Source organism: Saccopteryx bilineata, chromosome 3, assembly GCF_036850765.1.
Source record: "Saccopteryx bilineata isolate mSacBil1 chromosome 3, mSacBil1_pri_phased_curated, whole genome shotgun sequence".
In the NCBI taxonomy this organism is placed as follows: Eukaryota; Metazoa; Chordata; class Mammalia; order Chiroptera; family Emballonuridae; genus Saccopteryx; species Saccopteryx bilineata.
The window spans coordinates 261,622,461-261,733,799 of NC_089492.1; the positions used below are offsets into that span (position 1 = coordinate 261,622,461).

Sequence of the window (111,339 nt, forward strand, 5' to 3'; positions counted from 1 at the left end):
ATTTATTTGCAACCTAGAGTTCCAAGCAAGACAGGGTTGGCAAAAGTAGGTTTATAGTTTTAATACAAATAAATAACAGAATAATAATACAAGGATAAGCTATGTTTCACGTACTCACAACTGTAAACCTACATTTGCCTGGGGCCCATATGGGAAAGAGAAAAGTAAACGAAGAGTCATGAAAACTCGAATACAATTTCACCAGGTTGAAAAATGAACACATGCAAAATCACTGTGGTCCTTAGTCTGCTCAGTTTTCACAACACAAGGAATGTTAACTAATTAATGCTTTCATTCATTGCTTATTAATTAGAAAGTTGTGTACTACTTCTTTTTTGTCTCCCAGGCACTAGAGCAGTTGGTGAAAAAATGTCTTCTCCAGCTTTGATAGGTTTGGCATGCAGATTCAGTGGTGGAATTCAAACAATTTTTTTAAAGATTTTTTTATTTATTCATTTTAGAGAGGGAGGAGGGGGGAGAGAGGAGAGAAGGGGAGGGGGAGGAGCAGAAAGCATCAACTCCCATATGTGCCTTGACCGGGAAAGCCCAGGGTTTCGAACTGGCAACCTCAGGGTTCTAGGTTGACGCTATGTCCACTGCACCACCACAGGTAAAGTGAGATTCAAACAATTTAACAATCAGTTCTTTGCCCTAATGACTGTTTTAAGTAAAAAAAAAAAAAAAAAAAAATATATATATATATATATATATATATATATACCAGAAGATAGTTTATTATTTCATGCAATTAATACTTAAGAACAATAAAAGAGGCACACAAAACTAGATTATAAAAATGTTTTAAAATAGCCCTGGCTGGTTGTCTCAGTGGTAGAGCGTCGGCCTGGCGTGCAGGAGTCCTGGGTTCGATTACCAGCCAGGGCACACAAGAGAAGCGCCCATCTGCTTCTCCACCCCTCCCCCTCTCCTTCCTCTCTGTCTCTCTTTTCCCCTCCCGCAGCCAAGGCTCCAGTGGAGCAGAGTTGTCCCGGGCACTGAGGATGGCTCTGTGGCCTCTGCCTCAGGCACTAGAATGGCTCTGGTTGCAACAGAGCGACGCCCCGGATGGACAGAGCATCGCCCCCTGGTGGGCATGCCGGGTGGATCCCAGTCGGGCGCATGCGGGAGTCTGTCTGACTGCCTCCAGGTTTCCAACTTCAGAAAAAAAAAAGTTTTAAAATAGTAAATAATAGTTGACAAAAAACTGTTATTTAAAATATTTCCAATGACAGCTTGTCACCCCCTGGTTATTGGCACTTTTTCTCTTTACATTATGTTTGCTTACTGAAATAATAAATGCAGGAAATTAAAATGTAGTATTTCATCAAGGGTATAATGAGTTTTATTAAATGAATAAATATTACAAGCATAAGCCCTGGCCGGGTTGGCTCAGTGGTAGAGCGCCGGCCTAGTGTGTGGAAGTCCAGGTTCAATTCCAGGTCAGAGTACACAGGAGAAGTGCCCATCTGCTTCTCCACCCTTCCCCTTCTCCTTTCTCTCTTTCTCTCTCTCTTCCCCTCCCGCAGCCAAGGCTCCATTGGAGCAAGGTTGACCTGGGTGTTGAGGATGGCTCCATGGCCTCCACATCAGGTGCTAGAATGGCTCTGGCTACAACGGAGCAACGCCCCAAATGGGCAGAGCATTGCCCCCTAGTGGACATGCCCGGTGGATCCCCATTGGGAGTCTGTCTCTCTGCCTCCCTGCTTCTCACTTCAGAAAAATACAAACATATATATTTGTAAATATATATATTATATAAATATATAAAATATCAAGCATAGTTCCATCAAAGTTTTTTCACCTATGGACAGAATGAACACTACTATGTGCGCTTAGAATATGCTGTTGCGCAGATGAACGTTAAAAGAGTAAGGAATGTAAATTTGTGGTTTCCACATTGGATGGCTGCCCAGTCACCCCCTTAGAGAGAACCCTGATTACCAGTGCTATTTTAAAAACCAATTCACTAAACTCAAGAAAAAGGTATTGGTTTTGCTGAACTGGTGTGAACTGGCTGAATCCCACCACTGTGCAGATTCCTCTTTAGCTTCAGGGATAACAAATGCTGATCTTTCTGGGATGCAACTCAGCTGGTACTACTGGGTTATGTTACTGAGACAAGCTGACACATCTTTGATGGCTGATAGGGCTGTTGGTCCAAGATGCTTCAGCATCAGAGATGGAGTTTTATATCTTGGTGCTGGAAAATAAATTGTTCCAACCTCTATGAAGGTAAACTTGGTAATATCCATCATACAAATGCACACACCCTCTACCACTGAAATTCCAGTTTTAGGATTTACCCTACGTATATACTTACCTATGTGAGAAATCAAATTATATAGACTATTCATTGTGACATTATAGAAACAAGATTGGAAATCCAAAAGTTCATCCATAGTGGACTAGCTAAATAAAAGCATTCAAAATATGTAATATTATGCTGTAAAAAGAAATGAGTAGGCACTTTATCTACTAGGAATGACCTCCTTGAGATATAATTAAGTAATGTGCAAATATATTTGTATAGGAGGTTGCCATTTATGTTTACAAAGAAAATCTGTGTATTTGTATTCTTTTGGACATAAATAGAAAAATCTTGAGCCCTGACTCGATAGCTCAGTTGGTTAGAGCATTGTCTTGAAGCTCAGAGATTGCCGGTTCAATCTCTGTTCAGGGCACATATAGGAACAGAGCAATGTTCCTGTTGCTCTCTCCTTTCTCCAAAATCAATAAAAAATAAACATTTTTAAAAAAAGTAAAGAAAAATCTCTAGAAGGGTACATAAAAATTAGTTATAAAAAATGTTTGCTTTTAGCCTTACCAGGCAGTAGCGCAGTGGATAGAGTGTCAGACTGGGATGCGGAGGACCCAGGTTCGAGTCCTCAAGGTCGCCAGCTTGAGTGCGGGCTCATCTGGTTTGAGCAAAGCTCACCAGCTTGGACCCAAGGTCGCTGGCTTGAGCAAGGGGTTACTTGATCTGCTGAAGGCCCATGGTCAAGGCACATATGAGAAAGCAATCAATGAACAACTAAGGTGTTGCAACGAAAAACTGATGATTGATGTTCTCATCTCTCTCTGTTCCTGTCTATCCCTCTTGCTGTGTGTCAAAAAAAAAAGTTTGTTTTTAGGTAGAATTTGGTGGTGAGGAATGGAGGAAGGAGACTTCTCATCCATACAACTGTCTGTACACTTCTTTTAAATGTTTATTGATTTTAGAGAGAGGAATAAAGAGAGCAAGAGATAGACAGGAACAGCGATCTGTTCCTGTACATCCCCTGACCAGGGATCAAACTGGCAACCTCTGTGCTTCCAGACGATGCTCTAACCAACACAGCTGTCCAGCTAGTGCTTGTCTGTGCCCTTTGAACTTTGTACCATGTGAAATTTTTTCCTATTAAAATAAAATAAAATTTTCCCTGGCCAGGTAGCTCAGTTGGTTAGAGCATCCTCCCCATATGCCAAGGTTGCAGGTTCAATCCCTGGTCAGGGCACATAAAAGAATCAATCAATGAATCCATAAATAATTGAAAAGCAGATTGATGTTTCTCTCTAAAAATAAATACATAAAGTTGTAATTTAAAACATGGGGGTGGAGACATTTATTCTTTTATTGATTGATTTTTAGAGACAAAGGGAGGGAGAGAGAGAGGAGCATTCATTTGTCGTTCTATTGATAGTTGTGTGCTCATTGGTTGCTTCCCATATGTGCCCTGACCCAGGATCAAACCTGCAACCTTGGTATTACCGGACAATGCTCCAACCAACTAAGCTAACTGACCAGGGATGGGGGTGATGACATTTTAAACAGTAGTTCCCAAGTGCTGGCCTATAAATCAGTGAATGCCCAAGAATAAGCTATTAATGTACCATAAAGTCAGAAAAATAATAATAATGTGTGAATTTTCCATATTGTTGAATTTAATTGGAAGGACCATCCATTATTCTTGATTAAGTACTCTTTATGGTGTTGGTAGATGATAGTTATCAATGTAGTGTTTATTTACACAATGGACAAAATTAGAAGTTGGCATCATTCTATCAATAATCCAAATTTAGAGTCCTGAAATTTAAAAGCATAGAATCACTGATTTAGACTTGGCTTTTGTTCTCATGTTGTTTTTACACGTTATTTCTGAAGGCATTCCTCCTGTGTATTTCATGGTGCCGAGTAAGTGATGAATTATAGCTGAAGGCTTTTCCACATTCGTTACATTCATAAGGTTTTTCTCCTGTGTGATGTCTCTGATGTTTCTTAAAGGATGAGTCATGCCTATAGGCTTTTCCACAGCGGTTACACTCATATGCTTTCACTCCTGTATGAACAGTTTTATGGTTGCTAAGATGGATCCTCTGCCTAAAGGCTTTCCCACATTCTTTACATTTGTAGGGTCTCTCCCCAGTATGGATTCTCTGGTGATGTGTTAGATATGCTCTATGACTAAATGTTTTACAACATGCAGTGCACGCATAGGGCTTCTCCCCAGTATGAATTCTTATATGTTCACTAAGGTGTCTAATTTGTCGGAAGGTTTTCCCACACTCATTGCATATAAAGGGTTTCTCTCCAGAATGAGTTCTCAAATGCTGGATCAAGCTAATGTTCTGGCTGAAAGCTTTCTGACATTTATCACATACATAGGGTTTCTCCCCAGTGTGAGTTCTGTGATGCTGATTAAGAGAGGAGCGATGTCTGAAGGCTTTGCCACATTCTTCACATTCAAAGGGTTTCTCACCAGTGTGGATTCTCTGGTGGGTATTAAGAGATGCACTTTGACTAAAGGCCCTTCCACATTCCTTACATCTGAAAGGTTTCTCACCAGTATGAATTCTCATGTGTTCAGTAAGATGAATGGGTTGTTTGAAGATTTTTTCACATATATTACATTCATAGGTTTTTGTTCTTATGTAACTTGTTGGATGAGTAATCAGATCTAATTTGTATTTGTTCCTCTTTCTAAGTGTGTCATATTTATGGTACCTCTGTTCTATAACAACATCTGAACTCACAATATTTCCCCTAAATTTGTTAGTTTCTTGGCCTCTCTTCTTGTGGGTCAAAAAGGCTTGTCTTACATCTCTTCCATGGGCGTCCTGATGTCTTTTTAATTCATCATCATATTTGGAGACTTTTCTCAGTGTGGAATCAATGACATCATCCCTCATGAACCCTTCCATCATAATGCCTTGACATAACTGTTCCTGTAAAATGTCAGTTTTTGCAGTTGACATTCTGGTTTCTCTTTTACTCTTCAAGTCTGAAAGAAATGGAAAAAATACAAATAACTCATATTCTTTATGCTTTGAAAACTCAGTTACTGTAGTGTATATGGAATAGAGATTTAGATAACAATACATATAAACTACATGAGATTTTCATTATTTTTTTAAATTCATTTTAGAGAGGAGAGGGAGAGACAGAGAGAGAGAGAGAGAGAGAGAGGAGAGATAGAGAGAGAGAAGGGGGGGAGGAGCTGGAAGCATCAACTCCCATATGTGCCTTGACCAGGCAAGCCCAGGGTTTCGAACCGGCGACCTCAGCATTTCCAGGTTGACGCTTTATCCATTGCGCCACCACAGGTCAGGCAAGATTTTCATTATTTTTAAATATGGTTATGCATCTGGAGAGGTAGTGGAAAATTAAATTAAGAAACAGTAAACAGAGTAAAAGTATGATATAGAGAAAGCAAAGCTTGAGCATTTTAGTTCTGCTCTTTCTAATAATAGTAAACCATGAAAATTCAGAGTTATGTCTTAAAAATGTCTTTTAAGTTGACAAATACTTTTAGAAAAACATCTCATAAAAATAAAAAGTTGTCTCTCTCCTCACTCCAGCAGCAGCGAGATATACTAGTTAAAAAAATAATGTTGGAACTAAGAAAATTCACATGAACATTGAGCCGTCTTTTACTGAAACTTGTGTTAATACTTACACATTTTTCTGTTTCCTGTGCTTATTAATGTGTACCTGGAAGTGTTATTTTACAGAGAAGACTTGTAAGAAACCAAGACTATATTGCCTTTTTTTTTTTTTTTTTTTTTTTTTTTTTTACCATGCACATGGCAGGGAGGGGGAGATAAAGAAAGAGAGAGAGAAAGAGGGACAGATAGGGACAAACAGGAAAGGAGAGAGATGAGAAACACCAATTCTTCATTGTGGTACCTTACTTGTTCATTGATTGCTTTCTCATATGTTCCTTGACCAGGGGGCTCCAGCTGAGCCAGTGACCCCTTGCTCAAAACAGCGACCTTGGTCTTCAAGCCAGTGAGTGACCTTTGGGCTCAAGCCAGTCCCCATGAGGTTATGTCTATGATCCCATACTCAAGCTAGTGAGCCCATGCTCAAGCTGGCGACCTCAGAGTTTCGAACCTGGGTCCTCAGTGTTCCAGGTCAATGCTAATGCTCTATACACTGAGCCACTACCTGGTCAGGCTATATTGCTATGGTCTATGAAAATATCCTTTAACCTTTAAAATTATGACTGGTTTTCTAACTTGATCATTTGTTGTACCCATTACTCTAATATTTCAACTGACAGCTTTGTATTCCTGAAAGGTATAAGTTCTTGTAGGATTTTTGGGTCAGCACAAAGGATCATTAGTATTTCCAAAATCTTTTCTTTTCCTTTTTAGGTGAGATGAGGGGAGATAGTGAGGCAGACTCCCAAAGAGGATCCACCTGGCAACCTCATCTTAAGTCAATGCTCGAGTACTGAGCTATTTTTAGCACCTGAGGCTGATGTGCTCAGACCAGTCAAGCTATCCTCAGTGCCCAGGACCACACTTGAACAAACTGAGCTACTGGCAGTGGGAGGGAAGAGAGAGAGAAAGAGGAGGGGTGGAGAGAAGTTGCTTCTCCAGAATTGACCAGAAATTGAACCCAGAATGTCCATATGCTGAACCGACATTCTATCCACTGAACCATCAACCAGAGCCTGTATTTCCAAATTCTAAATGAATAGAGGCAAGAATAGTCTATGTTCTGCAGGCCCAATTTGGGTCTTGAATAGTGGAGGAGGAAGAGAAGAAGACAGGGAAAGATAAAAGAGGCCATTTAAGTCCCCTTCTCCAATTCAATCTCCAGGCCTGAAGCAGCCCAAACTAGGGGAAGTGAAAAGATTTAACTTTATGTCTCGCCTGTGGTGGTGCAGTGGATAAAGTGTTGACCTGGAATGCTGAGGTCACTGGTTCGAAACCAGGGTCTTGCCAAGTCAAAGCATACACAACAAGCAATCAATGAACAACTAAAATGAAGCAACTATGGGTTGATACTTCTCACTCCACCCACCCCTCTGTAAAATCAAATAAAATCTTTAAAAAAAAAGACTTAATTTTGAATGAAGTTAGAAGTTTTTATTAGTTCACTGAACTAACCATTTTATTAAAATCAGACTTTTTATTATTTAGAAGGACTGCTTGTCTATGGGATTTCTTTGAGATTTTACCCAGAGGTAGGAAAAGAATACCATTGTAGCTTCTACTATTTTTATTTATTTATTTTTTATTTTTTTAGCAAGAGAGAGAGAGAGGGAGAGAGAGAGAGACAGACAAGAAGGGGGAGTGAGATGAAAAGCATCAACTTGTAGTTGTGGACTTTGTTGTTCATTGATTGCTTTGTCATATGTGCCTGGACTAAGGGGTCCAGCTGAGCCAGTGACCCATGGCTCGAGCCAGCAATCTTGGGCTTGAACCAGCAAGCCTGGGTTTCAAGCCAGTGACCTCTGGGCTCAAGCCAGTGACCTCTGGGCTCAAGCCAGTGACCTCGGAGTTTTGAACTGGGGTCCTCAGCATCCCAGGTTGATGCCCTATCCACTGTGCCACCACCTGGTCAGGCTTACTATTATTTTCATTATTATAAGTTGAGACCCAAGAGAATGTACAAAAAAATTACTGGAATTACTGACAGAGGGGCCCGTCAGTAATTGGATAGCTCCGTTGATTAGAGCATTATCCCAAAGTGCAGAGATTGCCAGTTTGATCCCCAGGCAGGGCACAGGCAGGAACAAATCAATGTTCCTGTCTCTCTCTTTCTCCCTTCCCCTCTCTCTAAAAATTAGTAAATAAAATTTTTGTTTAAAAAAGGAGAAAAACTATTAAAAAAAGAAAACAAGTGAAACAAGGTGGTTGGCTTTAAGATCAATATATAAAACCAACAATGTTGTTATATACTAGAAACAAACAGAAAATATAATTGAAAAAAAATATACCATCTACAATAGCATCAAAATAAAGGGTCTTCAAGATGAATCTGACAAAAGAGATACATATACACAAGACCTTTAGGGGAAAATCCTGAAACTTTACTGAAAAAAAATTAGACTAAAACCTGTATGGTGAGCCAATGTCACCCCAATAAATTCAATTTAAAAATTAAAACAAAAATCTAAAAAAAAGAAAAATATTAGGAAATATCAATAAAGCAATATATCATGTTCCTAGATAATAGGACTCAATATCATAATATTAACCCCCCTGAATTGATCCATAAATTCAATTCTTTAAAAAAAAATTTTTTTCTTCTTTTCCAAGTGAGAGGATGGAAGATAGAAAGACAGACTTCCACATGCACCCCAACCAGAATCTACTCAGCAATCCCCATTTGGGGCAGATGCTCTGCCCACCTGGAGCCATGCTTGCAACTGAGCTATTTTTAGTGCCTAAAGAGGAGGCTCCATAGAGCCAACCTCAGTGCCCAGGGCCAATGTACTCAAACTCAATCGAGCCATGGCTACAGGAGGGGAAGAGAGAGAAGGGGGAAGGGAAGGGGTGGAGATGCAGATGGTTGCTTCTCCTGTGTGCCCTGACTGGGAATCAAACCTGGGACATCCACATGCCAGGCTGATGCTCTACCACTGAGTCAACAAGCCAAGGCCTTATAAATTCAATTCTATTCTAATAAAAATACTACCAGAGTATTTGTGAATGTGACTGTGTGTGTGTGTATATATATGTGTGTGTGTGTGCAATGAACATTGCACATTATATAATTTTGATGCATTTTATATATATATTTGATGTGGTCATTAAATAATTTCTTTGAAAAAGCAAGGGGCTCAGAAAAGCCCAGTTTTTTGTTTTTTTTTTTATTTTTCCAAAGCTGGAAATGGGGAGGCAGTCAGACAGATTCCTGCATGCGCCCGACTGGGATCCACCTGGCATGCCCACCAGGGGGCGATGCTCTGCCCATTCAGGGCGTAGCTCTGTTGCGACCAGAGCCACTCTAGCGCCTGAGGCAGAGGCCACGGAGCCATCCCCAGCGCCCAGGCCATCTTTGTTCCAATGGAGCCTCTGCTGCAGGAGGGGAAGAGAGAGACAGAGAGGAAGGAGAGGGGGAGGGGTGGAGAAGCAGATGGGCGCTTCTCCTGTGTGCCCTGGCCGGGAATCGAACCCGGGACTTCCGCATGCCAGGCCGACGCTCTACCACTTGAGCCAACCGGCTAGGGCAAGCCCAGACAATTTTAAGTCTTTATTTATTTATTTATTTATTTATTTCAGAGACAGAAAGTGAGTCAGAGTGAGGGATAGACAGGGACAGACAGACAGGAACGGAGAGAGATGAGAAGCATCAATCATTAGTTTTCCATTGCGCTTGCAACACCTTAGTTGTTCATTAATTGCTTTCTCATATGTGCCTTGACCGCGGGTCTTCAGCAGACCGAGTAACCCCTTGTTGGACCCAGCGACCTTGGGTTCAAGCTGGTAGACTTTTTGCTCAAACTAGATGAGCCCACACTCAAGCTGGCGACCTTGAGGTCTCGAACCTGGGTCCTCTGCATCCCAGTCTGATGCTCTATCCACTGCGCCACCGCCTGGTCAGGCAAGCCCAGACAATTTTAAAGAACAAGGTGGAAGATCTACCTTTACTAGAGATAAAGTTTCACTATGAAATACAGTAATTAAGGCCCTGGCCGGTTGGCTCAGCAGTAGAGTGTTGGCCTGGCGTGCGGGGGACCCGGGTTCGATTCCCAGCCAGGGCACATAGGAGAGGCGCCCATTTACTTCTCCACCCCCCCTTCCTTCCTCTCTGTCTCTCTCTTCCCCTCCCGCAGCCAAGGCTCCATTGGAGCAGAGATGGCCCAGGCGCTGGGGATGGCTCCTTGGCCTCTGCCCCAGGCACTGGAGTGGCTCTGGTTGTGGCAGAGTGACGCCCTGGAGGGGCAGAGCATCACCCCCTGGTGGGCAGAGCGTCGCCCCTAGTGAGCGTGCCGGGTGGATCCCGGTCGGGCACATGCGGGAGTCTGTCTGACTGTCTCTCCCGTTTCCAGCTTCAGAAAAATACAAAAAAAAAAAAAAAAGAAAAAAAGAAAAAAAAAAAAAGAAAGAAATACAGTAATTAAGACAGCCTGGAGAGCCCAGAAACAGGCCCAAGCATTACAAACTTGACAGTGCCATTAACTATTGATAAATAACTATTATAACTATAAAAACTGTGATTCCTAGATTGACTATCTATGTGGAAAATATTAAACTAGATACTCACTTTACACTATATATAAAATAAATTCCTAGTGAATTAAACCTAACTATGAAAAGCAAAATTTGCCTGGCCTGTAGTGATGCAGTAGATTGAGCATTGACCTGGAATGTGGCGATCACTGGTTCAAAACCCCAGGCTGGCCTGGTCAAGGTACATACAACAAGCAGTGAACAACTAAAGTGAAGCAACTATAAGTTGATATTTCTCACTCTACCCCACTAAATAAAAAAAGAAAAAAAGAAAAGAAAATTTTTTAAAAGATAGGATAACATATATTTTATATCTTTTCTATAAATCAATAAAAAAGGAAAACAATAATAGAACAATTGGGAAAGGATATAAATAAGCAATTAAAAGAGGAATACTTGATGGTCAGTAACATGGAAATATGCTTCATCTCACTGATAATCAGGGAAACAAAAAAAATAACAAGACACTGTATTCACCCACTGAGTTTACACAATTTTTTTTTTTTTTTTTTTTTTCATTTTTCTGAAGCTGGAAACAGGGAGAGACAGTCAGACAGACTCCCGCATGTGCCCGACCGGGATCCACCCGGCACGCCCACCAGGGGCGACGCTCTGCCCACCAGGGGGCGATGCTCTGCCCATCCTGGGTGTCGCCATGTTGCGACCAGAGCCACTCTAGCGCCTGGGGCAGAGGCCACAGAGCCATCCCCAGCGCCCGGGCCATCTTTGCTCCAATGGAGCCTCGGCTGCGGGAGGGGAAGAGAGAGACAGAGAGGAAAGCACGGCGGAGGGGTGGAGAAGCAAATGGGCGCTTCTCCTGTGTGCCCTGGCCGGGAATCGAACCCGGGTCCTCCGCACGCTAGGCCGATGCTCTACCGCTGAGCCAACCGGCCAGGGCCGAGTTTACACAATTTTAAAAGTTTGTCAATGCCAAATTCTAACAGTGATGCTGAGTTCTGGAAACTCTTAAGACCTGCTGACGGGTGCAACTGAGAGCAATTTGGTAACACCTAGCAAATGAAGAAGCACATCCTCCATGACCCAACAGTTTTGCTTCTAACAAATATCTTAGAGAAGCTCTTGCATGTACACACAAGAGAACATATACATGAAGACACTGTAGCATCTTCGTAACCCCCAAATTTAGAAACAGTATAAAGGTCTATCAACAGAACAATGGATAAACTATGGTCTATTAATATGGAAATGAATTAACATGGATAAACATAAATAGTGTTGAATGAAAAAAGTAATTGAAAGAAGCATATATACCATTTATTTAAAGAATAATAACATGCAAAACAATGCTATATGTTCAGTAACATACACATGTAGTAAACATATGAAGGCACATTCGGGAATAGTAATATTTAAACTCAGGAGAATTGTTTATGTCAAAAGGTAGGTGGGGAATAACAAGGCTTCAACTCTGTTTTAGTTCTTTTTTTTTTTTTTTTTTTTTTTTTTTTTTGTATTTTTCTGAAGCTGGAAACGGGAAGAGACAGTCAGACAGACTCCCGCATGCGCCCGACCGGGATCCACCCGGCATCCACCTGGCACGCCCACCAGGGGCGATGCTCTGCCCACCAGGGGGCGATGCTCTGCCCCTCCGGGGCGTCGCTCTGTCGCGACCAGAGCTACTCTAGCGCCTGGGGCAGAGGCCAAGAGCCATCCCCAGCGCCCGGGCCATCTTTGCTCCAATGGAGCCTTGGCTGCGGGAGGGGAAGAGAGAGACAGAGAGGAAGGAGGGGGAGGGGGGGTGAAGAAGCAAATGGGCGCTTCTCCTATGTGCCCTGGCTGGAAATCGAACCCGGGTCCCCCGCACGCCAGGCCGACGCTCTACCGCTGTGCCAACCGGCCAGGGTCAATGTTTTAGTTCTTAATGGAGGTGGAAGCTACACAGAAACTTGTTATAATGTTCGGTATGCCTTTCTGAACATCAAAAATGATTCAAAACCAGACCAGGCAGTGGCACAGTGGGTAGAGCATCGAACTGGGATGCAGAGGACCCAGGTTTGAAACCCCAAGGTTGCCAGCTTGAGCATGAGCTCATCCGTCTTGAGCACAGGCTCACCAGTTTGAGCGCGGTGTCGGTGGCTTGAGTGTGGGATCACAGACATGACCCCATGGTTGCTGCTTTGAGCCCAAGTTCGCTGGTTTGAGCAGGGGGTTACTCGGTCTGCTGAAGCCCCTCAGTCAAGGCACATAAGAGAAAGCAATCAATGAACAACTAAAGTGCTGCAAGAAGGCATTGATACTTCTCATCTCTCCCTTCTTGTCTGTCCCTATCTGTCTCTGTTAAAAAAAAATGTTTCAAAATATGACAAAGTTTAAGAAGACTGCTGAAGACCACTGAATTTGAGAAGGAATTCTGTAGTAATTCTCTTACAGTTTTCATAAAGTAGTTGTTACAAAAAATAAAGATATGCATTTAAAGAGTGAAAGAAAAGTTGGTAAAAGTGGACACAGAATGAAAGAGAGAAAATCAAAGACCTGCAAAATGCAGTAAAAGTCCTGAGCAGAGATCTGTTTTCTGTGAGGAGAGACTGAGTACATCAGACTGAACAGAGAAAGGAACTTTCAATTGGCAGACTTCAGAATACAGAAGAAAGAGGGAAAATCAAGTTTAACCTTTTTTTTTTTTTTTGACAGAGACAGAGAGAGAGTCAGAGAGAGGCACAGATAGGGACAGACAGACAGGAACAGAGAGAGATGAGAAGCATCAAGTCTTCACTGCAGTTCCTTAGTTGTTCATTGATTGCGTTCTTATATGTGCCTTGACTGAGGGACTACAGCAGAGCAAATGACCCCTTGCTCAAGCCAGTGACCTTAGGCTCAAGCCAGTAACCATGAGGTCATAGCTATGATCCTACACTCAAGTCAGCGACCCTGTGCTCAAGCCAGTGACCTCAGGGTTTCAAACCTGGGTCTTCTGCGTCCCAGTCTGACGCTTTATCCACTGCGCCACCGCCTGGTCAGGCTCAAGTTTAATCTTAAGGAGGACAAGACTTCCCTTCCCTCCAACTCTAGAGAGACTTTTGCAAGGTCAAGTAAAGGCTAGAGTCCAGGGACCCCACAGCCTAAGAAGACTTGGGGCACCCTGGCCTACATATGTAAAGGTACCATCTGCCCTGGCTCACCTGAACTGGGATATTCTGGGCCTTCTTTTTCTCTTATCCATGGCTCTTCTCCTTTCTCCAACTGGGAAATCACCCGAGGTTTGGAAAGTTCATACCCTGCTTATGGAGTAAAAAAAGAGTATGAATGTTTATGTGGAGGTCTAAGAACCATCTCCAGAAGTTAGTTCCAGTCCTGAAAATGGAAAGGCCACCAGAGCATGTCTTTCTATTTTAGCTCTACAAAGGAAAGGAAGGAGAAGATGCCCTGGCCTGATTTTCAAAGGAATGAGGCAACTCTAACACAGAACCCAGGGCTAGGATCCAGGGAATCCACGACATTTAATAATTTAGAAATGATGACTCTCCTGTAATGGGCAGGTGTCTGGATAAATGCTCAGCCCGTCCTTACCCACTGAGACCAGGTTCCCGTAGTTCTCCAGCATCACCTCCCGGTACAGATTCCGGTCAGCAGGGGCCAGTTGCCCCCACTCCTCCTGGGTGAAGTCCACAGATATGTCCTTGAAGGTTAACAGTTCCTAGAACATCAAATACATTGCTTTTCATCCACAGACCACTTCCATTAAGGTCCATGGAGTTCTGACAGTATTCTAAATTCTGAGAGTCTAAACTAGTTTTACTGGGAGCCCCTACTGGATCTGTTTGGAGAGTGTCTGGAGATTACCATAATTAAATACACAAAAGGATAGATGGTATATGTGCCTTAGAATAAATTAGGCAGGAAAAGGGGAACAGGGGGAGACACAGTGAGGATAGGGATAATCTTCTATATAGGGTGGTGGGGCAAGGCCTCTCTAAAAGGGTGATATCTGACCAGAGATGTGAATTCAGTGAGAGATAGTGTTTTGGAAATCTGAGAGGAGAGTATCCTGGGTAGATACAAAGGAACTAGGTGAGAGTGTCGTTGGCCTGTCTGAGGAGCAGGAGAGTGAACAGCATCACTGGAGGCAGGTTAGTAAAGGGGAGATTGGAAGAAGATGAGATCACAGAGGCCAAGGGAGCAGTGGGAGGGAGAAGAGAGGCTTTTAGCACTTATTGTCACAAAGACCAGTGCATTCCTGCTGAGAGTAAATTCTGGGCCCTGCTGGAGTTTAATGCAAAGATGAATAATACTGTCTGGAACTGTAGTCTGACGCTTTCCTGGCTCAAATACTGAGATTAAAAAAATCAGACGCTCTGCAGTAATATCGTGGGACAATGGTAGCTAGTTCATCAGAAGTAAACTCAATAAAAGCTGTGTCTCAGCCAGAACTCAGCCACAGCTGTAGGAGGAATAGAATAATTGGTCCCCCATCTTAATCACTATAGGGCCTAGAGTCTCTTAGAAAAAAACAGAATGAGACAAATTATAAGGATCTATATCTATATATAGATATCTACCTATATATAGACATAGATATATATCTATTTAATCCTCCACTGTTCTTTAATACACAGTATCCAAACTACAATAAAAAAATTGTTAGACATGTGTATAAGGAGGAAAATCTGACCTACAATTAAGAAAATAAGAATTGGCCCTGGCTGGTTGAGTCAGTGGATAGAGCATCAGCCCAGCATGTGGACATAACAGGTTTGATTCTTGGTCAGGGCACACATGAGAAATGACCATCTGCTTCTCTTTCCCTTCCTCTCTCCCTTTTCTCTCCCCCTCTTGCAACCAGTGGCTTGATTGGTTCAAGCATCAGCCGTGGGCGCTGAGGATAGCTCAGCTGGTCCAAGAATTGGCATGAGGTGCTGAGGATAGCTTGCCTGATTCAAGCATCAGCCCCTATTGGGGGTTGCTGAGTGGATCCCCAGTGGGGTGCGTGTAGGAGTCTGTCTCACTATCTCCCCTCCTCTCACTTAGAAAATAAATAAATAAAAAGAAAAATCATTAGAAGCAAACCCATAGGTGACCAAGTCATTGAAATTAGCAGACAAGAAGCTTAAAGCAATTACGAAAATATGTTAAAGAATTTACAATAAGCTTGGACAGTGATGGTGTACTGGAAGTGCAGTTGATAGAGCACTGATGCTGAATGCTGAGGTCACTGGTTTGAAACCCGAGATCACTTGCTTGAGTCTGGGGTTGCCAGCTTGAACCTGAGGTCACAGGTTCCATCCCTGGTCAAGGCGTTTATGAGAAGCAATCAGTGTTTCTGTCTCTCTTTCTCTCCCTTCCTCTCTTTCTTAAAAAGAATATATAAATTTTAAAATATAATTAACAATAAAATATAGATAGAATAGGTGAAAACATGGAGGTAATTGAGGGGAGAGATAGAAATACTAAAAAAAGAACTAAGTGAAAATTCTACAACTGATAAATGCCTGATCAGTGGTGGTGCAGTGGATAGTTCATCAACCTGGGATGCTGAGGGTGCCAGTTTAAAGCCCCAGGCTTAACCAATAAAGGCACATACAAGAAACAATCAATGAACAACTAAAGTGAAGCAACTATGAGTTGATGCTTTTCACCCTCTCTCTCTCTAAAAAGAAATAAAATCTTTTTAAAAAATAAATAAAAGCAGAAAGACACACCACGTATTAGCAAATGATGATAATAATAACAGCTGACTTCTCATCCCAAATAATACAAGATCATGGAACATCTTTAAAGTACTTAAAGAAAGAATAGTCAACCTAGAATTCTGTATCCAGTGAGAGATCCGCAAATTAAAAAACAATATAAAGACATTTTTAAATGAACAAAAGCTACGAGAATTTGTCATCAGTACACCCACACTACAAGATATGCTAACTGACATTCTTTAGGCTGAAGGTAAATGGTGCCAGAGAAAAACTCAGAACTAAAAGAAGGAATTGAGAGTGCCAGAATTGGTAAATATGTGGCCACATATGAATCATTTTCTTTTCCTTTTCTAAATTTTTTTTTTTTCTGAAGCTGGAAACGGGGAGGGACAGTCAGACAGACTCCCGCAGCGCCCGACCGGGATCCACCCGGCACGCCCACCAGGGGCGATGCTCTGCCCACCAGGGGGCGATGCTCTGCCCCTCCGGGGCGTCGCTCTGCCGCAACCAGAGCCACTCTAGCACCTGGGGCAGAGGCCAAGGAGCCATACCCAGCGCCCGGGCCATCTTTGCTCCAATGGAGCCTCACTGCGGAAGGGGAAGAGAGAGACAGAGAGAAAGGAGTGTGGGGGGGGGGAGAAGCAAATGGGCACTTCTCCTGTATGCCCTGGCCGGGAATCGAACCCAGGTCCCCCGCACACCAGGCCGACGCTCTACCGCTGAGCCAACTGGCCAGGGCCTCCTTTTCTAAATTTTTTAATAACACACAGATTATTAAAAGCAAAATTAAGAACAATGCTTATAGGATTTACAACATGTAAAGTAAAATGTATTATAATAGTACACAAAGAATGGAAAAGAGTAAATGAAAATATAAGACTTTCATATTATATATGAAACAGTATAATATTAATTAAAAGCAACTGTGATATGTTTAAAAATGTATATTGTAATGGCGAGAGCAACCACTGAAAATAAACCAAAGAAGTGTAGCTAAAAAGTCATTAAAGACATAAAATGGAATGCTGAAAAACTATTCAATTCAAAAGAAGGCAAGGATGTGAGGGCGATCTGGCTGCGACATCTGTCACCCCATTGATCACCAAGATTGATTCGGCTGATCTGGCTGGCTAGGCGATGTCCCCTTCCTCTCTCACCACTCCATGTGCGTCCCTTCTGAAGCTACGCGCTCGGTCAAAGATGACGACCTTCCCTGATAAAGGAGAGGACCGTTCTTTGGTCAAGGGTGTACAAGTAGCTGTGCTCCCCTGCTAGAACCTCCAAAAAAGTCTCAGAAGAAGGTAAGAAGGGAACAAAGAATGGATGGGACAAACAGCAAACAAAGAATAAGAATATACACTTAAATCTCACCATATCAATGATTATGGTAACTGTAAATGGATGAACCAGCAAGACCCATCTATATTTAAGACGGTCACACTTTAGGCCTTGGTCGGTTGGTTCAGTGGTAGAGTGTTGGCCCCACATATGGATGTCCTGGGTGCGATTCCCGATCAGGGCACACAGGAGAAGCAACCATCTGCTTCTCCACCCTGCCCCCTCTTGGTTTTCTCTCTCCTCCTCCTCCCCTCCTGCAGCCATGGCTCAACTGGAGTGAATTGGCTCCAGGTGTTGAGGATGGCTCCATGGCCTCCACCTCAGGAGTGAAAAAAAATAAAAAGGCTCTGGTTGCAATGGAGCAAGGGCCCCAGATGGGCAGAGCATCACCCCCTAGTGGGCTTGCTGGGTGAATCCTAGTTGGGGCACATGTGGGAGTCTGCTCTGCCTCCCACCCTCTCACTGAATTAAAAATAAAAGAAAAAGAATGGAAAAGAATGGAAAAGGTTATACCATGCAAGCAATAACTAAAAGAACACTGGAGGAGCTATATTAAATCAAAGTAGACTGTATAATGATAAGTGTGGACATTTCATAATAATAAGGGTCAGTTCATCAAGAAGACAACAATCCCATGTGTTTATGCAGCAGATAACAGAACACAAAATGAAGCAGAATTGACAGAACTAAAGGTAGATACAGACAAAATAGCAATGATATTATAATATTCTTCTCTCAGTAACTGACACAATTAGACAAAAATTGATCAAGAATTTAGCTTTGATATACAATACAATCAACCGTTCACATGCTATAGAAATGTTTACTTGAAACTTATATACTCTTATTGATCAATGGCACCCTGCTCTATTTAATTTTCTAAATTAAAAAAAGTAGTTTTAAACAACCAATTTAACCTGACACTTATAGAACGTTACAGAATATACATTATTTAATCAAATTTTCTATTTTGAGATAATTTTATACGTAAATCTATTTTGAGATAAGATTTATATGCAGTTATAAGAAATAAATAGAGATCCCATATACTTTCTACTGGGGCAAAGCAGAGTTTTCTTCTTTCCTTTTTCTTTTAGAATTTTATTGATTGATTTTAGAAAGAGGAGAGAGAGAAAGGCGGTGGGAGGAGAGCAGCAAGTATCAACTCACAGTTGTTTACTTCTCATATGTGCCTTGACGGGGCAAGCCTGGGGTTTCGAACTGGTAGCCTCAGCATTCCAGGCCAACACCTTTTCCACTGCGCCACCACAGGCCAGGCCAAAGCAGAGTTTTGATTGGAAAGGGGCATGAGGGAACTTTCTGAGATGGTAGAAATGTTCTATATCTTGATTTGATTAGATGGTGTATATATATGTCAAAACAGAACAATGTACTTTCTTGTGTTTTACCCTGTATGTAAATTATACCTCATTTTTTTTTTCTTTTTTTTTTTTTGTATTTTTCTGAAGCTGGAAACGGGGAAAGACAGTCAGACAGACTCCCGCATGCGCCTGACCGGGATCCACCTGGCACGCCCACCAGGGGCAACGCTCTGCCCACCAGGGGACGATGCTCTGCCCCTCCGGGGCGTCGCTCTGCTGAGACCAGAGCCACTCTAGCGCCTGGGGCAGAGGCCAAGGAGCCATCCCCAGCGCCCGGGCCATCTTTGCTCCAATGGAGCCTTGGCTGCGGGAGGGGAAGAGAGAGACAGAGAGGAAGGGGGGGGGGGGTGGAGAAGCAGATGGGCGCTTCTCCTATGTGCCCTGGCCGGGAATCGAACCCGGGTCCCCTGCACGCCAGGCCGACGCTCTACCGCTGAGCCAACCGGCCAGGGCCAATTATACCTCAATTTTTAAAACTTTAATCTTTTCTCAGTGCTAAGAATCCCATTAATGGTTTTTAAATTTTATTATTATTTTTTATTTTAGAGAGGGGGTGGGGAGAGAGAGAGAGAGAAGAGGGAGGAGCAGCAGGAAGCATCAACTCCCATCTATGCCTTGACCAAGCAAGTCCAGGGTTTTGAACTGGCAACCTCAGCATCACAGATCAATGCTTCATCCACTGCGCCACCACAGGTCAAGCCCCATCAGTGTTTGATAAATGTCAGGAAGTGAGGAATTCCAGAAAAATAGAATGCAATAATTAGACTATTATTACTTCCATATTTCTTCAAGTAACTCTGGAATGCATTTCAATCCTAGAAAGTATAGCATCTGAATTAGCTAAGGAAACTGGGATTGAAAACAGCTAAAAAATATTGCCCCAGATCACCAAGTGAGTAAATTCAAGATATAAGTTCAAATCCTGTACCATCTAATTTCAAAACCCAAGTTATTTTCACTTAAAACTCTTCTGTCCTCGAATAACATCTCCTCTTTGATAGTCTTCCTTTTCCATTTATTCAACAATTTTCTTTCTTTCTCACCTATCCTTCCACCAGGTGGTAAGGACACCATTTCTGACACCCAGCTGCCCAGGCTAACATGTGCGCTGTGTGGCCTGACTTCTTCTCTTCTCCCTTCTTTGGCTGCAGTTTGACCTCTACTCCCAATACTCCAAGGGTCACCTCATGAAGTTCACAAGTGATATGTGTACATCACTAAGAATACAGAATTTCTTCTCACTTACATAGTTTGTTTTCAGTATGAAATACTAATATATATATATATATGGCTTATATATTAGTATATATATACTAATATATATATGGCTTAAAAGTCCCAAGTGGTATCTATTGATTTTTAGAGGCCAGAATTATATTATTCATTTTGCTTTCTTTACAGAAATTAGCACAATGTTAGATCTAGACAGTCATCAGAAACTAAAGTTACATGGAGGAAGGTACAAATTCTACTATGAGCAGATAATTTGTTACCACTGTGGCCTGGTTTTCTGCATAAGAGCAACATACTCTGAGCTCCCTAGGTTGAATTCATTAGCCTTAACTTCCCACTCTGACCAAAGGAGCAAGTTATAGCCTTAAAACCCAATAAGCATGCAAAAAAAAAAAAAAAAAGAGAGGAAACTCTATCCCACCTGGAATTCTGCTGCCCGGGCCCCAGAGGTTCCTTCATCGTTTAAACGTTCTCCCTGGGTCTCCTCAGCATCTTGAGAAAGCAGAGCTGGAGAAGGAAAAGAGCCATGAGGTTTGCATCTCCCAAAACCCACCAAATTGAAAAGCTGCCTGTAGACTGCTGAATATGGCTCCTCTCTCATAGAGGGACAAAGGGGCACATTTAGAATGATTCAAGCCAACTGGAGCCTCCTTAATGAGGAGGACCTACAGTGCGCTATTTTGAGCATTACTATTTCCCAAGGGTCTATGCTGGTCCAAAAGCACAGATCTATCAACCCACACCTTTGTGCAAAGGTTCCTAACAAGATAAAGAATCCAGTCACTTCCCATGGACTTCAAGGCACTCTAAAGTCCACCTGAAGCCTATTTTCCCAGCACTGGTTTCCTCTAATCACCATCCTTTATCTGTTGGATACAAACACCAACCTCAGACTACAATAGTCTCCATTCTCTGAACCTATAAAAAACTTCGGCATCTTTCAAGGCCCAATTCAATGCTATCTGCTTTGAGAAAATTTCTCAGATAAATACAATTGGAAAAATATTTCCTATCACTTGTCTTCCAAAAGAACTCTGCCATAGTATTTTCCTAGGTTACCTCCTATTATTTTGATCGGGGTATATGTCTATCTCCATCAATTAATAATTAGCACAAGAGATCATTATTCACTTTTCCATCTGTCAAGATGCTTAGTAAAGTCCCTGCCTGATACAGCTTGACTCCAATAAATATTGGCTGAATCTAAAGTGTTAAAGGTATGAATTATAAATTAGAAGATCACATGAAACACACAAATTCCTCTATCCACTTATCTGGTTCTGACCTCTAAATAATGTGTAATCTTGGACAGATTTCCCACTGAACCCATATATTTCAAGGTAAAATCAGAGTGATCAAGCAGGTCATTCTTTCCTTTCAGCAGCAGATGAAAAGAAAGAACTGATACTGGTTTGGGGCTAAATAACTGAAACTTGTAAAGGAAAATCATTAAAGGGCTTAAGGATGCAAAAAAGCTTTGAGTTTGCTGTCTATGAATCACATTTACCCACTCAGGAGCTGCTGGTGGGGAACACCTTGTGTTCTGTCTTCCTGTCATGTATAGTATTTGAGGACAGGAGATGGGAGCAGCATGGGGCCGCATGGAGCACATGTCGTCAGCAAGGAGCCTGAGCTGCCAGCACAGTAAGTACTGCCTTCTGGGAGGCAGCCGGTTGAGTATGTTTGAGTGCATGCTTCTATCTTCTTCAAGGAACAAAAAGGCAGGAAAGGAGGGATCCAGAAGCATTGATCACACAGCCAGAACTGCATAACTCTCACAGCCATCCCCTTCCCAAAAGCCATAGCATGAATCCCAAAGACCTGCTTTCTCCCAATTTTCTCCCCAACAGACCAGAACAAGAAAGTATACCTAGCTTTTCACACACAAATTAGATCTCCTTCTTTCTCTTCACCCCCCACCCCTTCATCTGTCTATTCTCACCTTCTCCTTCAAACATCTTAGTCACATCCTCCCACAGAGGCGTCCCTTCCTTGGCCTTCTCTGGATGGTGCAGCTTCACCCAGGTGCCGGCCTCCGTGGGCAGGGTGATCAGGAGCTGCTGCAGCATGACGATGTCCGCCTCACCGGGCTTCCACTTCTGATGAGGAAACGGCCAGACCTCTGCTGAGAAGCTTCACAGTTGTGTGGTCCTCCTCTGGGCAGTCTCCTCCCTCAGGAATCTGGCATGTTCCTGCAACACCAGAACCCGGGGGTTCCTAGAGGCTGCTGTGACTTTAACAACTCTGAAAAACTGACTCCTGTCTTAGATTACATGCTGCCTCCTTGGGAGGCAGCCGGTGGGGTAGGTTTGAGTGCATGCCTCTACCTTCTTCCAGAGGACCACATGGCAGGAGATGAGGGACCAGGTGTACTGCCATACAGCCAGAACTCCAGAACTTGCAAAAATATATTTAAAACTGCAAAAGATCCAAAAACAAAGATTTGGCATCAATGTGGGGAAAATGATAATCAATGCTCTTCGATGTGGCTCTGGTTCCCAGTTCCATATACACATAAACAAACAGCCAAAAATACACAGACACACACTGACCCTGCCCTGACTTCCCTCCTTACAAACTGCATGCATCTTCTGCTTGGACACAGATTTGAAAGAGGGCAGGCTTTGAAATTATACAAATAGGTTATAATCCTGATCCTTGCATTTAAAAAGCTCCAAACCAGCCTGACCAGGCGGTGGCACAGCGGATAGAGCGTTGGACTGGGATGTGGAAGGACCCAGGTTCGAGACCCCGAGGTCGCCAGCTTGAGCGCGGGCTCATTTGGTTTGGCAAAAGCTCACTAGCTTGGACCCAAGGTAGCTGGCTCAAGCAAGGGGTTACTCGGTCTGCTAAAGGCCCGCGGTCAAGGCACATATGAGAAAGCAATCAATGAACAACTAAGGTGTCGCAATGTGCAATGAAAAACTAATGATTGATGCTTCTCATCTCTCCATTCCTATCTGTCTGTCCCTGTCTATCCCTCTCTCTGACTCTTTATAAAAAAAAAAAAAAAAGCTCCGATAGAACAGGAATAATAATTGTACTTCATAGGGTTATAATGTTGATTAAAAGAAACAATGTCACCTGACCAGGCGGTGGCGCAGTGGATAGAGCATCGGACTGGGATGCGGAGGGACCCAGGTTCGAGACCCCGAGGGCGCCAGCTTGAGCGCGGTCTCATCTGGTTTAAGCTACCAGCTTGGACTCAAGGTCACTGGCTCAAGCAAGGGGTTACTCAGTCTGCTGAAAACCCGCGGTCAAGGCACATATGAGAAAGCAATCAATGAGTAACTAAGGTGTCGCAATACACAATGAAAAACTAATGATTGATGCTTCTCATCTCTCCATTCCTGTCTGTCTGTCCCTGTCTATCCCTCTCTCTGACTCTCTCTGTCTCTGTAAAAATAAATAAATAAATTAATTAATTAAAAAAAGAATGTCAGGCACACAGTAAACCTTTAATAAACATGATTATAAACCTTTTGCTTTAATGTTGCATCACAGCATTAGCTTTTAAAGTTATTTTTTTAAAAAAATGAGGTCCCATTTTAAAGTTCATTTCAAATATATCAACCGATGGAATAATCACATCACTGCATTTTCACATAGGCAAGCAGTGGCACATACATCACCACCCACACGGTTGCCTAGCAGCTGGAAAGTCCTTTTAGCCTCTCCTTTAAGATACATCCTGGTTTCGAAAATGTTAAAACTGGAGAAGAGAAATATGCCTACAAATGGAGGAAATATAGCACTTCGAGTATAATAAAGACTGCTGTAGAACTGTTTGTAACAGGCAATTTTGTAAAGAAAAACACCTCAAATACATCGTCTATCTCATTCCTGGCATCAGAGCAGGTAGGTTTCTCCACAACAACCAGGTCCAGTGTATCTGGGGCCCCCAAATCAGTGCTAGCTCCATGAGTTGGAGGCCGACCCAACTTTTTGAAGTTTGTGAGGAAGAGTATGTAGTTTATGGGCATCTCTTTTTTTCCTCTGTGACTGATGCAGAGAAAGGGGCTGCATCCTACCGACTGGAGCATGTGGGAAGTATCCTGCTAATGAATATATAAAAAGTAAATGTCTTGTTACCAAAGTGAAGAAATTTACGAAACGGTTAACGACAGAGAAGCTTCCATTCGAAGATGCCCTTTCTCACTGCTCCCAGACATGCCTCCCTACTCACCAGATCGGCCTTGGACGCGGATAGGACGGGAGAGTGGGGTGAGAGCACTCGCTCTGGAGGCGCTCAGCTCCAGAGGATGACTGTTTAGAGAAAGTAACAGATTTTGTTCTTTCCCAGCCTTCTATAGACAGACCATATCCCCACTCAAAACAGTCATTCTTCAAAAAACGCCCAACGTTCACGTCGGCCGCCGGACTAAAAGTGGGTCTTCTCCAAATTCCCACGGAGAGGCGGCCTAGGGCTGGTGCTGTTCCTAATAGCCCTTATCCTCCAACGAGTTCTTTCCCAGCCGCACCCGACGAGCGGGGCTCTGGGGGCCGCAATAGGAGCGGTCCCCTGAACCAGCTTCCCGCAGACATAAGCGAGGCTACATAGGCTGCACACTTCACCGACTGTGGCTTAAAAGCAGGGCGGCGGCCGCGGCCAGGTCAGCTGGAGCCCCGCCCCTTGGGCCGCAGCCCCGCATCTCCCAGCTTCTCAGCCTCAAGACGCGCCCCTGCAGTTGCCTGCAACGCGGATCACCCCAGCGCGGGCCCCATTGGAACCCGGGTGCGGCCCACCCACGCGGCTGCGCTGCCTCCCCGCCCAGCGCCCGCTAGTCTTCCGGCGGGCTCCGCCCGCCCTGCTGCTGGCTCCGCCCACGAGCTCTGCCTAGGAGCCCGCAGGCTCCAGGGATGTGGGGCGTGCGTGAAAATCCGGAACCCGGATGTGGTGGAGCGCGCCCCCCGCGGACTGCCCACACCCAGGGCTGACGGCCACACCCGCCGCCTTTCCAGACTGTGGTCCCGCGAGACCACGTGGACTGCCAGCTCTCAGAAGCCCCATATCTGTCATTCATTCATTCGTTCGTTCCCCAACTGTCTTCTTAGTGCCTGCGTTCTGCCGCGCATTGTTAAAGAGTCTGGGGATACAGCAGTTGTCAAAATGCAGCCCCTGCCTGCCTTCTTGGATCTTAATTCCGGTGAGATTAAATAGTTAACTAAATAGAATAATAAATAAATAGATAGGTAAATAATAAAATAGGTAATATCCCAGGTAGTGATAAAGTAGATGAGGAAGAGGAAAGCAGCAGGTTGAGTGGGGCATAAAGGATAACGAGTTCCCCTCTCTGGTAATTATACCAACCCATCTCAGAAAACAATACAATTAAAAAGTAAAAGTCTGGAATATATATTTTTTTATGTGTTTAACGGTGTGTATGAGTTTACTAGGGCTGTCATAAAATACTAACTGGATGGTTTAAAGAACAGAAATGTATTTTCTCATAGTTGTGGAGGCCAAAAGTCCAGGATCCAGTTGTCAGCTGGGTTGATTTCTCCTGAGATCTTTATTCCTGCTGCAAATGGCTGCCTTCTCCCTGTGTTCTCACTGATCTTTCCTCTGTGTGCGTGCATACCTCTGGTGTGTCTCTGTCTAAATTTCCTCTTCTTATACGGACACCAGGCACATCCTAATGCCTCATTTTAACTCAACTATCTCTTTAAAGTGATTAAGCTTAATCACTGAAATATGTGATTAAATATAGCCACATTCTGGGGTACTGGTGGTTAGAATTTCAACATATAAATTTTGGGGTCACACAAGATATCTAACAGATGGCAAGATAGAAATACCAACCGAAAGCTAGATAGCCAGGAACCAAGGAGATGATCCAGTTTAGAGGAGGTAATTCAACTTGGAACATTGGAAGATACTTTTTCCCTGAGACATTTACCTAGTTCAAAAATAATGATCTTGGCCCTGGCCGGTTGGCTCAGCGGTAGAGCGTCGGCTTAGCGTGCGGAGAACCAGGGTTCGATTCCCGACCAGGGCACACAGGAGAAGCGCCCATTTGCTTCTCCACCCCTCCGCCGCACTTTCCTCTCTGTCTCTCTCTTCCCCTCCTGCAGCCAAGGCTCCATTGGAGCAAAGATGGCCCGGGCGCTGGGGATGGCTCTGTGGCCTCTGCCTCAGGCGCTAGAGTGGCTCTGGTCGCAACATGGCGACGCCCAGGATGGGCAGAGCATCGCCCCCTGGTGGGCAGAGCGTCGCCCCTGGTGGGCGTGCCGGGTGGATCCCGGCCGGGCGCATGCGGGAGTCTGTCTGACTGTCTCTCCCTGTTTCCAGCTTCAGAAAAAATGAAAAAAAATAAAATAAAATAAAAAATAATGATCTTCCTACCAAAATAATAATAATAATAATCTTCCTTTTGCACTTCAAAGAAGAAAAAATAAATAAAATGCAATGTGTAGGGAGTGAAATAGAAGGCCCTCTGTACAATAACTGGGACTCCCAAGGGCTACCCCCTCAGGATGAGGATGAATTGGAAGTGGAATTGCTTGAGAGGAATGTGTATGCTGGGGTTAAATTACCTGTCTCAAGTCTTGATCTTGGTTTCAGGTGGTCTCAAACTGTGATACCACCAGATGCCTGACAAAAGCAAATACAAATCCTCTCTGGAGGAAAACATTATAATTGTAGGCCTTAAATTATTCCTATGCATAAGTTTTCATAGAAGTTTTTAGTACAGAATTAAAGATAAAAAGATATACAGGCCTGACCAGGCGGTGGCGCAGTGGATAGAGTGTCAGACTGGGATGTGGAGGACCCAGGTTCGAGACCCCGAGGTTGCCAGCTTGAGTGTGGGCTCATCTGGCTTGAGCAAAGCTCAGCAGCTTGGACCCGAGGTCACTGGCTTGAGCAAGGAGTTACTCGGTCTGCTGAAGGCCCACGGTCAAGGCACATATGAGAAAGCAATCAATGAACAACTAAGGTGTCCCAACAAAAAACTGATGATAGATGCTTCTCATCTCTCTCCGTTCCTGTCTGTCTGTCCCTGTCTATCCCTCTCTCTGACTCTCTCTCTGTCTCTGTAAAAAAAAAAAAAAAAAAAAAAAGATATACAGGTACACAAGCAAATTACTCTTTGAGTGAGTGTTTCAGTGGAAATACAAACAGAAATGGACATGCAAAAACAATTTCTTTTGGAATTATCAGATACAAACTATAAAACAATTTATATATTTTTTTGTTCAAAGAAATAAAAGATAATGGACAGTTTTGGCAGATACCTGGAAACAATAAAAAGTGGTAAATAAAAAAGAACTAAATCAGCTCTGGCCAGTTGGCTCAGTGGTACAGCGTTGGCCCAGCATGTGGAAGTCCCCAGTTCAATTCCTGGCCAGGGTACACAGGAGAAGTGCCCATCTGCTTCTCCACCCTTCGCACTCTCCTTCCTTTCTATCTCTCTATTCCTGAATGGCTCTGATTGCGGCAGAGCAATGCCCCAGATGGGCAGAGCATCACCCCTGGTGGGCGTGCCGGGTGGGTCCCGGTCGGGCGCATGTGGAAGTCTGTCTGACTGCCTCCCCGTTTCCAACTTCAATAAACAAAACAAAACAAAACAAAATATTTACATGCATACACGTTTTGGTATGACTATTATAATTTAATAAAGTTGGGTTTTGGGTTTTTTTTGTATTTTTCTTAAGCTGGAAACGGGGAGAGACAGTCAGACAGACTCCCGCATGCGCCCCACCGGGATCCACCCGGCACGCCCACCAGGGGCGATGCTCTGCCCACCAGGGGGCAATGCTCTGTCCCTCCGAGGCGTCGCTCTGCCGCGACCAGAGCCACTCTAGCGCCTGGGGCAGAGGCCAAGGAGCCATCCCCAGCGCCTGGGCCATCTTTGCTCCAATGGAGCCTTGGCTGCGGGAGGGGAAGAGAGAGACAGAGAGGAAGGGCGGGGTGGAGAAGCAAATGGGCGCTTCTCCTATGTGCCCTGGCCGGGAATCGAACCCGGGTCCCCCGCACGCCAGGCCGACGCTCTACCGCTGAGCCAACCAGCCAGGGCCTTAATAAAGTTTTTAATGCATGTTACAAGTTTCAGGGCAACCACTAAAAGAACAGAAGTAGAGTATCTAACTTCAGACTGTTGTAGTAAAGAGGAGGAAAGAAATGATAAAAATATCCGCCCAAGAGAGAACAGCTGTAAGATGTGGGGAGCTGTTTCATAGAGAGTAATCTAGGAATGTCCCATGATGAGATGCTGTGAACAGAGACCCGACGCAAGTCAGGAAACGAACCACGCTGATATCTGGAGAAAGAGCATCTTAGCAGGCAGTAGGCCCTGGGGTGGAAGCATGTGTGGGCATATACATGAACGAGCAAGGAATACTGTATTGCTTGAGGCAAACCATAGTAAGAACATTGGATCTATTATGAGAAATGGAAAGCCCTTGAAGGTTTTGAACTGAGAAGCAAGATGATAGTAAGATTTGGTTGCTGCCCTGGCCGGTTGGCTCAGTGGTAGAGCGTCAGCCTGGCGTGCAGAAGTCCCGGGTTCGATTCCAGGCCAGGGCACACAGGAGAAGTGCCCATCTGCTTCTCCACCCCTCCCCCTATCCTTCCTCTCTGTCTCTCTTTTCCTCTCCCGCAGCCAAGGCTCCATTGGAGCAAAGATGGCCCGGGCACTGGGGATGGCTCCTTGGCCTCTGCCCCAGGCGCTAGAGTGGCTCTGGTCGCAACAGAGCGACGCCCGGGAGGGACAGAGCATTGCCCCCTGGTGGGCGTGTTGGGTGGATCCTGGTCGGGCGCATGCGGGAGTCTGTCTAACTGTCTCTCCCCGTTTCCAGCTTCAGAAAAATACAAAAAACAAAAAAAAAAAAGATTTGGTTGTTATCTGGGGAATGAAAAGTGGGAGATGCTAGTGTGCAATAATGCAAGTGAGAAAGGCATGGGCTGGACTAGGGAGTGGTAGTGGAGGTGATGAGAAAAGATATTTTGAAGATAGAGCCTACATAATTTTTTGATGGACTGAATATAGAGTTAGAGAAAGAGGAGTCAAGGATGAGTCCAACTGAGCAATTATATGTTCCCATTTCCTGAGACCAGAGGTAGAGCAGGTTCAGAAATGGAACTGTTAAATTTGAGGTGCTTGATACACATCCAGGAATCAAATTATGCACTTGGAATTACAGTCTGAGGTGCAGAGACAGTTTGGATTTGGAAATATAAGTGTGGGTGTGCTATGGTATGAAAGTTTGTGTCCCTTCAAAATTCTTAAGTTGAAATCCTAATGGCTGATGTGATGGTATTTAGGAGGAAGGGTTTGGGGGGGGGTGCTTAGGTCATGCCATTACACCCCATGAATGGGATTGGTGCTTTTATAAAAGAGACCCCAAAAGGATCCCTAGCCATGTGAGGACCCATCCAGAAGGTGGCAATCTGCAACCCAGTCGAGGGCCTTCACCATGTAGCATCCTGACCTTCAACTTTTAGCCTCCAAACCTGTGAGCAATAAGTTTCTGCTGTTTATAAGCCACTAGCCTATGATATTTTGTTATAGCAGCCAGAACCGATTAAGACAGGGTGTTAACCACATGCATATATGGAGCTGAGGGTGTTTGCAAGAGTATGCCTAACAGCTGGGTAGGGAGAGAAGGAAGGACCCTTGGCATATCTAAAAATGTCTATTTTGCCCTCATATTTGTTTGCTGGTTGGCTGGGCAAAGAACTTGAAAATGAAGGTCATTTTTTTTCTTAATATTTTGAAGACATCATTTGATCATTTTTGTAGGAAGTCTAAGGATTTTCTGATTCCCATAAAAGTGAATGACCTATCACCTTGCTCCAGAGCCTTTAGGAAATTCTCTTTGTCTCTAGAGTTGGAATATTTTACAATGACGTTCCTTGGTATAGCTTATTTTTGGAAGTAGATTGCTGGGTTCAAATCTCAGTTCTGCCATTTACTATCTGGATGCCCTTACTTGCTTAAACTCTTCATGACTCTATTTTCTCATCTGTAAAATGGGAATAGGCCCTGGCCGGTTGGCTCAGCGGTAGAGTGTTGGCCTGTCGTGCAGGAGTCCCGGATTCGATTCCAGGTCAGGGCACACAGGAGAAGCGCCCATCTGCTTCTCCACCCCTCCCCCTCTCCTTCCTCGCTGTCTCTCTCTTCTCCTCCCGCAGCCAAGGCTCCACTGGAGCAAAATTTGCCCGGCGCTGAGGATGGCTCTGTGGCCTCTGCCTCAGGCACTAGAATGGCTCTGATTGCGGCAGAACGACACCCCAGATGGGCAGAGCATCGCCTCCTGGTGGACGTGCCGGGTGGATCCCGGTCGGGCACATGCGGGAGTCTGTCTGACTGCCTCCCCGTTTCCTGCTTTGGAAAAATACAAAAAAAAAAAAAAAAAAAAGTAATACCTACATCAGAGGATTTTTTTGAGAATCAAATGAGTTAATATATACAAAATACTTTCAATAGTACCTGGTACATTGCAATTGCATGGTAAATGTTAGAGCTTGGTATTTACTGTGCTGAGACCGCTGATCCTGTTAGTCTTAGGAGTCATGCCCAACTCTGAAAAATTGTCTTTTGTGTATGCATATATTTCCTGCCCTTCATTTTCTCTTTTTGCAGATTGGAAGCTCAGTCTCCATGTGCAGGGCATTTGGGTCATCGGCCTTGATTTTTCACTCAAGTATCCACAAATTTCAGTGCCTTTTTTTTGGGCCATCCAGTTTCCCAGACTCCTCCAGTGGGGGTGAAGGTGGTACTGTTGAAGGGGTGGAGCCTGGCTTTCACAGTCAAGGGGGCTGAGGGCCCCACAGTTCAGTGTGCAGCCTTACCTCAGTCTCCATCTTAGCCCCACCTCCTCCAGTCTCTACTGTGTCTGCTGTCCCTGATTCCAGAGCAACTCTAGTCCCCTTATCACTAATCAGCTGTATTTAACTGCATTTTTTAGCAAATTTACTTTAAAATACCCTTCTGTTTTAAAAGTGTATCAGTTATAATTCATAGGTCTTAGAGGCCTAAAACTTCTATCCATTTGCAGAGCAAAAATAAAAATGAAAATAAGGGAAACAAAAAGATCTCACCTATAAAATCTGGGTGGGAAAGTATAGGGATCACCTTTCTCTATTGTCATCATGCATACATAATTCAATTCGGTTTGAATTGAAATAGTTCAACAAATATTTATTGAGTCCCAACTGTGTGCCAGGTACTGTTGTAGGCACTTGTTATATATCAGTGAAGAAAACAGATAGCTCCCCTCATGGAGCTTAAATACTAGTAGGGGGAAACAACAGTAAACAGTAAGCAGTTTAGTGGGGTAAGAAACAGGCTGCAACATTAAGCAGCATGGTCAGTGAAAAGGCAACATTTGAGGAAAGGTGAGGTGATAAGGGTGTAGGATATCTAAAGGAACAGCTAGTGCAAAGGCTCGATGTCAAGAACAAGGCTGGATTTCATGAGGTAGGTCTGGGCAGGAGACATGAATATGGCAGTTAAATAGAAATGGTATTTTATGCAATAGGGCTTCATGAAATCACTGAGGGCAGGATCTATAGGTAGAGAAAAGCAATAGCCATGATTTTCACTGAAAGGATCAGATAAACCCAAATTCTTAGGAAATCTAAGACCATAGAAACATGGTAGAATATATATAAGGAACAGTGCATATCCCCTCTCTCCTTTGGCCCATCAAAATCGTGCAAGGAATTGATCCTTTGAGTAGTGAGTTTTCTCATGCTTGCTGACCCCTGGGAGTTTTGTTTTGTTTTGTTTTGTTTTTTTCAAAAAATGAAATTGCCTGACTGGGCAGTGGCGCAGTGGATAGACTGTTGGACTGGGATGCGGAAGATCCAGGTTCGAGACCCTGAGGTCGCCAGCTTGAACAAGGGCTCATCTGGTTTGAGCAAAAGTTCACCAGCTTGGACCCAAGGTCGCTGGCTCGAGCAAGGGGTTACTCGGTCTGCTGAAGGCCTGCGGTCAAGGCACGTATGAGAAAGCAATCAATGAACAACTAAGGTGTTGCAATACGCAATGAAAAACTAATGATTGATGCTTCTCATCTCTCTGTTCCTGTCTGTCTGTCCCTATCTATCCCTCTCTCTGACTCTGAAAAAAAAAATTAGTTCCAGTTCCAGTTTTATTAAATTAAAATCATGTTTGTTTGATAACCAATTTATGGAAACAAGAAGAATAAACATTTGCCTTTTTTTAATGTTGCCTTACACATTTTTAAAACAAATTGATCGTACTCTGGATGGTCAGGAGGCATGAGGATGTACATGAACGTTTGTACTACTCAAAGAGTTAAGAATCAGAGACCAGTTTTTTTTTAAAAATTAAATGTAATAATAGAAAAATATCTAGAGATATTATATATCCTGGATTTACAGCTTTACTTTTGACTAGTTCTCACAAGGCTCAGACAATTGAATTGTTCTGCTATGTAAGAATAAGTTAAACTTGACCTACTTCCAATTATGTTTGGAAGAATGCACAATCTATTAAGTGTAGTAAAGTACTATGAGTTAATTTATCTTCTCTCTTACTTCCTTGCCTCAGTATGACCCCTGTAGTCACCTTCTCCCTGGTCTTCTTTGGTGGGCCCCTAGATGTGTTTGTTCTGGGAGCTATCTCAAAGTCTCTCCAATGAACAGAAAGCACATTTTCAAATCTAATATTGTATACTTTTTTATATGTGTGATAGAGACAGAGAGAGGGACAGATAGGGACAGACACAGGAAGGGAGAGAGATGAGAAGCATCAATTCTTCATTGCAGCACCTTAGTTGTTCATTGATTGCTTTCTCATATGTGCCTTGACCGGGGGTTACAGCCAACTGAGTGACCCCTTGCTCAAGCTAGTGACCTTGGGCTCAAGCTGAGCCAGCACTCAAGCGGGCGACCTCAGGTTTTGAATCTGGGTCCTCCGCATCCCAGTCTGATGCTGTATCTACTGCGCCACCGCCTGGTCAGGCTAATACTGTACTGTACACTTATTAAAGGGAAAGTTAAAAGAATTAAAATGGCAGCCACCAATTTCAATGTATCGATCTTCAAAAAGTTATCAATATGTATTAAAGAATCATAGCCTAATCTTTTTAGGTGTAATAATGGCACTGCAGTTATGTTTTAAAGATACATCCCAAAATACTTATGGATGAAAAAAAAAAGGCATCATTATAGGCTGAAGTCTATATAAATATCTCCATAAATAACTCCGAAGCTTACCCAACATTACAAAAGTGATTTTTTAAAAAAAGGTCTTGCAACAAAGTACCAAAGGAATTGATGAGATAAGACTTATGGAATGGATATGCATATACTAATTTGACATTAAATAAGTTTCTTGCCATTATTAGTAATTTACATACTCTATAGCAGGAGAGCTATAGCCATTGGGCTAAATGCAACCCAATACCTGTTTTTTTTAATTTATTGGAACACAGCTACACCCATTCACTTATGAGTTCCCAAGTAGGGACAATCTTGATCCCCAGGGGACATCTAGCAATATCTGGAGACATTTTTGGTTGTCACTATGATGGGGAGCTATTGGCATCTAGCACTGGCATCTTGTAGTCATTGATAGTGCTATACAATACTACAGTGCATAGACAGCTGCCCATAACAAAGTATTTGGCCCAAAATAGCCATGTCAGGGTTGAGATACCCTGATTTATGTATTGTCTCTGGATGCTTTTGCACTAAAACAGTAGAGTTGAGTAATTCTGACAGAAGCTTTATGGCCAGAAATGCTTAACGTATTTACTATCTGGCCCATTACAGAACAAGTTTGCCATTAAAGAAATCATTAGGCCCTGACCGGTTGGCTCAGTGGTAGAGCATCGGCCTGGTGTGCAGGAGTCCCGGGTTCAATTCCTGGCCAGGGCACACAGGAGAAGCGCCCATCTGCTTCTCCACCCTCCCCCTCTCTTTCCTCTCTGTCTCTCTCTTCCCCTCCCGCAGCCAAGGCTCCATTGGAGCAAAGTTGGCCCGGGCACTGGGGATGGCTCCTTGGCCTCTGCCCCAGGCGCTAGAGTGGCTCTGGTCGCGGCAGAGCGACGCCCCCGGAGGGGCAGAGCATCGCCCCCTGGTGGGCAGAGCGTTGCCCCCTGGTGGACGTGCCGGGTGGATCCCGGTCTGGCGCATGCGGGAGTCTGTCTGTCTCTCCCCGTTTCCGGCTTCAGAAAAATACAAAAAAAAAAAAAAGAAAGAAAAAAAGAGAAATCATTAAAAAAATATAAAACTATCACACATAGAGTAGATTTTCTAGAGCTTCCTTTAATAGTATTTATTCTAGAAATGAGCCAACCAATATTTTATTTATACCTCTTCTAGCCATATAAGGATCTATAGTGAAAGGTTGTATTGCATTTTGTTCTGACTCATTAAAAGGTATTTAAAACAGTGGTTCTGAAAAGCCAGTCCACAGATCACTGACCTCCCATGATGAAGTTTTCACTGACTCATGGTGAAATAAGAAAAATAAAGACAAATTTAGGAGGTTTTCATAAAGCTGACTTAATTCAATACAAAGATAGTTCTTTATGATCATATCTGTCCTATATTTTTATTTATTTTTTATTTTTTTATTTTTTTTTCTTTTCATTTTTCTGAAGCTGGAAATAGGGAGAGACAGTCAGACAGACTCCTGCATGCGCCCAACCGGGATCCACCCGGCACGCCCACCAGGGGCGAAGCTCTGCCCACCAGGGGGCGATGCTCTGCCCATCCTGGGCGTCGCCATGTTGCGACCAGAGCCACTCTAGCGCCTGAGGCAGAGGCCACAGAGCCATCCCCAGCACCCGGGCCATCTTTGCTCCTATGGAGCCTTGGCTGCGGGAGGGGACGAGAGAGACAGAGAGGAAAGCGCGGCGGAGGGGTGGAGAAGCAAATGGGCGCTTCTCCTGTGTGCCCTGGCCGGGAATCGAACCCGGGTCCTCCGCACGCTAGGCCGACGCTCTACCGCTGAGCCAACCAGCCAGGGCTTGTCCTATATTTTTAAATATTAAAATGCCTTTTTTGAAACAATGATGATAATATGTGTTTTCATTTAATATGAAAACTAACATTTATAACTGGATAAAACCAATAAAAAATTGGTTTTAAAAATCCAAAAGTCATAAAACCACTAATTTCTTGATATTGAACATATTTCACATGTCATTGCTAAAGGTATTTTTTTAACTTTTATTTATTGATTTTAGAGAAGGAGGGGGAGAGAGAAATACCAAGTGTTGTTCCACTTACTTAAGCATTCATTGTTTGATTCTTATGTGTGCCCTGACTGGTGATCGAACCCATGGCCTTGGTGTATTGGGCTGACACTCTAGCTAACTGAGCTACCTGGCCAGGGCCTGAAGGTATTCTTTAGGTGTGTTTTACAATGTCTAATAAGTGATGAACTACAGCTGAAGGCTTTTCCACATTCATTACAATCATAAGGTTTTTCTCCAGTATGAATTCTCTGATGTTTAGCAAAGGATGAATCATGCCTAAAGGCTTTCCCACAATAACTGCATTCATACGGTTTCACTCCAGTGTGTACTCTCTGATGGATAGAAAGATGTATTCTCTGGCTAAAGGCTTTCCCACATTCCTTACATTTATATGGTCTTTCTCCAGTATGAGTTCTTTGGTGTTGAGTTAGGTACGTGTTATGGCTGAAGGTTTTACTGCATACATTACAAATAAAGGGTTTCACACCTGTATGAATAATCTCATGTTGCCTAAGGTGTCTAATCTGGAAAAATGTCTTTCCACAGTGTTTGCATGTAAAGAGTTTCTCTCTAACATGAGTTCTCAGATGCTGGATCAGCCCAATGCTCTGGCTGAATGCTTTCACACACACGCCACATTCATAGGGCTTCTCCCCAGTATGGAGTCTAACATGTTGAGTAAGAGATGACAGATGTCTGAAGGTTTTCCCGCATTCCTTACATTCATAGGGTTTCTCACCAGTATGGATCCTCTGATGTGGAATAAGGGATGAACTTTGGCTAAAGGCTTTTCCACATTCTTTACATCTGAAAGGTTTCTCTCCAGTATGAGTTCTCATGTGTTCTGTAAGGTGAATGAGCTGTTTGAAGATTTTTTCACAAATATTACATTCAAAGGTTTTCATTCTTGTATAAGTCCTTGAATGATTAATCAAGTCTAAATTGTATCTACTCCTTTTCCCAGATATATCATATTTATGGTCTCTTTTTCTTGGAGGACCTACTGGTCCTGAATCATCTTTTGAGCTCACATTAATACTCTTCTTGAATCTGTTAGATTCTTGGTCTATCACCTGAGTGTGTGTTTTCCTGTGGATCAAGGGGATTTGCCCCTCACCCATTTCTTGGTTTTCCTGGTAGCTTTCTAACTTATTACATTTGGAGACTCTTCCAAATGTGGCATACAAAGTGCTTCCTCTTGTGGACCTTTCCGTCATCAGACCATGGTGTAATTCTTCCCATGAAATGTAACTCTTTAAGGTTAACTCTTTGGTTTCCGTTTTACTCTCCAAGTCTGAAAGAAACCCAAAAATACAAATGACCCATATTTGCTGCACTTGAAAAAAATAAACGGCTATAGTGAGAACAGGAGGAAAAAACAACATATACTAGGTACAGAAAGCTTGAACTGTCTTCAAATGATCCTGCAGTCTAGAAAACTAATATGAAAGGAAGCAAGGACATGATTAAAGGAGGCTGTTAGAAATATGTGAGGTGACTTTAAGAAATTGGGAGCATTAGCCCTGGCGGGTTGGCTCAGTGGTAGAGCGTCAGCCTGGCGTGCAGGAGTCCAGGGTTCGATTCCCGGCCAGGGCACACAGGAGAAGTGCCCATCTGCTTCTCCACCCTTCCCCCTCTCCTTCCTCTCTGTCTCTCTCTTCCCCTCCCACAGCCAAGGCTCCATTGGAGCAAAGTTGGCCCGGGCGCTGAGAATGGCTCCATGACCTCTGCCTCAGGTGCTAGAGTGGCTCTGGTTGCAACAGAGCAACGCCCCAGATGGGCAGAGCATCGCCCCCTGGTGGGCATGGCGGGTGGATCCTGGTCGGGCACATGCAGGAGTCTGTCTGACTGCCTCCCCGTTTCCAACTTCAGGAAAAAAAAAAATTAAAAAAAAAAAAAAGAAATTGGGAGCATTCTCCCATGTCAATTGCAAGAGGAAATGGAGTAAGAAGAGAACCTTGTTGTAAGGGCAAATATCAAGAGAGAAGATTGAAGAAGAGTGGATTCTAACACCATATTCTCAAGTTCATATTTCTATGACAAAATGTTCTTTTTTGAAAAATACTGTATAAGCATTTGTCTCATCCTTTTTACACATTAAGATAAAACATTAAATAACAAGAATGTATTCACCAAAAATGGAGAACCTCTCTCAATCTCATCCCATTCCCACGAATCTCCTAGGATTTTGGAATGCATTCGTTCATCATTCCCCGACAATATGTGTATGTGACTATTTGCATTTATGTATACACGGTCATATATGTACATTTGCACAAAACAGGGATCAATGTATACATAGAGTTCTGTATCTGTTTTGTTTTGTTTTTTAACTCAGCTATATCTTACGGGCCCCCTTCCATGTCTATACATTAGATTTATCTCATTTTTTGTTTGTTTGTTTTAATTGCATTGCATTCCACTTCATGGATATATCATAATTTGACTTTTCCCTACTGAAAAATAATTAGAGTGTCTCCAATTTTTCATCTGCTCATTATACATACATTTGTGAACACTCCTGTAAGTACGTCATAGGCTTGACTAAAGAGGAATTATTGGGTCATGGCATGTGTGCTCTCAGCAAACGTAGGTGCCCTTCCCTGAAACCTCACTGGATTTTTATCAATCTTCATGATTTCTTCCTAGATAAGAGGTGAAAAATGGTCATTTGTACCAAAATGTTAACTAAAAATCTTAAAGGCTAGAGAAGATATATTCTATTTATAGTGTACATGACACAAATATTTGGTTGAGGTGGTTTCCTTGATTTTTACTCTCCCTCTATTCCTATCCATATACTCTGGGCCCTGCCATCCTAAAACACCATTATTTCCTGTTCAGAGCAGAATCACACCCCCCAGGATTTCTAACTTCACTTTAGTAACAGCATATACACGGTGCTCAGTAACTGCTGGATAAATTTCAGAGTGAACTTAAAAAACAAGTGGAGATGTTTTGATTACTTAGTACAGGAAATAGTGAATCACTTAACTTTCTTTTTAAGGTAAAAACAAGATAAATGTCATCTATCGAGTGGTCAAATCTGGCAATAACATTCAAAATGATTCAAAAGAAAATAAGACCTCAAATGAAATTAGCAATCATAATAGGCATGAGGTAAACTTGGCTTGGCATTGCACCAACAGACAAAGAGTAGAAGAGGCTCTAACAGGTAATATCAAAGAAGAAACCATGGGGAATGAGGGGGGAACTGAGAGTATAAAGCATGACACAGTCTTGTGAATATCATGGGACAGAAGGAACAGGAGGAGTCAGGATGAGAAACTTGCTTGGGAAAGAAGATGGCTTCTGGTTTTGGATGTACTGGGTTAAAAATGCATCTATACAGAGATGTAATAAATACCAGGGATATGTGGAAATAGAGTTCATATGGATGTATAAGACCAAGATGAAAATATGGAAGATCAGTATCAAAGGGATAGTTGAAGCCATCACAATACATTTGTGGAAGTTTGCAAAGAAATAGGCTCCTCGGGGATTGTGGCCGAGACTGCTAGCTGTTCACTGAAGTCTGTTCTCCCCAGTTTTGAACACACAACTATACTGTATTTCCTAATCTTCCTTGAATTTGATTGAGTGGAGTGACAGAGGTCTCCCCCTTTAAGTAAATGAGAGTGAAAGTGATGTGAGCCACTCCAGGCTGGCCCATAAGGAATCTGACATGAGCTTCTCTACTGGTACCTAAATTTAGATGAGGAGGAGGCGGTTGGGCAGTGGTTTCAATCTTTTCACACTTGGGGACTGGTGAAAATATTATAGAATTATTTTGGAGACTACTAAGGCAGAAATCACCCTGAGCGTAAGCAAGTTCGACTAAGATAATTGGGTCTGTCATCTTCACAGAACATCAGGGTTGTTAACTCTTTCACAGACAGGCACGGAATTTCTGGCCATCATGTGGAAGAACTCTTGGTTCCAGGTTCATCAGGTGGAAAAGAACTATCTACCCATTGAACTAAACAGTTTCCCCAGACCAATACATGAGCAAGAAATTCCTATTCTATCTGAGCCAAATTTTAGAGTCTATTTGCTACAGTAATTTAGCCTATCCTGATGAAGGTGGAAATGATAAGCCTAACGCTGCCATGTAGAACGGCGCCATAGGAACACAATTTGTGGAGTCAAGATGATTAGAATTCAAATACTGACTACCGAGTACAGGGTCCTCAGGTTACGACAGTCTCGACATATGACATTTCAATATGAACTTACGACACTCACTCTCATAAAAACTTTAAAAAATTGAGACATGAGTATTTTGGCATATGACGTTAGTGTTGTACTTACTAACTATATGGGTGAACTAGTTTGGCTGCGTGCGGTGGAAGAAGATGCAGTAACACAGAATATGAGTAAGGGAATTAGTGTCCCCCAGTGCACTTACCTACGCCATTTTGGATTGTTAAAAGTGCAAGTGTTCCGTTTGTGTTGCTTTGTTTGGTGACTTTTTGGCCCTTATTGTGGCTCCTAAACAAAAGTCAGAGTCCAGATGGTAGTGCTTCGAAGAGGAAAGCCTATGATTTTACAACTGTGTTAAGAGAGGTAAGTGACTTAGGCTGGGGTGTGTTTCAACTTACACTAAAATTTAGGTTACATCACTGTCATAGGAATGGAACTGTGTCATAACCCAAGTACCCCTGTAATAACTAAGTGACCCTGTACAAATTTCCTAACCTAAGTGTCTTCTTTTCCTCATTTGTTAGATGAGGATCAAGTAGGCACACTACTGACAGGTTGGTAAATTGCTGTCAGTATTACTATTCTTAGAAGTTGGAGAAGAGCCTGACTGGCGATGGCGCAGTGGATAGAGCATCAATCTAGGACACTGAGGTCCCAGGTTTGAAACCCCAAGGTCACCGGCTTGAGCACAGGCTCAACAGCTTGAACACAGGGTCATCAGCTTGGGTGTGGGATCACTGAAATGATTCCATGGTCGCTGGTCTGAAGCTCAAGGTCGCTGACTTGAGCCCAGAGTCACATTAGCTTGAGCAAGGTGTCACTGGCTTGGCTTGAGCCCCCCAGGCAAGGCACATATGGGAAGCAATCAATGAACAACTAAAGTGATGCAACTACGAGTTGATGTTTCTCATCTCTCTCCCTTCCTGTCTCTATCTCTCAAAAAAAAAAAAAAAAAAGAAAAAAGAAATGGAAGAAGACTGGTATAAGCCACTGGATTTTGCAAGAAGGAATTCTGTGGTTATTATTCAGAGAATCATAAATTATCTGAAATAAAAAGTTGAATTACACAAATTAAAAAGAATCAGAATTGAAACTATGATCATAGAATAAGCTTTAGGAAAAATTTTTAAGTGGAATCATGAGAGAAAGTGAAAACCACGATAAAATAATGCGAGAAGCCGGTGAAGAGTGCTGCATTTAATGAGGAGAGACCCATGGATATCTGAATGTACGGAGAAAGAGACTGTGATCAGGGTAAGGTTTGGAATGCTGGAGAAAGCAAGAAAATTGTGAAAGTCAGGTCAGATGAAATGGTGAAGAAGGCTAACCTGGACAAGAAAGGCATCTTCCTCTGACTCCAGAGAAAGTGAGAAGCAGCAAGTGCAGGAAAGCGGTAATAGTGGCAGTCAGGTTTCTCGTGGGTCCCACCCAGATGGCTTCAGCCTTTCCCCACAGCCTAAGAAGCCGCTGAGCAGAACTCTGGCAGACAGGACATAACAAAGGGCCCATGTGCCTTGCTCTTACCTGAACTTGGGCCTCCTGAAATCTCTCTCTCAATCAGCCATGGTTCTTCTCCTTTCTCCAACTGGGAAATCACAACAGGTTTGGAAAGCTTATACCCTGCTCATGGAGAAGAAAACACTGTATGTACTAAGGTCTAAAGCCATCCTAAGAATCAATGTGTGTTTTTTTTCTCTCTCTCAAATCAAGTAAAACAAACAAACAAACCCCCCAGCAATCCTGACTCAGTATTTGGAATGAACTAGAAACCTCTAATAGAGGACCCAAAGCCCAAGCTTAGCACTTAACTTACAAATAAAGATTTTCTCCCAATAGGCAGGTTGTAGTTAGAAGGGGAACCCGTCCTTACCCACTGAGACCAGGTTCCTGTAGTTCTCCAGCATCACCTCCCGGTACAGATTCCGGTCAGCGGGGGCCAGGTGCCCCCACTCCTCCTGGGTGAAGTCCACAGATATGTCCTTGAAGGTTAACAGTTCCTAGAACATCAAATATGTTCCTTTTCAGGCTGAGTTCAGGAAGTTGTTCTGACCTTGCCTAATGCTAAGCAAGATTCTAGTTAAGTTTTCCCAAACATCCACTTGATTGGCTGATTCTCTGACAGAGGTTACAAAACAATGCTGAGAGCATGGAAGTTGTTTTTACAGCTTACAATTTGGCAGAAGTCAAAATACTCATGAAATAGTAAAGAAGGTCACAGAACATTGTATAGTAATTTAGATTAAGGAGAAAGGGGAGAGTTCAAAGAGGCAAAGGCCACAAGACAAGACAGGGACCGCTGCTGGGCTGAAAGAGTTGTGGCAATGAGAACATGTCAGCTTGGGTAAAACGCCCTTGGCTGGGTATTTCTGTTAATAAGAAATGTACTTGAGAATAGCCTGTTTTTGGAAGGAGCAGGAATTCCACCTAGTGAAGAAGACCTGTGATGGAAGCAGACGCTGTACTGTGAAGTACAAGTGCCTGTTGTGTATCATCTACAAATTATAATATAATCACAAATTAAATAACCATTTGACAGTTATTTTTATAAAAAACATATTCCCAAATGCAAAGAGAACCCAAAGCCAAAAAACTGAAATAACAAATTTCTTAAATATGGGGACTATTCTAATGCTTTTTTTAGATTTTATGTATTTATTTTTAGAGAAGGAAAGAGAAGGGGGGAGGAGCAGGAAGTATCAACTCCCATATGTGCCTTGACCAGGCAAGCCCAGGGTTTCGAACTAGTGACCTCAGTGTTACAGGTTGATGTTTTATCCACTGCGCCACCACAGGTCTCTAATGCTTTTTTATGTAACTGTAAATTCTGGAATGCATTTGACTATGAGGCTGACGGTGAAGAAGGTTAAAGACATGGGATTAAACCATGTGAGGTTGAAAGGTAAGAGGACCCCACTTTAAAACACTTCTGTCCTATAATACCTCCTTTAAATCGGTTTCCTCTGACTACTCTCTAATTTCCTTGCATTTCTGGGGCTTGGTGGCTTAGAGCTTTGCCAGTGCCATTGGTTTTCTGATTAGTTCATTTATGGGACACGGACAGTTACACTGCTCTTAGACGTTCTCCTTCCTCTTCTGCTCAGCCGATTTAGTTTGTTCTCTTCGTGATTGGCCAGTGGCTTCTCTACCCATTTTTCTTTTCAGCTACAATTTCTTCTCCAGGATGTGACCAAACATCCTCTCTTAAAAGTCATGAATGAAGTATACACATCTCCATCTCCCTGGTTCTGTTCATTTTTAAATGCTGCTTAAAATGTTTTTCTTTCCCCCAGATGTCATCCCTGAGATTTAAAGGCAAAAACTACATTATATCCTGACCTGTGGTGGTGCAGTGGATAAAGAATCAACCTGTAATGCTGAGGTTGCCAGTTCAAATCCCCAGGTTTTCCGATCAAGGCACATAAGAAAGCAACTATGAATTAATGCTTCCCACTCTTTTCCCACTGCCTTTCTTTTTCTCCTCTAAAATCAATAAATAAAATCTTAAAAAACAAAAACAAAACAAAACTACATTACATACCTTTACACACACACCAGCATGATTTTTAAATTTGTTGGGTAATTGGCTACAGGTTTTCTAGAAAAAAGGGGGTTCTGAGGAAGGTTACAACCGGTGGGGAAATTACCTTTGAAATCAGTGGATGTAACCTGGTTTCAAACAGGCTAAGAAAATCTAAACCCAGAAGTTAAGTTTAAAAAAATCAAATTCCAGGGCTCTTAAAATATGAAAAAGCAATTTCAAGAAAGTGACAGGAAACTCCAACCCACCTGGGGTTCTGCTGTCAGGGGCCCAGGGGTCACTTCATTCCCAAAACGTTCTCCCTGGGTCTCAGCATCCTGAGATAGCAGAGCTGGGTAAGGAAAGAGGTTAGGTTTGCATCTCCCCGAACTGCCCAAACAGAAAAACTGCCTGCAGATTTACTGAATGTAGCCCCTCTCTTAGAGAGGGCCATTTAGAGCTACTCCAGAGCAGACTGGAGCCTCACTAACGAGGGAAGCAGCGCACTGTTTTGGGAGTGAACTCCTCCCCGTGTCAATGCTGGTCCAAAGCACAGCTCTATCAGGCCAGTCCTCTGCTCAAAAATCATCCACAGTTTCCCACTGACAAGATAAATTCAAACACTTCACCATGGACTTCAAGATCCTCCACAGCCAGTCCAGAGCTGCTTCTCCAAGTATGTTCTCCCTCTAAACACCATTCTGCATCCACTGGACACACCCATATCATACTATTAACCATTCTTGAAATGTACCTAGACAGCACCCATCTCAGTACTTTCCAAGTCATACTTGCTGAAAAACTGAAGTATTCTCCTGGACCATTTCAAGTGACATTTTCTCAGATAACCTGGATAAGAAGAGAGCTTGCTCTCCCTGTCCTCCCCAAAGGCTTGGTTTTTATCTATACTCTGGTATCTGTCTCAGTCTGCCTATTATGTTTATTTTTATAATTAACTCCCTCAATTGAGACTATTGTGAGCATATGATTAGATACTGTATATGGTTCATTTTTCCCTCCAACCTACGAGTGTTAAGCATCATCCTGCCAGGTTGCTAGAACTCAAGAAATACTGACTCAATTTGAGGTATTAAAACCTAGGAATGAAGGCACATAAATTATTGTCCTTATATCTTTGTCCCAACTTTTTATCATAAATATTGAACATTCATAAATCCACCACCTACATTCAATAATTGTCAAAATTTGTCATATTGGTTTCATCTATTCATATTTTTTCTGGACCATTTTAAAGTTACAGATCTCATGATACTTCATCCCCAAATACCTCAAATAAGATCTTCTCCTATATAACTTCAATACTATTTGTCACATCTAAGAAAGTTAACAATAATTTCATAGTATTCTCTAAATATTCAGTCCATATTTAGATTTCCTCAACTGTTTCCAAACTATCTTTTATTCTGGATTTTTTTTTCTTCAAACCAGGAGCAAATCAAGGTTCCTACATTCAAAGTGATTATTTCTAGTCTGTCTTACTCTAGAATAGTATTTCCCCCCTTTCCATGACTAGCTTTTTTAGAGACTAGGACAGTCTGACTATATCCTTATCTCTCTATCCTCTTACTTTCTTTTAACCAGAAGTTCAGCCTTTAAGCTTAATTTAGGATCAGGTTAAACATTTTTTGACAGGAATACTTCAGGGGTGATACTATGTGCTTTATATGACATTAACCAGAAGGCACAAAATGTCAGGTTATCTCATCACTGGGACATTGGCTAAGATCTGATTCCCAGATCTCACCACTGGAAATTCTGTTCTTTCCTTGGCATTTAGCAAGTAATTTGTGGGGGTGATACTTTGACACCATGTGGCTATCCTGTTTCCATCAACCTTTCAATTATTTCATTTACAGTGAAATATTCTATCATTCCATGTACATTTGTTATTAGCAGGTGTTTTCTGTAAAGAGCTTTTACTCAACAATTGGAAATGATCTAAAAAGCAAGGTAATGCTTTGTTCATTCCCCAAATAATCTCTCTCTTTTCTTTTTATTCAGTGAGAGGAGGGAAGACAGAGACGGACTGCCACATGTGCCCTGATTGGGATCCACCCAGAAAGTCCACTAGGGGGTGATGCGCTGCCCATCTGGGGCATTGCTCCATTGCTCAGCAACCAAACTCTTCTTAGAGCCTAAAGTAGAGGCCATGGAGCCATCCTCAGCAGCTGGGGCAAACTTGCTCTAATTGTGCCATGGCTGCAGGAGGGAGGGGGAGAAAGGGAGATAGAAGAAGGGAGAGAAGCAAGGGGGTAGGGGTAGAGAAGCAGATGGGTGCTTCTCTTGTGTGCCTTGACTGGGAATTGAACCCAGGACATCCACATGCCAGGCTGATGCTCTACTACTGAGTCAACCAGCCAGGACCAATAATCTATTTTTAAAGTAAGAAATCAAGTGTGTCAATCACTACCAATGTTGGCAAGTGAGTTTCCTCCCCATACTTTCTCTATTTTAAATGTCATCATGAACTTGTAGAATTCTATTCATTAAAGGTATTACAATTTGGACACTTAAGACTATCCCAAATTTGTCCAGTGGAAGAAGCCCTCTGAACATGGCTTTTGCATCCATCTGATAACTGTCCGTTAGTTTTTGAGCTCTTCCTTGCTAGCTAGCACAAGGTTCTCCATCCAGGCTTACTTGGTACTCTTCCTGCTCCCTTCTACTTCTGATCTAACCACCAACTACCTGGCCAGGTCTCTCATTTGATTCACATTTCCTTGATGTAAAATAATGAAAATCAGGCAAGTCTACCTTCCCTCACATGCCCATGGAAAAGATAAAAAGAAGTAACAGACAGCCATGACACTGAAATACTGGTTTTAGGCTGAACCAATCACCAGTACTCAGAAAAATCCCAGGCCAGGATCCATAATCGAGAACTCAAGAGACGTCTTATTCAACTCTTGCCCCAACAGATGCTCCTGCTCAGGTATCTACCTTCCTTCTCACACTAGAGGATGCTGCTTTTCCTCCCTCCCACCCATCAATCTATTCTCACCTTCTCCTTCAAACTTCTTAGTCACATCCTCCCATATGGGCGCCCCTTCCTTGGCCTTTCTTAGATGGAGCAGCTTCACCCAGGTGTCCGCCTGGGTGGGCAGGGTGATCAGAAGCTGCTGTAGCATGATGACTTCAGCACTCCCTTCAGGACTCTCGCATCAGCCCACAAAGCAGAGTCCTGAATGGGCTTGTCCAATTTTGATAAGGACACTGCCAGAAACTCTAAATGGAGGATTCACAGTGGTATGAGTATCCTCCCTCTCAGGAACCCGAGGAACATACAGCATCAAAATCCTCCAGAGTCTCGGCTTTTCAATGTCAAGGTTCTCAAGGAATACCTCCCATCTTGAGCTCCCCGTCTCCTCAGCAGGCAACTGGAGGTTCCAGGTATCTATCCTTAACCGTCACCTCTATATTCCCCTAGTGATGCTGGACAGAAAACATTAGTCAGCAAAAGGATCTAGAAGGCTCAGTCACATGGTCAGAATTCTAGAATTTGCATGAATCACTGAACAATTTTTACAAAAAATACAGAAACCCTGTATGTACACAGCCTACATGGTCCTAAACACTGTGCTGGTGTCACCAAGCATAGAGATGAGTAAAACCCAATGGTTTTAAGCGGTATGACGTTTTAAATAGTCTGAGATTTGCAATAAAAAAGGATCTGGGTGTGAATCTCAGTTCCTTCACTTGTCCGCTGTGGCAAACCCTCTAATTCTGTTTCCTCCCCCTCTAACTGGGCGGGGGACACCTTGCTCCAGGGCTGGACCGCCCTGTCCTGCCCTCCTCGCAGTCTTTGTCTGCGCCCGCCTCCCGGCGCTCCCGAGAGACAGCGGGTGGGAAGAGACCAGCGCTTCCCAGCTCGTCCCCTCCCCAGATCCGGGAGAGTCCCCGCTCACCCCTTCACCGGCTCGTACCGTGCGCCCTTGCCCTCCGGCAGCCGCCCGCTGGTGTCCGCGCAACGCGAAGATGCTCCCAGGTCGCGCGTCCCGGGCCGGTGCGCCTGCGCGGCCGCGGGCCACCGCGCGTGGTTCCCAGAGTCCTCCGGGGCTGTGCGCGGCTCGCGGGCGCCTCCCGGGATGCTCGCCCCGCGGCCCGCCACCGCTCGGTTTGCAGCATCCCAGATCCCAACCCAGAGCGAAGCAGCCCCGCTGCTGCAGAAGGTACCGGACAAGAAGGTTCTTGTCCGCCTGAACCCAAAGACTGCTGAATAGAACCAGCTCTCCTCCGCCAAGAGTAGCCATGAAAATATTTGTGAGGAGGTCTGAAACCCTTGACAAAAGGGAAACATCTGTATCACCTTTTTTTTTTTTTTTTTGTCGAAACAACGTTGGTATAAAAGAATCCATACCACTGTCATGCGGAAAAGACTGAAAATGGAACGGAATCCAACGTTTTAAGAGAATACCGTGATCAGGCAGGCTTCTGTTCTAGTATTCAATAACTTACATTAGTCTCTTTCCTTATATTTCTGAAATTTCAGAAAATACACAAAAGCAAAATAAGTATACTCTCACCAAGCAGGGATAACCATTGATTGCTAACACTGGTGCACACATGTACTGGCACTCACTCACACACAGCAGTTACGTTTTTTCATGCATTTTTAATGTAATTTTTTGCATAAATGATTATACTGTAATGCTGCTTTTGTTTTGCAAACTCAACAAAATAGTAGTATGTCATTCCAAATACATACTTCTACGTCAATAGTTACAAAAATAACAATTTAGAAAATAGAGTAAAACTATGAGGTGCTTGCTAGCTGTTGTGGATTGAATGTGACACCCCACCCATTCCCCCAAATTCATATGTTGAAGCCCTAACCCCAGTGTAGCTGTATTTGGAGAAAGGAAGTAATTAAGATTAAATGAGATCATAAAGGTGGGCCCTAATCCCATAGAAGTAGTGTTCTTCTAAGAGACACCAGCCTGACCAGGTGGTGGTGCAGTGGATAGAGTGTTGGACTGGGACGCGGATGACCCAGGTTCAAAACCCTGAGGTTGCCAGCTTGAGCATGGACTCATCTGGTTTGAGCAAGGCTCACCACCTTGAGCCCAAGGTCAATGCTTGAGCAAGGGGTTACTCGGTCTGCTGTAGTCCTACCCCCCCCCCCCCCCGTCAAGGCATATGTGAGAAATCAATCAATGAACAAGTAAGGTGCCACAACTAATTGACTTCTCATCTCTCTCCCTTCCTGTCTGTCTGTCCCTCTGTCTCTGTCACACACACACACACACACACACACACACACACACACCATAGGGCTCACTCTCTCTCTCTCTGAAGGTGCAGGCACTGAGAAAAAGTCACCGTGAAAGTTTAGGAAGAAGGGACTATCTATAAGCCAGTAAGAGAGCCCTCACCAAAAACTGACCCTGCTAAACCTTGATCTGGGACTTCTATCCTTCAAAACTGTTAGGAAAATGATATTTTGTTATAGCAGCCCAAGCAGACTAATACACTAGCATATAGTATTCACAGAATATGAGACTTTGTTCTAACTGCATCAGGTATCTTAACTGATTTAGTCCTCATAACAGCCCTTTTAGGTAAGTACTATCATTATTCCCACTGTGCAGATAAGAAAACTGGGGTTTGGAAAGTAATAAAATACTTGCCCTGCATTGTGTAACTTGCCAAGTGGTGAACCCAGGCAGCCTATACACCTATCTGCTACTCAAAAATATAGCATAAAATATAGTAAAATGTTAATGGTAGGGTCTAGGTAGTGGTGCTCACTGTAAAAATTCAACTTTTCTGTATGTGTGAATATTTTCATAATAAAATACAGTATTGGAAAAATAAGGCTAAGAATAAACAAGAATTATGTGGGACATTATAAACAAAAATTATTGATTTAAATAGAGACTAGTGACTTATTCCATATTAATGGATTGAAATAGAACATTCTAAGTATGTTACTTTCTTCCTTTTATACTCCTCAATCAAAATCTCAATTTTTCTTTTTACTAAGTTAAACAATTCTAAAGTGTTCCAGAATGGCCAATAAAAATTTCCAATAATGAAGTTAGAATTGCCCTACCAATAAGATATCATCTTGTATTAGAGAGGTACAATAATATAAATAAAACTAGTGCCAAAATATACTCATAAGTTAGTGAAATGAAATGGGAATCCCAGAAACAGGCTTGATCATTTAAACTTAATATATTATTAAAGTGACATTTCAAATTCGTGGAGTAATGTGGGATTATTCAGTAAGGGTCATTAGGACAACTAGATAGTTGAGACCTGAGCAGACACCTTACCAAAAAAGATATACAGATGACAAGTAAACATATGAAAAGATGTTCAACATATGTATTAAGAAGTTGCACATTAAAACAAGATACTGCCATATAACTATTATGATGGCCAAAATCCAAAACATTGACAATAACAAATACTAGCAAGGATATGTAGCAATGGAAACTCATTCATTCCTGGCAAGAATGCAAAATAGTGCAGACATTTTGGCAGACAGTTTGGCAATTTCTAACAAAACTAAACATACTCTTGTCATATAATCTAGTAATCACACTCCTTGGTACTTACCCAAATGAATTGGAAACTTATGTCCATACAAAAACCGACAAACGAATGTTTATAGTAACTTTATTTATACTTGCCAGAACTTGGAAGCAACAAAGAGGTCCTTTAGTAAGTGAATAAACTGTGGTATATCCAGACAAAGGAATATAATTCAGTTGCAAAAAGAAATGAGCTAGCAAGCTATGAAAAGACATGGAAGAAACTTAAATGCATATTGTTAAGGGAAATAAGCCAAACTGAAAAGTCTACATATGGTATGAGTCCAACTATTTGATGTTCTGAAAAAGGCACAACTATAGAGACAGTTAAAAAAGAAAAAAGAGGCCCTGGCCAGTTGGTTCAGCGGTAGAGCGTTGGCCTGGCGTGCGGGGGACCCGGGTTCAATTCCCGGCCAGGGCACATAGGAGAAGCGCCCATTTGCTTCTCCACCTCCCCCCTCCTTCCTCTCTGTCTCTCTCTTCCCCTCCTGCAGCCAAGGCTCCGTTGGAGCAAAGATGGCCCGGGCGCTGGGGATGGCTCCTTGGCCTCTGCCCCAGGCGCTAGAGTGGCTCTGGTCGCGGCAGAGCGACACCCCAGAGGGGCAGAGCATCGCCCCCTGGTGGGCAGAGCGTCGCCCCTGGTGGGCATGCTGGGTGGATCCCGGTCGGGTGCATGCGGGAGTCTGACTGTCTCTCCCCATTTCCAGCTTCTATAAAAAAAAAAAAAAGAGAGAGAAAAGATCTGTGGTTGCCAGGAGCTAGGAGGGAGGAAGGGATGAATAGGCAGACCACATAGGATTGTTAGGACAGTGAAACTATTTTGTATGATACTACAATGTTGAATATGTGTCATTATCCATTTGTCAAAACCCACAGAATATACAGCATCAATGTGAACCCTAATGTAAAGTATGGGTTTGTTCTGATAATGATGTGTCAATCTAGGTTCATTAACTGTAACAAATGGGCCGCTCTGGTGCAAGGTCAAAAGAGGGGGAGGTTGGGGGCAGTATATGGGAAGACTGCACTTCCTGCTCAATTGTGTTATTAATCCAAAATTACTCTAAAAAATAAAGTCTAGTGATTTTTATTGGAGAGAGAGAGAGAGAGAGAGAGAGAGAGAGAGAGAGAGAAAGGGAGGAGCAGGAAGCATCAACTCCCATATGTGCCTTGACCAGGCAAGCCCAGGGCTTTGAACCGGCAACCTCAGCATTCCAGGTCGACGCATTATCCACTGCACCACTACAGGTCAGAAGTCTAGTAGTTTTTAAAAAAGTCTTTACCACAAGACTTTCCAGAGTCATTACTATTGGGATATTATATTCTAGATGTACAAGAGGTGATAAAACATGCAGTCTTTCCCAAACTTATTTCGGCGTTGCTGTGGAACACCTCTGAGCATCTCACATACCTCATAAACAGTTCACGAATTGCTGCTCTAAGCCACTTCTTTCTTCCCTACCCCCGCTACCATGGCCCTGGTTCAGTTCTTACCCTTTCTCTGATCCCCTAGATCTGGTTTTGTTCCCTCAAATACATTGTTCTCAGTAGCCACCTAAAACTCAGATCTGACCGTGTCACTCCACTGCTTACAACACTTCAAGCTAAACGCCTTCCTGGGGTATGGGAAGCCCCCTGCGCGCTGGCCCACCACAATCTTATTTCTCACCACACCCTGATTCATATACCTTAGAAACCTCGAACCGCTGTGCTTCCCGAATGTTCTGTGCTCTGTAGGGCTATCTTGTTCACATGTACTGTCTGGAATACTCTCCACCCCCCGCACCCCCGCCACTGGTTAACTACTACCTCTCCTCTAAGTCTTTTGCTCCATGAGACCGTGAGCCCTTAAGAATAGGGACTATGTCAAATTCATTTTTTTATTGCTTCTTTCCGAATTCTAAAAGCTGATGGGCACCAAGGCTCAATCCTCTTCTCATTGAGCTTTCTTAGGTGACGGCATCCAGTCTCAGGACTTTACGTACCATCCACACCCTAGTAGCTCCCAAACTGATACCTCCAGCCAAACACTTTCCAGTGCACACATTTACCCATGTTCTGCTCTTTTTCCAGATCCCCACACAACTGGCTGCTCATTCAGCCTTGTTCAAATGTAACCTCCTCCTAACTTCTCCTTTCAAATGGTCCCAGACCCACTTTCCCCCTTAACTTGCCTTATCTCGTGTTATTACTGTTTGAAGTGACATTATTTATTGCTTATTGTCCACCTCTCCTCCCACACTATTATATGAGACTGAGGAGATTTGATTCATTGCCTTATTCCAGAGCCTAAAACAGTGTTTGGCACATTGTAAACACTTATTAATCAATTGTTGACTGAATTAATGTCTAACATAGGTCTGGCACATAATAGTTGCTAACAGTTGAGTGCTAAGTGCCCAATATTGTGCTACCCGCACCACAGTAATTGCTTCATTTTGCCTTAAGTTATTAGCATTAACCCCATTTTACACTGAGACCTGGGGTTTAGCAACTTGCCCAGGTCACAGAATAGGAAAGGATATGAATATTGGCTGCCTGGTCCAGAGCTCACTTTCTTAGCCACTGTGCTACCTCTCACATGTGGAAGTCTTTAGAAGGTGTATTCAAAGGAAAGATGGGAGAAAGGGAGGCAGGGAGGGAGGCGGCGGGGGCAAGGGTGGGGCGGGGGGATGCTTCCAGTTCCATATTCTATGACTCTAGCAGGTACAGATTTCCAGTTTCTGCAGCTCACAACTCTAGACACCACTGGATAAAAGTCCCTTGACTGCCTGAGCCTGAGCCTGAGCCGGGCCTGGGCCTGGCCCTTGGGTTTACCCATATAGAATTTTTTTTTTTTAAATACAGGGAATGAGGGAACCAACTGGCTGCAGAAAGCAGAAAATGTGGGTGGAGCTCGCTCCCCTCCATGAGCAACACACAGTAACAGCAAGCCGTCTTTCCCTGCAATATTTATTAAGGAATTTGCACATACACAGGAAAAAGGCAACCAGGAGTTGTGGTTCCCACAGATGAAATCTTTTCAGCAAAGTCTTCTTGTTTTAATTTTCAAGTAGGGTGAACGACAACTGAGCAGAAAGCTGTCCAGGCCCCCCTCCCACTCCACCTGGAACAAGTGGGAAGACAGAGCAGCCCAGGACATACAGGCAAGAAAGTGACTGGTAGGCTGGGAGATGGGAAAGGAGAAAGAGAGCCATCAATGAGACTGCAATTTTCTTTTAAACTATAAGATAACCTGGCAACAGATTTTTTTTTTTTTAGGCTGTTGATAATGTAATTAATTCCTCTCTGTTGTAAACCTAAACCTGAAAAAACAAAACCAAAGATACCCAGAGCAGATGGGGAGAGAGTGGGAGGTAGAATCCGCACACACGCACACACGGTACACACATTAAACTCTGCCTTCCCTCTAGAGGCGTTAGTCCTCCAGCGTGAAGCCAGATCCTGCTGTAGGCAGGATGGAGGCAGGGCAAGGGCTGTGTGTTTGTGTGGGACCTCCATAGAGTCTTTGGTACTAATAAAGGCCGACTGAAGCAGTAAGTCCTAAAGCCTCAGATTCAGAAAGCAAATCAGGGCACAGAAGAGTAATGTTCTTGCTCATCCTCATAGATGGGGGTTTGTCTCTCCCCAGGGCGAGGGCCAACTTGACCTAAGACCCAAGAAGTATTTAATTTGCTTTCAGTACTTTCTTCATTCCCATCAATCATGGTCTCCCTCTTGAACCAATAATTTAAACATGGAGAAATAGCTTATTAACACATATGGAAGTACCTCTAAACATTCCCTTCTGCCTAAAACACAACACTTACAGACCCCTCCTAGAATCAGATAGGTTTCACCTTGTGGAAAAGGTACTCAGAGGTGTGCGCATTTCTTCCGCAATGTTTAAGTGCCTTCTGCCAACAACTGCTAAGGTGCTGGTGCAGGAGAGGACTGGGGTGGCTGGGAGGAAGGCGGGTCGGCAAAGGGACATATACAACATAAAGCAACAGAGAGGGCTGAGTGGTTGGAAAGTGGCTGGGCTGGGCCAGATTGAGCAATTTCTAAACCAGAGAGAGGGAGGAAAGGGGGATGGAGTGAGAGAGTGGGGAAAGTGGAAAAAGGGGGAGAGAGGGCAGAGGACAGTGGTGACCATACAGGTGTTTTGTTTTTATTTCCACATCTGAGGGCTGAGAGTCTGATTTGCTGCCTGTCCATTTCCGCCGCTCATCGACTGTCCATAGCTCAGCATGCCGTTGGCTCCACAGAAGTTTATCCCAGCCATCTGCTGGGTCATCTGAAAGAGAGAGAAGACTTTCAGACCAGGATGTGGGCATGCAGCCAATTAGTGCACAAGGCAGGGCAGGAGTCCTTCCATCTGTGGGGATGGGGAGAAGGAGACAAAGGGGAACCCTGTTATGGTACATAACTGCCCTGAACCTTAATAGATCATTTCAAGGACACCAGATCCCGTAAGTAAAGGGCTTTTCAGAAAAGAGATGATGACAGAGACTAATGCTCAGGGAGGGAGAGAAGGAATCCTGGAGCTAGTCAACATAAAAGCAGCCTTAGAAGTGACTCTTCTTCCTTTGCAGGCTCTCATCCTGAATAGAAGGGGCCCATTGTTAACGTGCTGCAGCCAACCCCGCGAGTACAGAGAAATCCTGCGCCCGGCGAGCCTGCCTTATCTCCCGCGGAGTTATTACTGTCAGTGAAAGCGCTTGCGCACGCTCAAGCAGAGAGCAAAACAAACTGGACTGTTCAGAATGAACAAAGGAGAGAAGAAAAAATACCAACGTGTCTGCAGTGCAGGAGAAGGGATGCTGTTGGGAGAAAAGAGTCAGAGGAATAAGGCCTGGGTGGGGTCAGGGCCTCTGTGAATTGGATTGAAAGGCTAGCCTCCAGCAGTGATCAGAAGAAACAACTTATCAAAGCAAATGCCTTAAATTTCCTAAGCCTTGTACACGTTCTCTAGAAGTTCTTTTTTTCTTTAGGAGGTCTATTTTTCTTCCATCAACTTTTAAGGAAAATTTCAAGCTTACAGAAAACTTGAAAGAAATAGTACAATGAAACCTATATATCCTTTCCTTAAACTTGCCTATTATTAACATCTTGCCATACTTCCTGATATATATATGTATAAACTTTATATCGCAGCTATTCTGACACTTCACCCCTTAAGTCAGGATGCATTTCATGAGGAATAGCACTCTCCTAGAACCACAATGCAATTAACATGCTCGAGAAACTTAAAGTTAATACAATAGTCTAATACACATTTCATTGTCATTTCTCTTCAGTCTCTTTTAACCTAGAACAAACACTTCCCCCACATTTTAATTTTTTTCCTGACATTGTTGTAAGAATCCAGGCCACTTATTTGGCTGAAAATCCTTTTTTTTTTTTTTTTTTACGGAGTCAGAGAGAGGGATAGATAGGGACACACAGGAACAAACAGAGATGAGAAGCATCAATCATTAGTTTTTCGTTGCCACCTTAGTTGTTCATTGATTGCTTTCTCATATGTGCCTTGACCGCAGCCTTCAGCAGACCGAGTAATCCCTTGCTCGAACCAGTGACCTTGGGTCCAAGCTGGTGAGCTTTCAAACCAGATGAGCCCGCGCTCAAGCTGGAGACCTCGGGGTCTCAAACCTGGGTCTTCCGCATCCCAGTCCGACGCTCTATCCACTGTGCCACTACCTGGTCAGGCTGGCTGAAAATTCTTTAATTTGGATTTATATCATGTTTTCTTATAATTGGATCTATTTTTGACAAAAGTCCTATGTAGGTGATATTGTGTCTTTCTTAGGTCCTAGTACAAGATGCCAGAAAGCACATGCTATTGATTTGTCCCATTGTTGGTAAATTTTTTTTTTTTTCTTTTCATTTTTTCATTTTTCTGAAGCTGGAAACGGGGAGAGACAGTCAGACAGACTCCCGCATGCGCCCGACCGGGATCCACCCAGCACGCCCACCAGGGGCGACGCTCTGCCCACCAGGAGGCGATGCTCTGCCCATCCTGGGCGTCGCCATATTGCGACCAGAGCCACTCTAGCGCCTGAGGCAGAGGCCAAGGAGCCATCCCCAGCGCCCGGGCCATCTCTGCTCCAATGGAGCCTTGGCTGCGGGAGGGGAAGAGAGAGACAGAGAGGAAAGCGCGGCGGAGGGGTGGAGAAGCAAATGGGCGCTTCTCCTGTGTGCCCTGGCCGGGAATCGAACCCGGGTCCTCCGCACGCTAGGCCGACGCTCTACCGCTGAGCCAACCGGCCAGGGCCCATTGTTGGTAATTTAAAGTTTGATCACTTGGTAAGGTGTAGCTATCATTCTGTTTTTTCATTGTAATTAATACATAATCTGAAGCACTCCTTTGAAAATATGTGAATAACCTATTTTTCTACAGTTATTAGTTGTCATTCTTCTGTAAAAATGGCTTTCCCTCCCTGCATCCCACACCCATTTAAAAAAATGTATCACTGTGGACTCACGGATAGTTTTCCCTTCAGTGTCTTAAGCCATTAGTGCCATTCTTAGTTCAAGATCACCCTCTTCTGGTAGTATAGTGCAATGACTATTTTGCAGGGAGGAGGAAGGAAATGATATATTTCTTGATTTTGTGATTCTCCTTTCCACTTCCTTTCACCACCAGATCCAAAGAGCACATTCTCCTTTTAAGTATTCCCAGCTCCTCTAGAAGCAATGTGTTCCAAGACTACAATCTAAAATCCTATATATTTCAACCCCTTATTTTTGATTCTCCAAATAACCAGAGTCCTAATCAACCAAGTCCCAGCCCTCTTCTCAGCATGTCTCTAGGCAGGGTAGGCCTTCCTCTTTCTAGGGAATGATTTTATCTCTTCTGTCGCCTCTGACCCCCTGCTCCCTCGCCTCTTTTCACAGTCTCCTCCGTGATGTCGGCTCTGCTGGATCATGGCGTTCACATGCCAACTGCTATATAATACAGTCTGTAGTGTTCTGTCTACTAGACGTGGTGGCCATGAGGCATGGGAGGTTTTATTTTGTGCTCCCTGTTTATCTGTATAGGTTATTTTTGTTTTTGTTTTGATAAATGCATGGAGAGACTTAGATTTAGGAAGTTACCATTATTTTACAGATACCCAGAACTCTGCAGAAACTCTGACTTTAGAGAGACCTTCTAGGAAAAAAAAAAAAAAAAAAAAAAAAAAAAAGCAAACCTAAGCATAGGAATATCTCTCATGTTATCTCTCAAAGGACACAAAGGGAGAGGGCCTTGAGGAAGTCTGAAAACAATGGGGCAGCTTACCTGAGTGAGGTTCCACTGCAGCTGCTGAGCTGGCTGAACCCCATACACAGTCTGGGGCATAGCTGCCATGCCTGCCATGTAGCCAGCCTGCTGGGGGGTCATCATTCCATTTGGCACACCCATCATTGAGGCCTGCATACCACCCATATAGCCTGCGGGCATGGCCATGGGGGCAACCATCCCAGAAGGTCCTGGCTGAGCTACCATGCCTACTGGTGGGGGCATCATGCTCCCCATTATGCTGCTGGGAGGTGCAACCCCAGGGAAGCTGGGGTAGGCTGAAGGATACGCCATCTGAGCAGGAGCCATGAACATTGCTGCCAAGAAAACACACATACAGATCTGTGAAGACAGCACACACAGTCAGTCCAGAGTCTCACTGGCTACCCCTGTCCAGCTAGGCTTTCTCAGGACTACTCATCTCAGAATGCTCTTTTACTCACAAAACAGGGAGTTACACAGGTTCCCTACAAACTAGCTATGGCTTACCGCCAGTGGGTTGCTGACCTAACCACTTCCCCTTTAAGGTCTAGATCCAGACCTTGAGTCAGAGTTCACAGAGGTATGACACTAGATCTCAGAGAAGAATCTGCTGATACTTTGTGGCTTCACAGCAAATGTCATTCATATTCAGGCTTGTTTGGAGTATGATGTCACAGCCCCTAAAGCAACTGCCCCGTCACAACAAATAATTCCTGCATGTTAAGTCCTCATGTCTCTATCTGGCATCTTAAGATGACCCCCAAGAAATCTACCTTGGGCAGGCATCTGAGGCGTCTGGGATCCATACAGTGAGAGGATGGAGTCTTTAGAGAGCTGTTTCTTGCCTGTCTCTTCTGACTTGCTCCCTGGCTCTGGAAACAGGTTCAGGTTTTCGGGAACAGAGCCAGCACTCCCTGCAGTTGGCATGGAACCTACAACCTTAGGGCAAAGAGGGCAGGGGGAGAATTGGAATGGTCCTCATGGGGGTCTCGGAAGGACCTCCCTCCTCTTTCTGCTGCTTCTAACATTTGCAATAAGAATTCATAGCTGAAGTTAGTAGTCTCCTGACATTTCTACCATACAAATATCTGAAACACCTGATAGTTAAACTCGGGAACAATACTTTGTTCTTTAGCAAAACAATGTGACTTGCTAAAAAAATAAAGTGAAATAAATCTAAAAAATAAAAGCAACCTACAAGTGATATAGCCAGAAAGAACTGAGTTTAGATACCACAGTAGCCATTTATTGGTTGTATATCGAGGCTAGTCACATAAGTTTTCTAAACTAATGCTTCCCCATCTATAAAATATCCATTTTGGTGAAGGTTTTAAATTATAAGTGAAATACAGAAAAGCTCCTAGCACTGTGTCTGGTACACTGCAAATAGTCCACAGACAGTAGCCGTCAAACCCTTCTAGTCCTTCATACCTGCAAACTCTCTGACAATAACTCAGCCTGAGGAGCTGACCTACAGTATCAGCCTTTACCCTGGGCCAGCGCTCAATCTATAGGCAAGGGCCTAAGTACCGGCCTTCACAATCTGACACACCTTAGACAGAAGCCCACCTAGAGGGTCCATCCTTTTTGGGCAAGAGAGAATAGAATGAATAATAATCTTAAACTGTTAACAGACACAACAGTGTTAAGGAAAGAATCAAGAACCAAGAAAACCAAAGTCCAGTTCCACCAAAGAAGCATGAATTGGTTCCATGATAAAGTTATCAAAATCACTCTTCAGAATACTCTTTAAATCCTGAGGAGTGCACCAGACTCACCTTTCTGGAAACTGAAGAAGAGGGGGATGAAACAGAGGCCAAAAGATCTAAATCCTTCTCTAGGGTGTTGCTGGTTTTGCTGCTTGCAATGGAGCAGGCCACAGGAGCATCTGGAAAGAGAGATGGAAGTTAAAACGTAGCACTGCTCATTAAGCCTATGCCTTCCTTCTATCATAGACACAAAGACGACAGAGAAGGCCCTCGTGCTCCATCATGGACCCGGACATGTAGGTTGGACGGGACATCTCAAGAGAGGCCTCACGCCCACATTCCCAAGGGCACTCTGCGGAAGCCTGCAGCCCAGCTCTCAGGCACAGGGCAGCAGAAGGCCAGGCCTGTGGGCCACATCAGTACCACAGCAAGGGGGCTGGCTGGCTCCTGGCTGGCTATCTGAGGGACAAAGCTGCATAGGATTCATTTTCAGAGAGAAATTAAAGGTATAGAAACTAGAAGGCTAAGCAGCCAATAACCTAAGTCAGCAGAAATGAACGGAATGAAGTACAACTATCAGGACAGTGAAGGGTAAAGAGTAGGCTCTCCTTCTGAAAGGGGAGGGGTTTCTGAGACTCAGAGAAAAGGGAGCACGAGGTAAGAAACCATCTCAGAAACCATTTCAGGTCACACCTGAAAAACGAGAGGGAGGCGGGCAAGGCTCACAGGTGCTGGGTTAGTGAAAATTGCTAACATTTACTGAGTGCTTAATATGTGCTAGGCAAGGGACTTAGAGCTTAGAGGCATTAACCCATTTCATCCTTCCAACAACTCTGATGTGGAGACTCACATCATGCTCACTGCATAGACTGGAAAGTAACGTTCAGAGGTTCCATGAACAACCCAACGTCACATAACAGTAAGTGGCAGAGTTCATGCTCTTAACCACTACACTGCACTGTCACTCTGAAAATGTCACAGTAGACAGGCACTTCCTTAGCACCACTGCTCAGATGTAAAACAACAGAAAGAATATGAGAGAACACTCTTAGTGACAGAGACACAAGCCAAAGACTTCCAACTCTACCCGTCTTCCCAGGATCAGTGAGAATTCAGCATTTGTAAGGTTATGGGAGTGGAGAAGTCTAACTCTTACCAAGGCCCAACAAATCCATGACAGGAGCTGTGGATTTCGGGGAGCTTTTCCGAGGTAGCTGTAGATCTTCTTTTTTCTGTGGCTAAGGTGAAAATGTCATAGAAAGAAGTAAGCAGGTGTTTCAACCCCTTTTCCCCTCTCCGCTGTAAAGCCACAGGTAATCTTGCGGTTAGGATGCCGCTATTCAAAGAGTGACAAAGAGACAAAACTCAGGAAGTGTCAGTTGAAAGAATCAAGTCAGGAAGTATGAGAGCATAACCCAAACCTAAAGTGAGAAATGAAGATATCATCTGTGCTTGTTTGGCTTTCTCTGAAGAGACAGATCTGTCTGAAACCAAGACAACCACAGATCACGGGATTCAAAAAAAGTAGCAGTCTTGGGTCCCAGGAAAAAACAAGAATAAAAGTAGGTGCCTGATGGTACAAAAGCCAAGAGCCAACAAATCTCCCAGTAATTAGAAAATCTTCAATACCAAAAGGGAGAGATCAGTCTAAAGATTACCCAGTTCACTCTGTTTTATCACAATGATAAAACACTCTTCCTTAAGCAAATAGTAAAAGTCCTCTCTCCCAAGATGCCAAGCTCTGATATTCAAGCGTCTACTACTACAGCCACAATAGTGTACATCCTGTGGAAAGAGAAAGGTGCCTACTTCAATATGACAGAGCAAGAATATAAGAAGTGACTGTTTAAAATGGATCGGTAGGGCCTGGCTTCTAAACTGTTCTTAAGTGCAACAGGAAATGGGGTACAGAAGGTCTTACAAGAGAAGGACTAATGTAGAGGTAACATCTACTCAGAAGGTGTCACACGGCCTTGACACGTTGGCATGGAATGTGCCTCTTGCTTAAAGCGGACTGATATAGTTCCCAAGCTGCCATCTGGCTCCAAAGAGAAGTGGCACAGAGCAGATGAGGCAGCAGCAAGCGGCGGGAAAGAGGCAGAGACTGCAGCGGGCGATCTGATCTCACTGCAGCGGGCGATCTGATCTCACTGCAGCGGGCGATCTGATCTCACTGCAGCGGGCGATCTGATCTCACTGCAGCGGGCGATCTGATCTCGCTGCGGAGCCCTTTAGCCCCGGTGCAGTGCGGATCAACCTCACCCCAGCCCTCCACCTGCAGAAACACACCTGAGACCATCCACACGGTGCAAATACGTTCCCACTTACCATTTTCACTTTCTCAAAAACAACAGGTTCCATTTTTTTCTCTGGAGCTGGCTCATTCCCTCTTTTCCACTTGTCATCTTTTTCTTTCTATAATGATTTCACAAACAAGACAAAGAGCACAGGCCCAGCGGTGACTCAGTTTGATAAAATATCATCCCAGATGTCCAGAAAGGAAATAAAAAATCCCTATTAAATCTGATGCAGGAGTCTGACAAGCTTGGGACTTTCTTGGTGTGGGGCAGGAGAGCTGGCTGCATTCACATTAGCCTCAATGCTCTAAGAGGCATCTTTCAAATCCCTTAAGCACCTGTCCTCCCTGTTCTGTCCTCTGACTCATGAGATGTGCAGTGTAGGCTGTCTACAGAGGATAAAACATTTCGCCCATGTGCTGCCCCTTTCTGGTTTCAGTTTAACTTGCTTTGAGGGGTCCCCCATCATCCTGGTATACACCAGGGAAATAAGTTCATATTCATCTCATTAACATATAGCCTTTGTGATTTTATAACTTCAATCATAAGTTTTCTCAATCTTTATCCTTTTTCAAAATCAAGAAATAAACCATAATCTCAAGCTTAATTATTAGAGAAATAAAAATCAAGGAAATAAAGCCAAAAGCAAAAAAAGAGTAAAAGGATTAAAGAATCCCTTTTAGGGTGTCTCAAATGAGTAGCCTGTATTAAACCAAAAAGCACATCAAATATAAAATACTAAAAAGCCTTTCTGTTTTTGCTACTTTCGGAGACAGTTTCATAGTACCTTAATAATAATACAGACGTCATTGGTCATATTTTACAAATCAAACAGACATTTAAATGTAAAACAAAACCACAAAGCAAACCCAGGAACGTGGGCAAATGAAAGGAAGTGTAGCATATAGGTGAGAATGTCCAGCTTTGCTAATGATCAGAAAGTGCAAATTAAAATTCATTTCTTTTCAGGAAGGAAACTCTTAATACCTAATGTTGGTAGAGATGAAGTTAAACTAGCACTCCAGACCAATGCTGAGAAGACAGTACAAAAGAGTACAACTTGTGGAAAGTATGTTGGCAAAGTATGACAAATACTGAAACCCTCTGATCTAGATAATACCTTATCATGTATCTTATGAAAATAATCCAAAATATGGAAAAGCTCATATGCATCAAGAAATTCACCCCAGAATTATTTATACTGAAGAAAAATATAAATCACAACCTTTATGTCACAGGAGAATGGTAAGATATGTAATCTAAGCACATGAAAACAAAATTGAAATAGCCTTTTGGTAAACAGGAGGTATTTCCTTCCTAAATGAAAACACCCAGTGAGGAAAACAGGCTGTTTCCACGAGTCCACTATCTATCTTCATACAGCCGCTCTTCCGTCCACCCTCATCTTCGGGATTACCTCAGATACCCTTTGCTGATCTCCTCTAACTTTATATCTTCAGGCACAATGAACAGAGGTAGGCGGACAGACCATAGTTTCCTACAAATAAAAGGCAATGAATGTGTTTTGGTTTCAAGCCCTTTTTAATGATGCCATCCAAGTGACAGCTATACACTGGGTATATCTTCCTTGGAACAGTTATGATAACTTCCAGGTCCCTTTTCTGGATGACTATGAGGTAAGAGTCCTTCATAATCAGCTGAGAAAAATTACCTTCTTATTTTGCACTTTTTTGCCTGTATTAAAATGCACCTACCAGTTATGCCTGTTCACACAACCTCAAAAGATCAGTTTGGAGCTTTAAATTACCTGGAAAGACTTAGAGCTCAGTGTAAACTTAGTGATTTCACTAACGGTACATCCTCCATTAAAATAAATACTAATAAACACTAGATGGATGATTGATTGATATAGATAGATAGATAGATAGATAGATAGATACAGACAGACAGATACCTCTGTACCTGCACTAGATAGATGATAGATAGATAGATAGATAGATAGATAGATAGATACCGATGCCTCTGTAGCTGCACTAGAATTAAAGAATCCCACACTTTCTATCCTTCTGTGGCTCAAGGAATTGTTAAGTACACCTAAGCGAATTTACTATAGCACCTTGTCATAGCATTTTTAAAGGTCTAAATAGTCATATTTATCAGTTCTTTAGTTATCAGTAATCAGGCTTATACTCTTCTTCCAGGAACCAAGTCGCACATCCTCCTGTATGTTATCCTTGTCCTAGTTATCATACATTGTACTTCAGACCCTAACCACATGTCTAGGGTGGAAAGTGTATTGGCAACTGGTAGGCTCCTTCTAAAACCCTTCTCAGGAACAAGTGTTCCACTGCCAATTAGCCCATCGACACACAGGACATACATGCTGCTCTAACTGAAGAAGCTGGTGACTTAATTACACTTAATTTTGTTGACTTAATTTATAGAAAAATATTCATATATTTATGTATATATGAAGGGTTTATATGTATGTATGTGTATATATATTTATATATAATTTATATACATACACACATACACATATTATTCTATTTGATCTCACATGCCCAACATGTCCATTTGAAGAAATAATTTGAAACTGGAAGTTACTAACACCCAAATACAGACCAAGGCAAAGAATTCACTGATGGTTTGCCTTATGTACCCCTCAGGCTAAAGTTTGCTCCATAATATTTCATGGTCTTGATTCTATAACTGATTATTTTTCTACTTCTGTATTTTTATTTTGAGAGAGAGAAAGAGAGAGATGAGAAGCATCAACTTGTAGTTGCTTCACTTTAGTTGTTCATTGATTGCTTCTCATATGTGCCTTGACCGGGGGGCTCAAGCCGAGCCAGTGACCCCTTGCTCAAGCCAGCGACCTTTGGACTCAATCCAGTGACCATGAGGTCATGTCGATTATCCTATGCTCAAGCCAGCAACCTTTACTCAAGCTGGATGAGCCCACACTCAAGCTGGCGACCTCAGGGTTTCAAACCTTGGGACCTCAGTGACCCAGGTCAGCGCTCTATCTACTGCGCCACCACCAGTCAGGCTATATTTTTTTAAATAGTAGTTTTTGAGTGTGTTGGTAACTGTTCTTCAAATTCTTCCCTGGCCTGATTAATAATCAAACTACTTATTATGAACAAAATTTGAAAGATTTACAACCAACCCTAAGGGCATTGATGTCCAGACTTCGGTCCATGTATTTCTTCTTCTCATATTTATCTCGAATAAATCCTTCGACAGCTCTGCAAAAAGCTTGTTAAGGGAAAATGAAACAAGTCTTTCCCACAGGATGTCTAGAAAAGATCAATCTGTATCCCATGAAACATTCTCCTCCTCTCTCTCTCCTGCCTGGTTTCCCCATATGGCTCCTGTCTCTTCCCATACAGTTACCCCAACCAAAACCTTGAAATGCCTCCTTACAGTTACTGCAGGGAATCCTATTTCCTCTGATTTGCCTTCAGATTTGATAGCAACAAATGGGACTACTTTTCATACTGACAGCCGGGAAAACAGTGGCTGTTCTAGAATACAGGTAAGGCAGTAATCAATTACCTATTTTAAAGCCCTTAGGTCAACAGGCCTTTAGAAAGGCAACTGAGTGACCATTAAAACTATAAGTTCTTGTGCTCATGAGCCAGACTCTGAGCAGTGGGCCTTCTGCAGGGCCCCAAATCTGTACTTTAACAGGTCCCACCAGCTCCAACCAAAATGGAAACTCTAACAAAATGGCCTACCAACCACATTTTGAGAAGCCTTTAGGAGGTTTGGTTGTGTGAGCTGGGTGATCCCATGTTCAGGGGATAAAAAGAAAAAAGTCAGCAATTGGTCAACAATAGTTAATTCTTTCACACAGGACATTAAAAGGCCCACAAAATGAATAGTAGTTTTGTTGACTCAACTACTTTTCTCAAACAAAAGCTTCAGAGATGCAAAGACTACGGAAAGCTTGCTTTACAGAAGAGTTCACAGCGAACTGCTGCAATCTTCATTCCCAGATGAGCTGTCCCCACAGGACACCACCATTCTGACAAAGAAAGTATACACGTGTTTTTTGTAGGTCTCGGTTGCAGGAGAACGAAAACAAGACTATAACTAATCCACACAGATTAGATCCGACTTTGCCCAGACAGCTCATGGGTCTTGAGTCTTATGCAACTCTCCCCAAAATACCAAAATACCACTCAGTCTTCTAAGTTGCTCCAGAAAAGATACGGGTCTATCTGAGGTCGCCGGAAGGTCTCAGGAAGGTAGGCTTCATAAAGTCGGTTTGCCTTGCCATTCCCCATCTCTTGCATACACTGCAATCAAAGAGATGTAGAAACATGGAATGTCAGATTAGGAAGAAAGTGAAAAACTTTTTACCCACTGGCAGCATGTTACAAATGAAGAGCCAACCCAGAGAGTAGCAGAACAAAGATTTAAACCTGAGTATTTTGATTTCCAATCCTTAATTCTCTCTGCTTTGCCCCCAACCATTTGCCCCTATAGTTGTCTTTCTCACCCACATGAGTTCCTTTTATTGAAAAATCCGACTGAGCCTGACCAGGTGGTGGCGCAGTAGATAGAGCGTCAGACTGGGATGCAGAGGACCCAGGTTCAAGACCCCGAGGTCGGCAGCTTGAGCGAGGGCTCATCTGACTTGAGCAAAAAGCTCACCAGCTTGGACCCAAGGTCGCTGGCTTGAGCAAGGGGTTACTCGGTCTGCTGAAGGCCCACGGTCAAGGCACATATGAGAAAGCAATCAATGAACAACTAAGGTGTCGCAACGAAAAACTGATAATTGATGCTTCTCATTTCTCTCTGTTCCTGCCTGTTTGTCCCTGTCTGTCCCTTTCTCTGACTCTCTCTGTCCCTGAAAAAAAAAAAGAAAAAAACCCAAAAATCCGACTGACAAGATATATTTGAATCAGTAATAATTCAAGACCCTATTTGAAAATACAAGACATAGCTACCAATCAAAATGTCTACTTGGCAGGCAATAATCAGTGCCTAACTGGGCAGGCAACACACAGGCAGTAACTACATTCAGAATTTATACTATTAATTAACCTATTCAGCTTTATTACCAATAAATGTGTTTTACACTAGGCTTTTGAAATAAGACTCTTCAATACATGCGAGGGATAAACCCTAAGATCTTTTTTAAAATCTTCAAATTCCCAAATACCTCCACGGTATGTAATTTCCTTTATAAGAGACAGTAAAGTACAACTGAAAAATATAACTAAACTTTTAGACCCTTAATGAATCTATAAAAACAGTATAAAGTATTTCTAAAGCAGTGTTCTGGTTAAGAATAACCTTATTTCCAGCATCAACTTTAGCACCTAATTTTCTTTGGAGCCACTTCTCCTACCCCCACCGGCACTCCCCAGTTGATTTTTTTATTAAGATTTTATTTATTGATTTTACAGAGAGAGGAGCAGGGGGAGCAAGAAGTATCAACTCATAGTTGCTTCATTTTACTTGTTCATTGGTTGCTCGTCATATGTGCCTTGACCGGGCAAGCCTAGGGTTTCGAACTGGTGACCTTAGCATTCCAAGTCGACGCTTTATCCACTGCGCCACCACAGGTCAGGCCCCAAAATTTTAAATTACTATAAAAAAGTTTCAATGCAGGAAGAGAACAGAGAACAATGAAACCACATTGAGGTGCATATTTTAGGCCAGATGGACTCACTAACAAGTGTCTCACTTCCAGCACATCAAACTTACAGCAAGCAAGAGTCGCATATGCACTTTAGCAATAAAATGTAGTAAGTCTATGAGTTAGAGAGTTTTTTAAAAATTTGCTTTTATAGAATATCTATAACTACAAATGTTAGACCTGCAAATGCCAAGGGTCTTGGAAAGTAATTCAAAGATATCCCTTCACACCTTCCTGGATCCAGGGGATCCTGGACCACACACTATTTGTGTTTTGAAGTAGGTAAAATATAGGTAGAACACTTTATATTTTAAATAAAGATGAAAAATTTCTCTATTAAGGTATGAGAATTTGACATAAGTGTTTGCCAACTAAACTTTATCTTGATTTTTGTGCCCGGTTTGGAATTCACCTGGAACTACTTTAATTCACTCTTGGGTTATATAAATACCTGAATCTGTTCTTGAGTCCACTGGTCAAGGTTAACTGATTTTACCCTGGATATGTGCACCCCCAGATTCCTGTGGATTCCAGCACATCGAATGCAGATGAACACACCAATGTTCCAGGAGGCCCATCGTGGCCCTGTGAAGGTTAGGAACAGGACAGTAAAGTACAACATGAAACAACATTCAAGGCCCGAGCTATAATATTCAGACTATCAAACATTTCTGCTAGAACATAAGTGAGAAAATTGGTTTTTAATTGGTTTTGTTCATTCCTTCATGGATCAGGGTTGTTGTTTTTTTTGTTGTTTATTTTCATTTTATTTTTTTAGTATGCAGGGTGAGACAAAGGAAGGTTTACATTTATTCATATTAAAAATGATACAATAATGAGTAAATAATAATACAAGAACAGAACTGTGTTTTGTGTACTTATAACCGTAAACCTCCTTTTACCCCACCCTGTATTCACACAGCTGTGCAACCATCGCCACTCCTTAATTCCAGAACATCTTCATCGCCCCCAAAAGAAAAATCAAACCCATAAGCAGGTACTCCCCATTTCCCCCCAACTCCTCCCCACCCCTTAGGCTCTGGCAATCATAAATCTAATTTCTGTCTCTACAGACTTGCCAGTTCTGGACATTTCACATAAATGGAATTAAACAATATGTGGACATTTGTGTTTGGAGCAGCTTTTTACAATGTCTAGTAATATGAGTGTTGAGATGTAGATGTTATAGTATCGTTACTTACATAAAGAAAAATCCTAGGAGGACAATGAAGAATTATCATATCCTATTTAGTATCTTATATGAACAGCCCTCCCTCAAACAACTTTTCAACAGGTGGCGAGGGCCTGGATTCACTTTTCCTACTAGGAAAAAAGATACAGACATGCCATGCCAGCCCATGGTTCAACCTGAAATTTAAAACTTTGTTTATCTTTCCCTCTCCACCAAGCCTATAAAATATGCATCCAGATTAATTTAACAGGATCCTTTCTCCTTGTGCCGATGTCCCTACTTTACACAACTACAAAACCATCTACATTCAAGATTGTCAAATAAGGATGTTTATTGAAATAAAAAAGAACTCTCACATACATATTTTAATTAAAAATTGTTATGTAATCTCCCATCCACTGCCAACTTTGCTCACCCTAACAATATCTCTCAAAAATTATCAAACTCCTCTTCATAATTTTTATACAGGAAAAAGCAATGGACTTTTATATGACACCTGCCTAAGAATTACTGAAAAACCACTAGTATTTCCACTGGTCAGAAATTTACCACATAAAATAAGCATGATATCAAAGTTAGAAGTGGCAATAAAGAGGTAAAAAGACACAAAATTATTTTCTATAGTGATAAATAAGACCTTGTGTTTTGAACAACCAAGGGCAAAGATTTCAGTTGTGCCAGACACAATTACTTGATTGGCCTGTAATTTTTGACAGCAGTTTTAATAAAGGAATGGTAGAAATGTATGCCAGATTATTCTTAGAAATTTGAATTCACAATTATTACAAATAAGAATAATTTTTTGACAAAGATACCACTCAGATACTGTAGCAAATACTACAAATACAGAAGGCTCAAATCCTCCTTATCACCACCAGGTGGTGTTCTCTGCCTGAAAGTGCGTCCCACTACCTTATTGCTATTATCTTCATAGGCTCAGGTTTATCTTCTAAAAAGACCTTCAGTCCCTTCAAATCCCTAGACAAATTTGCACAGTAGGTCTGCCCTGTAGCTAATAAACACACAAATGATTCACATACTTCTTTCGGTGACAGAGAGTTACATAAACACAAAATGAAAAACAGGCCTGACCTGCAGTGGCGCAATGGGTAAACTGTCCATCTGGAACACTAAGATTGCCGGTTTGAAATCCTGGGTTTGCCCCATCAGGGCACATATGAGAAGCAGCTGTGGGTTGATGCTTCCTGCTTCTCCAACCCCCCTGCCTTTCTCTCTTCCTTCTCTAATAAATAAAATCTTAAAAACAAAAAACAAAAAAATCAGAAAAACAAAAAGCCTAAACAGATATGAATAGGGCATATGTCTATTTTATTTTATATTTTTGTGGGGTTTGTGTTGGTTTTTTTTCAGTATTTTTCCGAAGTTAGAAGTGGGGAGGGAGTCACAGGCTCCCGCATGCACCCAACCAGGATCCACCCGGCATGCCCACCAGAGGGTGCCCATCTGGAGCGTTGCTCCATTGTGGCAGGAGCCATTCTAGCGCCTGAGGCAGAGGCCATGGAGCTGTCCTCAGCGCCAGGGTCAACTTTGCTCCAATGGAGCCTTGGCTGCAGGAGGGGAAGAGAGAGACAGAGAGGAAGGAGAGTGGGAAGGGTGGAGAAGCAGATGGGCACTTCTCCTGTGTGCTCTGACTGGAAATCGAACCCAGGACTTCCACATGCTGGGCCGACGCTCTACTGCTGAGCCAACCAGCTAGGGCGAGCATATGTCTATTTTAGGTTACAGTTTTCATAAAGGAACTCAGAGTGCTTGCTTTGGCAGCACATATACTAAAATTGGGACTCAGATATGCTCTAAGTTATATAAGGTTAAAAATGGGACCAAAAGTTAGTATCTCATGCTTCTTTACCATTTTTCCTTTGCTCCAAATTCTGGAACTCATGTTAAAATAGTTAAAATATATTTGTTTGCAAACAAAACCAGAAGCCAAAAATACTAATTAGAAGTTAGCTGTGGAACACAGGGAATATAGTCAATAATACTGTAAAATCTATGTATTACTACATATGATATATCAATATGATATATACATATAAATATATATGGTGCCAGCTGGGCGCTATTCTGTATACCTGAAACTAATATACTGACTGTCAAATGTAATTGAAAAAAATATTTTACTTTTTAAGAGTTAAATTAAAAAATTCGCTGTGGAATGCGGTGCTTCCTGGAGAAGGGATTCCCAGTCACCTAAGCTTCCACCACAGCTGCGGAATTTCTCCAGATCCCATTCCAGAGTATTTAAAGATTCTGCCTTGGAGGGATATAAGGCCTCATACTCTGGAGCTACTAACGAGGCCTCAGGACAGCAATACAAGCAATAGCATTTTCATGAAAAGTCAGGAGAGCCTCCCCTGTCCCCTCCAACATTCCTCCTACCCTTTTCCTAGTGAAACAGTGACAGTTCTATCCCACACACTCAGCCTCCTTTGGTTTTAAGACACTAGATTTATTAGCCAATGGCTGCATGCTCCATAAAAGATTCTGAAATTGGGGAGGAAAATAATTAGAAACAGAAGTTACTGACATGACTGAAAATGTGGCAAAAATGGTGTCATTATTAAAAGCACAATCTTCGTAATCAGATAGGTTTGTATGACAGTTCCATCAATGATTAGCTACATGACCTTCAGAAAGATACTTAAACTTCTTAAGTCTCTCAGTTTTCTCACTAACCAAATGTGTACAATAAAATCTACCTCACAGGCCTGACCTGTGGTGGCGCAGTGGATAAAGCGTCAACCTGGAAATGCTGAGGTCGCCGGTTCGAGACCCTGGGCTTGCCTGGTCAAGGAACATATGGGAGTTGATGCTTCCAGCTCCTCCCCCCTTCTCTCTCTCTCTCTCCTCTCTCTCCCTCTCTGTCTCTCTCTCCTCTCTAAAAAAAATGAATAAATAAAATTTAAAAATTAAAAAAAAATCTACCTCACAGTGCTTAGAATCTGGAGGGGTAGGGAGAAAAGAGAGCCACATATAAGAACATGGTATAGAATGAGATTTCCAGAACCCACTTCCAATTCATCTTCTTCACTGATAAGGGCTGGTTAACTCATTCATATGTACAGACCTACACTCTCTCTATGCAACACTAGAGAATGCTTCTTTTCAGACAGGAAATGAGTTCCAGTCTGAAAATGTCAGAACCAAAGTTGACTAATTGAAGAAAGAATTTAACCTGAATCCAATTTCAAAGTCTTTTAGAAAACATGACATTTTAAGCAGCTTCCTTCATCTCCTTCAAAATATCCCTTTGAAAATGCACGATCTAAACCCTCACCTGTTTCCCTTCACTGCCGTACACCCGCCCTGCCCTATGCCCACACATGCCTCCACTGCACACGCCAAGGAAGGCCCAAAGCTGTCAACCGGATGTGCTTGGATTCCACAGCACCTGGGATTGCTGCTGCAGGCCAGACTAGTCAAATCCAGTATACGTGCAAAGATAAACCAATTGTTCAATACACAACAGTCACAGCAACCAGAAGGAAATAATAAAAGATACCACTTTGAAGTTGAAAATGGAAAGAGACTCTGAGAGGCAATATTCTGAACAATGTTGAGAGCAAAGAGGATTAACAAATGATATAAATTGGTAGTGATGAGCACAACAAAAGAAAGAACAAGGTCATGGCTAATAAACATATTCAACAGGTGCTTAGAAGCAGGTTCAGGAAGAATGAAGCAATATTAAAATTAACATATAATCGCTCTGCAATAAGGAATCAAGTATATGGATGTGGTTGATGAGTCAAGAAACTGGCTGTAGTAAGTACCAGCCCAGTATCAGCGAAATCTGGCTTACACTGACAAGTACATGGGCTTTCATTTTGATGTCTCCCTAGAGTTTATAACTCCATTTGTAAAATGGAAAGCATATAAGTAATACCCAATTTACATTCAAATTCTGGACAGCGTCTACTGTCCAGTACTGTATTTCCCCATGTATAAGATGCACCTTAATTTTGAGACCTGAATTTGAAAAAAAATGTATTACATAAAGTTATTGAACTCAAGTTTTATTCATCATAAAATTCATACAACTCCTCATCACTGTCAAAACTCCCATCCATTAGCTTGTCCTCATCTCTGTCTGATGACGAATCACTGGCTTCAACAATGAGCGCAAAATCAAGTGTGAAAAAGTGGGAATGCAATAAGAAAACTACAACCACTGTATAAAAAGCAACCAGTTTTTAGACCCTAAATTTTTCGGGGGGAGGGTGCATCTTATACATGGGGAAATACGGTAACTACTGGGGCCCTGCTGCAAATTTCCCTTGCTGCTAAAACTTCCCCCACAACCAGAGCTGCTAGGCTTGGGAGGATTCTGGGCTTGAGAAGTCAGCAGAGACAAGAACTAAAGTTAGAGATAGAGCTTGAAGCTACTACTATAATAATTGCAAATAAATGTTGAGGGGGAAAGTGATAAATTTTAAAAATCAGTATCTGTACCTAGACTTGCTGGCATCATGGAGCTGTTGAAAAGCTCTTCAACAGAAGAAAGGTCAAGGATAGGAGAGAAAAATCTCTTCCATCTTCCCTCCAAGCCCTGGTGAATCTATCTTGGAAACATTCCCAGAATCTATCCATCTCTACCGAGTTCTCACCACTTTGAGAGAGAAAGAGAAGAGCATCAACTCATCCTACTTAGTTGTTCCATTTTTAGCTGTGCACTCATTGATTCCTTCTCATCCATGCCCTGACCAGGGGTCAAACCTGCAACCTTGGCGTGCTGGGATGACATTCTACCCACTGAGCTATCCAGCAAGGGCCGAAGTATTCATTCTTTTAACATTATTTTTTTTAAAGATTTTATTTATTGGATTTTACAGGGGTGAGGGGTGGTGAGAAGTATTGACTCATAGCTGCTTCACTTTAGTTGTCCATTGTTGCTTATTATATGTGCTTTAACCGGGCAAGCCCGGGGTTTTGAACCAGTGACCTCAACATCTCAGGTCGATGTTCTATCCACTGAATTACCATAGGCTAGGCATCTTTTAACATTATTTATTGAGGATCTACTATGTGCCTGCTAGTTATTATGAATACAAAGGCAGAAAAAATAAAATGATACTCCCAATTTAAAGAGTTCACAGACTAACAACTATCTGGTCTCCTGACTCCCATCAGAATCTTTCCTTTATTTGTTTATTTGTTTATAAGTTTATTTTAGCAAGAGAGGAGTGGAGAGAGAGTCAGGAACGTCAGTCTGTTCTTGTATGTGCACTGGCTGGGGATCGAACTGGTAATTTCTGCTCTTCTGATGCTCTAAACAGAACTATCTGGCCAGGACCCCAGCAGAATCTTTCTAAAACACAAATCTGTACAGAGCAGGCCTCCAAATATACACATTTCATATAGTCTCACGTATAAAGGTGAATATGCAAATTGATGCAAATTTTCCAGGCATATTACAACTGAGCTCTCCACCTCTTGCCACAAAACCTGCTCTTCTGCCATTTTTCTCCATCTTAGTCAATTACACGTCCAACCATTTAGATGTATCAGTCAGAAACTTTGTATCATCTCTGATAGCTCTCTCCTTTGACCCTCATATCTATACCATCACCAAGGCCAAAATATCTCTCAAATCAGTATCTCTTCTCTCCACATGCAATGCTATTTCTCTAATCCAAGTCACAGATCTCTTGGACTAGTGCAATGACTTCCTAATGTCCTTCCACTTTTATTTTTATATTTCCTTCTCCAACCCAGAACCAAACTCATTCTCCACTGCATAGCTTGAGCTCTTAAAGAAGCAAATGTAACCTTGTCACTCAGGTGCTTAAAAGCCTTCTATAGAAGCCTTCCTTCAATCACTGTTAGATTAAAGAATAAAATCCTTAACATGGTCCCCAAGGTCTTATGTGATCCGGCCCATGCCTACTCCCCCAGCTTCTCGACTCTGACCACAGCGGCTCTCTTTCATTTCCTCAAAGCACCAATATGTTTTTTACTTTGGGCTTTTGGCATTTTTCCAAGCCATTCCCACTGCCGGAAAAGAGCTCTTTCCCCAACCACCATCCACCACGTGTAGTCTGGCCACATCACTTTTTACCATATATTTATTTAACTGTTTAGCACGACTTTTCCACTAAACTATAAGCCAGATCTGTGACGGTGACTCTCATATTCCCAGGGTGTGGAACAGTTCCTCACACATAGCAGTGAGCAACATGTGTGTAAAAATTAATTAAAAATAAGTAAATCCTTTGACGCCACCCTCCTACCACCTGTAAGAATTCACCAGGGAAGCAATGGGTCAAGTACACAAAGAAAGATATTAAGAATGTTGTAATATAAATTAGAAACATCAATAGATTACATTAAGGAATTAGGGTATCACCATAAAAATTTTGTAACTCTCCACTTAATATAGAATATCTCATGTTATATTAATGTTATTTATTTACTTATTTGTTTGTTTTAGCTGGAAACAAGAAACATTTATTATCTCATAGTTTCTGTGAATGAAGAGTCGAGGAGCAGCTTAGCTGGGTGATTCTGGCTCAGACTTTGTCAAGAGCTACAGCTGAGGTGTTGGCTCACCTTGGCTGGGATCCAATTCTGAATTCACTTACAGGGTGGCTGGATGACATGGTGGCTGGCTTCCCCCAGAGTGTGTAATCCAAGAGGATGAGGGAGAGAATCCAAGACTGAAGCCACAGTCTTTTTTATAACCTCATCTTGTTAGAGAGATCTCATCGCTTCTGATGTATTCTGTATGTTAGAAGCAGTCAGTAAGTTTACAAGGGCATAAACCCAGGTAAGCTACAATGAGAGGCTGCCTATGTGTGAAGTATTAATTACTGAATTAGTCTGTTTCATAGTTACAGCTTATAAATTATTAAATGACCTTAATTCTTTTTATTGATTTTGAGAGAGAGACAAGCAGTGAGAGAGAGAGGGGTACGGGGAGGAGAGAAAGTGAGAAGCATTAACTCATAGTTGCTTTACTTTAGTTGTTCACTGATTACTTCTCACATGTAACTTGACCGGGCCGCTCAGGTCAAGTCAATGATCCTGCACACTAGCCAGTGACCCTGCACTCAGGCTAGCTAGCCTGTACTAAAGCCTGTGACCTTGGGGTTTCAACCCTGGGACCTCAGCATTCCAGGTCAGTGCTCTATCCACTGTGCAACCTGGTCAGGCAATGATCTTAATCTTATAAATATCATTCTACCCACTTTACAGGTGAGGAGAATCAACTAACTTGCCTAACGATGGAGTAGTAGATAGTGGGGGGAAAAGAGACTGTTTTATTTATCAAGTATTTTCTGAGAGCCTATTATATTATATATTTATATTAGTTATTCTGTTAGGTGCTGAGGAGTTAGGAGGCAGAACACTTATATTAGTTTGAAAATCCAGTTTTAGCCTGACCTGTGGTGGCACAGTAGATAAAGCATCGACCTGGAACACTGAGGTCACCAATTCAAATCCCTGGGCTTGCTTGGTCAAGGCACATATGGGAGTTGATGCTTCCTGCTCTTCCCCCCTTCTCTCTCTCTCTCTCTTTCTAAAAATGAATAAATAGAATCTAAAAATAAAATAAAATCCAATTTTAGCCCTGGTGGGATAGCTCAGTTGATTAAAGTGTCATCCTGATACACAAAGGTTGCCTGTTAGACCCCAGTCAGGGCACATACAGAAACATGTCAATGTTTCTGTCTCTCTCTCCCTTCCTCTCTCTCTAAAATCAATAAGTAAAATTTAAAATTTTTGAAATCCAGTTTTAAACCAGTATGCACAGAACAATACCATTCTGTTTAAGAATGTGAATAAGACCCTAGCCGGTTGGCTCAGTAGATAGAGTGTCAGCCCGGCATGTGGATATCCTGGGTTTAATCCCCAGTTAGGGCACATAGGAGAAGCGACAATCTGCTTCTCTGCACCTCCCTCTCCCCCTTTCCTCTCTTCCCCTCCTGCAGCCAGTGGCTCAATTGGTTTGAGTATTGGCCCTGGATGCTGAGGATAGCTGGGTGGATCCCAGTCAGGACATGTGTAGAAGTCTTCTCTCTATCTCCCCTCCTCTCACTTTAAGAAAAAATAATAATAATAATGTGAATAAATGTATATGTATACACAGAAAAAATGTCCAGAAGGATATATGCAAAATATGAAAAACTATTAATCGAGTAGCAGGTTTATGAAATATCAATTTTCTTCTCTATATTTTTATGTACTCTGAATTGTTTGCAGTGAGCTTGTATGAGGAAGAAAGACAGTACAGGTTAATTTAAAAACAAAACACCAATACCCATGACTTCTTACTGGCTGGAGGATAAGTTGAAACTCCTTGACATGACAGGCCCTTTAAGAGGCCTTACTGAGCAAGTCACCATTCTGAACATGTTATGTGCTCACATCTTTGTCTACACCATCTTCCTGCTTGGAATGGCTTTCTCACCCATTCCCTGCTTAACAAACTTCACAATGTAGCCCATTCGCCTCTTCTGTGAGGCCCTCCAGTGGAGTAAATCTTGACCTTCTCTATGGCTAATAGTCCACTGTATGCTGTGCTCTTCTAATACTTAATATCTTATTGTAATTAGTTGCTTACAGGTCTCTCTTTCCCTAAATATACTGTGAGCTCTTGAAGGCAAGAACCATGCCCCTTCATCATTTACCCCAAACACTTAATCCCATGCTTACAAGCAGTACATACAAAATAAATATTTGTTAAGTGAATTTATCAATAGGTAAGATAAAAGTACACAACTGTTTCCTGTTTTGGAAAATGAAGGGAGAAGTTTTCCAACACCTTAAAGGCAACACTGTCACCCAAAAAAGGAATTAGTTTACTACAGTGAGGCTCCAAAGGCAGAACTAGCATCAATGAGTGGAAGTCAATTTTAGCACACCCTGGGGAAGAATTTCCTAATGACTAAGGTTGTGTGAAAACAAATGCAGCATATCCAGCACTAGCAGAAGCCCAATAAGTGCAGATGTTCACACAGAGGCTGGATGACCCTCTCGGGGATGGCAGAGCAATGATCTCTGCACAGTGGGTGGGTGAACCGTGAGCCCTAGGGTCCCTTCTACTACTGCAGTTCCACTAGCTGATTTGTAGGTAACTTTTAGGTCCCTTCCTGTTTGACATTCAGTAAAATGTTCTTGAAATGCAACACAAGAGAATCAACTTAAGAAGATGTTAGGTCTTGATGAACCTAAAAAACTGAATCAAATTCAGTTCATGGAGCCTGTGACTAAGTTTAAACATGATAAACAATAAACAACAAAACAAAACAAAAACTGAAAACTGGCTTAAATGTCATAGACACATAAGGAAGAATCTTACTCAACAAACTCTGATTTGAAAACAGAGTTTAATTCTCTTTGACTTGGCCTCCCATTAACTCTAACATGAAAATTAGGAGTCAAAGTGAAAAGGAAGCAGTATTTTTTTAAGAACAATTCTAATGCCAGTTACCTCAGTCCACTCATTTCATCCCTCCACCCTGATTCACTACAAAGAATACACAGAAACACCAGGGCCATCTCGGAGCACTTAAGTAGGGCTGAGAGGTAAGTTTACCAAACTATTTTCATCCACACACAAGAGAAAATTTTCCTAGTCTCCTATTCCAAAGCAACAATAAACAGTAGCCTTGAACTTCTATAAGTACAAACAGTTTAAGGAACCATGAGACCAAAATAAGGACTTACTCAATCACCCTTTGTTCTCAGAATGCTCTGCAAAAGAAGTCCCTTCCGGTCTAGCTTGCAAGAATGTTTCCTTTTGTTAAAAACAGACACTGTCCACAAATACTGACTGATCTACATCAAGAACATATCATAAAACTTTGCAGAGAATTAATCAAGGAGGGAATTTACTACTGAGACATAAAAAAAAACAACAACTTTCCAAAGTGTATAAAAATACCAGAAGTGCAACCCCTGTGGAAAGATGGCCAAAGACCTAGAGAGAGAATTGGAAAGAACACCTCCCTCTACCAGATGGATTATATCCCTTGAGAAAGAAAGCTAAGAAAGCTCAATGAAGTTGGTTGGCATCTGTGTTCGCTAGGAAAAAGCTCAATGACCTAAGGGGAGAAAAATGGTCACAGTAGACAAAAATTGCTTAAAACGGAGTTTAAATTCCAAGTTTTTCCCAGTGGCTCCTTTGCTCCTGATATTCAACAAGCAGAGGCCTGAGAGGGTCAGTGTGGCTCTCACCTTACAGGGAAGAAGAAGATTAAACTGTGAGGGTTGAAGGACTCAGGGTCACATTCAGGTTCCATAGCAGCAGCCCCCTGAACATCCACAACCACAGGAAAATATGTGCCTATAGTTTCTCTATTTAAAAGTAATATTGGTTAGGCCCTGGCCAGTTGTATCAGCAGTAGAGTGTCAGCTCCCATGTATGGAAGTCCTGGGTTCAATTTCTGATTAGAGTACACAGGAGAAGCACCCATCTGCTTCTCTACCCCTCCACCCCCACCCCACCCCCCACCGCCGTCTCTTCACTTCCCACAGCCATGGCTTGAATGGTTTGAGCAAGTTGGCCCCAGGTACTGAGGTTGGCTCCATGGCCTTGTCTCAGGTGCTGAAATAGTTTGGTTGTGGAGCAACAAAGCTGCAGCCCCAGATGGGCACAGCATCACCCTGGAAGGGGCTTGCCAGGTGGATCCCAGTTGGGTGCATGCAGAAGTCTGTCTCTCTGCCTCTCACTTAAAAAAAAATGTAATATTGATTACTTGTTTTTAATTAACGGCTATTTAACTGATGTTACATTTGTTTTTATTGTAATTCCTAAGATAGTGTTTAATATAATGCTTAGGAGCATATGGTTTCTAATTCACTGGACTCTAGAATCAGACACTATAATTATTGTACTTTGACTGAAATAAAAGATCTGCTTGCCCTGACAGGAGAGCTCAGTTGGTTAGTACATCATCTGGATACGCAGATGTTGCCGGTTTGATCCCCAGTCCAGGCACATACAGAAACAGATTGATGTTTCTGCTCTCTCTCTCTCTCTCTTTTTTTTTTTTTTTTTTTTTACAGAGACAGAGAGAGCCAGAGAGAGGGATAGACAGGGACAGACAGATAGGAATGGCAAGATGAGAAGCATCAATCTTTAGTTTTTCGTTGCGCATTGCAACAACTTAGTTGTTCATTGATTGCTTTCTCATATGTGCCTTGACCACGGGCCTTCAGCAGACTGAGTAATCCCTTGCTCAAGCCAGCGACCTTGGGTCCAAGCTGGTGAGCTTTTGCTCAAACCAGATGAGCCTGCACTCAAGCTGGCGACCTCGGGGTCTCGAACCTGGGTCCTCAGCATCCCAGTCTGACGCTCTATTCACTGCGCCACCGCCTAGTCAGGCTTTTCCTCTCTTTCTAAAATCAATAAAAAAATAAAAGAGATCTGCTATTATTTAAACCCTTCTTTGAATATTAACATGAAACAATGTAGAAAATGCAGTGAGCTGTTATTAAAAATCCATAAAACAGGCCCTGGCCAGTTGGCTCAGTGGTAGAGCATCGGCCTGGCGTGCAGGAGTCCCACGTTCGATTCCCGGCCAGGGCACACAGGAGAAGTGCCCATCTGCTTCTCCACCCCTCCCCCTCTCCTTCCTCTCTGTTTTTCTCTTCCCCTCCCGCAGCCAAGGCTCCACTGGAGCAAAGTTGGCCCGGGCGCTGAGGATGGCTCCATGGCCTCTGCCTCAGGCGCTAGAATGGCTCTGGTCGCAACAGAGCATCGCCCCCTGGTGGGCATGCCAGGTGGATGCCGGTCGGGCGCATGCGGGAGTCTGTCTGACTGCCCCCCCCCCGTTTCCAACTTCAAAGAAATACAAAAAAAAAAATCCATAAAACAATATTTATCTCAATAAAGTTTGGTTTTAAAAAGAATGCAAAACTAAACTAAACTAAACAATAATACCCCCAGCTAAACTTAGTAATTTTTTATTTTAGTTTAGCTCCAAATCCATAGATTAATTTAGAATTGCACTTTGTAATTATTTATGTTAAATAAATGCTCCCACGAGAGACCAGTATAAAAGTGTGGGACACACTGGTGGATAGCCAAGTGGGAAGCCCCATTCTTTCTGGAGAATCCTTTTTTTTTTGAACGTTTATCTTATTGATTTTAGAAAGAGGAGAAGGGAGGGAGAGACAGAAACATCATTCTGTTTCTGTATGTGCCCTGAGCAGGGTTCGAACCCACAACCTTTGTGTATTGGGATGATGCTCTCCGGCCAGGTCATGTTGCTCTTCCTTTGTACTCAAAGTTCTTAACAGTTTTAACAGGGTTAAGGGGAAAGAACCAAAGGAAGTGACTGGAGTCTCTACATGAAGCAGAGCTTTAGAGCAGAGGCAGCAATGTGATGAAAGCTCTGATGATCCAGAATAAGAAACCCAAAGGGGCGGGCAGAAGCAGACACACGGGGGCCATCTGGGCCACTTCCTGTCTCTCCTTGTGGATTCTCCTTCCTGAATTCATATCGGAGGTTCTCTATTTTGACCAATAAGAAAAACTGGACTACTTACACTTTGTGAAATCAACTTGAGATCTCTCACAGATAGCTTCCCAGGGGCTATTACTTCCATTTGCAAAACATCATTTTGTGAAAATCTTGCTCCATCTACTTTTCCCACCCCATCCTGACTCCCACAGCACTCGGTTGTTCTCCTGTGACACTCACCTTTGATTGTTCTTTTGTTGGGTTTCATTTTTGTTTTTATTTTTGTGAGCTCCTTATATAACAACTGCCTAATTTAGTATACTTTAAAAAAAACCAACTAGTGTATTTGTCTTATGTAAACTTGAAATTTGAATTGCTTATTACTCAGAAAATTATCCAAAGGTAATTGAAATATCTTACACAAAAAGTGGGGGTAAGAATGCCCTTAATATTCCTTGTCTCATGTTAGCCCATGATATTTTGGCTCTAGCCAGTTTCCTCTTCACAAACACCCTGCTTAAAGCATTTATGAATAAGCTAGAAGAGTGGCAGCTAAGGCATGGCTTCTCTGAAAAGGGGAGGGAGGAAATAAAAAAATAGCTGCTTTCATTGAGGGCAGGAAGGAGATTATTTCATTAGGAGCTAAACAGCGAGACTATGTCAGTACAAACAATTGTTTGGCTTTAAGGCTCCATGTGGCCGATTACTCCAGCAAAGGCTCAGCTGGAATGGAACCCAGAGCTTGCCAGGACCGAGGGATAGGGACTGACACAGGCTAAAATGTCAGCTTCAGCATGGCTTTGGAGAACCAGAGCACCCCAGCAAGGATGCTCCCAGAATACACTCTACCCCAATCAGCAAACAGCACCATTCTGCATCCAGCCCAGCCAAGAATGTAGATTTAAAAGAGATGAAGAAAAGATAGCGATGGGGCAAATGCAAAGTTATTCAGCATAAAACTGACATTTTATAGCAGACGTAACAAGTATAAAAATTAGATCTCATAAGAGAATTGATACATTTTAATCACTATCTCAGTGGCTAACAGCAGGCTCTGAGAGGAGGCAGGCAGGGAGGGATTGCTGAACTAACAGCCAGGCACTCATTTCAAAGTCTGCCAGGTAGACCTGATATTTCAAAACTTGACATTATAATTAGGTTAATTTCCCATCATTTATGACCTCACTTCAAGTAACAAGTGCTAAATCTTAAATCTAACTTGGTTCACTATAAGTCACTTTCTTCACTCTCAGGGGACATTTAGTTTCTTAACATTTTAAATAAAACTTCTAGTTAAAGCCTTAACTTCCTCTTTGCAATAACCACTCCTATTATAAAAAAATATATACTGAAGATGCAAAGTGAACCTGCTCACTTAGGGTATGCATACCTTTAGAAGAAGATACTCAAGAAGGGTGACATGGCCACTAACCAACAAGAGTGTTCTTCATCCCCCAACCCTAGGAAAGGTAATAAGTGAAAGTGGAACAATATAAAAATGAATATTAAAAATAGCCCACATTCAGCCTGACCGGGTAGTGGCACAGTGGATAGAGCGTCAGACTGGGATGCGGAGGACCCAGGTTGAAACCCTGAGGTCACCAGTTTGAGCACGGGCTCATCTGGTTTGAGCAGGGCTCACCAGCTTAAACCCAAGGTCGCCGGCCCGAACAAAGGGTCACTGGGTCTGCTGTAGCCCCCAGGTCAAGGCACATATGAGAAAGCAATCAATGAACAACTAAGGTGCCACAATGAAGATTTGATGCTTCTCATCTCTCTCTCTTCCTGCCTGTCCCTCTCTCTGACTCTCTCTGTCACAAAATAAATAAATAAATAAAATTAAAAAAAATAGCCCACATTCAAATAGTGCTATTTGGTTCTCTTCCCTCAGAGCAGTGGTTTTCAATTGAAGCAATTTCCCAAGGGGCAATGTCAATGTCCAGAGACCATTTTTTTTTTATTTATTAAGTGAGAGGCAGGGAGGCAGACAGATGGGCTCTCTCATGCACCCTGACTGGGATCCACCAGGCAAACCCCTACCCGGTGATACTCTGCCCTTCTGGGGCAGTGGCTCCGTTGCTCAGCAACTGAGCTTTTTTAGCACCTGAGGCAAGGCCATGGAGCCATCCTCAGTGCCCAGGGCCTACATGCTTGAACCAGTCAAGCCATGGCTGCAGGAGGAGAAAAGGAAGAGAGAGAGAGACAGAGATAGAGAAGAGGGAGGAGTAGAGAAGCAAATGGGCACTTCTCCTGTGTGCTCTGACCAGAAACCGAACGCATCCATGACTTCCACCTGCTGGGCTGATGCTCTACCACTGAGCCAATCAGCCAGGGCCTAGAGACATTTTTAGTTGTCACAATTGGCAGGAGGTGGGAGTACTCCTGGCATCTAGTAGGCAGAAGCCAGGGATGCCGCTAAATATCCTACAATGCACAGGACAACTCTCCACAAGTAAAAAGGATCCAAAATATCAAGAGAACCCAGTGATTGCACTTCTGATAATATATCCAAAGAAACCCAAAACACTAATTCAAAAGGATATATGCACGCATCCCTGTGTTTGCTGAAGCATTATTTACAATAGCCAAGACTTGGAAGTGGCCCAAGTGCCTATCAGTAGATGAGTGGACAAAAAAGCTGTGTTACATTTACACAGTGGAATACTACTTGGCCATAAAAAAGGAAATCCAACCTTTTGTGGCAGTATTATGCTAAGTGAAATAAGCCAGTCAGAGAAAGACAAGTACCATATGATTTCATTTATATGTTTGTTAGTTTATTTTGTTCAGTGACCATGCAGTCATGTTGATGATCCCTAATGAACAAAATAAACTAACAAACAAAATAGAAACAGACTCATAGATACAGAGAAGAGACTGACAACTGTCAGAGGGGAAGGGGTTGGGGGGCTGGGTAAAGAAGGTAAAGGGATTAAGCAAAGGAAAAAAAAACTCAGCCTGACCTGTGGTGGCGCAGTGGATAAAGCGTCGACCTGGAAATGCTGAGGTTGCCGGTTTGAAACCCTGGGCTTGCCTGGTCAAGGCACATATGGGAGTTGATGCTTCCTGCTCCTCCCCCCTTCTCTCTCTCTGTCTCTCCTCTCTCTCTCTCTCTGTCTCTCCCTCTCCTCTCTAAAAATGAATAAATAAAAAAAATTTAAAAAAAAACCTCATACACACAGACAACGGTATGGTGATTACCCGAGGAAAAGAGGGGTGAAGGAAGATAGAAGAGGGTACAGGGGGGATAAATGGTGATGGAGGGGAGGGTGGTGAACTCACAATACAATATACAAATAATGTATTATGTAGAATTGTACACTTGAAACCTATAATTATATTAACCAGTGTCACCCCAATGAGCTCAATAAAAATGTTTAAAATTCTTTTTTTAAAAAATGGACTTCTCTTTGGCCAGTGCCATTAATGTTATATTCTATGGAGCATAATAAAGATCTTCATACCAGAAATTAAAAAAAGAAATGTCAAGTGCTCGCTTCGGCAGCACATGTACTAAAATTGGAATGATACAAAGAAGATTAGCATGGCCCCTGCGCAAGGATGACACGCAAATTCGTGAAGCGTTCCATATTTTTCTGCCTCCCCGTTTCCAGCTTCGGAAAAAAAAAAAAAAAAAAAAAAAAAAAAAAAAAAAAAAAAAAAAAAAACCAAAAAAAGAAATGTCAAGAGTGCTGAGTTTTAGCTCAGCTCTAGAGGAACTATTTATAAGCCATTTAGCTTGGAACATGTAAGATATAAGGATATACCAATTCTGCCTGACTGGTGGTGGTGCAGTGGATAGAGTATCAACCTGGGATGCTGAGGTCCCAGGTTTGAAACCCTGAGGTCGTGGCTTGAGCATGGGATCATCAACATGACTCCATGGTCACTGGCTGGAGAAGGAGAAGGAGAAGGAGAAGGAGAAGGAGAAGGAGAAGGAGAAGGAGAAGGAGAAGAAGAAGAAGAGAAGAAGAGAAGAAGAGAAGAAGGAGAAAGAGAGAAATAATAATAAAAAAAGAATATACCAATTCTGTGGAAAAGTGTCTTCTCTTGTTCTGTGACGAACAATTCGGAGTACAGAATTCCCAAACTGGAAAGAACCTTAAGGATTATCAAGTCCAAGCACAGTTGGAGAAACTAAGGCCCAGAGAAGTCAAGTCATTTACCCAAGTTTACAGATGAAATCATCAGCTGGACTGGAGTTAGACTCATCTTTATATTCCCCCAGCGTGTGTTACACACAGTAGCTGCTAAATCTCCACTAAACCGATACCCTGTTCTTCAGGTGTTCTTTTCTACTATAACACACCATTTAGGCTCTGCCGCTGGGAAACCCAACATCTGAGATTGTGCTGGAAGGCTTATTCACACCACTTTCCATTCACACTCCTCTTCCTCAAAGGAAGCCCAGATGTGGAGAAGAGTGGAACATACTACAGCTCAAGAACAAGTGGCCAGGCAGAAAATGTTTTTCACTTGTTTGAAGGGAAGCTCCTGCCTTTCACCCAGGCAGAAGCTTTACACAAAACCGTCTGAGTTAGCCAATGAACCCTTGTGCAAGACCACGGACATGTAAACTTCTCTCCACAATGGTGTGTGGCAGCTTTCCCAACATATCAGAAGAGCCCCGACCAAAGACAAACGACAGAAAATCAGGGCTGGGTTAACTGAATCACAACCATATCCAAACAAGCTAGAGAATTTTCATTTCTAAACATATAACAGGACAGCAATGAATTCTGGGACAAAGTACAGATGGTTAGTCCAGGGGTATGCTGAATTTTAGTCATCACAACAGCCCTGGCTAAAAAGAGAAGAGCAAAAGGTGGAGATTTGGCCGTTCAAAAAGAAAACATTCACTACCTAGGTGTTTCAAAACCTAGATGTTTCAAAGTTGGGTATAATGAGGTCCACGTCAGAAAGTGTGGTACAAGGAAGTGGGGCAAAGACGATGCCATGTAAATAGAGCCTGTAAAGGGGACATTATGTAGATAAACCCAGAGCAGGTCTCTAGGGAAAAAAATCACAGCTTCAAAAGAGCCAAAGCAATTTGAAGGTGCTTCAAATTAAATGAAGCTGTTCCAGTGGGAACAAAGACAGCTTTAAAGCAACCGCAAGGTTACTGTTAATGTCTATGGCACCTGAGAACAGTGTCTAAACATTTACTCCCATCCCACAAAATGGCTAAGGGACTGCTATTTCAGCCTCCTGTTTCACACCTCAGACTACATTTTCCCCAAGATGATGTGTCACGCTAACATCTCCTATGGAGAGGGCAGAGTACTAACTTTGTGACTGGCTCCAGTTTTCAATGGGCACAGAAGCCAGCAGCACAAAGAAGCAATTACAACAAAGCAACCATGAGATTCACCTGCTCAGCTTCCTGGAATGTCACAGATCTTCAAATATCTGAAGGTGGCTTTCAAAAGATAAAACAAACCTGACTGGTGGTGGTGCAGTGGAGAAAGCCCAACAGGGAATGCTGAGGTGGCTGGTTCAAGACCTTGAGGTCGCAGGTTTCAGTGCAGGCTCATCAGCTTGAGCACAGGGTCACTGGCTTGAATGGAGGGAGTGTCCACACAATCCCAAAAGTTCCAGCTTGAGCCCAAAGGCCCCTGGCTTAGGTTGAGCCTGAGGTCTGATCCCTGCTCAAGGCACATATGTGTGAGAAGCAATCAACGCACAACTAAAGTGAAAGCAACTATAAGTTGATGCTTCTTACTCTCTCTCCCTCCTTCTCTCTCTCCCTTGCTATCTTTTACTCTCAAAAGAAAAAAAGAAAAAACAAAATAAAACTATGATCTGAACAAATATTAATAAAATAATAGTGTTTACTATGGAGATATTAGAAACTATCAGCCAGACACTGCGCCTTTGGTATACAGATATACATGGAACATAGTCCGTGTCTTCATGAAATCTACAGTCTAATAAGGAAACACCTTTAAAAAAATGCGGTTGCTATTATCACCTTTCTATCAATGTAGGGCTTCTAATCCACCTTCCCAGGGAAATGAATTGAAGTGTAGGAGGCCTATATGAACAACCTAAGATGCTAATCAATGGCACTACAACATATCCACATGCCAGGTGTATAATGTAGAAGATTGTATGTGAAATTTATGGATATGTCTTGGACCATCTCGCTGTGATCATGGCCAAGCTAGGACTCTCGCCAGTTTTCCACTCCTTGCCTCAACAGACGTCCACTGCAGTGAAGCAGTTCAGAATGACAGCCCCCACAGCAAGGCCATCTCTACATGGGCTCAACCCAGAGGACTCCCTGAGGACAACTTTTCACAATTAGAAGGCTCACATGATTTCTCAACTCTGAACACCCATCAGTGCTGCATTTAATGACACTTTCTCTCACATATAAGCTGGGATGTTATCATCGCACTCACTCTAAGAAAAACCTTTCCTCAAAAAAAAGGAAAGAAAAGGAAAGGGAAAGAATAAAGAGAGAGAGAAAGAAAGAAAGAAAAGAGAAAGAAAAAAAGAGGAAAGAAGAAAGGAAGAAGAGGGAGGGACAAAGGAAAAAAGGAAGAAAGAAAGAGTAACCTTTTCTCAAAATTCTCCTGGCCCTGGACGGTTGGCTCAGTGGTAGAGCATTGGTGTGGTGTGCAGGAGTCCTGGGTTTGATTCCCGGCCAGGGCACACAGGAGAAGTGCCTATGTGCTTCTCCACCCCTCCCCCTCTCCTTCCTCTCTGTCTCTCTCTTCCCCTTCTGCAGCCAAGGCTCCATTGGAGCAAAGTTGGCCCGGGCACTGAGGATGGCTCTGTGGCCTCTGCCTCAGGTGCTAGAGTGGCTCTGGTTGCAACAGAGCGGCGCCCCAGATGGGCAGAGCATCGCCCCCTGGTGGGCATGCCAGGTGGATCCCAGTCGGGCGCATGCAGGAGTCTGTCTGACTGCCTCCCCGTTTCCAACTTCAGAAAAATACAAAAAAATTAAAAATAAATTTAAAAATCTTCCCTGGTGTGAAACAGTTTCTAACCAAACTCCTCATGCCTACTTTCAGAGAGACAAAGTCCCCAGTTTTTCAAATAGCTAGTTTTTCAGTAAAAATGCTTCAACATAGAAGAGCCTGAATCTTAAATTGGTTTCCATTACAGATGAAATCATCAGCTGGACTGGAGTTAGACTCATCTTTATATTCCCCCAGCGTTTTTTACACGCAGTAGATGCTAAATCTCCACTAAACTGATACCCTGTTCTTCAGGTGTTCTTTTCTACTATAACACACCATTTAGGCTCTGCTGCTGGGAAGCTCTGCTGTTTACAGCTCTTTTGAACAAAAGCATCATGGTAAGAACAGGGAGTTTCCTTCCTATTTCTCATGGCAGGGCTTGTGTTAGTTGTAACCCTAGTGGTAAAGTATCAACAAGAAAAAGACACCAGCACCCAGTCCCCAGGAGCCTTATACTGCAGCACAAGATGTGACCAGCTCACAGAGACAATTCTGTAAGAAATTATTTTTTGAGAGCATAAAACAAGAACAACCATCTAAACAATATTAAAGCAATTTTAAACTCAGGGCTTGAAACACTAAAGAACTTATTTCTAAATCCACACACACACTGGGGACTTCCAGTAAGACAAGAAAAGAGGAAGAAGTGAACAAAATTTACTTTGTGTGCACTTCAGGAAGCAACGTTGTAGAATTAATATGTAAACCCACATCTAAAGATGTAAGTTCTGTGGTAAAAACCTGGGGATTTTTCCATCATTACCAACTGCTGCGAAAGACTGCACGGCTGTTTGAAAGAGGAAAAGAAACGGTGTCCTGCCTCGCACATCGCTATGCTGGGCAGGTTGGCAGCTACAGGCTCAGAGCAGCTCTATCTTCCTCCTACAGCTGCTTTACTATTTTCAATACATCATGAAATGAGAACGTTGCACATTGTGGTAGAGGAGAAATGAGATGAAGCCTGAGGAATCCAGTCCTCACTGCTTTGAAGTAAGAAATTATTTTTTCAAAGTTTTTACTGAAAGTTAAAAAAAAGAAAAAGATCAATATAGTATTCTTCAAGTGGGTTTCTGAAACCCAGTACTCAGGTAAATACAGTACCTCTATAAACCCTATTCTCTCTGTGTGTGTGTGTGTGTGTGTATGTATGTGTACACACACACACACACACACACACACACATATGCGCAAACCGGAATACCCATAAGAAATATACAAATGGGGAAGAGAGGGCTAGTGCCAACAAAAATGGTTACAAAACGCCCTGGCTGGTTGGCTCAGTGGTAGAGCGTCGGCCTGGCGTGTGGAAGTCCCGGGTTGATTCCCGGCCAGGGCACACAGGAGAGGCGCCCATCTGCTTCTCCACCCCTCCCCCTCTCCCTCCTCTCTGTCTCTCTCTCCCCCTCCCACAGCTGAGGCTCCACTGGAGCAAAAGATGGCCCTGGGCGCTGGGGATGGCTCCTTGGCCTCTGACTCAGGCGCTAGAGTGGCTCTGGTCGCAATAGAGCGACCCCCCAGATGGGCAGAGCATCGCCCCCTGGTGGGTGTGCCGGTGGAGCCCGGTCCGGCGCATGCAGGAGTCTGTCTGACTGCCTCCCGGTTTCCAGCTTCAGAAAAATGCAAAAAAATAATAATAATAAAAAAAAAAGGTTACAAAACTACTTAACATTACTCACAAATGAAAAAAAAAGCAGCAATAAGAAAATCCTATTACTATCCAGTGATATGTTACAAAGGTGAGGACCCAGGGCAAGTCTCAGCCACACCTGAGGGAAGATGGGGGTAAGGGTAGAGTTGGACAAACTGAAGACAACCACCAGGGCAACCTCACCCTGACGGATGGCCACAGCTGAAGGCAGATTGGGCTCATGGGGGAGGGGGGGCTTCCCTCTGGGGAGGGACTTGCAGTGCAGCCATCAATGGACCAGCATCCGCAAAGCCTGTGGGGAAATACAGGATCCAGAAGAGTGGGGTAGGGAAGGAGAAAGTTTGGAAAATGGAAGAGTCAAATACCATAGCGAAATAGTGTACTTATTAAACGTGAGGCTTCAAAAATGCATAGATGTCCCTCTTAAGTTGAAACAGACTGGGGTTCTGGAAAGCAGTCTGATATGCTTTTTAAAGTACAAAATTACATTTTAATTACATCTGGAATTATAGTAATTCCTGCCAAGAAGAAATGAACTTTTGGAGAAAAGAGAAAAACAATGAAACCTATGCAATTTTTACAGTCTGTGACGTTAAGCAAACAATGAGAGTCCCTTATCCTTAGCCTCTGTAGAAAATAGCCTAAAAACAAACACTGAAAATCTTTGCTGGCCTAGTTCCACCAATTCCATTAATGTAGCAGCGGCCCAAAGGCAGGTGACCCAATTGACAGAAAAAGCACTTCTAGGAAGGGTTGTGCTTGTATCATGTAACTCATTAAATGCTTTACAATCAAGAGGAAAACTAGTAGCAACGATTTGGGAAGTCCTGCCTTTAAATGGAGCAGCAGAAACTTTTCTTACAGGGTAAAATACTTTCCAGGTCCAACATAGAAGAAAGTAGATCCAGTGATCTCACCTCCCTCCCACAGTGCTAACCCATCTGTAGATATGGGGGGGAGGGGGGAGCAGCAGACAAATCAATAAGACTAGTTAACATGTGTAGCACCAGGAAAATCCGCTCCACCGCAATTACCTTATTTATCAAAGAAAGACTAACCTGCACCACATTTTAAGGCCGCAATCCTCAAAACTCTCTTGCACGCCTTATGTGTTATTGACTCATCTTCCAATTGTAGATGGGACAAGCTCAATGTATACATATCCTGCTTAAGGCTTCTCAGAATGGGAGCTTATTTTCTGAGTAACCAAATGATAAATCACTCCTGGCAGCAACCAACAGTCAAATCAGATTCAACAAAAGCCAATTTTCCCAGTCATGCATTCTAATTATATTCTTATAGGCCATGACTGAATTGTTGCCTTACTCCCTGAGACTAATTATTGTTTCAGCCACAGTTAAAATCCTTTAGAAGCACACAGGTTCACAGGTTCTATCGGCCTGAAAACCCTTCGTATTGCTTGTCCAAAATATAACTCAATCATTTACTTATAAGGAGAAGGAATATATCTTAGAGACTTTTTTTTTTTTACAGAGACAGAGTCAGAGAGAGGGATAGAACGGGACAGACAGACATGAATGGAGAGATGAGAAGCATCAATCATTAGTTTTTCATGGCGTGTTGCAACACCTTAGTTGTTCATTGATTGCTTTCTCATATGTGCCTTGACTGAGGGCACTCAGCAGACGAGTAACCCCTTGCTCGAGCCAGTGACCTTGGGCTCAAGCCGGCGAACTCGGGGTCTCGAACCTGGGTCCTTCCGCATCCCAGTCCCACGCTCTATCCACTGCGCCACTGCATGGTCAGGCTATCTTAGATTTTTTTAAAAGTGCTTTTGCCTCCTTCCCCTTGGGTCCTAGTCTTCTTCCTCCATCACAGGGAACTACAAACCTCCCTTGCCAACTGATTTCTGGGTAAGTTCCATCAGTGGTTGGTACTGATAAGGTAAGAAACAGGAGGACAGGGGAAGCCTGTCTTTTACTTGGTCTGAGTTCCAGCTGCCACCAGACAGCCCTGCCTTCTAGATCACACAGATGGCTCAGGCTTCTGGCCCTTGGCGACATGAGCATCTTTTAGTTTCCTCAGGGGTATAGTCGCTCCCAAGTGTTGCTAATCTCTGGGTTGCTTCACCAGCCCATTTACCTTCTCGGTGCTTATATCATCTGTGTAACTTACTCCATATACTGTATTAAATTCCCTCTGCTTGTACCTACAGCGGTTTCTGTTTCCCTGATGGGTCTCTGGCTTTAAAAAATATTTTAATAAAAACTTAGCTTTCCTAGAAATTAAACATTCAGATACCTATAAAAGATTTCTTCTGATCAGAAACAAAGACTGTATGGATGACAAAAATCAATTCATTCATTCAAACAAATATTTCCTGAGAGGCTGATCTGTGCTGAGCACCATCCTAGGTACTGGCAATACTATAGTGAACAAAACAGGCACGACACCCCTGCCCTCTTGGAACTTACATTCTAGTGGATGCGTTAACTGTGGCAAATTACAATTTTAAAAAATTAACCCATTTAGGGATATTTCTTTAACAATTGGAAAAAGTGAATTCACTTTAAGGTGTTCTACTCTACACAGACTTGGGTCCTACCTTTTCAATGTGGTATGCTGAACTGTCACATTCCAGAAGCCAATACAGAACTTCTTCAAAGTTAGTATCTACTTAAACTGGCCGCTTGTGCTCAAACAGAAGTAAAACTGTGGTAAGGATTTAAGCAGACACAATAATAAAAGTTAGGCATCATATGCGTAGAATGTAAAACATAAGTGTGTTTTATACAGATTCCTTCCTGCTTGGCATCTTTTTCACAGGGGATATCATTCAGAGGGATTGAGTCTGAGTCTATTTAATTAGTCATTTTAGTCCTCATCTATGGCACAGGTAAAGTCCATCAATATAACATACAAGGCCAGCTGCAATGTACATAATGAGGACAGTGTTGGAGTCACCAATTGCATGATATTATTTCCAAGCTGGAATTTGCAGGCAGAAGAACAGAAACAGACAATGACTCATGTGGTGAACAGTTATAAAGACAACCATTCCCAAGAAAGCTGCCACCTACATACCACAACGACATCAGATGAAAAATGCAGAAAGAAAGCAGTTTAATGATTTACTTGAAAGCAATAGATTTGCTGAAAAGTCTACTGAGAGATCAGGCTGCACTACCTGTTTACACATCCTAAGCACTGTGTAACCATAAGCACACATCAAATATTTAGAACTCTTAGACTGCCTGAGCATAAAAGCATGTTCAGCCTCAAAAACCAACACCATCAATTTCAGAAACACTTATTGTTGCCAATTCAGTAGACTTTTCTAAGACAATTGAATGTACTCGTGAAGTTGCACTTACATGGAGATCTTGTGTGCACAATACTCAGAACTTCCTTATTACTCAGCAAGTAGTAAACATTTCATACCTGTAATACTTATGCTTCCATTTGAGTAGCAGGTAGTTTCCAGGACTACCTGGAGTCTTAAGCACATTTATAATCTCAATACCACACAGCAAGCCAACTACAGAGCTAGGGTTTTAACCTTATTGGCCCCTGCCTACCCCTGCCACTTCCCAACATGTAATCAAAATATACTAAAACTTCCCCCCCCACACACACACACACATGATACAACACATGTGGCAGCCTTTGCACATTGTTTCTTCTGCCCAGAATGCAAAGTTCCCCAAATTCACCTGGCAAAGTCATGCTCATCACTCAACATAAAACCTACATGTCTCTTAGAAGCCACAACTTCCTGAGGCTGACTTGTTTGCTTTCTTTTTTTCCTGTACATGATGCCATAATGCTAATTACAGCATTGCATCATGTATGTGTTTACACATCTGCTTCCCTCATAGACTGTAAAGTCCTTGAATCCAAAGACCCTAGTTTTGTTTTTTTAAAGATTTTATTTGGCCCTGGCTGGCTTGCTCACTGGTAGAGCGTTGCCTGGTGTGTGGAAGTCCCAGGTTCAATTCTCAGTCAGGGCACACAGGAGAAGTAACCATCTACTTCTCCCCCCCTCCCCCCTATTCTCTCTCTCTCTCCCTCTCTCTTTCTCCCCCCTCCTGCAAGTTGGCCCTGGGCACTGAGGATGGCTCCATGGCCTCCACTCAGGTGTTAAAAATAGTTTGGTTACCGAGCAATGGAACAACACCCTAGATGGGCAGAGCATCACCCCATAGGGGGCTTGCTGGTTGGATCCCAGTTGGGATGCATGCAGGAGTCTGTCTCTCTGCCTCCCCTGCTCTCACTTAATTTAAAAAATATATATTTATTTATTTTAATTATTATTATTATTATAATTATTATTATTTATTGATATTTAGAGAGAGAGAGAAGTGGAGGGAGGAGCAGAAAGCATCAACTCATAGTTGCTTCTCTTATGTGCCTTGCTTGACCAGGCAAGCCCTGGGTTTTGAATTGGTGACCCCAGCATTCCAGGTTAAAGTTTTATCCACTGCGCCACCACAGGTCAGGCCCAAATACCCTAATTTTTAATTTACATATCCTGGTATGGAATCTGGCACAAAGTAGGTGCTTAAGAAATATTATCTGAATGAATATATGTAGCGTAGGACTGCAGGCCTGCAAAGACTTCACCCTCAAAGTTATAGCATTTTGTAATCTCTGTCTCACTTAAAGTACAAGCAGAACAAATAGGAAAGTATCTCCCAGGGAACAGGTTTAACAAGCTGTTATTAAAAGACAATCTAATAGGGAATTGAACAAATTACTTTCAGTAAAACTGTGTCAAGCTAACCACAACTGTCAGAATTCAGGTACATTAGGTGTAAAAACCCAGAGTTATCTGATCTTGGCTGGAGGCTACTGGACTAGAGATGGAAGCAAAACCCCTTCTGTGGTCTAGATCTGATAGAATGCTTCTAACCTCTCAAAAGGTCCCAGAGATACAGCTAAAATGATTTAAAATTGATAGGGAAGTTCATGTTCTAAGGAATGATGTTTAACAAGCAATGATTTACAATCTATTGAAAGTCAGCCCTTGACACAAGCACTTGTAATAAAAATTTTAAAATTTTAAAAAAGAAATAGTATATTTTTTTAAAAAAGCAATGCTTTAGCTATTAACAGAAAACAAATGTAAAGCAAAGCTAGAAAATTAATTTACCAGAGTTAAAATTTAGGACTACTAATAGAAAACTTTAATACAAAGATTCCTTGGTCTAATTTTTCACATGAATTTGAAGAGTCAGGAAACATCCAGAGACAATTCTCAAGGGTACCATAAAGAACATTTGTAAAAATGCCAGGACTCCATGTATAGGAAATGGTTTTGGCTTAAAGACTAGGGAATTATTGGGTGAGTCATTATAACTGTGGCTTCCAGGAACTGGAGTATTTAAGGGAATAAAGTCAGAAACGGAAATGAATAATCATGATAAAATAAATGAGATAGCAATGGTAATAATAAATACTGCTTACAGCTGTGCAACACTTTTGTTTACAAAGCACTTTTATTTTCAAAGGAGGAAAATTAAATTGAGGATGTTAGGTGGCGAGCTGAAGGTTGACAAAGCTAAAATAAACAAAGAAAAGGAGTTTAACTGAATAGTTCAGCATGGAGTCTCTAGCCCAGGGGTCGGAAACCTATGGCTCGTGAGCCAGATGTGGTTCTTTTGATGGCTGCATCTGGCTCATAGACAAATCTTTAATAAAAAAAATAATGTTAAAAATATAAAAACATTCTCATGTATTACAATCCATTCATTTCCTACTGCTCATGTTCATGGTTGCGGGTGGCTGGAGCCAATCACAGCTGTCCTCCGGGACAACACCAAATTTTTATTGGACAGTGCATAATGTACACAGGTTGTTGTATGGCTCTCATGGAATTACATTTTAAAATACGTGGCGTTCATGGCTCTCTCAGCCAAAAAGATTCCCAACACCTGCTCTAGCCCCTTCCACTGCTCTTCTCTGCCACCTGTGAGGTGGGCTTCTGTATGCTATGGATGGGCCTCGGACACTTTCTAAGATACCTTTAATAAGACCAGATGTTTTCAACATGCTTCAGCAGATCTTTCCATTTAAGATAAGCTAGGTAGAGACTTAGAAAATGCCTTGAAAGACTGATGAAGCCCCTCAATGTTGTAGATTTTCCGGTTCTCTGTGTTATACTATTGATTAGAAAATGCAAGGTGCCATGAAGTGTGGGTAGCACTTACTGTTTGCACAAAAGCACTGCATAGGAATATATTGTATTTAAATGTTAAATGTAGTTGTTTGTCTATGCAGAGTATCCCTAAAAAACCCACAGGAAATTATCAATAATGTACTTCCAGGAAGGAAAAATGATGGCTAAGAAACCAGGGACAGGAACACAATTCTTCACTGTACACATTCCCTTTAAACCTTTTCATTTTGAACCATGTGCAAGTGCTACATTTTTATAAAGGTAAATTTAAATTTAAGAATATATTATGGGGTCCTGGCCGGTTTGCTCAGTGGTAGAGCGTCGGCCCAGGTGTGGATGTCCCAGGTTCGATTCCCAGTCAGGGCACGCAGGAGAAGCAACCATCTTCTTCTCCACACTCCTCTTCTCTTCTCTTCTCTTTCTACCCCTCCCACAGCCATGGCTTGATTGATTTGAGCGTGTTGGCCCCTGGTACAGACGATGGCTCTGTGGCCTCCAGCTCAAGTGCTAACAATAGGTCAGTTGCGGAACAAGAGCAATGCCCCAAATAGGCAGAATATTGCCCCATATGGGGCTTGCCAAGTGGATTTCGGTTGGGGTGCATGTGAGAGTCTGTCTCTCTGCCTCCCCTGCTCTTAATTAAAAAAAAAAAAGAATAAAGCCTCCCCTGCTCTTAATTAAAAGAAAAAAAGAATACATAATGGGAATGGAAATAGAGGCAATGGTTAGGTGATTCAAGGTGAAAACATTTCAGAGATAGGAAGGAGCAAAAAAGAAGAGTAAAAAAGTATTGCAAAGTTTCTGTCAGACTCCAGAATTCCATGTGGTGTCTCAAAGTCTGAAGTATATATTCTTTAAGATCTTCCAATTTCTTTCATTTTAATTCTTCACTCATTACACAGCTCTCAATTTTTTATGAACCTTGATACCGAGAAAAGAGTGTCTGAATAGTGGACACAAGTATTCAGGTCATCAGAAAGGTAAATCCTTTCATGGTAAATAAGATAGTGTCTAGTTTAAACCAGTCTTTGAAGAGGTTGATAAGGAGTTATTTCAGGCACACTGATGAAATATGGACCCTCAGAGCTAAAGACTAAACTTTGGGCCAGTAAGACCTACCAAGGGTCCACCCAAAACTGGGATCCAGCCTCGACTAGGTAGAACTGCCACTGACATACCTGGAATTTTCACTGTTTTCCTCTGTTTTATCACTACTACTATTTAAATTAGTCCAAAATTCACCTTAAAGGTCACAATAACTTGAAGATTTGGGATCATGAGGAAACCACATCTTTGGGCCTACAGCAAGTCATAGCATTATTTTTTTTAAAGGCACTGCCAAATCAGCTTCCTTTCCCACACAGGAATCACTTTCGTGCCTGGTGGGTCTTGTGCAAGAACAATTTTAAAACCCAGGACCAGCAAAACTTGTACTATATAAAGAGAACACAGTTTTGTTCTCTATTCTAATGTTTAAATTATGTATCTAAAGATAATAACATTCTTAAATAAGTATAAGTTTTTAAAAAGAAGAGTCATTGCCAAAGAGTTATTTTTGGAACATTATAAAAATACCTGCTCATAGGTCTGCAGTCCAGGGCTACAGCATCTGACTTAATATTAATAGATTAGCAATCACCCACCAGGTCCTGTAGCTCTCAGTTCTCTAAGTAAGGAAGGGCATGAGACATAGAGATAAACTCAAATACACGTCTCATTTTAGCCAATAGTTTTTTAAGTTTCTTCTCCCACTAAATATATTTTTTACCACAGCTAATAGACAACTTAATCTATTGATGCAAATGCCTCTTCTTTTCATGATCTGACAGTTGTTCACATGATCATTATGACAACCAAAACCAGGAAAAGGAGTAGGAAAATGAATGAGAGAGGCTGAAAGAGTGAAAGGGATTCGATAATTAACAAATGTCTTCTTGAACTGAATTGAAAAATGACTGACATATTGTCATCTCAATTTTAATACAATGGCCAAGTCACTGAAGCCACCAAGGCAAATGTAGAACTAATCTATAAAAATAAATTGTTTCAGGAACCAGGATTCTACCATCAACAGCAATTAATTAGGTTTACGAGCCAGTTACTGGTTCTCATTAAGAATTAACTAATGTTTCACTACTCGATCCTCAGTAACACTATTGATAAAGAGCAATGGAAAATTTGGAGAAAGAAGTGATGAATCAACCTCTATTCCATATGCTGTATTTTACTGAAATATGAGTAAGTATAAGAGTGGTATGACAAATGGGGGGGTACTAATCAATAAAATGGCATCTGACTCCCCAAATGTAGCATGCTCACTCCAGTGGGTTGCTTCAATGTGACTCAAGATCTGTCAACCCAGGACATAAGGAAATTTCAGTAAAGTTAAGAGATACATTCCTAAGTTTCTTTAAAAATTGTCCATTAATTTGAGAGAGAGAAAGAAAAAAAAGGAAGGGAGAGAAAGGACGGGAGGGGAGGGGGAGAGGGGCAGAGAAGGGAGAGGGGCAGAAAGAGAAGAGGGAGAGAGAGAGAGAGAGAGAGATAGAGTCAGTCAAGCACCAACTCTCTGCTCCACCCATTGACCGCCTCCGTACATGCCCTGAACTGGAATTGAACTTGTAACCTCGGTGCACCAGGACAACATTTCATCCACTGAGCAACCCAGCCAGGGCTACAATCCTAAATTTTAAAAAGAATCTTCCAATAGATCTAGGCCAAGATCTAGCAAAAGTCAACTTTAAGAAATTAACCTATCCAACATCAATTGATTCTAAAGTACTTCTGAAAATGAATTCTTGCTAATGCAAAAATTCAAGAAAGAAGTCTGGAGACCTGCTGTCCTAATGACACATGCCATTTATCTATTGGTAAAGGGCCCTAAAATATACTACTAGGTTTCTAGTAGTATCAGTGTATCATCCCTCTGTTCTCACATAAATTTTTCTAAAATAAAAGGAAATTAGTGAAAGCATCCATTATGCATATACTTCCTTTCTCAATATTGATAAATACAAATGCATTTACTAGTAAATCTTTCTTGTATACTATATGCTCAATATGCTATAAGGCAAATCCACTGCATTATACACACAAATAAATTAACAAAAGCTCCCAAAATATAACTATCTCTTTCTCCCCAACCAAAGAAAAAAAAAATTCTCCAACTCTTCCAATGATATTCCAAATAATTCAGAAAGAAAATAAGAAAACAAAATATTTATATTTATAGATGCTTGTATCTATAAGCTTCAAGTGCAAACATTTCACTAATAACTACACTTTCATATCATACTGATTTTTAACTGGAATAAACCATAAATCCTTGAGGGCACAGAAAACAAAGACTAAATGACTCTGCCAATTTATAATGTTCTTATCTCACCTTTAGAAGGTTAATCAATCACTATGGAAGCAACAAATTCAATGTATCCGTTGCTTTCTTCTCTCTAGAAATTAAACAGGCCCTACACTATGGCCACAGTCTGCTAGTTTCTGCCACCCCACACATTAGGCCGCAAACGCACTCCACAAGCCAGGGGTAGGCTGTCTAGAAATCGGCACTGTGTCACTGCTTAAGGCAGTTTCCACTGCACATATTCAGGAAGAAAGCTACCTAAGCACTCCCCCAGATCTCAGCAAGTCTATAAACTGATAGAAGGAACTGCTAACCAAATAGCAGGCAGCAACAATCACCACCTTTAAAAATTATTTAAGCACTTTTCCTTTCCAGCATCATCTCACTTTCCTCCCTCCCTTCTCTCTCCTCCTCTCTCCCCCTCTCTGTCACACTCAGATCCGCACACTGCAGTTCATCCCCAGCTTTGCATGTGAGCTCTGGGCTGCCTCTGGAATGACAGCCCAGAACTCATTCAGAGCCCTGAAATACAGACACTCGCCTGCACACACCACGCCACTTCCACCCCCACCATCACTCCCCCAACACAGACAAACACACACTCGCCTTCGCAACCTCTCTCCACACCAATCCCGGCGCTGCAGAACACCAGGCAGGCTCAGCAGCAAGGTAGCACGAGGTTACCATTTAGGATGATTTAGGCGGCCCAAGCTCCAGAAACCCCCTCCCCACACAGACGAGCTCCCAGGAGCGCCCGGAGGCTGGAGGACCTCCCGCCCGCCGAAGGGATACGCTACCTTTAGACTGACAGTCCGCACAAAACTTGTTATCCTCCTCCAGCAGCAGATTGGCCAGGACCGCCTGGTACCGATCCACGTCCTTCACCGACTTGCCCGTCATGGCCAGGGTGCCGGCGGGGGCAGAGGGCGACGCACCCTCCTCACCCCCAGAAACCTTTGCCTCTGTCGGAAGGTGAGGACTCCCGGTCCCCCGCCCAGGGGCACCTCCTGAGCGGGGCAGAGCCCTCTCCTCCGGCCCCGCGCCCCTTGTCGGGTCAGCCGCGCCCGCCCCTCACCCTGCAGCCCCTCACTGCGACGCCCCCTGGCGGGCTTAGGGGAAGGCTCAAGTCCAGAGAAAGCTGCGGGCCTAAGGACCCTCACTCAGCCCATGCAAGGGGGGCTGCTGTCGGGTCTCCTGGGTGAGGGGCACAAAGACAACCGCCTAGCCTGCCTGTCTGCGGGCGGTGAGTGTCGGTCTCGGTTTCCCTGGCAGCTGCCGCCTGCTCCGCCACCACTTCTGCCGTCTACTTCCGGCAGCTCTTCCTCTCCACCTCCACCCTGCCCAGCCCGCGCATGCGCTCCGCCCCCACCGCTTCGTACTGGGCCGTACTGGGCTCTTCCCGGGGCTCCGCCACTCAGGAACCAATCCGGGCAGAAGTAAGGGGCGGGGCCTGGGTGGGGCGGAGGATGAGTGGACACGCCCCCTACATGCCCTTGGAAAAGAATGAATGGAGCCTGGCAAAAAAGGAGTGGAGCGAGGGGGAGAAAGTAAAGAAAAACAGTAATGAACGTTTACTGAGCTCTTGCTATGTGCCAAGCACTGTGCTGATCTCTCTTTACATGAATTATCGTAATATAATCCTCAAATCATCTCTAATGAGTTAAATACTTATCATCCTTATGTATCATCTTTCTCCTGGGGTTATGGATACCCCAAAGACCTTCAAAAGCCAAATAGAAAGGCTCAAGCTTTTAACCCTGGGTAAGGAGGACATCACATCCTCCCCAAATTTTCAGAGGATTCTGGTCACTTCTCAATTGGAATGTCTGCTTCCACTGAATTCTGGGTCTCCCTGTTTATTAGCTTTCCTCTTGTGGTTACTGCCATCTTTGTTTTTGTTAAGTTTTGGTTTTTTGCCGGATGGTTAGAAACTTTCTCTTTCATTTCTTAAATTCTCCCCAAATAGTTGTTTTGTGCAGCAGACTTTTACTAGGTTATTTGGAGGGAATGGTGTAAAGAGAAAGGGTGATTACAGCATAGGCAACTATGATTATTCAACACAATTGTCCAAAGCCACCCTTGTTACAGAGAATTTGATAACTGTTCTTTTCTTTAGAGATCCACCTGCCATCTGGCAAATGTATTCATTCATTCATTCTTTAAATTGTTACTGAGCAACATCTAACTTAACTAGCAGGCACTTGGGGGGGAGGAACAATACGATTCAATTAGTGATTTTAAAAGATCACCGGCTGTCATGGGAAGAATAGATCAGGGAAGTTGGTAAAACCAGATTGTCAGTTATCTTGTCTCTAGTGAAACCCTCTTTCCCATCTCTTTACTTTCTCCCAAGACTAGGCTTCCCTCAAAACTTTAATCTCATCAGAGAAAAATTAAAATTCTCTATTACTTTATTCATCAAAACAATTTAATTATTAAAACCTCTCCTCTAGCTATGCCTAGGAGGCTTGATTTTAATAAACAAACAAATTCATTAAGGTAGTTTTCCTAGTCAAATCAGCTCTTTCTCTAGAAGGGATCCTGCGTTCCTCCTAAGCTAATTTTCTAGACCTGCTGCCAGTTTGCAATAATTTTTCTATAACTTATTTAACTTTTCTTCTTTAACACCTATTTTATAAATGAGCAAACTGAGACTTAGGATAATATCCATCTAGTGAATAGTAGAGCTGAGATTTTAAACCTAGGTTTCTGTGATTCCAGCGATTCCAGCATTAGTATTGTCAGTTTTTGCTTATGTTATCCCTTATAATTCTCAGAAAGATAACTATCAAAATAGGTATTAGCATAACCATTTTTCAAGAAATGAGAAAACACAAGCTCAAGATTATCTAGTTAATTGTGGTAATTGTGCTTTAATTCAAGCCCTCTATTTCTTCTCCTTTTCATTATGCAAATAACCTTCCTGCCTTAGTCTACTCTAACCCTAGTTAAATTGATTCTTCACCCCACTCTTTGGAAAGAGCTTTCTAAATGGCAAATCTAATTGAATCATACCCTCCTGCTTAAAATCCTTTAGTGACTATCCATCATCAATGGCAGTGCTTCTCAAATTTTTCCATCTAATAAAGTCCCACACACTATGGGACCAGATGAATATGTTTAAATTCTCACCTTTGCCACCTACTATCTGTGTGACTTTGATCAGATTGCTTAACCTCTCTATGCCTCAGTTCTTTCATCTATAACAGGGGTAGTCAACCTTTTTATACCTACCACCCACTTTTGTATCTCTGTTAGTAGTAAAATTTTCTAACCGTCCACCAGTTCCACAGTAATGGTGATTTATAAAGTAGGGAAGTAACTTTATAAAATTTATAAAGCAGAGTTACAGCAAGTTAAAGCATATAATAATAATTACTTACCAAGTACTTTATGTCAGATTTTTGCTAACTTTGGCAGAATAAATCTTTATAAAACAACTTACTATAGTTAAATCTATCTTTTTATTTATACTTTGGTTGCTTCACGACCGCCCACCATGAAAGCTGGAACACCCACTAGTGGGCGTTAGGGACCAGGTTGACTACCACTGATCTATAACATAGGAACTATGATGATATAATATTACCTATTTCATAGGATCGTTGTGAAGCTTAACTGGAATAATATACTATGCTTGAACAGCTTTTGGCACATAGTACTAACAGATAATTCATCCTCTTCACTAAATATTCTTGGCTTTCTGCTTTCTGGGAACTTGGTTCCCAGAATTTTATTTCTTGGCCCTCTTAGTTGAATGTGGCCAGTGAGTTTGAGCAGAAAGGATACGTGCTATTTCACGCCTGAAGCATTTAGCTGCAGCCTTGAGACTTCTCTGCTTCTTTTTCCTCTGGCATGTTAACCATCAGTGTTCAAGATGGTGACTGTCTTAGTTCATTCAGAAAACCATAGACTGACTGGGTGGCTTAAAAACAACAGAAATGGCCCTGGCCGGTTGGCCCAGCGGTAGAGCGTCGGCCTGGCGTGCAGGGGACCTGGGTTCGATTCCCGGCCAGGGCACATAGGAGAAGCGCCCATTTGCTTCTCCACCCCCCCCTCCTTCCTCCCTGTCTTTCTCTTCCCCTCCCGCAGCGAGGCTCCATTGGAGCAAAGATGGCCCGGGCGCTGGGGATGGCTCCTTGGCCTCTGCCCCAGGCGCTAGAGTGGCTCTGGTCGCGGGAGAGCGACGCCCGGAGGGGCAGAGCATCGCCCCCTGGTGGGCAGAGCGTCGCCCCTGGTGGGTGTGCCGGGTAGATCCCGGTCGGGTGCATGCAGGAGTCTGTCTGACTGTCTCTCCCCGTTTCCAGCTTCAGAAAGAATACAATACAATACAATACAATACAATACAATACAATACAATACAAAAAAAAAATGTATTTCTCACAGTTCTGGGGACTAAGAACTCCAAGACAAAGGCACTGACAGATTTCAGTATGTGGCGTGGAGAAGGAAAGGACATAGAAAAAGAAACCTCATCTTCCTCATCATAGAAATTCTCATCTTCTATGGGAGGAAGTGAATAAGCAAAGCTGAAAAGATAAATAACGATAGCATGAGCATGTCATTAGGAAAATTTTCAAATTTCAGGAAAAATAACTATAAGGGTTAAAAACAATTCCCTCAGAAGAGTAGGTATGGGGGTGGGTAGAGGTAGGAAGGGCATTACCAGTTGTCATTAGAAGCCTGGTATAATTAGACTTTTTAAACTATGTACATGCTTTACTTTAAAATTCTTTTAGTTAACTTAAAATAGTTCTTTAAACCCACAATCTTACTGTGATCAGCACCCATGGGACTCTAAAAGGTGTTTCAAAACATTTCCTGTCAAAACAGTTTTTACTTCATGCTAAGTTAGCCTCGGATGAGCATTTCTCTAGATTTTTCTGTTCTTCTGCCCTCCCCACAAAGCCCAACTCTTTTTCTCTGTAAGTTCAGAGTGCTTTTCTATGCAGGTCTTAAGACACCCAGCTAACTGCGATATAAACAAATGGGGCTTTATTTCCCTCACAGAATAAGGAAGCCAGAGGCAGGGCAGATATTTGCATTGGTCAGCTACCTGGTGAGGTCCTCGGCTCCCAGACTCTATCGTGCTGCTTTGCCATCATCAGCCTATTGAATTTTTATCCTCACGTTCAGTAGTCCTCAACCCAGAGCATCAGCATCACTTGGAAACTTGGTAGCAGTGCAAATTCTCAGGCCCACTCCTGACCTAGGAATTAGAAACTCTGGGGTAGGACCTATCAGTCTGTGTTTTGAGAAGCCCTCTGGGTAATTCTGATGCACACTCAAATTTGAGAACCACTGCTCATGCTAATCACCTCATGGTCACAAAATGGTCACCACAGTTCCAAACATCACATCATCATTGAAGGCAGGAAGAGGGGGAAAACAGTCCTCCCAATCTGGTTGCTCTCTTTATCAGGGATGCGTAGGTTTTCCCAGAAGCTCCTAGCAGACTTTCCCTTAAGACTCATTGGCTAGAACCAGCTGTGTGGCTCACCCCCTAACTATAAAGGTGTTTGGGAAAGCACGTGTCTGGCTTTCCAGCCCCTAGAGTGAGAGGCAGCAATAGAGAGAGGGGCTAGGAATGGCTATGGACAGCCAGAAGACAATGTCTGCCACAGGGTCCATGTGGTCAGGGCCACAGATAAATTATTCCTGACTCCATCCTGTAAAAGCAGCAGAAGACCTTGACATTCATCTGCAAAAGTAGTCTTAGCACTTCTGAATTCTTCCGCTGGAAGGATCTACAATGTAGAAATCTCTTTGTGTGTGTGTGTGTGTGTGTGTGTGTGTGTGTGTGTGTGTGAGAGAGAGAGAGAGAGAGAGAGAGAGAGAGATACAAAAGGAGAGAGATGAAAAGCATCAATTCTTCAATGCGGCTCCTTAGTTGTTCATTGATCGCTTTTTCATATGTGCCTTGATGGGATGGAGGGTGGTGGCTACAGCAGAGCAAGTGACCCCTTGTTCAAACCAGCGACTTTGGGCTTCAAGCCAGTGACCTTTAGGCTCAAGCCAGCAACCACAGGGTCATGTCTATGATCCCACACTCGAGCCGGATGAGCCCACACTCAACCCGGTGACCTCAGGGTTTCAAACATGGATCCTCTGAGTTGCAGTCCAATGCTCTATCTACTGTGCCACTGCCTGGTCAGGCAAGGTAGAAATCTCATTCTTATTGCTATTATCTTTCTCTTGTGGAATGGTGGTTCTCACCATAATTAATATGCTAGAAGAATTATTTTCTATCTGAAATGGTCAGGGGAGGACAGGAGGAAGAGAAGACAAAAAACTGTCAAGCTGGCTTAAAGAAAAATCATTTTTACATTTTAACATGGGGAATTGACATTGTGGCTGCTTTCATATAAACAGCCCATCAAAATGTCCTGTTTTTATACAAAGTGCTTAAATCTGACTTAATAAAGTTTGTCAGTTTCCAGGCAATCAAGGAGGAGAACATTCCAGGCAGAGATTAGTATGCATGAAAGTGCAGAAGTGAGAAAGGAGAACTGAAAATTGTTATGTGCAAAGAGCATTAGGAGAAGCTGGAGAGGGGGGTGCGAAGGGCCAGATCACAACGAGCTTTGTGTGCTGTGTTTAGGAGGTTGGAACCCACACTGTTCCTAATATCATTAAAGCTTGGAGGGTATCTCAACCTGGGTTCACAGATGGATGTTAGCACCTTGTCAACCCGCTGACAACCAATCATATAACAAATTTCATGGGTGTGTGGGCCTGTGTACTTAACTGAAGAGTGGGCCCTAGATTTGCAAAGGTGTGTGTAACCTAAACAAGTTTAAGAATCACTTCTTTGAGGAGTCAAGGAATTAGACATTACATTTTTTATTTATCACTAGAATAAATTCAGACTTCAACCAGATTCTTTTTTTTTTTAATAGGTCCATTGATTTCAGAAAGAGAGAGAGAGAAAAGGAGGGTGAAGGGAGAGAGAGAGAGAAAAGCACCAACTTGTTCCACTTAGGTGTTCCATTTAGGTGTGCACTCATTGATTGTTCTCATACATGCCCTGAGCCGGGATCAAACCCGTGACCTGGGCACACCCGGATGATGAATAGAGATTCATTAAGCCACCCGGCCAGGGCAGACTTCTACCAGATTCTTGATCCAGGTTAAAAAGAAAAGGACAGAGCTCAGACTGGAAGTAGGGTTCCATTTTCCTGTCTGGAGCCCTTTCCTGTGCAATCTCTGCAATAGACTATCTCCAACCAGTGCCAAGAGAGATGGGTAATCCTCCAGTGTATAAGAAACACTCACCAGTCCTGGTCGGTTGGTTCAGCGGTAAAGCGTCGGCCTGGCGTGCGGGGGACCCGGGTTCGATTCCCGGCCAGGGCACATAGGAGAAGCGCCCATTTGCTTCTCTACCCCCCCCCCCCTTCCTCTCTGTCTCTCTCTTCCCCTCCCGCAGCCAAGGCTCCATTGGAGCAGGGATGGCCCGGGCACTGGGGATGGCTCCTTGGCCTCTGCCCCAGGCGCTAGAGTGGCTCTGGTCGCGGCAGAGCGACGCCCCGGAGGGGCAGAGCATCGCCCCCTGATGGGCAGAGCATCGCCCCTGGTGGGCAGAGCGTCGCCCCTGGTGGGCGTGCCGGGTGGATCCCGGTCGGGCGCATGCGGGAGTCTGTCTGACTGTCTATCCCCGTTTCCAGCTTCAGAAAAATACAAAAAAAAAAAAAAAAAAAGAAACACTCACCAAGTCACACAGTCCCTCCTCTCTTCAAAAGCCTCCAGGTGATGAGAAAGAAAGGGATGCTACCTCTGTGAAGAGAGAGCCATCAGCTTTCCACCAAAGCTGGGACATTCCAGAATGGAACTCCCCAAGGAAGTCACCAGAAACAGGAACAAGAGAGGGACAAGTGCAAGGGAACTTTTTAAAATCACAAATAGGATTTTTAAAATTTCTCACCAGTAAATCTCTGAGTTTTAAACAGATCCTTGCTCTGGAGGCTTATACCCATTAGCCTGTTCAGCTTTTGAGCACCTGTCTTATCCCTAGTAGCTTTAGAACTGCCACCTTCACCGTGAAGCTCCATGAGTTTTCCCAAACTTGGGCTTCTTCAGCATTTTGACTTTTCTAAAAAAGACATCATAGAGAAGATAAGTGGATTGGGAAGCCTCTTCTATGTCTTTTCCACTGTTCTCTGGAATCAGTTTATTAACCATTTCTTTCAAGTCACGTGTCTACATCTCTTGGGTCATAATTTTCTTTTTTTCTTTTTTTTTTCTGAAGCTGGAAACAGGGAGAGACAGTCAGACAGACTCCCGCATGCGCCCGACCGGGATCCACCCGGCACGCCCACCAGGGGGCGATGCTCTGCCCATCCTGGGCGTCGCCATGTTGCGACCAGAGCCACTCTAGCACCTGGGGCAGAGGCCACAGAGCCATCCCCAGCGCCCGGGCCATCTTTGCTCCAGTGGAGCCTTGGCTGCGGGAGGAGAAGAGAGAGACAGAGAGGAAAGCGCGGTGGAGGGGTGGAGAAGCAAATGGACGCTTCTCCTGTGTGCCCTGGCCAGGAATCGAACCCGGGTCCTCTGCACGCTAGGCCGACGCTCTACCGCTGAGCCAACCGGCCAGGGCCTTGGGTCATAATTTTCTTCCAGATTTGACAGACCTGTTGGTGCTGAGCATAAGAGGTCTTCTGAACCTGATTGTTGCATTTTTTAAATAAAACCAATACAAAATAAACAAAGCAAATAACCATTGGTAGTCTTGACGTCAACATGAACTTCAATCAGTGTCTGCCTTTTTTTTTTTTTACCACAGAGCACATTTTGTCACAGGTAAGACCCATGCCATAACAACTCAGGCAAAGTTTTTGGCCTAAAGATCCTCAGGAATTAGCTTGAATTTTCTAATTTCATCATTCTGCAGATCAGCTAGACTCATTTCAAAACATGACCTTTGAGGTCATCAGATATGATTTTAGTTCCTTGAGTTCTTGTGACTAGTGTTTTTCCAATATTTCTTATATTAAATATAGCTGGTGCTTTCACACTTTCCTCAGAAAATGGATCAACCACTTTCGTCTTGTCTCCCTTTTTGCCACGTTTTGCCTTTCATAAGGTGATTGTTCTTGCTGCCTATCAGTGTTCTTGGTGCTGCTTGGAGAGCCAAAATGGCACAAGGGGACTTCCTGTCTATACATGCCCCTGTGATTCCTGGTAAAAAGTAGGATCATTTGGATCTGCTTCCAACCTTGAGTTTTCAAAAACTTGCAATCGTTTGTAATGAGTGAGTAAGCACAGTGGAGCAGAATATTATCACTTATTTTTCTTAATTCAAAGAGAAATTACTTTACAAAACTCACAATAAACAACACAACTTAAAAAATATTTGTTTTAGCCTGACCAGGCGGTGGCACAGTAGATAGAATATCAGACTGGGACATGGAGGACCCAGGTTCGATACCTGAGGTCGCCAGCTTGAGCACAGGCTCATCCAGCTTGAGTGTGGGCTCATCAGCTTGAGCGTAGGGTCCTTGGCTTGAGCGTAGGATCATAGACATGACCCCATGGTTGTTAGTTTGAGCCCAAAGGTCGCTGACTTGAAGCCAAGGTTGCTAGCTTGAGCAAAGGGTCACTTGCTCTGCTGTAAGGTGCTACAACGAAGAATTGATGCTTCTCATCTTTCTCCATTCCTGTCCCTATCTGTCCCTCTCTCTCACTCTCTCTCTCTCTGTCAAAAAAAAAAAGTTTAAAAATATATTTGTTTTATAAGAAGACACAGAAATGTGCTTTACATAACTAAACTTGTTCACTAATGGTGTTAATTTGGTTCTTTCCAATTAATTTCCAAGTTTAAGAAGGCTTTGAGGTTCTTAGCCCCATAGGTACCACAAACTTCAAATATTCATCCAGGTAGACTCAACAGACCTCCAAGTAACTTTGTTAGCACCCTAAATTAAGACGGGAACTTCCCTTGATCCAGCTGGTGGGACCCTTACTTACCCGAATATATTACAACTAGTGCCTGAACAGGAAGTGGCCCAGATTTGCAAATTGCCACAAAATTCAGTGTTGTACCAATAATACAGTCTTCCTTTTGGTTTTGTCTCTTACCAGAAAATAGATGTGTGACTCATACTTGCCAGCCCACGGTCACTGATACCTGGACCTCCTGTGGTCTCACAGACCAGGGGCCTTCAGGTTTGCACATGCCTCTGCACCCTTAGTGGTAGGTCTGGTCTGATGCCTATGCTGGTGTACCCTGAGATACAGCTGGTTTTGTTCGGGTACCCTACTGATCCCTGCTGTGGGTAATGGCTGGGGAAACTAGTAATTCTCTGCTGGCCTGTCTGGCTTGCTCTCTGGTTCTGGTGATGTGTTGGCTTTATCATGTGGCCCGTTCAGTCCATTCAGAGCACCCAGCTGGGAACTTGCTCCATTTGTGGCTTCTTGAGACTGGGATCTCATGACTGTATACTTTCTCCTCCTCACTGGTGGGTGATTCACTCCCCACAGCCTCTGAGAGGCAATCCTCTGACTCACCAGCCCTGTGCCATTTTCAACAACTGCCTGTGAGATAGCATATTGGACAAAGGTGCTCCTATTAAATGACCTATAGAAAATTCGTGCTTGGATTGCAGAGAAAATAACACCATACAAGTTGTCATAAGGATTAGAAATAATAAAGAGCTCTCCACTCACTCTGCATGACCTCAGACAAGAGACTTAACCTCCATGTGCCTCAGTGTCCTCATCCATAACATGGGATTAAAAGGATGGCTATGAAAATTAAAAATAACATATAAGAAGCATCGGTATATTATAGGTATTAACAAGTGGCACCTATCCCTATTATTAACTACAAAGAGCAGTTAATAGTCTTTTTGACCCCCACTTCATCACTGAAGTCACAAAACCTTATATATTAGATAACATAGCAACACAACAAAAGGCAAAAACAGTAGCCTCAGAAAAATTCACAGAAATGCAATGTGGGGCAATTTAATGAATTAAACATATCAATAGAAAAATAGGTTAAACTATATGACTAGGTACTTTGATTAAAGAACAATAAAATGATCAATAAACACATGAAAAAATTTTGTTCTCACTAGAAACAAATACAAATTAATAGAATAATAAAATCTGTTTGGACCTGTGCTGGCGCAATGGATGAATAAAGCATCGACCTAGAGCACTGAGGTCGCCGGTTTGAAACCCTGGGTTTTCCTGGTCAAGGCACATATGGGAGTTGATGCTTCCTGCTCCTCCCCTCCTTCTCTCTCTTGCACTCTTTCCTCTACTCTCTTAAATGAATAAATTTAAAAACATATTAATTAGTTAATTAATTAATAAAATCTGTTTCACTTATCATGTTGGAAAAGATTTTAAAATTATGATACCCTCAGTTGGGCTGGGAGGTAGCAAACCAGTAGTCTTGAAGACTGTTAGGGGGAGAGGCATGTGACTTGTTAACTCAATTCTGGACAAAAATTAAGAAATATATACTGGCCTGATCAGACAGTGGCACAGTGGGTGGAGCATCAGACTGGGATGCAGAGGACCCAGGTTCAAAACCCTGAAGTTGCTGGCTTGAGCGTGGGATCATAGACATGACCCCATGGTCACCGACTTGAAGCCCAAGGTCGCTGGCTTGAGCCCCCAAGTCAAGGCACATATGAGAAAGCAATCAATGAACAATGAAGGTGCCGCAATGAAGAATTGATGCTTCTCATTTCTCTCCCTTCCTGTCTGTCTGTCCCTCTTTCAGCCTCTCTCTCTGTCTCTGTCATAAAAAAATAAAAAAGAAATATATTAACTGTCTTAGAACATTGCATATTCTGTCATGATAATGCCACTTTCATAAATTTATCCTAAAGCAATAATTAGAGTTAAAAGCAAGGATATTCTTTAAGCACTATTTATAATACTGGGAAATTGAAAACATACCAAAATCAATTTTTAAAAGGTGACTATTTGAAGCTATTACCTTAGAATTTTCCAAGTGTAAAAACCATAGAATTTACATGCACAAAACACTTTAATCTCTGTTTAAAAAATTATAAATTATTTTTTTTTCTTTTTTCTTTTTTTTTTTTTTCATTTTTCTGAAGCTGGAAACGGGGAGAGACAGTCAGACAGACTCCCGCATGCGCCCGACCGGGATCCACCCGGCACGCCCACCAGGGGCGATGCTCTGCCCACCAGGGGGCGATGCTCTGCCCATCCTGGGCGTCGCCATATTGCGACCAGAGCCACTCTAGCGCCTGAGGCAGAGGCCACAGAGCCATCCCCAGCGCCCGGGCCATCTCTGCTCCAATGGAGCCTTAGCTGCGGGAGGGGAAGAGAGAGACAGAGAGGAAAGCGCGGCGGAGGGGTGGAGAAGCAAATGGGCGCTTCTCCTGTGTGCCCTGGCCGGGAATCGAACCCGGGTCCTCCGCACGCTAGGCCGACGCTCTACCGCTGAGCCAATATAAATTATTTTTATTTTTTTATTTTTTTGTATTTTTCTGAAGCTGGAAACGGGGAGAGACAGTCAGACAGACTCCCGCATGCACCCAACCGGGATCCACCCAGCACGCCCACCAGGGGCGACGCTCTGCCCACCAGGGGGTGATGCTCTGCCCCTCCGGGGCGTCCCCAGAGCCACTCTAGCGCCTGGGGCAGAGGCCAAGGAGCCATCCCCAGCGCCTGGGCCATCCCTGCTCCAATGGAGCCTTGGCTGCAGGAGGGGAAGAGAGAGACAGAGAGGAAGGAGGGGGTGGGGATGGAGAAGCAAATGGGCGCTTCTCCTATGTGCCCTGGCCAGGAATCGAACCCGGGTCCCCCACACGCCAGGCCGACGCTCTACCGCTGAGCCAACCGGCCAGGGCCTAAAAAATTATAAATTATTTTTAAAAGTAAGCAACAAGTTAGAAAAATATGTGCCCACAAATTGACAAAATGTTAATATCCTAATACTACACTAAAAATGTAGTGTACACTATAAGTTATCAAAAAAGTTCTCTGCCTTAGCTAGATAGCTTGGTTGGTTACACAGAGGTTGCCAGTTTGATCCCGGGTTAGGGCACATACAGGAACAGCTCGATGTCTTGTCTCTCTGTCTCTCTCTCCCTGCTTCTCTCTAAAAAAGAAAAAAAAAGTCAGACCTTGGCTGACCTGTAACAGTGCAATGGTTAAAGTATCAACCTGAAATGCTGAGGTCGCCAGTTTGAAACCCCAGGCTTGCTCAGTCAAGGTACACAGGAGAAGCAACTACTATGAGTTGAT

General features: G+C 42.9%; 3 protein-coding genes, 1 non-coding gene and 1 pseudogene across 5 annotated transcripts; 1 reads left to right on the forward strand and 4 right to left on the reverse strand.

Moving 5' to 3' along the window:
• Nucleotides 1–3,991: 3,991 nt before the first annotated feature.
• On the reverse strand, nucleotides 3,992–24,776 carry ZFP69 (ZFP69 zinc finger protein). 2 transcript variants are annotated; one of them, XM_066269512.1, is made up of 6 exons: nucleotides 24,234–24,776; nucleotides 21,990–22,465; nucleotides 20,469–20,554; nucleotides 13,975–14,101; nucleotides 13,587–13,682; nucleotides 3,992–5,258 (listed from the first exon to the last, which is right to left on the reverse strand). In XM_066269512.1, exons 2-6 carry the CDS (start codon nucleotides 22,114–22,116, stop codon nucleotides 4,123–4,125), a joined length of 1,572 nt encoding a protein of 523 aa, XP_066125609.1. In that variant the 5' UTR covers nucleotides 22,117–22,465; nucleotides 24,234–24,776; the 3' UTR covers nucleotides 3,992–4,122. The 2 variants fall into 2 exon arrangements, with proteins under 2 accessions (XP_066125609.1, XP_066125608.1); XM_066269511.1 differs by having other exon boundaries at nucleotides 13,587–13,685.
• A 10,487-nt stretch (nucleotides 24,777–35,263) lies between these two features.
• On the reverse strand, nucleotides 35,264–46,367 carry ZFP69B (ZFP69 zinc finger protein B). Its single transcript, XM_066269510.1, has 5 exons — nucleotides 45,970–46,367; nucleotides 43,217–43,299; nucleotides 41,301–41,427; nucleotides 40,955–41,050; nucleotides 35,264–36,521 (listed from the first exon to the last, which is right to left on the reverse strand). Exons 1-5 carry the CDS (start codon nucleotides 46,094–46,096, stop codon nucleotides 35,338–35,340), a joined length of 1,617 nt encoding a protein of 538 aa, XP_066125607.1. The 5' UTR covers nucleotides 46,097–46,367; the 3' UTR covers nucleotides 35,264–35,337.
• A 6,075-nt stretch (nucleotides 46,368–52,442) lies between these two features.
• Nucleotides 52,443–99,431, reverse strand: SMAP2 (small ArfGAP2). The gene is made up of 10 exons (XM_066269520.1): nucleotides 98,907–99,431; nucleotides 66,825–66,958; nucleotides 64,939–65,024; nucleotides 63,890–63,968; nucleotides 60,788–60,874; nucleotides 59,616–59,697; nucleotides 58,529–58,638; nucleotides 57,524–57,689; nucleotides 56,769–57,085; nucleotides 52,443–53,783 (listed from the first exon to the last, which is right to left on the reverse strand). The coding sequence occupies exons 1-10, from the start codon at nucleotides 99,007–99,009 to the stop codon at nucleotides 53,658–53,660; spliced, it is 1,290 nt and encodes a 429-aa protein (XP_066125617.1). The 5' UTR covers nucleotides 99,010–99,431; the 3' UTR covers nucleotides 52,443–53,657.
• LOC136332644 (U6 spliceosomal RNA) lies at nucleotides 83,486–83,592 on the forward strand. The gene has a single exon (XR_010730810.1). It is a non-coding gene; the product is annotated as a U6 spliceosomal RNA (small nuclear RNA).
• A 6,616-nt stretch (nucleotides 99,432–106,047) lies between the features above and the next one.
• Nucleotides 106,048–108,280, reverse strand: LOC136330052 (small ribosomal subunit protein eS1 pseudogene; annotated as a pseudogene).
• Nucleotides 108,281–111,339: the final 3,059 nt, after the last annotated feature.

Bases quoted from the DNA above. Each gene is read 5' to 3' on its own strand.
- ZFP69B (XM_066269510.1), bottom strand. From the start codon at position 46,096: ATGCTACAGCAGCTTCTGATCACCCTGCCCACCCAGGCGGACACCTGG. The intron at 43,300-45,969 runs GTGAGAATAGAT...TTCCTTACCCAG, and splicing joins TAAGAAGTTTGAAGGAGAAG to CTCTGCTATCTCAGGATGCT. The intron at 41,428-43,216 runs GTGGGTTGGAGT...TTGATGTTCTAG, and splicing joins CCCTGACAGCAGAACCCCAG to GAACTGTTAACCTTCAAGGA.
- ZFP69 (XM_066269511.1), bottom strand. From the start codon at position 22,116: ATGCTGCAGCAGCTCCTGATCACCCTGCCCACGGAGGCCGGCACCTGG. The intron at 13,686-13,974 runs GTAAGGACGGGC...TTACTCCATAAG, and splicing joins CGGGAACCTGGTCTCAGTGG to CAGGGTATGAACTTTCCAAA. The intron at 5,259-13,586 runs GTGAGCCAGGGC...CATTTCTTTCAG, and splicing joins CCCAGAATATCCCAGTTCAG to ACTTGAAGAGTAAAAGAGAA.
- SMAP2 (XM_066269520.1), bottom strand. From the start codon at position 99,009: ATGACGGGCAAGTCGGTGAAGGACGTGGATCGGTACCAGGCGGTCCTG. The intron at 63,969-64,938 runs GTATCTTTTCTG...AGCTTTTTGCAG, and splicing joins CGGCGACCTCAGATAGACCC to AGCTGTCGAAGGATTTATTC. The intron at 57,690-58,528 runs GTGAGTCTGGTG...CTTTGCCCTAAG, and splicing joins CTTCTTCAGTTTCCAGAAAG to GTTGTAGGTTCCATGCCAAC.